This window comes from Ovis canadensis, chromosome 10 (assembly GCF_042477335.2).
Source record: "Ovis canadensis isolate MfBH-ARS-UI-01 breed Bighorn chromosome 10, ARS-UI_OviCan_v2, whole genome shotgun sequence".
NCBI lineage: Eukaryota > Metazoa > Chordata > Mammalia > Artiodactyla > Bovidae > Ovis > Ovis canadensis.
This window is the reverse complement of record NC_091254.1, coordinates 4,278,984-4,419,449: the sequence shown is the minus strand read 5'-3', so window position 1 is coordinate 4,419,449 and position 140,466 is coordinate 4,278,984.

The window sequence follows — 140,466 nt, the reverse complement described above, 5'->3', positions numbered from 1 at the left end:
GGGGCCTAAGACCTTGTGTGGAGTCGGGGCCGGAACCTGAGGATTCCTCTCCAGTGCTGACATGGATCTTGGGGTACTTCTGGAGTCTCCCCAGGGGAGTCAGTTCTCGTCTCGAATGCGGGCATGCACTTGCGCTTTCCTCCAGAGCGGTAGGAGCAGTGTAACGCAGTCCGCCGCGTGGATCAAAGGATCTATGGTTTTCCCTCGAGTCTTTCCCACGAGGCTTTCCCACGAGGCTTTCCCACAGGGCTGTCCCACGTGCACACGTGGTGGGACTCGATCCTCGGCTTGAACGTCAAGGCAGTGCAGGGAAAACAGGTTCCTCTGGAATGGACTGACACATCTGGGGGACTCTTGGAATGGTGGCACGACCCTTCAGTTCCTCTCGCCTTTCCTGTGGAGAGCGCCTCCTCTTGAGATGCGACGGGAACGCCGGGAATTCTTTCCCTACGAAACAGGGAAAGGATCCCTCATCTCGAGCTAGGAGGCGAAACGGGGCTCCCCTGGATGTTTGCGGGACACCACGTGCTTCCTCTCGAGTGGAGACGGGTATGTCGGGGAACTTCTTGAGTTGCAGCAAGGGTGTGAAGGACCCTTTGGAAGTTCCAGTGTTTAGACGTGATTAGCCTCGAAAACCTCTGCGGAAATGAGCCTCATCTCGCCTGGAGGGCAAAACATCCTGGATTTTCTCGAGTTGCGGCAGGTGATCTCGACTAACGACGGGGACCTCAGGGACCCGCTCTGGTGGCCTCAGGAAAAGCCAGTCCCCATGCGAGTTCCTCGGGGGCCTCTCGGGATCCCTCTCCCGTCGATGCCGGGGCCTAAGTCCTTGTGTGGAGTCGGGGCCGGAACCTGAGGATTCCTCTCCAGTGCTGACATGGATCTTGGGGTACTTCTGGAGTCTCCCCAGGGGAGTCAGTCCTCGTCTCGAATGCGGGCATGCACTTGCGCTTTCCTCCAGAGCGGTAGCAGCAGTGTCACGCAGTCCGCCGCGTGGATCAAAGGATCTATGGTTTTCCCTCGAGTCTTTCCCACGAGGCTTTCCCACGAGGCTTTCCCACAGGGCTGTCCCACGTGCACACGTGGTGGGAGTCGATCCTCGGCTTGAACGTCAAGGCAGTGCAGGGAAAACAGGTTCCTCTGGAATGGACTGACACATCTGGGGGTCTCTTGGAATGGTGGCACGACCCTGGAGTTCTTCTCTCCTTTCCTGTGGAGAGCGCCTCCTCTTGAGATGCGACGGGAACGCCGGGAATTCTTTCCCTACGAAACAGGGAAAGGATCCCTCATCTCGAGCTAGGAGGCGAAACGGGGCTCCCCTGGATGTTTGCGGGACCCCACGTGCTTCCTCTCGAGTGGAGACGGGTATGTCGGGGAACTTCTTGAGTTGCAGCAAGGGTGTGAAGGACCCTTTGGAAGTTCCAGTGGTTAGATGTGATTGGCCTCGAGAAGCCTCAGCGGAAATGGGCCTCATCTCGCCTGGAGGGCAAAACCTCCTGGATTTTCTCGAGTTGCGGCAGGTGCTCTCGACTTACGACGGGGACCTCAGGGACCCGCTCTGGTGGCCTCAGGAAAGGCCAGTCCCCATGCGAGTTCCTCGGGGGATTCCTCTCCCGTCGATGCCGTGGCCTAAGACCTTGTGTGGAGTCGTGGCCGGAACCCGAGGATTCCTCTCCAGTGCTGACATGGATCTTGGGGTACTTCTGGAGTCTCCCCAGGGGAGTCAGTCCTCGTCTCGAATGCGGGCATGCACTTGCGCTTTCCTCCAGAGCGGTAGCAGCAGTGTCACACAGTCCGCCGCGTGGATCAAAGGATCTATGGTTTTCCCTCGAGTCTTTCCCAGGAGGCTTTCCCACGAGGCTTTCCCACAGGGCTGTCCCACGTGCACACGTGGTGGGAGTCGATCCTCGGCTTGAACGTCAAGGCAGTGCAGGGAAAACAGGTTCCTCTGGAATGGACTGACACATCTGGGGGACTCTTGGAATGGTGGCACGACCCTTCAGTTCCTCTCGCCTTTCCTGTGGAGAGCGCCTCCTCTTGAGATGCGACGGGAACGCCGGGAATTCTTTCCCTACGAAACAGGGAAAGGATCCCTCATCTCGAGATAAGAGTCGGAAACGGAGCTCCCCTGGATGTGGGCGGGACACCACGTGCTTCCTCTCGAGTGGAGACAGGTATGTCGGGGAACTTCTTGAGTTGCAGCAAGGGTGTGAAGGACCCTTTGGAAGTTCCAGTGGTTAGACGTGATTAGCCTCGAGAAGCCTCAGCAGAAATGGGCCTCATCTCGCCTGGAGGGCAAAACCTCCTGGATTTTCTCGAGTTGCGGCAGGTGCTCTCGACTTACCACGGGGACCTCAGGGACCCGCTCTGGTGGCCTCAGGAAAGGCCAGTCCCCATGCGAGTTCCTCGTGGGCCACTCGGGATTCCTCTCCCATCGATGCCGGGGCCTAAGACCTTGTGTGGAGTCGGGGCCGGAACCTGAGGATTCCTCTCCAGTATTGACATGGATCTTGGGGTACTTCTGGAGTCTCCCCAGGGGAGTCAGTCCTCGTCTCGAATGAGGGCATGCACTTGCGCTTTCCTCCAGAGCGGTAGCAGCAGTGTCACGCAGTCCGCCGCGGGGATCAAAGGATCTATGGTTTTCCCTCGAGTCTTTCCCACGAGGCTTTCCCACGAGGCTTTCCCACAGGGCTGTCCCACGTGCACAGGTGGTGGGAGTCGATCCTCGGCTTGAACGTCAAGGCAGTGCAGGGAAAACAGGTTCCTCTGGAATGGACTGACACATCTGGGGGACTCTTGGAATGGTGGCACGACCCTGGAGTTCCTCTCGCCTTTCCTGTGGAGAGCGCCTCCTCTTGAGATGCGACGGGAACGCCGGGAATTCTTTCCCTACGAAACAGGGAAAGGATCCCTCATCTCGAGCTAGGAGGCGAAACGGGGCTCCCCTGGATGTTTGCGGGACACCACGTGCTTCCTCTCGAGTGGAGACGGGTATGTCGGGGAACTTCTTGAGTTGCAGCAAGGGTGTGAAGGACCCTTTGGAAGTTCCAGTGTTTAGACGTGATTAGCCTCAAAAACCTCTGCGGAAATGAGCCTCATCTCGCCTGGAGGGCAAAACATCCTGGATTTTCTCGAGTTGCGGCAGGTGATCTCGACTAACGACGGGGACCTCAGGGACCCGCTCTGGTGGCCTCAGGAAAAGCCAGTCCCCATGCGAGTTCCTCGGGGGCCTCTCGGGATCCCTCTCCCGTCGATGCCGGGGCCTAAGTCCTTGTGTGGAGTCGGGGCCGGAACCTGAGGATTCCTCTCCAGTGCTGACATGGATCTTGGGGTACTTCTGGAGTCTCCCCAGGGGAGTCAGTCCTCGTCTCGAATGCGGGCATGCACTTGCGCTTTCCTCCAGAGCGGTAGCAGCAGTGTCACGCAGTCCGCCGCGTGGATCAAAGGATCTATGGTTTTCCCTCGAGTCTTTCCCACGAGGCTTTCCCACGAGGCTTTCCCACAGGGCTGTCCCACGTGCACACGTGGTGGGAGTCGATCCTCGGCTTGAACGTCAAGGCAGTGCAGGGAAAACAGGTTCCTCTGGAATGGACTGACACATCTGGGGGACTCTTGGAATGGTGGCACGACCCTGGAGTTCCTCTCTCCTTTCCTGTGGAGAGCGCCTCCTCTTGAGATGCGACGGGAACGCCGGGAATTCTTTCCCTACGAAACAGGGAAAGGATCCCTCATCTCGAGCTAGGAGGCGAAACGGGGCTCCCCTGGATGTTTGCGGGACACCACGTGCTTCCTCTCGAGTGGAGACGGGTATGTCGGGGAACTTCTTGAGTTGCAGCAAGGGTGTGAAGGACCCTTTGGAAGTTCCAGTGGTTAGATGTGATTGGCCTCGAGAAGCCTCAGCGGAAATGGGCCTCATCTCGCCTGGAGGGCAAAACCTCCTGGATTTTCTCGAGTTGCGGCAGGTGCTCTCGACTTACGACGGGGACCTCAGGGACCCGCTCTGGTGGCCTCAGGAAAGGCCAGTCCCCATGCGAGTTCCTCGGGGGATTCCTCTCCCGTCGATGCCGTGGCCTAAGACCTTGTGTGGAGTCGTGGCCGGAACCCGAGGATTCCTCTCCAGTGCTGACATGGATCTTGGGGTACTTCTGGAGTCTCCCCAGGGGAGTCAGTCCTCGTCTCGAATGCGGGCATGCACTTGCGCTTTCCTCCAGAGCGGTAGCAGCAGTGTCACACAGTCCGCCGCGTGGATCAAAGGATCTATGGTTTTCCCTCGAGTCTTTCCCAGGAGGCTTTCCCACGAGGCTTTCCCACAGGGCTGTCCCACGTGCACACGTGGTGGGAGTCGATCCTCGGCTTGAACGTCAAGGCAGTGCAGGGAAAACAGGTTCCTCTGGAATGGACTGACACATCTGGGGGACTCTTGGAATGGTGGCACGACCCTTCAGTTCCTCTCGCCTTTCCTGTGGAGAGCGCCTCCTCTTGAGATGCGACGGGAACGCCGGGAATTCTTTCCCTACGAAACAGGGAAAGGATCCCTCATCTCGAGATAAGAGTCGGAAACGGAGCTCCCCTGGATGTGGGCGGGACACCACGTGCTTCCTCTCGAGTGGAGACAGGTATGTCGGGGAACTTCTTGAGTTGCAGCAAGGGTGTGAAGGACCCTTTGGAAGTTCCAGTGGTTAGACGTGATTAGCCTCGAGAAGCCTCAGCAGAAATGGGCCTCATCTCGCCTGGAGGGCAAAACCTCCTGGATTTTCTCGAGTTGCGGCAGGTGCTCTCGACTTACCACGGGGACCTCAGGGACCCGCTCTGGTGGCCTCAGGAAAGGCCAGTCCCCATGCGAGTTCCTCGTGGGCCACTCGGGATTCCTCTCCCATCGATGCCGGGGCCTAAGACCTTGTGTGGAGTCGGGGCCGGAACCTGAGGATTCCTCTCCAGTATTGACATGGATCTTGGGGTACTTCTGGAGTCTCCCCAGGGGAGTCAGTCCTCGTCTCGAATGCGGGCATGCACTTGCGCTTTCCTCCAGAGCGGTAGCAGCAGTGTCACGCAGTCCGCCGCGTGGATCAAAGGATCTATGGTTTTCCCTCGAGTCTTTCCCACGAGGCTTTCCCACGAGGCTTTCCCACAGGGCTGTCCCACGTGCACACGTGGTGGGAGTCGATCCTCGGCTTGAACGTCAAGGCAGTGCAGGGAAAACAGGTTCCTCTGGAATGGACTGACACATCTGGGGGACTCTTGGAATGGTGGCACGACCCTGGAGTTCCTCTCTCCTTTCCTGTGGAGAGCGCCTCCTCTTGAGATGCGACGGGAACGCCGGGAATTCTTTCCCTACGAAACAGGGAAAGGATCCCTCATCTCGAGCTAGGAGGCGAAACGGGGCTCCCCTGGATGTTTGCGGGACACCACGTGCTTCCTCTCGAGTGGAGACGGGTATGTCGGGGAACTTCTTGAGTTGCAGCAAGGGTGTGAAGGACCCTTTGGAAGTTCCAGTGGTTAGATGTGATTGGCCTCGAGAAGCCTCAGCGGAAATGGGCCTCATCTCGCCTGGAGGGCAAAACCTCCTGGATTTTCTCGAGTTGCGGCAGGTGCTCTCGACTTACGACGGGGACCTCAGGGACCCGCTCTGGTGGCCTCAGGAAAGGCCAGTCCCCATGCGAGTTCCTCGGGGGATTCCTCTCCCGTCGATGCCGTGGCCTAAGACCTTGTGTGGAGTCGTGGCCGGAACCCGAGGATTCCTCTCCAGTGCTGACATGGATCTTGGGGTACTTCTGGAGTCTCCCCAGGGGAGTCAGTCCTCGTCTCGAATGCGGGCATGCACTTGCGCTTTCCTCCAGAGCGGTAGCAGCAGTGTCACACAGTCCGCCGCGTGGATCAAAGGATCTATGGTTTTCCCTCGAGTCTTTCCCAGGAGGCTTTCCCACGAGGCTTTCCCACAGGGCTGTCCCACGTGCACACGTGGTGGGAGTCGATCCTCGGCTTGAACGTCAAGGCAGTGCAGGGAAAACAGGTTCCTCTGGAATGGACTGACACATCTGGGGGACTCTTGGAATGGTGGCACGACCCTTCAGTTCCTCTCGCCTTTCCTGTGGAGAGCGCCTCCTCTTGAGATGCGACGGGAACGCCGGGAATTCTTTCCCTACGAAACAGGGAAAGGATCCCTCATCTCGAGATAAGAGTCGGAAACGGAGCTCCCCTGGATGTGGGCGGGACACCACGTGCTTCCTCTCGAGTGGAGACAGGTATGTCGGGGAACTTCTTGAGTTGCAGCAAGGGTGTGAAGGACCCTTTGGAAGTTCCAGTGGTTAGACGTGATTAGCCTCGAGAAGCCTCAGCAGAAATGGGCCTCATCTCGCCTGGAGGGCAAAACCTCCTGGATTTTCTCGAGTTGCGGCAGGTGCTCTCGACTTACCACGGGGACCTCAGGGACCCGCTCTGGTGGCCTCAGGAAAGGCCAGTCCCCATGCGAGTTCCTCGTGGGCCACTCGGGATTCCTCTCCCATCGATGCCGGGGCCTAAGACCTTGTGTGGAGTCGGGGCCGGAACCTGAGGATTCCTCTCCAGTATTGACATGGATCTTGGGGTACTTCTGGAGTCTCCCCAGGGGAGTCAGTCCTCGTCTCGAATGAGGGCATGCACTTGCGCTTTCCTCCAGAGCGGTAGCAGCAGTGTCACGCAGTCCGCCGCGGGGATCAAAGGATCTATGGTTTTCCCTCGAGTCTTTCCCACGAGGCTTTCCCACGAGGCTTTCCCACAGGGCTGTCCCACGTGCACAGGTGGTGGGAGTCGATCCTCGGCTTGAACGTCAAGGCAGTGCAGGGAAAACAGGTTCCTCTGGAATGGACTGACACATCTGGGGGACTCTTGGAATGGTGGCACGACCCTGGAGTTCCTTTCGCCTTTCCTGTGGAGAGCGCCTCCTCTTGAGATGCGACGGGAACGCCGGGAATTCTTTCCCTACGAAACAGGGAAAGGATCCCTCATCTCGAGCTAGGAGGCGAAACGGGGCTCCCCTGGATGTTTGCGGGACACCACGTGCTTCCTCTCGAGTGGAGACGGGTATGTCGGGGAACTTCTTGAGTTGCAGCAAGGGTGTGAAGGACCCTTTGGAAGTTCCAGTGTTTAGACGTGATTAGCCTCAAAAACCTCTGCGGAAATGAGCCTCATCTCGCCTGGAGGGCAAAACATCCTGGATTTTCTCGAGTTGCGGCAGGTGATCTCGACTAACGACGGGGACCTCAGGGACCCGCTCTGGTGGCCTCAGGAAAAGCCAGTCCCCATGCGAGTTCCTCGGGGGCCTCTCGGGATCCCTCTCCCGTCGATGCCGGGGCCTAAGTCCTTGTGTGGAGTCGGGGCCGGAACCTGAGGATTCCTCTCCAGTGCTGACATGGATCTTGGGGTACTTCTGGAGTCTCCCCAGGGGAGTCAGTCCTCGTCTCGAATGCGGGCATGCACTTGCGCTTTCCTCCAGAGCGGTAGCAGCAGTGTCACGCAGTCCGCCGCGTGGATCAAAGGATCTATGGTTTTCCCTCGAGTCTTTCCCACGAGGCTTTCCCACGAGGCTTTCCCACAGGGCTGTCCCACGTGCACACGTGGTGGGAGTCGATCCTCGGCTTGAACGTCAAGGCAGTGCAGGGAAAACAGGTTCCTCTGGAATGGACTGACACATCTGGGGGACTCTTGGAATGGTGGCACGACCCTGGAGTTCCTCTCTCCTTTCCTGTGGAGAGCGCCTCCTCTTGAGATGCGACGGGAACGCCGGGAATTCTTTCCCTACGAAACAGGGAAAGGATCCCTCATCTCGAGCTAGGAGGCGAAACGGGGCTCCCCTGGATGTTTGCGGGACACCACGTGCTTCCTCTCGAGTGGAGACGGGTATGTCGGGGAACTTCTTGAGTTGCAGCAAGGGTGTGAAGGACCCTTTGGAAGTTCCAGTGGTTAGATGTGATTGGCCTCGAGAAGCCTCAGCGGAAATGGGCCTCATCTCGCCTGGAGGGCAAAACCTCCTGGATTTTCTCGAGTTGCGGCAGGTGCTCTCGACTTACGACGGGGACCTCAGGGACCCGCTCTGGTGGCCTCAGGAAAGGCCAGTCCCCATGCGAGTTCCTCGGGGGATTCCTCTCCCGTCGATGCCGTGGCCTAAGACCTTGTGTGGAGTCGGGGCCGGAACCTGAGGATTCCTCTCCAGTGCTGACATGGATCTTGGGGTACTTCTGGAGTCTCCCCAGGGGAGTCAGTCCTCGTCTCGAATGCGGGCATGCACTTGCGCTTTCCTCCAGAGCGGTAGCAGCAGTGTCACACAGTCCGCCGCGTGGATCAAAGGATCTATGGTTTTCCCTCGAGTCTTTCCCACGAGGCTTTCCCACGAGGCTTTCCCACAGGGCTGTCCCACGTGCACACGTGGTGGGACTCGATCCTCGGCTTGAACGTCAAGGCAGTGCAGGGAAAACAGGTTCCTCTGGAATGGACTGACACATCTGGGGGACTCTTGGAATGGTGGCACGACCCTTCAGTTCCTCTCGCCTTTCCTGTGGAGAGCGCCTCCTCTTGAGATGCGACGGGAACGCCGGGAATTCTTTCCCTACGAAACAGGGAAAGGATCCCTCATCTCGAGATAAGAGTCGGAAACGGAGCTCCCCTGGATGTGGGCGGGACACCACGTGCTTCCTCTCGAGTGGAGACAGGTATGTCGGGGAACTTCTTGAGTTGCAGCAAGGGTGTGAAGGACCCTTTGGAAGTTCCAGTGGTTAGACGTGATTAGCCTCGAGAAGCCTCAGCAGAAATGGGCCTCATCTCGCCTGGAGGGCAAAACCTCCTGGATTTTCTCGAGTTGCGGCAGGTGCTCTCGACTTACCACGGGGACCTCAGGGACCCGCTCTGGTGGCCTCAGGAAAGGCCAGTCCCCATGCGAGTTCCTCGTGGGCCTCTCGGGATTCCTCTCCCATCGATGCCGGGGCCTAAGACCTTGTGTGGAGTCGGGGCCGGAACCTGAGGATTCCTCTCCAGTATTGACATGGATCTTGGGGTACTTCTGGAGTCTCCCCAGGGGAGTCAGTCCTCGTCTCGAATGAGGGCATGCACTTTCGCTTTCCTCCAGAGCGGTAGCAGCAGTGTCACGCAGTCCGCCGCGGGGATCAAAGGATCTATGGTTTTCCCTCGAGTCTTTCCCACGAGGCTTTCCCACGAGTCTTTCCCACAGGGCTGTCCCACGTGCACAGGTGGTGGGAGTCGATCCTCGGCTTGAACGTCAAGGCAGTGCAGGGAAAACAGGTTCCTCTGGAATGGACTGACACATCTGGGGGACTCTTGGAATGGTGGCACGACCCTGGAGTTCCTTTCGCCTTTTCTGTGGAGAGCGCCTCCTCTTGAGATGCGACGGGAACGCCGGGAATTCTTTCCCTACGAAACAGGGAAGGATCCCTCATCTCGAGCTAGGAGGCGGAATCGGGTCTCCCCTGGATGTGTGCGGGACCCCACGTGCTTCCTCTCGAGTGGAGACGGGTATGTCGGGGAACTTCTTGAGTTGCAGCAAGGGTGTGAAGGACCCTTTGTAAGTTCCAGTGGTTAGATGTGATTGGCCTCTTGAAGACTCAGCGGAAATGGGCCTCATCTCGCCTGGAGGGCAAAACCTCCTGGATTTTCTCGAGTTGCGGCAGGTGCTCTCGACTTACGACGGGGACCTCAGGGACCCGCTCTGGTGGCTTCAGGAAAGGCCAGTCCCCATGCGAGTTCCTCGGGGGCCTCTGGGGATTCCTCTCCCGTCGATGCCGGGGCCTAAGACCTTGTGTGGAGTCGGGGCCGGAACCTGAGGATTCCTCTCCAGTGCTGACATGGATCTTGGGGTACTTCTGGAGTCTCCCCAGGGGAGTCAGTCCTCGTCTCGAATGCGGGCATGCACTTGCGCTTTCCTCCAAAGCGGTAGCAGCAGTGTCACGCAGTCCGCCGCGTGGATCAAAGGATCTATGGTTTTCCCTCGAGTCTTTCCCACGAGGCTTTCCCACGAGGCTTTCCCACAGGGCTGTCCCACGTGCACACGTGGTGGGAGTCGATCCTCGGCTTGAACGTCAACGCAGTGCAGGGAAAACAGGTTCCTCTGGAATGGACTGACACATCTGGGGGACTCTTGGAATGGTGGCATGACCCTGGAGTTCCTCTCGCCTTTCCTGTGGAGAGCGCCTCCTCTTGAGATGCGACGGGAACGCCGGGAATTCTTTCCCTACGAAACAGGGAAAGGATCCCTCATCTCGAGCTAGGAGGCGGAAACGGGGTTCCCCTGGATGTGTGCGGGACACCACGTGCTTCCTCTGGAGTGCAGACGGGTATGTCGGGGAACTTCTTGAGTTGCAGCAAGGGTGTGAAGGACCCTTTGGAAGTTCCAGTGGTTAGATGTAATTGGCCTCGAGAAGCCTCAGCGGAAATGGGCCTCATCTCGCCTGGAGTGCAAAACCTCCTGGATTTTCTAGAGTTGCGGCAGGTGCTCTCGACTTACGACGGGGACCTCAGGGACCCGCTCTGTTGGCCTCAGGAAAGGCCAGTCCCCATGCGAGTTCCACGGGGGACTCTCGGGTTCCTCTCCCGTCGATGCCGGGGCCTAAGACCTTGCGTGGAGTCGGGGCCGGAACCTGAGGATTCCTCTCCAGTGCTGACATGGATCTTGGGATACTTCTGGAGTTTCCCCAGGGGAGTCAGTCCTCGTCTCGAACGCGGGCATGCACTTGCGCTTTCCTCCAGAGCGGTAGCAGCAGTGTCACGCAGTCCGCCGCGTGGATCAAAGGATCTATGGTTTTCCCTCGAGTCTTTCCCACGAGGCTTTCCCACGAGGCTTTCCCACAGGGCTGTCCCACGTGCACACGTGGTGGGAGTCGATCCTCGGCTTGAACGTCAAGGCAGTGCAGGGAAAACAGGTTCCTCTGGAATGGACTGGCACATCTGGGGGACTCTTGGAATGGTGGCACGACCCTGGAGTTCCTCTCGCCTTTCCTGTGGAGAGCGCCTCCTCTTGAGATGCGACGGGAACGCCGGGAATTCTTTCCCTACGAAACAGGGAAAGGATCCCTCACCTCGAGCTAGGAGGCGGAAACGGGGCTCCCCTGGATGTGTGCGGGACCCACGTGCTTCCTCTCGAGTGGAGACGGGTATGTCGGGGAACTTCTTGAGTTGCAGCAAGGGTGTGAAGGACCCTTTGGAAGTTCCAGTGGTTAGACGTGATTGGACTCGAGAAGCCTCAGCGGAAATGGGCCTCATCTCGCCTGGAGGGCAAAACCTCCTGGATATTCTCGAGTTGCGGCAGGTGCTCTCGACTTACGACGGGGACCTCAGGGACCCGCTCTGGTGGCCTCAGGAAATGCCAGTCCCCATGCGAATTCCTCGGGGGCCTCTCGGGATTCCTCTCCCGTCGATGCCAGGGCCTAAGACCTTGTGTGTAGTCGGGGCCGGAATCTGAGGATTCCTCTCCAGTGCTGACATGGATCTTGGGGTACTTCTGGAGTCTCCCCAGGGGAGTCAGTCCTCGTCTCGAATGCGGGCATGCACTTGCGCTTTCCTCCAGAGCGGGAGCAGCAGTGTCACGCAGTCCGCCGCGTGGATCAAAGGATCGATGGTTTTCTCTCGAGTCTTTCCCACGAGGCTTTCCCACGAGGCTTTCCCACAGGGCTGTCCCACGTGCACACGTGGTGGGAGTCGATCCTCGGCTTGAACGTCAAGGCAGTGCAGGGAAAACAGGTTCCTCTGGAATGGACTGACTCATCTGGGGGACTCTTGGAATGGTGGCACGACCCTGGAGTTCCTCTCGCCTTTCCTGTGGAGAGCGCCTCCTCTTGAGATGCGACGGGAACGCCGGGAATTCTTTCCCTACGAAACAGGGAAAGGATCCCTCATCTCGAGCTAGGAGGCGGAAACGGGGCTCCCCTGGATGTGTGCGGGACCCCACGTGCTTCCTCTCGAGTGCAGACAGGTATGTCGGGGAACTTCTTGAGTTGCAGCAATGGTGTGAAGGACCCTTTGGAAGTTCCAGTGGTTAGATGTGATTGGCCTCGAGTAGCCTCAGCGGAAATGGGCCTCATCTGGCCTGGAGGTCAAAACCTCCTGGATTTTCTCGAGTTGCGGCAGGTGCTCCGACTTCCGACGGGGACCTCAGGGAACCGCTCTGGTGGCCTCAGGAAAGGCCAGTCCCCATGCGAGTTCCTCGGGGGCCTCTCGGGATTCCTCTCCCGTCGATGCCGGGGCCTAAGACCTTGTGTGGAGTCGGGGCCGGAACCTGAGGATTCCTCTCCAGTGCTGACATGGATCTTGGGGTACTTCTGGAGTCTCCCCATGGGAGTCAGTCCTCGTCTCGAATGCGGGCATGCACTTGCGCTTTCCTCCAGAGCGGTAGCAGCAGTGTCACGCAGTCCGCCGCGTGGATCAAAGGATCTATGGTTTTCCCTCGAGTCTTTCCCACGAGGCTTTCCCACGAGGCTTTCCCACAGGGCTGTCCCACGTGCACACGTGTTGGGAGTCGATCCTCGGCTTGAACGTCAACGCAGTGCAGGGAAAACAGGTTCCTCTGGAATGGACTGACACATCTGGGGGACTCTTGGAATGGTGGCATGACCCTGGAGTTCCTCTCGCCTTTCCTGTGGAGAGCGCCTCCTCTTGAGATGCGACGGGAACGCCGGGAATTCTTTCCCTACGAAACAGGGAAAGGATCCCTCATCTCGAGCTAGGAGGCGGAAACGGGGCTCCCCTGGATGTGTGCGGGACCCCACGTGCTTCCTCTCGAGTGCAGACGGGTATGTCGGGTAACTTCTTGAGTTGCAGCAAGGGTGTGAAGGACCCTTTGGAAGTTCCAGTGGTTAGATGTGATTGGCCTCGAGAAGCCTCAGCGGAAATGGGCCTCATCTCGCCTGGAGGGCAAAACATCCTGGATTTTCTCGAGTTGCGGCAGGTGCTCTCGACTTACGACGGGGACCTCAGGGACCCGCTCTGGTGGCCTCAGGAAAGGCCAGTCCCCATGCGAGTTCCTCGGGGGCCTCTCGGGATTCCTCTCCCGTCGATGCCGGGGCCTAAGACCTTGTGTGGAGTCGGGGCCGGAACCTGAGGATTCCTCTCCAGTGCTGACATGGATCTTGGGGTACTTCTGGAGTCTCCCCAGGGGAGTCAGTCCTCGTCTCGAACGCGGGCATGCACTTGCGCTTTCCTCCAGAGCGGTAGCAGCAGTGTCACGCAGTCCGCCGCGTGGATCAAAGGATCTATGGTTTTCCCTCGAGTCTTTCCCACGAGGCTTTCCCACGAGGCTTTCCCACAGGGCTGTCCCACGTGCACACGTGGTGGGAGTAGATCCTCGGCTTGAACGTCAAGGCAGTGCAGGGAAAACAGGTTCCTCTGGAATGGACTGACACATCTGGGGGACTCTTGGAATGGTGGCATGACCCTGGAGTTCCTCTCGCCTTTCCTGTGGAGAGCGCCTCCTCTTGAGATGCGACGGGAACGCCGGGAATTCTTTCCCTACGAAACAGGGAAAGGATCCCTCATCTCGAGCTAGGAGGTGGAAACGGGGCTCCCCTGGATGTGTGGGGGACCCTCGTGCTTCCCCTCGAGTGGAGACGGGTATGTCGGGGAACTTCTTGAGTTGCAGCAAGGGTGTGAAGGACCCTTTGGAAGTTCCAGTGGTTAGATGTGATTGGCCTCGAGAAGCCTCAGCGGAAATGGGCCTCATCTCGCCTGGAGGGCAAAACCTCCTGGATTTTCTCGAGTTGTGGCAGGTGCTCTCGACTTACGACGGGGACATCAGGGACCCGCTCTGGTGGCCTCAAGAAAGGCCAGTCCCCATGCGAGTTCCTCGGGGGCGTCTCGGGATTCCTCTCCCGTCGATGCCGGAGCCTAAGACCTTGTGTGGACTCGGGGCCGGAACCTGAGGATTCCTCTCCAGTGCTGACATGGATCTTGGGGTGCTTCTGGAGTCTCCCCAGGGGAGTCAGTCCTCGTCTCGAATGCGGGCATGCACTTGCGCTTTCCTCCAGAGCGGTAGCAGCAGTGTCACCCAGTCCGCCGCGTGGATCAAAGGATCTATGGTTTTCCCTCGAGTCTTTCCCACGAGGCTTTCCCACGAGGCTTTCCCACAGGGCTGTCCCACGTGCACACGTGGTGGGAGTCGATCCTCGGCTTGAACGTCAAGGCAGTGCAGGGAAAACAGTTTCCTCTGGAATGGACTGACACATCTGGGGGACTCTTGGAATGGTGGCATGACCCTGAAGTTCCTCTCGCCTTTCCTGTGGAGAGCGCCTCCTCTTGAGATGCGACGGGAACGCCGGGAATTCTTTCCCTACGAAACAGGGAAGGATCCCTCATCTCGAGCTAGGAGGCGGAAACGGGGCTCCCCTGGATGTGTGCGGGACCCCACGTGCTTCCTCTCGAGTGCAGACGGGTATGTCGGGGAACTTCTTGAGTTGCAGCAAGGGTGTGAAGGACCCTTTGGAAGTTCCAGTGGTTAGATGTGATTGGCCTCGAGAAGCCTCAGCGGAAATGGGCCTCATCTCGCCTGGAGGGCAAAACCTCCTGGATTTTCTCGAGTTGCGGCAGGTGCTCTCGACTTACGACGGGGACCTCAGGGACCCGCTCTTGTGGCCTCAGGAAAGGCCAGTCCCCATGCGAGTTCCTCGGGGGCCTCTCGGGATTCCTCTCCCGTCGATGCCGGGGCCTAAGACCTTGTGTGGAGTCGGGGCCGGAACCTGAGGATTCCTCTCCAGTGCTGACATGGATCTTGGGGTAATTCTGGAGTCTCCCCAGGGGAGTCAGTCCTCGTCTCAAATGCGGGCATGCACTTGCGCTTTCCTCCAGAGCGGTAGCAGCAGTGTCACGCAGTCCGCCGCGTGGATCAAAGGATCTATGGTTTTCCCTCGAGTCGTTCCCACGAGGCTTTCCCACGAGGCTTTCCCACAGGGCTGTCCCACGTGCACTGTGGTGGGAGTCGATCCTCGGCTTGAACGTCAAGGCAGTGCAGGGAAAACAGTTTCCTCTGGAATGGACTGGCACATCTGGGGGACTCTTGGAATGGTGGCACGACCCTGGAGTTCCTCTCGCCTTTCCTGTGGAGAGCGCCTCCTCTTGAGTTGCGACGGGAACGCCGGGAATTCTTTCCCTACGAAACAGGGAAAGGATCCATCATCTGGAGCTAGGAGGCGGAAACGGGGCTCCCCTGGATGTGTGCGGGACCCACGTGCTTCCTCTCGAGTGGAGACGGGTATGTCGGGGAACTTCTTGAGTTGCAGCAAGGGTGTGAAGGACCCTTTGGAAGTTCCAGTGGTTAGACGTGATTGGCCTCGAGAAGCCTCAGCGTAAATGGGCCTCATCTCGCCTGGAGGGCAAAACCTCCTGGATTTTCTCGAGTTGCGGCATGTGCTCTCGACTTACGATGGGGACCTCACGGACCCGCTCTGGTGGCCTCAGGAAAGGCCAGTCCCCATGCGAGTTCCTCGGGGGCCTCTCGGGATACCTCTCCCGTCGATGCCGGGGCCTAAGACCTTGTGTGGAGTCGGGGCCGGAACCTGAGGATTCCTCTCCAGTGCTGACATGGATCTTGGGGTACTTCTGGAGTCTCCCCTGGGGAGTCAGTCCTCGTCTAGAATGCGGGCATGCACTTGCGCTTTCCTCCAGAGCGGTAGCAGCAGTGTCACGCAGTCGCCGCGTGGATCAAAGGATCTATGGTTTTCCCTCGAGTCTTTCCCACGAGGCTTTCCCACGAGGCTTTCCCACAGGGCTCTCCCACGTGCACACGTGGTGGGAGTCGATCCTCGGCCTGAACGTCAAGGCAGTGCAGGGAAAACAGGTTCCTCTGGAATGGACTGACACATCTGGGGGACTCTTGGAATGGTGGCATGACCCTGGAGTTCCTCTCGCCCTTCCGGTGGAGAGCGCGTCTTCTTGAGGTGCGACGGGAACGCCGGGAATTCTTTCCCTACGAAACAGGGAAAGGATCCCTCATCTCGAGCTAGGAGGCGGAAACGGGGCTCCCCTGGATGTGTGCGGGACCCCACGTGCTTCCTCTCGAGTGGAGACGGGTATGTCGGGGAACTTCTTGAGTTGCAGCAAGTGTGTGAAGAACCCTTTGGAAGTTTCAGTAGTTAGACGTGATTGGCCTCGAGAAGCCTCAGCGGAAATGGGCCTCATCTCGCCTGGAGGGCAAAACCTCCTGGATTTTCTCGAGTTGCGGCAGGTGCTCTCGACATACGACGGGGACCTCAGGGACCCGCTCTGTTGGCCTCAGGAAAGGCCAGTCCCCATGCGAGTTCCTCGGGGGCCTCTCGGGATTCCTCTCCCGTCGATGCCGGGGCCTAAGACCTTGTGTGGAGTCGGGGCCGGAACCTGAGGATTCCTCTCCAGTGCTGACATGGATCTTGGGGTACTTCTGGAGTCTCCCCAGGGGAGTCAGTCCTCGTCTCGAATGCGGGCATGCACTTGCGCTTTCCTCCAGAGCGGTAGCAGCAGTGTCACGCAGTCCCCCGCGTGGATCAAAGGATCTATGGTTTTCCCTCGAGTCTTTCCCACGAGGCTTTCCCACGAGGCTTTCCCACAGGGCTGTCCCACGTGCACACGTGTTGGGAGTCGATCCTCGGCTTGAACGTCAAGGCAGTGCAGGGAAAACAGGTTCCTCTGGAATGGACTGACACATCTGGGGGACTCTTGGAATGGTGTCACGACCCTGGAGTTCCTCTCGCCTTTCCTGTGGAGAGCGCCTCCTCTTGAGATGCGACGGGAACGCCGGGAATTCTTTCCCTACGAAACAGGGAAAGGATCCCTCATCTCGAGCTAGGAGGCGGAAACGGGGCTCCCCTGGATGTGTGCGGGACCCCACGTGCTTCCTCTCGAGTGCAGACAGGTATGTCGGGGAACTTCTTGAGTTGAAGCAATGGTGTCAAAGACCCCTTGGAAGTTCCAGTGGTTAGATGTGATTGGCCTCGAGAAGCCTCAGCGGAAATGGGCCTCATCTGGCCTGGAGGGCAAAACCTCCTGGATTTTCTCGAGTTGCGGCAGGTGCTCTCGACTTACGACGGGGACCTCAGGGAAATGCTCTGGTGGCCTCAGGAAAGGCCAGTCCCCATGCGAGTTCCTCGGGGGCCTCTCGGGATTCCTCTCCCGTCGATGCCGGGGCCTAAGACCTTGTGTGGAGTCGGGGCCGGAACCTGAGGATTCCTCTCCAGTGCTGACATGGATCTTGGGGTACTTCTGGAGTCTCCCCAGGGGAGTCAGTCCTCGTCTCGAATGCGGGCATGCACTTGCGCTTTCCTCCAGAGCGGTAGCAGCAGTGTCACGCAGTCCCCCGCGTGGATCAAAGGATCTATGGTTTTCCCTCGAGTCTTTCCCACGAGGCTTTCCCACGAGGCTTTCCCACAGGGCTGTCCCACGTGCACACGTGTTGGGAGTCGATCCTCGGCTTGAACGTCAAGGCAGTGCAGGGAAAACAGGTTCCTCTGGAATGGACTGACACATCTGGGGGACTCTTGGAATGGTGTCACGACCCTGGAGTTCCTCTCGCCTTTCCTGTGGAGAGCGCCTCCTCTTGAGATGCGACGGGAACGCCGGGAATTCTTTCCCTACGAAACAGGGAAAGGATCCCTCATCTCGAGCTAGGAGGCGGAAACGGGGCTCCCCTGGATGTGTGCGGGACCCCACGTGCTTCCTCTCGAGTGCAGACAGGTATGTCGGGGAACTTCTTGAGTTGAAGCAATGGTGTCAAAGACCCCTTGGAAGTTCCAGTGGTTAGATGTGATTGGCCTCGAGAAGCCTCAGCGGAAATGGGCCTCATCTGGCCTGGAGGGCAAAACCTCCTGGATTTTCTCGAGTTGCGGCAGGTGCTCTCGACTTACGACAGGGACCTCAGGGAAATGCTCTGGTGGCCTCAGGAAAGGCCAGTCCCCATGCGAGTTCCTCGGGGGCCTCTCGGGATTCCTCTCCCTTTCGATGCCGGGGCCTAAGACCTTGTGTGGAGTCGGGGCCGGAACCTGAGGATTCCTCTCCAGTATTGACATGGATCTTGGGGTACTTCTGGATTCTCCCCAGGGGAGTCAGTCCTCGTCTCGAATGCGGGCATGCACTTGCGCTTCCCTCCAGAGGGGTAGCAGCAGTGTCACGCAGTCCGCCGCGTGGATCAAAGGATGTTTGGTTTTCCCTCGAGTCTTTCCCACGAGGCTTTCCCACGAGGCTTTCCCACAGGGCTGTCCCACGTGCACACGTGGTGGGAGTCGATCCTCGGCTTGAACGTCAAGGCAGTGCAGGGAAAACAGGTTCCTCTGGAATGGACTGACACATCTGGGGGACTCTTGGAATGGTGGCACGACCCTGGAGTTCCTCTCGCCTTTCCTGTGGAGAGCGCCTCCTCTTGAGATGCGACGGGAACGCCGGGAATTCTTTCCCTACGAAACAGGGAAAGGATCCCTCATCTCGAGCTAGGAGGCGGAAACGGGGCTCCCCTGGATGTGTGCGTGACCCACGTGCTTCCTCTCGAGTGGAGACGGGTATGTCGGGGAACTTCTTGAGTTGCAGCAATGTTGTGAAGGACCCTTTGGAAGTTACAGTGGTTAGACGTGATTAGCCTCGAGAAGCCTCAGCGGAAATGGGCCTCATCTCGCCTGGAGGGCAAAACCTCCTGGATTCTCTCGAGTTGCGGCAGGTGCTCTCGACTTACGACGGGGACCTCAGGGACCCGCTCTGGTGGCCTCAGGAAAGGCCAGTCCCCATGCGAGTTCCTCGGGGGCCTCTCGGGATTCCTCTCCCGTCGATGCCGGGGCCTAAGACCTTGTGTGGAGTCGGGGCCGGAACCTGAGGATTCCTCTCCAGTGCTGACATGGATCTTGGGGTACTTCTGGAGTCTCCCCAGGGGAGTCAGTCCTCGTCTCGAATGCGGGCATGCACTTGCGCTTTCCTCCAGAGTGGTAGCAGCAGTGTCACGCAGTCCGCCGCGTGGATCAAAGGATCTATGGTTTTCCCTCGAGTCTTTCCCACGAGGCTTTCCCACGAGGCTTTCCCACAGGGCTGTCCCACGTGCACACGTGGTGGGAGTCGATCCTCGGCTTGAACGTCAAGGCAGTGCAGGGAAAACAGGTTCCTCTGGAATGGACTGGCACATCTGGGGGACTCTTGGAATGGTGGCACGACCCTGGAGTTCCTCTCGCCTTTCCTGTGGAGAGCGCCTCCTCTTGAGATGCGACGGGAACGCCGGGAATTCTTTCCCTACGAAACAGGGAAAGGATCCCTCATCTCGAGCTAGGAGGCGGAAACGGGGCTCCCCTGGATGTGTGCAGGACCCACGTGCTTCCTCTCGAGTGGAGACGGGTATGTCGGGGAACTTCTTGAGTTGCAGCAATGGTGTGAAGGACCCTTGGGAAGTTCCAGTGGTTAGACGTGATTGGCCTCGAGAAGCCTCAGCGGAAATGGGCCTCATCTCGCCTGGAGGGAAAAACCTCCTGGATATTCTCGAGTTGCGGCAGGTGCTCTCGACTTACGACGGGGACCTCAGGGACCCGCTCTGGTGGCCTCAGGAAAGGCCAGTCCCCATGCGAATTCCTCGGGGGCCTCTCGGGATTCCTCTCCCGTCGATGCCGGGGCCTAAGACCTTGTGTGTAGTCGGGGCCGGAACCTGAGGATTCCTCTCCAGTGCTGACATGGATCCTGGGGTACTTGTGGAGTCTCCCCAGGGGAGTCAGTCCTCGTCTCGAATGCGGGCATTCACTTGCGCTTTCCTCCAGAGCGGTAGCAGCAGTGTCACGCAGTCCGCCGCGTGGATCAAAGGATCTATGGTTTTCCCTCGAGTCTTTCCCACGAGGCTTTCCCACGAGGCTTTCCCACAGGGCTGTCCCACGTGCACACGAGGTGGGAGTCGATCCTCGGCTTGAACTTCAACGCAGTGCAGGGAAAACAGGTTCCTCTGGAATGGACTGACACATCTGGGGGACTCTTGGAATGATGGAACGACCCTGGAGTTCCTCTCGCCTTTCCTGTGGAGAGCGCCTACTCTTGAGATGCGACGGGAACGCCGGGAATTCTTTCCCTACGAAACAGGGAAAGGATCCCTCATCTCGAGCTAGGAGGCGGAAACGGGGCTCCCCTGGATGTGTGCGGGACCCTCGTGCTTCCTCTCGAGTGGAGACGGGTATGTCGGGGAACTTCTTGAGTTGCAGCAAGCGTGTGAGGACCCTTTGGAAGTTCCAGTGGTTAGATGTGATTAGCCTCGAGAAGCCTCAGCGGAAATGGGCCTCATCTCGCCTGGAGGGCAAAACCTCCTGGATTTTCTCGAGTTGCGGCAGGTGCTCTCGACTTACGACGGGGACCTCAGGGACCCGCTCTGGTGGCCTCAGGAAAGGCCAGTCCCCATGCGAGTTCCTCGGGGGCCTCTGGGGATTCCTCTCCCGTCGATGCCGGGGCCTAAGACCTTGTGTGGAGTCGGGGCCGGAACCTGAGGATTCCTGTCCAGTGCTGACATGGATCTTGGGGTACTTCTGGAGTCTCCCCAGGGGAGTCAGTCCTCGTCTCGAATGCGGGCATGTACTTGCCTTTCCTCCAGAGCGGTAGCAGCAGTGTCACGCAGTCCGCCGAGTAGAGAATAGGATCTATGATTTTCCCTCGTGTCTTTCCCACGAGACTTTCCCACGAGGCTTTCCCACAGGGCTGTCCCACGTGCACACGTGGTGGGAGTCGATCCTCGGCTTGAACGTCAAGGCAGTGCAGGGAAAACAGGTTCCTCTGGAATGGACTGACACATCTGGGGGACTCTTGGAATGGTGGCACGACCCTGGAGTTCCTCTCGCCTTTCCTGTGGAGAGCGCCTCCTCTTGAGATGCGACGGGAACGCCGGGAATTCTTTCTCTACGAAACAGGGAAAGGATCCCTCATCTCGAGCTAGGAGGCGGAAACGGGGCTCCCCTGGATGTGTGCGGGACCCCACGTGCTTCCTTTCGAGTGGAGACGGGTATGTCGGGGAACTTCTTGAGTTGCAGCAAGGGTGTGAAGGACCCTTTGGAAGTTCCAGTGTTTAGACGTGATTAGCCTCGAAAACCTCTGCGGAAATGAGCCTCATCTCGCCTGGAGGGCAAAACATCCTGGATTTTCTCGAGTTGCGGCAGGTGATCTCGACTAACGACGGGGACCTCAGGGACCCGCTCTGGTGGCCTCAGGAAAGGCCAGTCCCCATGCGAGTTCCTCGGGGGCCTCTCAGGATCCCTCTCCCGTCGATGCCGGGGCCTAAGTCCTTGTGTGGAGTCGGGGCCGGAACCTGAGGATTCCTCTCCAGTGCTGACATGGATCTTGGGGTACTTCTGGAGTCTCCCCAGGGAGGTCAGTCCTCGTCTCGAATGCGGGCATGCACTTGCGCTTTCCTCCAGAGCGGTAGCAGCAGTGTCACGCAGTCCGCCGCGTGGATCAAAGGATGTATGGTTTTCCCTCGAGTCTTTCCCACGAGGCTTTCCCACGAGGCTTTCCCACAGGGCTGTCCCACGTGCACTGTGGTGGGAGTTGATCCTCGGCTTGAACGTCAAGGCAGTGCAGGGAAAACAGTTTCCTCTGGAATGGACTGGCACATCTGGGGGACTCTTGGAATGGTGGCACGACCCTGGAGTTCCTCTCGCCTTTCCTGTGGAGAGCGCCTCCTCTTGAGTTGCGACGGGAACGCCGGGAATTCTTTCCCTACGAAACAGGGAAAGGATCCCTCATCTCGAGCAAGGAGGCGGAAACGGGGCTCCCCTGGATGTGTGCGGGACCCACGTGCTTCCTCTCGAGTGGAGACGGGTATGTCGGGGAACTTCTTGAGTTGCAGCAAGGGTGTGAAGGACCCTTTGGAAGTTCCAGTGGTTAGACGTGATTGGCCTCGAGAAGCCTCAGCGTAAATGGGCCTCATCTCGCATGGAGGGCAAAACCTCCTGGATTTTCTCGAGTTGCGGCAGGTGCTCTCGACTTACGATGGGGACCTCACGGACCCGCTCTGGTGGCCTCAGGAAAGGCCAGTCCCCATGCGAGTTCCTCGGGGGCCTCTCGGGATTCCTCTCCCGTCGATGCCGGGGCCTAAGACCTTGTGTGGAGTCGGGGCCGGAACCTGAGGATTCCTCTCCAGTGCTGACATGGATCTTGGGGTACTTCTGGAGTCTCCCCTGGGGAGTCAGTCCTCGTCTAGAATGCGGGCATGCACTTGCGCTTTCCTCCAGAGCGGTAGCAGCAGTGTCACGCAGTCCGCCGCGTGGATCAAAGGATCTATGGTTTTCCCTCGAGTCTTTCCCACGAGGCTTTCCCACGAGGCTTTCCCACAGGGCTCTCCCACGTGCACACGTGGTGGGAGTCGATCCTCGGCTTGAACGTCAAGGCAGTGCAGGGAAAACAGGTTCCTCTGGAATGGACTGACACATCTGGGGGACTCTTGGAATGGTGGCATGACCCTGGAGTTCCTCTCGCCCTTCCGGTGGAGAGCGCGTCTTCTTGAGATGCGACGGGAACGCCGGGAATTCTTTCCCTACGAAACAGGGAAAGGATCCCTCATCTCGAGCTAGGAGGCGGAAACGGGGCTCCCCTGGATGTGTGCGGGACCCCACGTGCTTCCTCTCGAGTGCAGACAGGTATGTCGGGGAACTTCTTGAGTTGCAGCAATGGTGTGAAGGACCCTTTGGAAGTTCCAGTGGTTAGATATGATTGGCCTCGAGAAGCCTCAGTGGAAATGGGCCTCATCTGGCCTGGAGGGCAAAACCTCCTGGATTTTCTCGAGTTGCGGCAGGTGCTCTCGACTTACGACGGGGACCTCAGGGAAATGCTCTGGGGGCCGCAGGAAAGGCCAGTCCCCATGCGAGTTCCTCGGGGGCCTCTCGGGATTCCTCTCCCGTCGATGCCGGGGCCTAAGACCTTGTGTGGAGTCGGGGCCGGAACCTGAGGATTCCTCTCCAGTGATGACATGGATCTTGGGGTACTTCTGGATTCTCCCCAGGGGATTCAGTCCTCGTCTCGAATGCGGGCATGCACTTGCGCTTCCCTCCAGAGCGGTAGCAGCAGTGTCACGCAGTCCTCCGCGTGGATCAAAGGATGTTTGGTTTTCCCTCGAGTCTTTCCCACGAGGCTTTCCCACGAGGCTTTCCCACAGGGCTGTCCCACGTGCACACGTGGTGGGAGTCGATCCTCGGCTTGAACGTCAAGGCAGTGCAGGGAAAACAGGTTCCTCTGGAATGGACTGACACATCTGGGGGACTCTTGGAATGGTGGCACGACCCTGGAGTTCCTCTCGCCTTTCCTGTGGAGAGCGCCTCCTCTTGAGATGCGACGGGAACGCCGGGAATTCTTTCCCTACGAAACAGGGAAAGGATCCCTCATCTCGAGCTAGGAGGCGGAAACGGGGCTCCCCTGGATGAGTGCGGGACCCCACGTGCTTCCTCTCGAGTGGAGACGGGTATGTCGGGGAACTTCTTGAGTTGCAGCAAGGGTGTGAAGGACCCTTTGGAAGTTACAGTGGTTAGACGTGATTAGCCTCGAGAAGCCTCAGCGGAAATGGGCCTCATCTCGCCTGGAGGGCAAAACCTCCTGGATTCTCTCGAGTTGCGGCAGGTGCTCTCGACTTACGACGGGGACCTCAGGGACCCGCTCTGGTGGCCTCAGGAAAGGCCAGTCCCCATGCGAGTTCCTCGGGGGCCTCTCGGGATTCCTCTCCCGTCGATGCCGGGGCCTAAGACCTTGTGTGGAGTCGGGGCCGGAACCTGAGGATTCCTCTCCAGTGCTGACATGGATCTTGGGGTACTTCTGGAGTCTCCCCAGGGGAGTCAGTCCTCGTCTCGAATGCGGGCATGCACTTGCGCTTTCCTCCAGAGCGGTAGCAGCAGTGTCACGCAGTCCGCCACGTGGATCAAAGGATCTATGGTTTTCCCTCGAGTCTTTCCCACGAGGCTTTCCCACGAGGCTTTCCCACAGGGCTGTCCCACGTGCACACTGGTGGGAGTCGATCCTCGGCTTGAACGTCAAGGCAGTGCAGGGAAAACAGGTTCCTCTGGAATGGACTGACACATCTGGGGGACTCTTGGAATGGTGGCACGACCCTGGAGTTCGTCTCGCCTTTCCTGTGGAGAGCGCCTCCTCTTGAGATGCGACGGGAACGCCGGGAATTCTTTCCCTAAGAAACAGGGAAAGGATCCCTCATCTCGAGCTAGGAGGCGGAAACGGGGCTCCCCTGGATGTGTGCGGGACCCCACGTGCTTCCTCTCGAGTGGAGACGGGTATGTCGGGGAACTTCTTGAGTTGCAGCAAGGGTGTGAAGGACCCTTTGGAAGTTCCAGTGGTTAGACGTGATTGGCCTCGAGAACCCTCAGCGGAAATGGGCCTCATCTCGCCTGGAGGGCCAAACCTCCTGGATTTTCTCGAGTTGCGGCAGGTGCTCTCGACTTACGACGGGGTCCTCAGGGACCCGCTCTGGTGGCCTCAGGAAAGGCCAGTCCCCATGCGAGTTCCTCGGGGGCCTCTGGGGATTCCTCTCCCGTCGATGCCGGGGCCTAAGACCTTGTGTGGAGTCGGGGCCGGAACCTGAGGATTCCTGTCCAGTGCTGACATGGATCTTGGGGTACTTCTGGAGTCTCCCCAGGGGAGTCAGTCCTCGTCTCGAATGCGGGCATGCACTTGCGCTTTCCTCCAGAGCGGTAGCAGCAGGGTCACGCAGTCCGCCGAGTAGAGAAAAGGATCTATGATTTTCCCTCGTGTCTTTCCCACGAGGCTTTCCCACGAGGCTTTCCCACAGGGCTGTCCCACGTGCACACTGGTGGGAGTCGATCCTCGGCTTGAACGTCAAGGCAGTGCAGGGAAAACAGGTTCCTCTGGAATGGACTGACACATCTGGGGGACTCTTGGAATGGTGGCACGACCCTGGAGTTGCTCTCGCCTTTCCTGTGGAGGGCGCCTTCTCTTGAGATGCGACAGGAACGCCGGGAATTCTTTCCCTAGGAAACAGGGAAAGGATCCCTCATCTCTAGCTAGGAGGCGGAAACGGGTCTCCGCTGGATGTGTGCGTGACCCTCGTGCTTCCTCTCGAGTGGAGACGGCTGTATCGGGGAACTTCTTGTGTTGCAGCAAGGGTGTGAAGGACCCTTTGGAAGTTCCAGTGGTTAGATGTGATTAGCCTCTAGAAGACTCAGCGAAAATGGGCCTCATCTCGCCTGAATGGCAAAACCTCCTGGATTTTCTCGAGTTGCGGCAGGTGCTCTCGACGTACGACGGGGACCTCAGGGACCCGCTGTGGTGGTCTCAGGAAAGGCCAGTCCCCATGCGAGTTCCTCGGGTGCCTCTGGGGATTCCTCTCCCGTCGATGCCGGGGCCTAAGACCTTGTGTGGAGTCGGGGCCGGAACCTGAGGATTCCTCTCCAGTGCTGACATGGATCTTGGGGTACTTCTGGAGTCTCCCCAGGGAAGTCAGTCCTCGTCTCGAATGCGGGCATGCACTTGCGCTTTCCTCCAGAGCGGTAGCAGCAGTGTCACGCAGTCCGCCGCGTGGATCAAAGGATCTATGGTTTTCCCTCGAGTCTTTCCCACGAGGCTTTCCCACGTGGCTTTCCCACAGGGCTGTCCCACGTGCACACGTGATGGGAGTCGATCCTCGGCTTGAACGTCAAGGCAGTGCAGGGAAAACAGGTTCCTCTGGAATGGACTGACACATCTGGGGGACTCTTGGAATGGTGGCACGACCCTGGAGTTCCTCTCCCCTTTCCTGTGGAGAGCGCCTCCTCTTGAGATGCGACGGGAACGCCGGGAATTCTTTCCCTAAGAAACAGGGAAAGGATCCCTCATCTCGAGCTAGGAGGCGGAAACGGGGCTCCCCTGGATGTGTGCGGGACCCCACGTGCTTCCTCTCGAGTGGAGACGGGTATGTCGGGGAACTTCTTGAGTTGCAGCAAGCGTGTGAAGGACCCTTTGGAAGTTCCAGTGGTTAGACGTGATTGGCCTCGAGAAGCCTCAGCGGAAATGGGCCTCATCTCGCCTGGAGGGCAAAACCTCCTGGATTTTCTCGAGTTGCGGCAGGTGCTCTCGACTTACGACGGGGACCTCAGGGACCCGCTCTGGTGGCCTCAGGAAAGGCCAGTCCCCATGCGAGTTCCTCGGGGGCCTCTGGGGATTCCTCTCCCGTCGATGCCGGGGCCTAAGACCTTGTGTGGAGTCGGGGCCGGAACCTGAGGATTCCTGTCCAGTGCTGACATGGATCTTGGGGTACTTCTGGAGTCTCCCCAGGGGAGTCAGTCCTCGTCTCGAATGCGGGCATGCACTTGCGCTTTCCTCCAGAGCGGTAGCAGCAGTGTCTCGCTGTCCGCCGCTTGGATCAAAGGATCTATGGTTTTCCCTCGAGTCTTTCCCACGAGGCTTTCCCACGAGGCTTTCCCACAGGGCTGTCCCACGTGCACACGTGGTGGGAGTCGATCCTCGGCTTGAACGTCAAGGCAGTGCAGGGAAAACAGGTTCCTCTGGAATGGACTGACACATCTGGGGGACTCTTGGAATGGTGGCACGACCTGGAGTTCCTCTCGTCTTTCCTGTGGAGAACGCCTCCTCTTGAGATGCGACGGGAACGCCGGGAATTCTTTCCCTACGAAACAGGAAAAGATCCCTCATCTCGCGCTACGAGGCGGAAACGGGGCTCCCCTGGATGTGTGCGGGACCCCACATGCTTCCTCTCGAGCGGAGACGGCTGTATCGGGGAACTTCTTGTGTTGCAGCAAGGGTGTGAAGGACCCTTTGGAAGTTCCAGTGGTTAGATGTGATTAGCCTCTAGAAGCCTCAACGCAAATGGGCCTCATCTTGCCTGAAGGGCAAAACCTCCTGGATTTTCTCGAGTTGTGGCAGGTGCTCTCGACTTACGACGGGGACCTCAGGGACCCGCTCTGGTGGCCTCAGGAAAGGCCAGTCCCCATGCGAGTTCCTCGGGGCCCTCTCGGGATTCCTCTGCCGTCGTTGCCGGGGCCTAAGACCTTGTGTGGAGTCGGGGCCGGAACCTGAGGATTCCTCTCCAGTGCTGACATGGATCTTGGGGTACTTCTGGAGTCTCCCCAGGGGAGTCAGTCCTCGTCTCGAATGCGGGCATGCACTTGCGCTTTCCTCCAGAGCGGTAGCAGCAGTGTCACGCAGTCCGCCGCGTGGATCAAAGGATCTATGGTTTTCCCTCGAGTCTTTCCCACGAGGCTTTCCCACGAGGCTTTCCCACAGGGCTGTCCCAGGTGCACACGTGGTGGGAGTCGATCCTCGGCTTGAACGTCAAGGCAGTGCAGGGAAAACAGGTTCCTCTGGAATGGACTGGCACATCTGGGGGACTCTTGGAATGGTGGCACGACCCTGGAGTTCCTCTCGCCTTTCCTGTGGAGAGCGCCTCCTCTTGAGATGCGACGGGAACGCCGGGAATTCTTTCCCTACGAAACAGGGAAAGGATCCCTCATCTCGAGCTAGGAGGCGGAAACGGGGCTCCCCTGGATGTATGCGGGACCCACGTGCTTCCTCTCGAGTGGAGACGGGTATGTCGGGGAACTTCTTGAGTTGCAGCAATGGTGTGAAGGACCCTTTGGAAGTTCCAGTGGTTAGACGTGATTGGCCTCGAGAAGCCTCAGCGGAAATGGGCCTCATCTCGCCTGGAGGGCAAAACCTCCTGGATATAGTCGAGTTGCGGCAGGTGTCTCGACTTACGACGGGGACATCAGGGACCCGCTCTGGTGGCCTCAGGAAAGGCCAGTCCCCATGCGAATTCCTCGGGGGCCTCTCGGGATTCCTCTCCCGTCGATGCCGGGGCCTAAGACCTTGTGTGTAGTCGGGGCCGGAACCTGAGGATTCCTCTCCAGTGCTGACATGGATCCTGGGGTACTTGTGGAGTCTCACCAGGGGAGTCAGTCCTCGTCTCGAATGCGGGCATGCACTTGCGCTTTCCTCCAGAGCGGTAGCAGCAGTGTCACGCAGTCCGCCGCGTGGATCAAAGGATCTATGGTTTTCCCTCGAGTCTTTCCCACGAGGCTTTCCCACGAGGCTTTCCCACAGGGCTGTCCCACGTGCACACTGGTGGGAGTCGATCCTCGGCTTGAACGTCAAGGCAGTGCAGGGAAAACAGGTTCCTCTGGAATGGACTGACACATCTGGGGGACTCTTGGAATGGTGGCACGACCCTGGAGTTGCTCTCGCCTTTCCTGTGGAGAGCGCCTTCTCTTGAGATGCGACAGGAACGCCGGGAATTCTTTCCCTAGGAAACAGGGAAAGGATCCCTCATCTCTAGCTAGGAGGCGGAAACGGGTCTCCGCTGGATGTGTGCGTGACCCTCGTGCTTCCTCTCGAGTGGAGACGGCTGTATCGGGGAACTTCTTGTGTTGCAGCAAGGGTGTGAAGGACCCTTTGGAAGTTCCAGTGGTTAGATGTGATTAGCCTCTAGAAGACTCAGCGAAAATGGGCCTCATCTCGCCTGAATGGCAAAACCTCCTGGATTTTCTCGAGTTGCGGCAGGTGCTCTCGACGTACGACGGGGACCTCAGGGACCCGCTGTGGTGGTCTCAGGAAAGGCCAGTCCCCATGCGAGTTCCTCGGGTGCCTCTGGGGATTCCTCTCCCGTCGATGCCGGGGCCTAAGACCTTGTGTGGAGTCGGGGCCGGAACCTGAGGATTCCTCTCCAGTGCTGACATAGATCTTGGGGTACTTCTGGATTCTCCCCAGGGGAGTCAGTCCTCGTCTCGAATGCGGGCATGCACTTGCGCTTCCCTCCAGAGCGGTAGCAGCAGTGTCACGCAGTCCGCCGCGTGGATCAAAGGATGTTTGGTTTTCCCTCGAGTCTTTCCCACGAGGCTTTCCCACGAGGCTTTCCCACAGGGCTGTCCCACGTGCACACGTGGTGAGAGTCGATCCTCGGCTTGAACGTCAAGGCAGTGCAGGGAAAACAGTTTCCTCTGGAATGGACTGGCACATCTGGGGGACTCTTGGAATGGTGGCACGACCCTGGAGTTCCTCTCGCCTTTCCTGTGGAGAGCGCCTCCTCTTGAGTTGCGACGGGAACGCTGGGAATTCTTTCCCTACGAAACAGGGAAAGGATCCCTCATCTCGAGCTAGGAGGCGGAAACGGGGCTCCCCTGGATGTGTGCGGGACCCACGTGCTTCCTCTCGAGTGGAGACGGGTATGTCGGGGAACTTCTTGAGTTGCAGCAAGGGTGTGAAGGACCCTTTGGAAGTTCCAGTGGTTAGACGTGATTGGCCTCGAGAAGCCTCAGCGTAAATGGGCCTCATCTCGCCTGGAGGGCAAAACCTCCTGGATTTTCTCGAGTTGCGGCAGGTGCTCTCGACTTACGATGGGGACCTCACGGACCCGCTCTGGTGGCCTCAGGAAAGGCCAGTCCCCATGCGAGTTCCTCGGGGGCCTCTCGGGATTCCTCTCCCGTCGATGCCGGGGCCTAAGACCTTGTGTGGAGTCGGGGAAGGAACCTGAGGATTCCTCTCCAGTGCTGACATGGATCTTGGGGTACTTCTGGAGTCTCCCCTGGGGAGTCAGTCCTCGTCTAGAATGCGGGCATGCACTTGCGCTTTCCTCCAGAGCGGTAGCAGCAGTGTCACGCAGTCCGCCGCGTGGATCAAAGGATCTATGGTTTTCCCTCGAGTCTTTCCCACGAGGCTTTCCCACGAGGCTTTCCCACAGGGCTGTCCCACGTGCACACGTGGTGGGAGTCGATCCTCGGCTTGAACGTCAAGGCAGTGCAGGGAAAACAGGTTCCTCTGGAATGGACTGACACATCTGGGGGCCTCTTGGAATGGTGGCATGACCCTGGAGTTCCTCTCGCCCTTCCGGTGGAGAGCGCGTCTTCTTGAGATGCGACGGGAACGCCGGGAATTCTTTCCCTACGAAACAGGGAAAGGATCCCTCATCTCGAGCTAGGAGGCGGAAACGGGGCTCCCCTGGATGTGTGCGGGACCCCACGTGCTTCCTATCGAGTGCAGACAGGTATGTCGGGGAACTTCTTGAGTTGCAGCAAGGGTGTGAAGGACCCTTTGGAAGTTCCAGTGGTTAGATGTGATTGGCCTCGAGAAGCCTCAGTGGAAATGGGCCTCATCTGGCCTGGAGGGCAAAACCTCCTGGATTTTCTCGAGTTGCGGCAGGTGCTCTCGACTTACGACGGGGACCTCAGGGAAATGCTCTGGTGGCAGCAGGAAAGGCCAGTCCCCATGCGAGTTCCTCGGGGGCCTCTCGGGATTCCTCTCCCGTCGATGCCGGGGCCTAAGACCTTGTGTGGAGTCGGGGCCGGAACCTGAGGATTCCTCTCCAGTGCTGACATGGATCTTGGGGTACTTCTGGATTCTCCCCGGGGGAGTCAGTCCTCGTCTCGAATGCGGGCATGCATTTGCGCTTCCCTCCAGAGCGGTAGCAGCAGTGTCACGCAGTCCGCCGCGTGGATCAAAGGATGTTTGGTTTTCCCTCGAGTCTTTCCCACGAGGCTTTCCCACGAGGCTTTCCCACAGGGCTGTCCCACGTGCACACGTGGTGGGAGTCGATCCTCGGCTTGAACGTCAAGGCAGTGCAGGGAAAACAGGTTCCTCTGGAATGGACTGACACATCTGGGGGACTCTTGGAATGGTGGCACGACCCTGGATTTCCTCTCGCCTTTCCTGTGGAGAGCGCCTCCTCTTGAGATGCGACGGGAACCCCGGGAATTCTTTCCCTACGAAACAGGGAAAGGATCCCTCATCTCGAGCTAGGAGGCGGAAACGGGGCTCCCCTGGATGTGTGCGGGACCCACGTGCTTCCTCTCGAGTGGAGACGGGTATGTCGGGGAACTTCTTGAGTTGCAGCAAGGGTGTGAAGGACCCTTTGGAAGTTCCAGTGGTTAGACGTGATTAGCCTCGAGAAGCCTCAGCGGAAATGGGCCTCATCTCGCCTGGAGGGCAAAACCTCCTGGATTTTCTCGAGTTGCGGCAGGTGCTCTCGACGTACGACGGGGACCTCAGGGACCCGCTCTGGTGGCCTCAGGAAAGGCCAGTCCCCATGCGAGTTCCTCGGGGGCCTCTCGGGATTCCTCTCCCGTCGATGGCGGGGCCTAAGACCTTGTGTGGAGTCGGGGCCGGAACCTTAGGATTCCTCTCCAGTGCTGACATGGATCTTGGGGTACTTCTGGAGTTTCCCCAGGGGAGTCAGTCCTCGTCTCGAATGCGGGCATGCACTTGCGCTTTCCTCCAGAGCGGTAGCAGCAGTGTCAGGCAGTCCGCCGCGTGGATCAAAGGATCTATGGTTTTCCCTCGAGTCTTTCCCATGAGGCTTTGCCACGAGGCTTTCCCACTGGGCTGTCCCACGTGCACACGTGTTGGGAGTCGATCCTCGGCTTGAACGTCAACGCAGTGCAGGGAAAACAGGTTCCTCTGGAATGGACTGACACATCTGGGGGACTCTTGGAATGGTGGCACGACCCTGGAGTTCCTCTCGCCTTTCCTGTGGAGAGCGCCTCCTCTTGAGTTGCGAAGGGAACGCCGGGAATTCTTTCCCTACGAAACAGGGAAAGGATCCCTCATCTCGAGTTAGGAGGCGGAAACGGGGCTCCCCTGGATGTGTGCGGGACCCCACGTGCCTCCTCTCGAGTGGAGACGGGTATGTCGGGGAACTTCTTGAGTTGCAGCAAGGGTGTGAAGGACCCTTTGGAAGTTCCAGTGGTTAGACGTGATTGGCCTCGAGAAGCCTCAGCGGAAATGGGCCTCATCTCGCCTGGAGGGCAAAACCTCCTGGATTTTCTCGAGTTGTGGCAGGTGCTCTCGACTTACGACGGGGACCTCACGGACCCGCTCTGGTGGCCTCAGGAAAGGCCAGTCCCCATGCGAGTTCCTCGGGGGCCTCTCGGGATTCCTCTCCCGTCGATGCCGGGGCCTAAGACCTTGTGTGGAGTCGGGGCCGGAACCTGAGGATTCCTCTTCAGTGCTGACATGGATCTTGGGGTACTTCTGGAGTCTCCCCAGGGGAGTCAGTCCTCGTCTCGAATGCGGGCATGCACTTGCGCTTTCCTCCAGAGCGGTAGCAGCAGTGTCAGGCAGTCCGCCGCGTGGATCAAAGGATCTATGATTTTACCTCGAGTCTTTCCCACGAGGCTTTCCCACGAGGCTTTCCCACAGGGCTGTCCCACGTGCACACGTGGCGGGAGTCGATCCTCGGCTTGAACGTCAAGGCAGTGCAGGGAAAACAGGTTCCTCTGAAATGGACTGACACATCTGGGGGACTCTTGGAATGGTGTCTCGACCCTGGAGTTCCTATCGCCTTTCCTGTGGAGAGCGCCTCCTCTTGAGATGCGACGGGAACGCCGGGAATTCTTTCCCTACGAAACAGGGAAAGGATCCCTCATCTCGAGCTAGGAGGCGGAAACGGGGCTCCCCTGGATGTGTGTGGGACACCACGTGCTTCCTCTCGAGGGGAGACGGGTATGTCGGGGAACTTCTTGAGTTGCAGCAAGGGTGTGAAGGACCCTTTGGAAGTTCCAGTGGTTACATGTGATTGGCCTCGTGAAGCCTCAGCGGAAATGGGCCTCATCTCGCCTGGAGGGCAAAACCTCCTGGATTTTCTCGAGTTGCGGCAGGTGCTCTCGACTTACGACGGGGACCTCAGGGACCCGCTCTGGTGGCCTCAGGAAAGGCCAGTCCCCATGCGAGTTCCTCGGGGGCCTCTCGGGATTCCTCTCCCGTCGATGCCGGGGCCTAAGACCTTGTGTGGAGTCGGGGCCGGAACCTGAGGATTCCTCTCCAGTGCTGACATGGATCTTGGGGTACTTCTGGAGTCTCCCCAGGGGAGTCAGTCCTCGTCTCGAATGCGGGCATGCACTTGCGCTCTCCTCCAGAGTGGTAGCAGCAGTGTCACGCAGTCCGCCGCGTGGATCAAAGGATCTATGGTTTTCCCTCGAGTCTTTCCCACGAGGCTTTCCCACGAGGCTTTCCCACAGGGCTGTCCCAGGTGCACACGTGGTGGGAGTCGATCCTCGGCTTGAACGTCAAGGCAGTGCAGGGAAAACAGGTTCCTCTGGAATGGACTGGCACATCTGGGGGACTCTTGGAATGGTGGCACGACCCTGGAGTTCCTCTCGCCTTTCCTGTGGAGAGCGCCTCCTCTTGAGATGCGACGGGAACGCCGGGAATTCTTTCCCTACGAAACAGGGAAAGGATCCCTCATCTCGAGCTAGGAGGCGGAAACGGGGCTCCCCTGGATGTATGCGGGACCCACGTGCTTCCTCTCGAGTGGAGACGGGTATGTCGGGGAACTTCTTTAGTTGCAGCAATGGTGTGAAGGACCCTTTGGAAGTTCCAGTGGTTAGACGTGATTGGCCTCGAGAAGCCTCAGCGGAAATGGGCCTCATCTCGCCTGGAGGGCAAAACCTCCTGGATATTCTCGAGTTGCGGCAGGTGCTCTCGACTTACGACGGGGACCTCAGGGACCCGCTCTGGTGGCCTCAGGAAAGGCCAGTCCCCATGCGAATTCCTCGGCGGCCTCTCGGGATTCCACTCCCGTCGATGCCGGGGCCTAAGACCTTGTGTGTAGTCGGGGCCGGAACCTGGGGATTCCTCTCCAGTGCTGACATGGATCCTGGGGTACTTGTGGAGTCTCCCCAGGGGAGTCAGTCCTCGTCTCGAATGCGGGCATGCACTTGCGCTTTCCTCCAGAGCGGTAGCAGCAGTGTCACGCAGTCCGCCGCGTGGATCAAAGGATCTATGGTTTTCCCTCGAGTCTTTCCCATGAGGCTTTCCCACGAGGCTTTCCCACAGGGCTGTCCCACGTGCACACGTAGTGGGAGTCGATCCTCGGCTTGAACTTCAACGCAGTGCAGGGAAAACAGGTTCCTCTGGAATGGACTGACACATCTGGGGGACTCTTGAAATGGTGGAACGACCCTGGAGTTCCTCTCGCCTTTCCTGTGGAGAGCGCCTACTCTTGAGATACGACGGGAACGCTGGGAATTCTTTCCCTACGAAACAGGGAAAGGATCCCTCATCTCGAGCTAGGAGGCGGAAACGGGGCTCTCCTGGATGTGTGCGGGACCCTCGTGCTTCCTCTCGAGTGGAGACGGGTATGTCGGGGAACTTCTTGAGTTGCAGCAAGCGTGTGAAGGACCCTTTGGAAGTTCCAGTGGTTAGATGTGATTAGCCTCGAGAAGCCTCAGCGGAAATGGGCCTCATCTCGCCTGGAGGGCAAAACCTCCTGGATTTTCTCGAGTTGCGGCAGGTGCTCTCGACTTACGACGGGGACCTCAGGGACCCGCTCTGGTGGCCTCAGGAAAGGCCAGTCCCCATGCGAGTTCCTCGGGGGCCTCTCGGGATTCCTCTCCCGTCGATGCCGGGGCCTAAGACCTTGTGTGGAGTCGGGGCCGGAACCTGAGGATTCCTGTCCAGTGCTGACATGGATCTTGGGGTACTTCTGGAGTCTCCCCAGGGGAGTCAGTCCTCGTCTCGAATGCGGGCATGTACTTGCCTTTCCTCCAGAGCGGTAGCAGCAGTGTCACGCAGTCCGCCGAGTAGAGAAAAGGATCTATGATTTTCCCTCGTGTCTTTCCCACGAGACTTTCCCACGAGGCTTTCCCACAGGGCTGTCCCACGTGCACACTGGTGGGAGTCGATCCTCGGCTTGAACGTCAAGGCAGTGCAGGGAAAACAGGTTCCTCTGGAATGGACTGACACATCTGGGGGACTCTTGGAATGGTGGCACGACCCTGGAGTTCCTCTCGCCTTTCCTGTGGAGAGCGCCTCCTCTTGAGATGCGACGGGAACGCCGGGAATTCTCTCCCTAAGAAACAGGGAAAGGATCCCTCATCTCGAGCTAGGAGGCGGAAACGGGGCTCCCCTGGATGTGTGCGGGACCCCACGTGCTTCCTCTCGAGTGGAGACGGGTATGTCGGGGAACTTCTTGAGTTGCAACAAGGGTGTGAAGGACCCTTTGGAAGTTCCAGTGGTTAGACGTGATTGGCCTCGAGAAGCCTCAGCGGAAATGGGCCTCATCTCGCCTGGAGGGCAAAACCTCCTGGATTTTCTCGAGTTGCGGCAGGTGCTCTCGACTTACGACGGGGACCTCAGGGACCCGCTCTGGTGGCCTCAGGAAAGGCCAGTCCCCATGCGAGTTCCTCGGGGGCCTCTGGGGATTCCTCTCCCGTCGATGCCGGGGCATAAGACCTTGTGTGGAGTCGGGGCCGGAACCTGAGGATTCCTGTCCAGTGCTGACATGGATCTTGGGGTACTTCTGGAGTCTCCCCAGGGGAGTCAGTCCTCGTCTCGAATGTGGGCATGCACTTGCGCTTTCCTCCAGAGCGGTAGCAGCAGTGTCACGCAGTCCGCCGAGTAGAGAAAAGGATCTATGATTTTCCCTCGTGTCTTTCCCACGAGGCTTTCCCACGAGGCTTTCCCACAGGGCTGTCCCACGTGCACACTGGTGGGAGTCGATCCTCGGCTTGAACGTCAAGGCAGTGCAGGGAAAACAGGTTCCTCTGGAATGGACTGACACATCTGGGGGACTCTTGGAATGGTGGCACGACCCTGGAGTTGCTCTCGCCTTTCCTGTGGAGAGCGCCTTCTCTTGAGATGCGACAGGAACGCCGGGAATTCTTTCCCTAGGAAACAGGGAAAGGATCCCTCATCTCTAGCTAGGAGGCGGAAACGGGTCTCCGCTGGATGTGTGCGTGACCCTCGTGCTTCCTCTCGAGTGGAGACGGCTGTATCGGGGAACTTCTTGTGTTGCAGCAAGGGTGTGAAGGACCCTTTGGAAGTTCCAGTGGTTAGATGTGATTAGCCTCTAGAAGACTCAGCGAAAATGGGCCTCATCTCGCCTGAATGGCAAAACCTCCTGGATTTTCTCGAGTTGCGGCAGGTGCTCTCGACTTACGGCGGGGACCTCGGGGACCCGCTCTGGTGGCCTCAGGAAAGGCCAGTCCCCATGGGAGTTCCTCGCGGGCCTCTCGGGATTCCTCTCCCGTCGATGCCGGGGCCTAAGACCTTGTGTGGAGACTTGGCCGGAACCTGAGGATTCCTCTCCAGTGCTGACATGGATCTTGGGGTACTTCTGGAGTCTCCCCAGGGGAGTCAATCCTCGTCTCGAATGCGGGCATGCACTTGTGCTTTCCTCCAGAGCGGTAGCAGCAGTGTCACGCATTCCACCGCGTGGATCAAGGGATCTATGGTTTTCCCTCGAGTCTTTCCCACAAGGCTTTTCCACGAGGCTTTCCCACAGGGCTGTCCCACAGGGCTCTCCCACGTGAACACGTGGTGGGAGTCGATCCTAGGTTTGAACGTCAAGGCAGTGCAGGGAAAACAGGTTCCTCTGGAATGAACTGACACATCTGGTGGTCTCTTGGAATCGTGGCACGACCCTGGAGTTCCTCTCGCCTTTCCTGTGGAGAGCGCCTCCTCTTGAGATGCGACGGGAACGCCGGGAATTCTTTCCCTACGAAACAGGGAAAGGATCCCTCATCTCGAGCTAGGAGGCGGAAACGGGGCTCCCCTGGATGTGTGTGGGACCCTCGTGCTTCCTCTCGTGTGGAGACGGCTATGTCGGGGAACTTCTTGACTTGCAGTAAGGGTGTGAAGGACCCTTTGGAAGTTCCATTGGTTAGATGTGATTAGCCTAGATATGCCTCAGCGGAAATGGGCCTCATCTCGCCTGGAGGGCAAAACCTCCTGGATTTTCTCGAGTTGCGGCAGGTGCTCTCGACTTACCACGGGGACCTCAGGGATCCGCTCTGGTGGCCTCAGGAAAGGCCAGTCCCCATGCGAGTTCCTCGGGGGCCTCTCGGGATTCCTCTCCCGTCGATACCGGGGCCTAAGACCTTGTGTGGAGTCTGGGTCGGAACCTGAGGATTCCTCTCCAGTGCTGACATGGATCTTGGGGTACTTCTGGAGTCTCCCCAGGGGAGTCAGTCCTCGTCTCGAATGCGGGCATGCTCTTGCGCTTTCCTAAAAAGCGGTAGCAGCAATGTTATGGATTCCGCCGCGTGGATCAAAGGATCTATGTTTTTCCCTCGAGTCTTTCCCACAAGGCTTTCCCACGAGGCTTTCCCACAGGGCTGTCCCACGTGCACACGTGGTGGGAGTCGATCCTCGGCTTGAAGGTCAAGGCAGTGCAGGAAAAACTGATTCCTCTGGAATGGACTGACACATCTGGGGGACTCTTGGAATGGTGGCACGACCCTGGAGTTCCTCTCGCCTTTCCTGTGGAGAGCGCCTCCTCTTGAGATGCGACGCGAACGCCGGGAATTGTTTCCCTATGAAACAGGGAAAGGATCCCTCATCTCGAGCTAGGAGGCGGAAACGGGGCTCCCCTGGATGTGTGCGGGACCCTCGTGCTTCCTCCCGAGTGGAGACGGGTATGTCGGGGAACTTCTTGAGTTGCAGCAAGGGTGTGAATGACCCTTTGGAAGTTCCAGTGGTTAGATGTGATTAGCCTCGAGAAACCTCAGCGGAAATGGGCTTCATCTCGCCTGGAGGGCAAAACCTCCTGGATTTTCTCGAGTTGCGGCAGCTGCTCTCGACTTACGACGGGGACCTCAGGGACCCGCTCTGGTGGCCTCAGGAAAGGCCAGTCCCAATGCGAGTTCCTCGGGGGCCTCTCGGGAATCCTCTCCCGGCGATGCCGGGGCCTAAGACCTTGTGTGGAGTGGGGGCCGGAATCTGAGGATTCCTCTCCAGTGCTGACATGGATCTTGGGGTACGTCTGGAGTCTCCCCAGGGGAGTCAATCCTCGTCTCGAATGCGGGCATGCACTTGTGCTTTCCTCCAGAGCGGTAGCAGCAGTGTCACGCATTCCGCCGCGTGGATCAAGGGATCTATGATTTTCCCTCGAGTCTTTCCCACGAGGCTTTCCCACGAGGCTTTCCCACCGGGCTGTCCCACAGGGCTCTCCCACGTGCACACGTGGTGGGAGTCGATCCTAGGCTTGAACGTCAAGGCAGTGCAGGGAAAACAGGTTCCTCTGGAATGAACTGACACATCTGGGGGTCTCTTGGAATCGTGGCACGACCCTGGAGTTCCTCTCGCCTTTCCTGTGGAGAGCGCCTCCTCTTGAGATGCGACGGGAACGCCGGGAATTCTTTCCCTACGATACAGGGAAAGGATCCCTCATCTCGAGCTAGGAGGCGGAAACGGGGCTCCCCTGGATGTGTGTGGGACCCTCGTGCTTCCTCTCGAGTGGAGACGGCTATGTCGGGGAACTTCTTGACTTGCAGTAAGGGTGTGAAGGACCCTTTGGAAGTTCCATTGGTTAGATGTGATTAGCCTAGATATGCCTCAGCGGAAATGGGCCTCATCTCGCCTGGAGGGCAAAACCTCCTGGATTTTCTCGAGTTGCGGCAGGTGCTCTCGACTTACCACGGGGACTTCAGGGATCCGCTCTGGTGGCCTCAGGAAAGGCCAGTCCCCATGCGAGTTCCTCGGGGGCCTCTCGGGATTCCTCTCCCGGCGATGCCGGGGCCTAAGACCTTGTGTGGAGTCGGGGCCGGAACCTGAGGATTCCTCTCCAGTGCTGACATGGATCTTGGGGTATTTCTGGAGTCACCCCAGGGGAGGCAGTCCTCGTCTCGAATGCGGGCATGCTCTTGCGCTTTCCTAAAAAGCGGTAGCAGCAATGTTATGCATTCCACGGCGTGGATCAAAGCATCTATGTTTTTCCCTCGAGTCTTTCCCACAAGGATTTCCCACGAGGCTTTCCCACAGGGCTGTCCCACGTGTACACGTGGTGGGAGTCGATCCTCGGCTTGAACGTCAAGGCAGTGCAGGAAAAACAGGTTCCTCTGGAATGGACTGACACATCTGGGGGACTCTTGGAATGGTGGCACGACCCTGGAGTTCCTCTCGCCTTTCCTGTGGAGAGCGCCTCCTCTTGAGATGCGACGGGAACTCCGGGAATTCTTTCCCTATGAAACAGGGAAAGGATCACTCATCTCGAGCTAGGAGGCGGAAACGGGGCTCCCCTGGATGTGTGCGGGACCCTCGTGCTTCCTCCCGAGTGGAGACGGGTATGTCGGGGAACTTCTTGAGTTGCAGCAAGGGTGTGAATGACCCTTTGGTAATTCCAGTGGTTAGATGTGATTAGCCTCGACAAGCCTCATCGGAAATGGGCCTCATCTCGCCTGGAGGGCAAAACCTCCTGGATTTTCTCGAGTTGCGGCAGCTGCTCTCGACTTACGACGGGGACCTCAGGGACCCGCTCTGGTGGCCTCAGGAAAGGCCAGTCCCAATGCGAGTTCCTCGGGGGCCTTTCGGGAATCATCTCCCGGCGATGCCGGGGCCTAAGACCTTGTGTGGAGTGGGGGCCGGAATCTGAGGGTTCCTCTCCAGTGCTGACATGGATCTTGGGGTACTTCTGGAGTCTCCCCAGGGGAGTCAGTCCTCGTCTCTAATGCGGGCATGCACTTGCGCTTTCCTCCAGAGCGGTAGCAGCAGTGTCACGCAGTCCACCGCGTGGATCAACGGATCTATGGTTTTCCCTCGAGACTTTTCCACGAGGCTTTCCCACGAGGCTTTCCCACAGGGCTGTCCCACGTGCACACGTGGTGGGAGTCGATCCTCGGCTTGAACGTCAAGGCAGTGCAGGGAAAACAGGTTCCTCTGGAATGGACTGACACATCTGGGGGACTCTTGGAATGGTGGCACGACCCTGGAGTTCCTCTCGCCTTTCCTGTGGAGAGCGCCTCCTCTTGAGATGCGACGGGAACGCGGGGAATTCTTTCTCTACGAAACAGGGAAAGGATCCCTCATCTCGAGCTAGGAGGTGGAAACAGGTCTCCCCTGGATGTGTGCAGGACCCTCATGCTTCCTCTCGAGTGGAAACGGGTATGTCGGGGAACTTCTTGAGTTGCAGCAAGGGTGTGAAGGACCCTTTGGAAGTTCCAGTGGTTAGATGTGATTAGCCTCGAGAAGCCGCAGAGGAAATGGGCCTCATCTCTCCTGGAGGGCAAAACCTCCTGGATTTTCTCGAGTTGCGGCAGGTGCTCTCGACTTACGACTGGGACCTCGGGGACCCGCTCTGGTCGCCTCAGGAAAGGCCAGTCCCCATGCGAGTTCCTCGGGGGCCTGTCGGAATTCCTCTCCCGGCGATACCGGGGCCTAAGACCTTGTGTGGAGTCGGGGCCGGAACCTGAGGATTCCTCTCCAGTGCTGACATGGATCTTGGGGTACTTCTGGAGTCTCCCCAGGGGAGACAGTCCTCGTCTCGAATACGGGCATGCATTTGCGCTTTCCTCCAGAGCGGTAGCAGCAGTGTCACGCAGTCCGCCGCGTGGATCAAAGGATCTATGGTTTTCCCTCGAGTCTTTCCCACGGGGCTTTCCCACGAGGCTTTCCCACAGGGCTGTCCCACGTGCACACGTGGTGGGAGTCGATACTCGGCTTGAACATCAAGGTACTGCAGGGAAAACAGGTTCCTCTGGAAAGGACTGACACATCTGGGGGACTCTTGGAATGGTGGCACGACCCACGAGTTCCTCTCGCCTTTCCTGTGGAGAGCACCTCCTCTTGAGATGCGACGGGAACGCCGGGAGTTCTTTCCCTACGAAACAGGGAAAGGATCCCTCATCTAGAGGTAGGAGGAGGAAACGGGGCTCCCCTGGATGTGTGGGGGACCCTCCTGCTTCCTCTCGAGTGGAGACGGGTATGTCGGGGAACTTCTTGAGTTGCAGCAAGGGTGTGAAGGACCCTTTGGAATTTCCAGTGGTTAGATGTGATTAGCCCCGAGAAGCCTCAGCGGAAATGGGCCTCATCTCGCCTGGAGGGCAAAACCTCCTGGATTTTCTCGAGTTGCGGCAGGTGTTCTCGACTTACGACTGGGACCTCGGGGACCCGCTCTGGTGGCCTCAGGAAAGGCCAGTCCCCATGTGAGTTCCTCGGGGGCTTCTCGGGATTCCTCCCCCATCGATGCCGGGGCCTAAGACCTTGTGTGGAGTCGGGGCTGGAACCTGAGGATTCCTCTCCAGTGCTGACATGGATCTTGGGGTAGTTCTGGAGTCTCCACAGGGGAGTCCGTCCTCGTCTCGAATGCGGGCATGCACTTGCGCTTTCCTCCAGAGCGGTAGCAGCAGTGTCACGCAGTCCACCGCGTGGATCAACGGATCTATGGTTTTCCCTCGAGACTTTTCCACGAGGCTTTCCCACGAGGCTTTCCCACAGGGCTGTCCCACGTGCACACGTGGTTGGAGTCGATCCTCGGCTTGAACGTCAAGGCAGTGCAGGGAAAACAGGTTCCTCTGGAATGGACTGACACATCTGGGGGACTATTGGAATGGTGGCACGACCCTGGAGTTCCTCTCTCCTTTCCTGTGGAGAGCGCCTCCTCTAGAGATGCGACGGGAACGCCGGGAATTGTTTCCCTACGAAACAGGGAAAGGATCCCTCATCTCGCGCTAGGAGGCGGTAACGGGGCTCCCCTGGATGTGTGCGGGACCCTCGTGCATCCTCTCGAGTGGAGACGAGTATGTCGGGGAACTTCTTGAGTTGCAGCAAGCGTCTGAAGGACCCTTTGGAAGTTCCAGTGGTTAGATGTGATTAGCCTCGAGAAGCCTCAGCGGAAATGGGCCTCATCTCGCCTGGAGGGCAAAACCTCCTGGATTTTCTCGAGTTGCGGCAGGTGCTCTCGACTTACGACGGGGACCTCAGGGACCCGCTCTGGTGGCCTCAGGAAAGGCCAGTCCCCATGTGAGTTCCTCGGTGGCCTCTCGGGATTGCTCTCCCGTCGATGCCAGGGCCTAAGAACTTGTGTGGAGTCGGGGCCGGAACCTGAGGATTCCTCTCCAGTGCTGACATGGATCTTGGGGTACTTCTGGAGTCTCCCCAGGGGAGTCAGTCCTCGTCTCGAATGCGGGCATGCACTTGCGCTTTCCTCCAGAGCGGTAGCAGCAGTGTCACGCAGTCCTCCGAGTAGAGAAAAGGATCTATGATTTTCCCTCGTGTCTTTCCCACGAGTCTTTCCCACGAGGCTTTCCCACAGGGCTGTCCCCCGTGCACACTGGTGGGAGTCGATCCTCGGCTTGAACGTCAAGGCAGTGCAGGGAAAACAGGTTCCTCTGGAATGGACTGACATATCTGGGGGACTCTTGGAATGGTGGCACGACCCTGGAGTTGCTCTCGCCTTTCCTGTGGAGAGCGCCTTCTCTTGAGATGCGACAGGAACGCCGGGAATTCTTTCCCTATGAAACAGGGAAAGGATCCCTCATCTCTAGCTAGGAGGCGCAAACTGGTCTCCGCTGGATGTGTGCGTGACCCTCGTGCTTCCTCTCGAGTGGAGACGGCTGTATCGGGGAACTTCTTGTGTTGCAGCAAGGGTGTGAAGGACCCTTTGGAAGTTCCAGTGGTTAGATGTGATTAGCCTCTAGAAGGCTCAGCGAAAATGGCCCTCATCTCGCCTGGAGGGCAAAACCTCCTGGATTTTCTCGAGTTGCGGCAGGTGCTCTCGACTTACGCCGGGGACCTCAGGGACCCGCTCTGGTGGCCTCAGGAAAGGCCAGTCCCCATGCGAGTTCCTCGGGGGCCTCTGGGGATTCCTCTCCCGTCGATGCCGGGGCCTAAGACCTTGTGTGGAGTCGGGGCCGGAACCTGAGGATTCCTCTCCAGTGCTGACATGGATCTTGGGGTACTTCTGGAGTCTCCCCAGGGGAGTCAGTCCTCGTCTCGAATGCGGGCATGCACTTGCGCTTTCCTCCAGAGCGGTAGCATCAGTGTCACGCAGTCCGCCGCGTGGATCAAAGGATCTTTGGTTTTCCCTCAAGTCTTTCCCATGAAGCTTTCCCACGAGGCTTTCCCACAGGGCTGTCCCACGTGCACACGTGGTGGGAGTCGATCCTCGGCTTGAACGTCAAGGCAGTGCAGGGAAAACAGGTTCCTCTGGAATGGACTGACACATCTGGGGGACTCTTGGAATGGTGGCACGACCTGGAGTTCCTCTCGTCTTTCCTGTGGAGAGCGCCTCCTCTTGAGATGCGACGGGAACGCCGGGAATTCTTTCCCTACGAAACAGGAAAAGATCCCTCATCTCGCGCTACGAGGCGGAAACGGGGCTCCCCTGGATGTGTGCGGGACCCCACATGCTTCCTCTCGAGCGGAGACGGCTGTATCGGGGAACTTCTTGTGTTGCAGCAAGGGTGTGAAGGACCCTTTGGAAGTTCCAGTGGTTAGATGTGATTAGCCTCTAGAAGCCTCAACGCAAATGGGCCTCATCTTGCCTGAAGGGCAAAACCTCCTGGATTTTCTCGAGTTGTGGCAGGTGCTCTCGACTTACGACGGGGACCTCAGGGACCCGCTCTGGTGGCCTCAGGAAAGGCCAGTCCCCATGCGAGTTCCTCGGGGCACTCTCGGGATTCCTCTGCCGTCGTTGCCGGGGCCTATGACCTTGTGTGGAGTCGGGGCCGGAACCTGAGGATTCCTCTCCAGTGCTGACATGGATCTTGGGGTACTTCTGGAGTCTCCCCAGGGGAGTCAGTCCTCGTCTCGAATGCGGGCATGCACTTGCGCTTTCCTCCAGAGCGGTAGAAGCAGTGTCACGCAGTCCGCCGCGTAGAGCAAAGGATCTATGGTTTTCCCTCGAGTCTTTCCCACGAGGCTTTCCCACGTGGCTTTCCCACAGGGCTGTTCCACGTGCACAGGTGATGGGAGTCGATCCTCGGCTTGAACGTCAAGGCAGTGCAGGGAAAACAGGTTCCTCTGGAATGGACTGACACATCTGGGGGACTCTTGGAATGGTGGCACGACCCTGGAGTTCCTCTCTCCTTTCCTGTGGAGAGCGCCTCCTCTTGAGATGCGACGGGAACGCCGGGAATTCTTTCCCTTCGAAACAGGGAAAGGATCCCTCATCTCGCGCTAGGAGGCGGAAACGGGGCTCCCCTGGATGTGTGCGGGACCCTCGTGCTTCCTCTCGAGTGGAGACGGGTATGTCGGGGAACTTCTTGAGTTGCAGCAAGGGTGTGAAGGACCCTTTGGAATTTCCAGTGTTAGATGTGATTAGCCTCGAGAAGCCTCAGCGGAAATGGGCCTCATCTCGCCTGGAGGGCAAAACCTCCTGGATTTTCTCGAGTTGCGGCACGTGCTCTCGACTTACGACGGGGACCTCAGGGACCCGCTCTGGTGGCGTCAGGAAATGCCAGTCCCCATGCGAGTTCCTCGGGGGCCTCTCGGGATTCCTCTCCCGTCGATGCCGGGGCCTAAGACCTTGTGTGGAGACGGGGCCGGAACCTGAGGATTCCTCTCCAGTGCTGACATGGATCTTGGGGTACTTCTGGAGTCTCCCCAGGGGAGTCAGTCCTCGTCTCAAATGCGGGCATGCACTTGCGCTTTCCTCCAGAGCGGTAGCAGCAGTGTCACGCAGTCCGCCGCGTGGATCAAAGGATCTATGGTTTTCCCTCGAGTCTTTCCCACGAGGCTTTCCCACGGGGCTTTCCCACAGGGCTGTCCCACGTGCACACGTGGTGGGAGTCGATCCTCGTCTTGAACGTCAAGGCAGTGCAGGGAAAACAGGTTCCTCTGGAATGGACTGACACATCTGGGGGACTCTTGGAATGGTGGCACGACACTGGAGTTCCTCTCGCCTTTCCTGTGGAGAGCGCCTCCTCTTGAGATGCGACGGGAACGCCGGGAATTCTTTCCCTACGAAACAGGGAAAGGATCCCTCATCTCGAGCTAGGAGGCGGAAACGGGGCTCCCCTGGATGTGTGCGGGACCCCAAGTGCTTCCTCTCGAGTGGAGACGGGTATGTCGGGGAACTTCTTGAGTTGCAGCAAGGGTGTGAAGGACCCTTTGGAAGTTCCAGTGGTTAGATGTGATTGGCCTCGAGAAGCCTCAGCGGAAATGGGCCTCATCTCGCCTGGAGGGCAAAACCTCCTGGATTTTCTCGAGTTGCGGCAGGTGCTCTCGACTTACGACGGGGTCCTCAGGGACCCGCTCTGGTGGCCTCAGGAAAGGCCAGTCCCCATGCGAGTTCCTCGGGGTCCTCTCGGGATTCCTCTCCCGGCGATGCCGGGGCCTCAGACCTTGTGTGGAGTCGGGGCCGGAACCTGAGGTTTCCTCTCCAGTGCTGACATGGATCTTGGGGTACTTCTGGAGTCTCCCCAGGGGAGTCAGTCCTCGTCTCAAATGCGGGAATGCACTTGCGCTTTCCTCCAGAGCGGTAGCAGCAGTGTCACGCAGTCCGCCGCGTGGATCAAAGGATCTATGGTTTTCCCTCGAGTCTTTCCCACGAGGCTTTCCCACGAGGCTTTCCCACAGGGCTGTCCCACGTGCACACGTGGTGGGAGTCGATCCTCGGCTTGAACGTCAAGGCAGTGCAGGGAAAACAGGTTCCTTTGGAATGGACTGACACATCTGGGGGACTCTTGGAATGGTGGCACGACCCTGGAGTTCCTCTCTCCTTTCCTGTGGAGAGCGCCTCCTCTAGAGATGCGACGGGAACGCCGGGAATTCTTTCCCTACGAAACAGGGAAAGGATCCCTCATCTCGCGCTAGGAGGCGGAAACGGGGCTCCCCTGGATGTGTGCGGGACCCTCGTGCTTCCTCTCGAGTGGAGACGGGTATGTCGGGGAACTTCTTGAGTTGCAGCAAGCGTGTGAAGGACCCTTTGGAAGTTCCAGTGGTTAGATGTGATTAGCCTCGAGAAGCCTCAGCGGAAATGGGCCTCATCTCGCCTGGAGGGCAAAACCTCCTGGATTTTCTGGAGTTGCGGCAGGTGCTCTCGACTTACCACGGGGACCTCAGGGTCCGGCTCTGGTGGCCTCAGGAAAGGCCAGTACCCATGCGAGTTCCTCGGGGGCCTCTCGGGATTCCTCTCCCGTCGATGCCGGGGCCTCAGACCTTGTGTGGAGTCGGGGCCGGAACCTGAGGTTTCCTCTCCAGTGCTGACATGGATCTTGGGGTACTTCTGGAGTCTCCCCAGGGGAGTCAGTCCTCGTCTCAAATGCGGGCATGCACTTGCGCTTTCCTCCAGAGCGGTAGCAGCAGTGTCACGCAGTCCGCCCCGTGGATCAAAGGATCTATGGTTTTCCCTCGAGTCTTTCCCACGAGGCTTTCCCACGAGGCTTTCCCACAGGGCTGTCCCACGTGCACACGTGGTGGGAGTCGATCCTCGGCTTGAACGTCAAGGCAGTGCCGGGAAAACAGGTTCCTCTGGAATGGACTGACATATCTGGGGGACTCCTGGAATGGTGGCACGACCTGGAGTTCCTCTCGCCTTTCCTGTGGAGAGCGACTCCTCTTGAGATGCGAAGGGAACGCCGGGAAATCGTTCCCTACAAAACAGTGAAAGGATACCTCATCCTGAGCTGGGAGGCGGAAACGGGGCTCCCCTGGATGTGTGCGGGACCCCCGTGCTTCCTCTCGAGTGGAGACGGGTATGTCGCGGAAGTGCTTGAGTTGCAGCAAGGGTGTGAAGGACCCTTTGGAAGTTCCAGTGGTTAGATGTGATTAGCCTCGAGAAGCCTCAGCGGAAATGGGCCTCATCTCGCCTGGAGGGCAAAACATCCTGGATTTTCTCGAGTTGCGGCAGGTGCCCTCGACTTACGACGGGGACCTCAGGGACCCGCTCTGGTGGCCTCAGGAATGGCCAGTCCCCATGCGAGTTCCTCGGGGGCGTCTCGGGATTCCTCTCCCGTCGATGCCGGGGCCTAAGACCTTGTGTGGAGTCGGGGCCGGAACCTGAGGATTCCTCTCCAGTGCTGACATGGATCTTGGGGTACTTCTGGAGTCTCCCCAGGGGAGTCAGTGTTCGTCTCAAATGCAGGCATGTACTTGTGCTTTCCTCCAGAGCGGTAGCAGCAGTGTCACGCAGTCCGCCGCGTGGATCAAAGGATCTATGGTTTTCTCTTCAGTCTTTCCCACGAGGCTTTCCCACGAGGCTTTCCCACAGGGCTGTCCCAGGAGCACACGTGATGGGAGTCGATCCTCGGCTTGAACGTCAAGGCAGTGCAGGGAAAACAGGTTCCTCTGGAATGGACTGACACATCTGGGGTCTCTTAGAATGGTGGCACGACCCTGGAGTTCCTCTCGCCTTTCCTGTGGGAGCGCCTCCTCTTGAGATGCGACGGGAACGCCGGGAATTCTTTCCCTACGAAACAGGGAAAGGATCCCACATCTCGAGCTACGAGGCGGAAACGGGGCTCCCCTGGATGTGTGCGGGACCCCACGTGCTTCCTCTCGAGAGGAGACGGGAATGTCGCGGAACTGCTTGAGTTGCAGCAAGGGTGTGAAGGACCCTTTGCAGGTTCCAGTGGTTATATGTGATTAGCCTCGAGAAGCCTCAGCGGAAATGGGCCTCATCTCGCCTAGAGGGCAAAACCTCCTGGATTTTCTCGAGTTGCGGCAGGTGCTCTCCACTTACGACGGGGACCTCAGGGACGCGCTCTGGTGGCCTCAGAAAGGCCAGTCCCCATGCGACTTCCTCGGGGGCCTCTCGGGATTCCTCTCCCGTCGATGCCGGGGCCTCAGTCCTTGTGTGGAGTCGGGGCCGGAACCTGAGGATTCCTCTCCAGTGCTGACATGGATCTTGGGGTACTTCTGGAGTCTCCCCAGGGGAGTCAGTCCTCGTCTCGAATGCGGGCATGCACTTGCGCTATCCACCATAGCGGTAGCAGCAGTGTCACGCAGTCCGCCGCGTCGATCAAAGGATCTATGGTTTTCCCTCGAGTCTTTCCCATGAGGCTTTCGCACGAGGCTGTCCCACAGGGCTGTCATACGTGCACACGTGGTGGGAGTCGATCCTCGGCTTGAACGTCAAGGCAGTTCAGGGAAAACAGGTTCCTCTGGAATGGCCTGACATAACTGGGGGACTCCTGGAATGGTGGCACGACCTGAAGTTCCGCTCGCCTTTCCTGTGGAGAGCGCCTCCTCTTGGGATGCGAAGGGAATGCCGGGAAATCTTTCCCTACAAAACAGTGAAAGGATACATCATCTCGAGCTGCGAGGAGGAAACGGGGCTCCCCTGGATGTGTGCGGGACCCTCGTGCTTCCTCTCGAGTGGAGACGGGTATGTCGGGGAACTTCTTGAGTTGCAGCAAGGGTGTGAAGGACCCTTTGGAAGTTCCAGTGGTTAGATGTGATTAGCCTCGAGAAGCCTCAGCGGAAATGGGCCTCATCTCGCCTGGAAGGCAAAACCTCCTGTATTTTCTCGAGTTGCGGCAGGTGCTCTCGACTTACGACAGGGACCTCAGGGACCCGCTCTGATGGCCACCCGAAAGGCCCGTCCCCATGCGAGTTCCTCGGGGGCCTCTGGGGATTCCTCCCGTCGATGCCGGGGCCTAAGACCTTGTGTGGAGTCGGGGCCGGAACCTGAGGATTCCTCTCCAGTGCTGACATGGATCTTGGGGTACTTCTGGAGTCTCCCCAGGGGAGTGAGTCCTCGTCTCGAATGCGGGCATGCACTTGCGCTTTCCTCCAGAGCGGCAGCAGCAGTGTCACGCAGTCCGCCGCGTGGATCAAAGAATCTATGGTTTTCCCTCGAGTCTTTCCCACGAGGCTTTCCCACGAGGCTTTCCCTCAGGGCTGTCCCACGTAAACACGTGATGGGAGTCGATCCTCGGCTTGAACGTCAAGAGAGTGCAGGGAAAACAGGTTCCTCTGGAATGGACTGACACATCTGGGGGACTCTTGGAATGGTGGCACGAACCTGGAGTTCCTCTCGCCTTTCCTGTGGAGAGCGCCTCCTCTTGAGATGGGACGGGAACGCCGGGAATTCTTTCCCTACGAAACAGGGAAAGGATCCCTCATATCGAGCTAGGAGGCGGAAACGGGGCTCCCCTGGATATGTGCGGGACCCCACGTGCTTCCTCTCGAGTGGAGACGGGTATGTCGGGGAACTTCTTGAGTTGCAGCAAGGGTGTGAAGGACCCTTTGGAAGTTCCAGTGGTTAGATGTGATTAGCCTCGAGAAGCCTCCGCGGAAATGGGCCTCATCTCGCCTGGAGGGCAAAACCTCCTGGATTTTCTCGGGTTGCGGCCGGTGCTCTTGACTTACGATGGGGACCTCAGGGACCCGCTCTGGTGGCCTCAGGAAAGGCCAGTCCCCATGCGAGTTCCTCGGGGGCCTCTCGGGATTCCTCTCCCGTCGATGCCGGGGCCTAAGACCTTGTGTGGAGTCGGGGCCGGAACCTGAGGATTCCTCTCCAGTGCTGACATGGATCTTGGGGTACTTCTGGAGTCTCCCCAGGGGAGTCAGTCCTCGTCTCGAATGCGGGCATGCACTTGCGCTTTCCTCCAGAGCGGTAGCAGCAGTGTCACGCAGTCCGCCGCGTGGATCAAAGGATCTATGGTTTTCCCTCGAGTCTTTCCCACGAGGCTTTCCCACGAGGCTTTCCCACAGGGCTGTCCCACGTGCACACGTGGTGGGAGTCGATCCTCGGCTTGAACGTCAAGGCAGTGCAGGGAAAACAGGTTCCTCTGTAATGGACTGACACATCTGGGGGTCTCGTGGAATGGTGGCACGACCCTGGAGTTCCTCTCGCCTCTCCTGTGGAGAGTGTCTCCTCTTGAGATGCGACGGGAACGCCGGGAATTCTTTCCCTACGAAACAGGGAAAGGATCCCTCATCTCGAGCTAGGAGGCGGAAACGGGGCTCCCCTGGATGTGTGCGAGTCCCCACGTGCTTCCTCTCGAGTGGAGACTGGTATGTCGGGGAAGTTCTTGAGTTGCAGCAAGGGTGTGAAGGACCCTTTGGAAGTTCCAGTGGTTAGACGTGATTAGCCTCGAGAAGCCTCAGCGGAAATGGGCCTCATCTCGCCTGGAGGGCAAAACCTCCTGGATTTTCTCGAGTTGCGGCAGGTGCTCTCGACTTACGACGGGGACCTCAGGGACCCGCTCTGGTGGCCTCAGGAAAGGCCAGTCCCCATGCGAGATCCTCGGGGGCCTCTGGGGATTCCTCTCCCGTCGATGCCGGGGCCTAAGACCTTGTGTGGAGTCGGGGCCGGAACCTGAGGATTCCTCTCCAGTGCTGACATGGATCTTGGGGTACTTCTGGAGTCTCCCCAGGGGTGTCAGTCCTCGTCTCGAATGCGGGCATGCACTTGCGCTTTCCTCCAGAGCGGTAGGAGCAGTGTCACGCAGACCGCCGCGTGGATCAAAGGATCTATGGTTGTCCCTCGAGTCTTTCACACGAGGCTTTCCCACGAGGCTTTCCCACAGGGCTGTCCCACGTGCCACCGTGGTGGGAGTCGAACCTCGGCATGAACGTCGAGGCAGTGCAGGGAAAATACGTTCCTCTGGAATGGACTGACACATCTGGAGGACTCTTGGAATGGTGGCACGACCCTGGAGTTCCTCTCGCCTTTCCTGTGGAGAGCGCCTCCTCTTGAGATGCGACGGGAACGCCGGGAATTCTTTCCCTACGAAACAGGGAAAGGATCCCTCATCTCGAGCTAGGAGGTGGAAACGGGGCTCCCCTGGATCTGTGCGGGACCCTCGTGCTTTCTCTCGAGTGGAGACGGGTATGTCGGGGAACTTCTTGAGTTGCAGCAAAGGTGTGAAGGACCCTTTGGAAGTTCCAGTGGTTAGATGTGATTAGCCTCGAGAAGCCTCAGCGGAAATGGGCCTCATCTCGCCTGGAGGGCAAAACCTCCTGGATTTTCTCGAGTTGGGGCAGATGCTGTCGACTTAAGACGGGGACTTCAGTGACCCTCTCTGGTGGCCTCAGGAAAGGCCAGTCCCCATGCGAGATCCTCGGGGGCTTCTCTGGATTCCTCTCCCGTCGATGCCGGGGCCTAAGACATTGTGTGGAGTCGGGGCCGGAACCTGAGGATTCCTCTCCAGTGCTGACATGGATCTTGGGGTACTTCTGGAGTCTCCCCAGGGGAGTCAGTCCTCATCTCGAATGCGGGCATGCACTTGCGCTTTCCTCCTGAGCGGTAGCAGCAGTGTCACGCAGTCTGCCCCGTGGATCAAAGGATATATGGTTTTCCCTCGAGTCTTTCCCACGAGGCTTTCCCACGAGGCTTTCCCACAGGGCTGTCCCACGTGCGCACGTGGTGGGAGTCGATCCTCGGCTTGAACGTCAAGGCAGTGCAGGAAAAACAGGTTCCTCTGGAATGGACTGACACATCTGGCGTACTCTTGGAATGGTGGCACGACCCTGGAGTTCCTCTCGCCTTTCCTGTGGAGAGCGCCTCCCCTTGAGTTGCGACGGGAACGCCGGGAATTCTTTCCCTACGAAAAAGGGATAGGATCCCTCAACTCGGGCTCGGAGGCAGAAACGGGGCTCCCCTGGATGTGTGCGGGACCCCACGTGCTTCCTCTCGAGTGGAGACGGGTATGTCGGGGAACTTCTTGAGTTGCAGCAAGGGTGTGAAGGACCCTTTGGAACTTCCAGTGGTTAGATGTGATTGGCCTCGAGAAGCCTCAGCGGAAATGGGCCTCATCTCGCCTGGAGGGCAAAACCTCCTGGATTTTCTCGAGTTGCGGCAGGTGCTCTCTACTTACGACGGGGACCTCGGGGACCCGCTCTGGTGGCCTCAGGAAAGGCCAGTCCCCATGCGAGTTCCTCGCGGGCCTCTCGGGATTCCTCTCCCGTCGATGCCGGGGCCTAAGACCTTGTGCGGAGACGGGGCCGGAACCTGAGGATTCCTCTCCAGTGCTGACATGGATCTTGGGGTAGTTCTGGAGTCTCCCCAGGGGAGTCAGTCCTCGTCTCGAATGCGGGCATGCTCTTGCGCTTTCCTAAAAAGCGGTAGCAGCAATGTTATGGATTCCGCCGCGTGGATCAAAGGATCTATGTTTTTCCCTCGAGTCTTTCCCACAAGGCTTTCCCACGAGGCTTTCCCACAGGGCTGTCCCACGTGCACACGTGGTGGGAGTCGATCCTCGGCTTGAACGTCAAGGCAGTGCAGGAAAAACTGATTCCTCTGGAATGGACTGACACATCTGGGGGACTCTTGGAATGGTGGCACGACCCTGGAGTTCCTCTCGCCTTTCCTGTGGAGAGCGCCTCCTCTTGAGATGCGACGCGAACGCCGGGAATTGTTTCCCTATGAGACAGGGAAAGGATCCCTCATCTCGAGCTAGGAGGCGGAAACGGGGCTCCCCTGGATGTGTGCGGGACCCTCGTGCTTCCTCCCGAGTGGAGACGGGTATGTCGGGGAACTTCTTGAGTTGCAGCAAGGGTGTGAATGACCCTTTGGAAGTTCCAGTGGTTAGATGTGATTAGCCTCGAGAAACCTCAGCGGAAATGGGCTTCATCTCGCCTGGAGGGCAAAACCTCCTGGATTTTCTCGAGTTGCGGCAGCTGCTCTCGACTTACGACGGGGACCTCAGGGACCCGCTCTGGTGGCCTCAGGAAAGGCCAGTCCCAATGCGAGTTCCTCGGGGGCCTCTCGGGAATCCTCTCCCGGCGATGCCGGGGCCTAAGCCCTTGTGTGGAGTGGGGGCCGGAATCTGAGGATTCCTCTCCAGTGCTGACATGGATCTTGGGGTACGTCTGGAGTCTCCCCAGGGGAGTCAATCCTCGTCTCGAATGCGGGCATGCACTTGTGCTTTCCTCCAGAGCGGTAGCAGCAGTGTCACGCATTCCGCCGCGTGGATCAAGGGATCTATGGTTTTCCCTCGAGTCTTTCCCACGAGGCTTTCCCACGAGGCTTTCCCACCGGGCTGTCCCACAGGGCTCTCCCACGTGCACACGTGATGGGAGTCGATCCTAGGCTTGAACGTCAAGGCAGTGCAGGGAAAACAGGTTCCTCTGGAATGAACTGACACATCTGGGGGTCTCTTGGAATCGTGGCACGACCCTGGAGTTCCTCTCGCCTTTCCTGTGGAGAGCGCCTCCTCTTGAGATGCGACGGGAACGCCGGGAATTCTTTCCCTACGAAACAGGGAAAGGATCCCTCATCTCGAGCTTGGAGGCGGAAACGGGGCTCCCCTGGATGTGTGTGGGACCCTCGTGCTTCCTCTCGAGTGGAGGCGGCTATGTCGGGGAACTTCTTGACTTGCAGTAAGGGTGTGAAGGACCCTTTGGAAGTTCCATTGGTTAGATGTGATTAGCCTAGATATGCCTCAGCGGAAATGGGCCTCATCTCGCCTGGAGGGCAAAACCTCCTGGATTTTCTCGAGTTGCGGCAGGTGCTCTCGACTTACCACGGGGACCTCAGGGATCCGCTCTGGTGGCCTCAGGAAAGGCCAGTCCCCATGCGAGTTCCTCGGGGGCCTCTCGGGATTCCTCTCCCGTCGATACCGGGGCCTAAGACCTTGTGTGGAGTCTGGGTCGGAACCTGAGGATTCCTCTCCAGTGCTGATATGGATCTTGGGGTACTTCTGGAGTCTCCCCAGGGGATTCAGTCCTCGTCTCGAATGCGGGCATGCACTTGCGCTTTCCTCCAGAGTGGTAGCAGCAGTGTCACGCATTCCGCTGCGTGGATCAAGGGATCTATGGCTTTCCCTCGAGGCTTTCCCACGAGGCTTACCCACAGGGCTGCCCCAATTGCCACCGTGGTGGGAGTCGATCCTCGGCATGAATGTCGAGGCAGTGCAGGGAAAATACATTCCTCTGGAATGGACTGACACATCTGGGGGACTCTTGGAATGGTGGCACGACCCTGGAGTTCCTCTCGCCTTTCCTGTGGAGAGTGCCTCCTGTTGAGATGCGACGGGAACGCCGGGAATTCTTTCCCTACGAAAAAGGGATTGGATCCGTCAACTCGGGCTAGGAGGCGGAAACGGGGCTCCCCTGGATGTGTGCGGGACCCTCGTGCTTCCTCTCGAGTGGAGACGGCTATGTCGGGGAACTTCTTGAGTTGCAGCAAGGGTGTGAAGGACCCTTTGGAAGTTCCAGTGGTTAGATGTGATTAGCCTCGAGAAGCCTCAGCGGAAATGGGCCTCATCTCGCCTGGAGGGCAAAACCTCCTGGATTTTCTCGAGTTGCGGCAGCTGCTCTCGACTTACGACGGGGACCTCGGGGACCCGCTCTGGTGGCCTCAGGAAAGGCCAGTCCCAATTCGAGTTCCTAGGGGGCCTCTCGGGATTCCTCTCCCGGCGATGCCGGGGCCTAAGACCTTGTGTGGAGTCGGGGCCGGAACCTGAGGATTCCTCTCCAGTGCTGACATGGATCTTGGGGTATTTCTGGAGTCTCCCCAGGGGAGGCAGTCCTCGTCTCGAATGCGGGCATGCTCTTGCGCTTTCCTAAAAAGCGGTAGCAGCAATGTTATGCATTCCACCGCGTGGATCAAAGCATCTATGTTTTTCCCTCGAGTCTTTCCCACAAGGCTTTCCCACGAGGCTTTCCCACAGGGCTGTCCCACGTGCACACGTGGTGGGAGTCGATCCTCGGCTTGAACGTCAAGGCAGTGCAGGAAAAACAGGTTCCTCTGGAATGGACTGACACATCTGGGGGACTCTTGGAATGGTGGCACGACCCTGGAGTTCCTCTCGCCTTTCCTGTGGAGAGCGCCTCCTCTTGAGATGCGACGGGAACTCCGGGAATTCTTTCCCTATGAAACAGGGAAAGGATCCCTCATCTCGAGCTAGGAGGCGGAAACGGGTCTCCCCTGGATGTGTGCGGGACCCTCGTGATTCCTCCCGAGTGGAGACGGGTATGTCGGGGAACTTCTTGAGTTGCAGCAAGGGTGTGAAGGACCCTTTGGAAGTTCCAGTGGTTAGATGTGATTAGCCTCGAGAAGCCTCAGCGGAAATGGGCCTCATATCGCCTGGAGGGCAAAACCTCCTGGATTTTCTCGAGTTGCGGCAGGTGCCCTCGACTTACGACGGGGACCTCAGGGACCCGCTCTGGTGGCATACGGAAAGGCCAGTCCCCATGCGAGTTCTTCATGGGCCTCTCGGAATTTCTCTCCCATCGATGCCGGGGCCTAAGACCTTGTGTGGAGTCGGGGCCGGAACCTGAGGATTCCTCTCCAGTGCTGACATGGATCTTGGGGTACTTCTGGTGTCTCCCCAGGGGAGTCAGTCCTCGTCTCGAATGCGAGCATGCACTTGCGCTTTCCTCCAGAACGGTAGCAGCAGTGTCACGCAGTCCGCCGCGTGGATCAAAGGATCTATGGTTTTCCCTCGAGTCCTTCCCACGAGGCTTTCCCACGAGGCTTACCCACAGGGCTGTCCCACGTGCACACGTGGTGGGAGTCGATCCTCGGCTTGAACGTCAAGGCAGTGCAGGGAAAACAGGTTCCTCTGGAATGGACTGACACATCTGGGGGACTCTTGGAATGGTGGCACGACCCTGGAGTTCCTCTCGCCTTTCCTGTGGAGAGCGCCTCTTCTGGAGATGCGACGGGAACGCCGGGAATTCTTTCCCTACGAAACAGGGAAAGGATCCCTCATCTCGAGCTAGGAGGCGGAAACGGGGCTCCCCTGGATGTGTGCGGGATCCTCGTGTTTCCTGTCGAGTGGAGACGGGTATTTCGGGGAACTTCTTGAGTTGCAGCAAGGGTGTGAAGGACCCTTTGTAAGTTCCAGTGGTTAAATGTGATTAGCCTCGAGAAGCCTCAGCGGAAATGGGCCTCATCTCGCCTGGAGGGCAAAACCTCCTGGATTTTCTCGAGTTGCGGCAGGTGCTCTCGACTTACGACGGGGACCTCAGGGACCCGCTCTGGTGGCCTCAGGAAAGGCCAGTCCCATGCGAGTTCCTCAGGGGCCTCTCGGGATTTCTCTCCCGTCGATGCCGGGGCCTAAGACCTTGTGTGAAGTCAGGGCCGGAACCTGAGGATTCCTCTCCAGTGCTGACATGGATCTTGGGGTACTTCTGGAGTCTCCCCAGGGGAGTCAGTCCTTGTCTAGAATGCGGGCATGCACTTGCGCTTTCCTCCAGAGCGGTAGCAGCAGTGTCAAGGAGTCTGCCGCTTGGATCAAAGATCTATGGTTTTCCCTCGAGTCTTTCCCACTAGGCTCTCCCACGAGGCTTTCCCAGGAGGCTTTCCCACGAGGCTTTCCCACAGGGCTGTCCCACGTGCACACGTGGTGGGACTCGATCCTCGGCTTGAACGTCAAGGCAGTGCAGGGAAAAGAAGTTCCTCTGGAATGGACTGACACATCTGGGGGACTCTTGGAATGGTGGCGCGACCCTGGAGTTCCTCTCGAATTTACTGTGGAGAGCGCCTCGTCTTGAGATGCGACGGGAACGACGGGAATTCTTTCCCTACGAAACAGGGAAAGGATCCCTCATCTCGAGCTAGGAGGCGGAAACGGGGCTCCCCTGGATGTGTGCGGGACCCACGTGCTTCCTCTCGAGTGGAGACGGGTATGTCGGGGAACTTCTGGACTTGCAGCAAGGTTGTGAAGGACCCTTTGGAAGTTCCAGGGGTTAGATGTGATTAGCCTCGAGAAGCCTCAGCGGAAATGGTCCTCATCTCGCCTGGAGGGCAAAACCTCCTGGATTTTCTCGAGTTGCGGCAGGTGCTTTCGACTTACGACGGGGACCTCAGGGACCCGCTCTGGTGGCCTCAGGAAAGGCCAGTCCTCGTGCCAGTTCCTCGGGGGCTTCTTGGGATTCCTCTCCCGTTGTTGTCGGGGTCTAAGACCTTGTGTGGAGTCGGGGCCGGAACCTGAGGATTCCTCTCCAGTGCTGACATGGATCTTGGGGTACTTCTGGAGTCTCCCCAGGGGAGTCAGTCCTCGTCTCGAATGCGGGCATGCACTTGCGCTTACCTCCAGAGTGGAAGCAGCAGTGTCACGCAGTCCGCCGCGTGGATCAAAGGATCTATGGTTTTCCCTCGAGTCTTTCCCACGAGGCTTTCCCACGAGGCTTTCCCACAGGGCTGTCCCACGTACACACGTGGTGGGAGTCGATTCTCGGCTTGAACGTCAAGGCAGTGCAGGGAAAACAGGTTCCTCTGGAATGGACTGACACATCTGGGGGACTCTTGGAATGGTGGCACGACCCTGGAGTTCCTCTCGCCTTTCCTGTGGAGAGCGCATCCTCTTGAGATGCGACGGGAACGCCGGGAATTCTTTCCCTACGAAAAAGGGAAAGGATCCCTCATCTCGAGCTAGGAGGCGGAAACGGGGCTCCCCTGGATGTGTGCGGGACCCTCTTGCTCCCTCTCGAGTGGAGACGGGTATGTCCGGGAACTTCTTGAGTTGCAGCAAGTGTGTGAAGGACCCTTTGGAAATTCCAGTGGTTAGATGTGATTAGCCTCGAGAAGCCTCAGCGGAAATGGGCCTCATCTCGCCTGGAGGCCAAATCCTCCTGGATTTTCTCGAGTTGCGGCAGGTGCTCTCGACTTACGACGGGGACCTCGGGGCCCGCTCTGGTGGCGTAAGGAAAGGCCAGTCCCCATGCGAGTTCCTCGGGGGCCTCTCGGGATTCCTCTCCCGTCGATGCCGGGGCCTAAGTCCTTGTGTGGAGTCGGGGCCGGAACCTGAGGATTCCTCTCCAGTGCTGACATGGATCTTGGGGTACTTCTGGAGTCTCCCAGGGGAATCAGTCCTCGTCTCGAATGCGGGCATGCACTTGCGCTTTCCTCCAGAACGGCAGCAGCAGTGTCACGCAGTCCGCCGCGTGGATCAAAGGATCTATGGTTTTCCCTCAAGTCTTTCCCACGAGGCTTTCCCACGAGGCTTTCCCACAGCGCTGTCCCACTTGCACACGTGGTGGGAGTGGATCCTCGGCTTGAACTTCAAGGCAGGGCCTGGAAAACAGGTTCATCTGGAATGGACTGACATATCTGGGGGACTCTTGGAATGGTGGCACGACCCTGGAGTTCCTCTCGTCTTTCCTGTGGAGAGCGCCTCCTCTTGAGATGCGACGGGAAGGCCGGGAATTCTTTCCCTACGAAACAGGGAAAGGATCCCTCATCTCGAGCTAGGAGGCGGAAACGGGGCTCCCATGGATGTGTGCGGGACCCTCGTGCTTCCTCTCGAGTGGACACGGGTATTTCGGGGAACTTCTTGAGATGCAGCAAGGGTGTGAAGGACCCTTTGGAAGTTCCAGTGGTTAGATGTGATTAGCCTCTAGAAACCTCAGCGGAAATGGGCCTCATCACGCCTGGAGGGCAAAACCTCCTGGATTTTCTCGAGTTGCAGCAGGTGCTCTCGACTTACGACGGGGACCTCAGGGACCCGCTCTGGTGGCCTCAGGAAAGGCCAGTAACCATGCGAGTTCCTCGGGGGCCTCTCGGGATTCCTCTCCCGTCGATGCCGGGGCCTAAGACCTTGTGTGGAGTCGGGGCCGGAACCTGAGGATTCCTCTCCAGTGCTGACATGGATCTTGGGGTACTTCTGGAGTTTCCCCAGGGGAGTCAGTCCTCGTCTCGAATGCGGGCATGCACTTGCACTTTCCTCCAGAGCGGTAGCAGCAGTGTCACGCAGTCCGCCGCGTGGATCAAAGGATCTATGCTTTTCCTTCGAGTCTTTCCCACGAGGCTTTCCCACGTGGCTTTCCCACAGGGCTGTCCCACGTGCACACGTGGTGAGAGTCGATCCTCGGCTTGAACGTCAAGGCAGTGCAGGGAAAACAGGTTCCTCTGCAATGGACTGACACATCTGGGGGACTCTTGGAATGGAGGCACGACCCTGGAGTTCCTCTCGCCTTTCCTGTGGAGAGCACATCCTCTTGAGATGCGACGGGAACGCCGGGAATTCTTTCCCTACGAAACAGGGAAAGGATCCCTCATCTCGAGCTAGGAGGCGGAAACGGGGCTCCCCTGGATGTGTGCGGGACCCTCGTGCTTCCTCTCGAGTGGAGACGGGTGTGTCGGGGAACTTCTTGAGTTGCAGCAAGGGTGTGAAGGACCCTTTGGAAGTTCCAGTGGTTAGATGTGATTAGCCTCGAGAAGCCTCAGCGGAAATGGGCCTCATCTCGCCTGGAGGGGAAAACCTCCTTGATTTTCTCGAGTTGCGGCAGGTGCTCTCGACTTACGACGGGGACCTCAGGGACCCGCTCTGGTGGCCTCAGGAAAGGCCAGTACCCATGCGAGTTCCTCGGGGGCCTCTCGGGATTCCTCTCCCGTCGATGCCGGGGCCTAAGTCCTTGTGTGGAGTCGGGGCTGGAACCTGAGGATTCCTCTCCAGTGCTGCCATGGATCTTGGGGTACTTCTGGAGTCTCCCCAGGGGAGTCCGTCCTCGTCTCGAATGCGGGCATGCACTTGCGCTTTCCTCCAGAGCGGTATCAGCAGTGTCAAGCAGTGAGCAGCTTGGATAAAAGGATCTATGGTTTGCCCTCGAGTCTTTCTCACGAGGCTATCCCACGACGCTTTCCCAGGAGGCTTTCCCACAGGGCTGTCCAACATGCACACATTGAGGAAGTCGATCCTCGGCTTGAACGTGAAGGTAGTGCAGGGAAAACAGGTTCCTCTGGAATGGACTGACACGTCTGGGGGACTTTTGGAATGGTGGCACGTCCCTGGAGTTCCTCTCGCCTTTCCTGTGGAGAGCGCCTCCTCTTGAGATGCGACGGGAACGCCGGGAATTCTTTCCCTACGAAACAGGGAAAGGATCCCTCATCTCGAGCTAGGAGGCGGAAACGGGGCTCCCCTGGATGTGTGCGGGACCCTCGTGCTTCCTCTCGAGTGGAGACGGGTATGTCGGGGAACTTCTGGACTTGCAGCAAGGGTGTGAAGGACCCTTTGGAAGTTCCAGTGGTTAGATGTGATTAGCCTCGAGTAGCCTCAGCGGAAATGGGCCTCATATCGCCTGGAGGGCAAAACCTCCTGGATTTTCTCGAGTTGCGGCAGGTGCCCTCGACTTACGACGGGGACCTCAGGGACCCGCTCTGGTGGCATACGGAAAGGCCAGTCCCCATGCGAGTTCTTCATGGGCCTCTCGGAATTTCTCTCCCATCGATGCCGGGGCCTAAGACCTTGTGTGGAGTCGGGGCCGGAACCTGAGGATTCCTCTCCAGTGCTGACATGGATCTTGGGGTACTTCTGGTGTCTCCCCAGGGGAGTCAGTCCTCGTCTCGAATGCGAGCATGCACTTGCGCTTTCCTCCAGAACGGTAGCAGCAGTGTCACGCAGTCCGCCGCGTGGATCAAAGGATCTATGGTTTTCCCTCGAGTCCTTCCCACGAGGCTTTCCCACGAGGCTTACCCACAGGGCTGTCCCACGTGCACACGTGGTGGGAGTCGATCCTCGGCTTGAACGTCAAGGCAGTGCAGGGAAAACAGGTTCCTCTGGAATGGACTGACACATCTGGGGGACTCTTGGAATGGTGGCACGACCCTGGAGTTCCTCTCGCCTTTCCTGTGGAGAGCGCCTCTTCTGGAGATGCGACGGGAACGCCGGGAATTCTTTCCCTACGAAACAGGGAAAGGATCCCTCATCTCGAGCTAGGAGGCGGAAACGGGGCTCCCCTGGATGTGTGCGGGATCCTCGTGTTTCCTGTCGAGTGGAGACGGGTATTTCGGGGAACTTCTTGAGTTGCAGCAAGGGTGTGAAGGACCCTTTGTAAGTTCCAGTGGTTAAATGTGATTAGCCTCGAGAAGCCTCAGCGGAAATGGGCCTCATCTCGCCTGGAGGGCAAAACCTCCTGGATTTTCTCGAGTTGCGGCAGGTGCTCTCGACTTACGACGGGGACCTCAGGGACCCGCTCTGGTGGCCTCAGGAAAAGCCAGTCCCATGCGAGTTCCTCAGGGGCCTCTCGGGATTTCTCTCCCGTCGATGCCGGGGCCTAAGACCTTGTGTGAAGTCAGGGCCGGAACCTGAGGATTCCTCTCCAGTGCTGACATGGATCTTGGGGTACTTCTGGAGTCTCCCCAGGGGAGTCAGTCCTTGTCTAGAATGCGGGCATGCACTTGCGCTTTCCTCCAGAGCGGTAGCAGCAGTGTCAAGGAGTCTGCCGCTTGGATCAAAGATCTATGGTTTTCCCTCGAGTCTTTCCCACTAGGCTCTCCCACGAGGCTTTCCCAGGAGGCTTTCCCACGAGGCTTTCCCACAGGGCTGTCCCACGTGCACACGTGGTGGGACTCGATCCTCGGCTTGAACGTCAAGGCAGTGCAGGGAAAAGAAGTTCCTCTGGAATGGACTGACACATCTGGGGGACTCTTGGAATGGTGGCGCGACCCTGGAGTTCCTCTCGAATTTACTGTGGAGAGCGCCTCGTCTTGAGATGCGACGGGAACGACGGGAATTCTTTCCCTACGAAACAGGGAAAGGATCCCTCATCTCGAGCTAGGAGGCGGAAACGGGGCTCCCCTGGATGTGTGCGGGACCCACGTGCTTCCTCTCGAGTGGAGACGGGTATGTCGGGGAACTTCTGGACTTGCAGCAAGGTTGTGAAGGACCCTTTGGAAGTTCCAGGGGTTAGATGTGATTAGCCTCGAGAAGCCTCAGCGGAAATGGTCCTCATCTCGCCTGGAGGGCAAAACCTCCTGGATTTTCTCGAGTTGCGGCAGGTGCTTTCGACTTACGACCGGGACCTCAGGGACCCGCTCTGGTGGCCTCAGGAAAGGCCAGTCCTCGTGCCAGTTCCTCGGGGGCTTCTTGGGATTCCTCTCCCGTTGTTGTCGGGGCCTAAGACCTTGTGTGGAGTCGGGGCCGGAACCTGAGGATTCCTCTCCAGTGCTGACATGGATCTTGGGGTACTTCTGGAGTCTCCCCAGGGGAGTCAGTCCTCGTCTCGAATGCGGGCATGCACTTGCGCTTACCTCCAGAGTGGAAGCAGCAGTGTCACGCAGTCCGCCGCGTGGATCAAAGGATCTATGGTTTTCCCTCGAGTCTTTCCCACGAGGCTTTCCCACGAGGCTTTCCCACAGGGCTGTCCCACGTACACACGTGGTGGGAGTCGATTCTCGGCTTGAACGTCAAGGCAGTGCAGGGAAAACAGGTTCCTCTGGAATGGACTGACACATCTGGGGGACTCTTGGAATGGTGGCACGACCCTGGAGTTCCTCTCGCCTTTCCTGTGGAAAGCGCATCCTCTTGAGATGCGACGGGAACGCCGGGAATTCTTTCCCTACGAAAAAGGGAAAGGATCCCTCATCTCGAGCTAGGAGGCGGAAACGGGGCTCCCCTGGATGTGTGCGGGACCCTCTTGCTCCCTCTCGAGTGGAGACGGGTATGTCCGGGAACTTCTTGAGTTGCAGCAAGTGTGTGAAGGACCCTTTGGAAATTCCAGTGGTTAGATGTGATTAGCCTCGAGAAGCCTCAGCGGAAATGGGCCTCATCTCGCCTGGAGGCCAAATCCTCCTGGATTTTCTCGAGTTGCTGCAGGTGCTCTCGACTTACGACGGGGACCTCGGGGCCCGCTCTGGTGGCGTAAGGAAAGGCCAGTCCCCATGCGAGTTCCTCGGGGGCCTCTCGGGATTCCTCTCCCGTCGATGCCGGGGCCTAAGTCCTTGTGTGGAGTCGGGGCCGGAACCTGAGGATTCCTCTCCAGTGCTGACATGGATCTTGGGGTACTTCTGGAGTCTCCCAGGGGAATCAGTCCTCGTCTCGAATGCGGGCATGCACTTGCGCTTTCCTCCAGAACGGCAGCAGCAGTGTCACGCAGTCCGCCGCGTGGATCAAAGGATCTATGGTTTTCCCTCAAGTCTTTCCCACGAGGCTTTCCCACGAGGCTTTCCCACAGCGCTGTCCCACTTGCACACGTGGTGAGAGTGGATCCTCGGCTTGAACTTCAAGGCAGGGCCTGGAAAACAGGTTCATCTGGAATGGACTGACATATCTGGGGGACTCTTGGAATGGTGGCACGACCCTGGAGTTCCTCTCGTCTTTCCTGTGGAGAGCGCCTCCTCTTGAGATGCGACGGGAAGGCCGGGAATTCTTTCCCTACGAAACAGGGAAAGGATCCCTCATCTCGAGCTAGGAGGCGGAAACGGGGCTCCCATGGATGTGTGCGGGACCCTCGTGCTTCCTCTCGAGTGGACACGGGTATTTCGGGGAACTTCTTGAGATGCAGCAAGGGTGTGAAGGACCCTTTGGAAGTTCCAGTGGTTAGATGTGATTAGCCTCTAGAAACCTCAGCGGAAATGGGCCTCATCACGCCTGGAGGGCAAAACCTCCTGGATTTTCTCGAGTTGCAGCAGGTGCTCTCGACTTACGACGGGGACCTCAGGGACCCGCTCTGGTGGCCTCAGGAAAGGCCAGTAACCATGCGAGTTCCTCGGGGGCCTCTCGGGATTCCTCTCCCGTCGATGCCGGGGCCTAAGACCTTGTGTGGAGTCGGGGCCGGAACCTGAGGATTCCTCTCCAGTGCTGACATGGATCTTGGGGTACTTCTGGAGTTTCCCCAGGGGAGTCAGTCCTCGTCTCGAATGCGGGCATGCACTTGCACTTTCCTCCAGAGCGGTAGCAGCAGTGTCACGCAGTCCGCCGCGTGGATCAAAGGATCTATGCTTTTCCTTCGAGTCTTTCCCACGAGGCTTTCCCACGTGGCTTTCCCACAGGGCTGTCCCACGTGCACACGTGGTGAGAGTCGATCCTCGGCTTGAACGTCAAGGCAGTGCAGGGAAAACAGGTTCCTCTGCAATGGACTGACACATCTGGGGGACTCTTGGAATGGAGGCACGACCCTGGAGTTCCTCTCGCCTTTCCTGTGGAGAGCACATCCTCTTGAGATGCGACGGGAACGCCGGGAATTCTTTCCCTACGAAACAGGGAAAGGATCCCTCATCTCGAGCTAGGAGGCGGAAACGGGGCTCCCCTGGATGTGTGCGGGACCCTCGTGCTTCCTCTCGAGTGGAGACGGGTGTGTCGGGGAACTTCTTGAGTTGCAGCAAGGGTGTGAAGGACCCTTTGGAAGTTCCAGTGGTTAGATGTGATTAGCCTCGAGAAGCCTCAGCGGAAATGGGCCTCATCTCGCCTGGAGGGGAAAACCTCCTTGATTTTCTCGAGTTGCGGCAGGTGCTCTCGACTTACGACGGGGACCTCAGGGACCCGCTCTGGTGGCCTCAGGAAAGGCCAGTCCCCATGCGAGTTCCTCGGGGGCCTCTCGGGATTCCTCTCCCGTCGATGCCGGGGCCTAAGTCCTTGTGTGGAGTCGGGGCTGGAACCTGAGGATTCCTCTCCAGTGCTGCCATGGATCTTGGGGTACTTCTGGAGTCTCCCCAGGGGAGTCCGTCCTCGTCTCGAATGCGGGCATGCACTTGCGCTTTCCTCCAGAGCGGTATCAGCAGTGTCAAGCAGTGAGCAGCTTGGATAAAAGGATCTATGGTTTGCCCTCGAGTCTTTCTCACGAGGCTATCCCACGACGCTTTCCCAGGAGGCTTTCCCACAGGGCTGTCCAACATGCACACATTGAGGAAGTCGATCCTCGGCTTGAACGTGAAGGTAGTGCAGGGAAAACAGGTTCCTCTGGAATGGACTGACACATCTGGGGGACTTTTGGAATGGTGGCACGTCCCTGGAGTTCCTCTCGCCTTTCCTGTGGAGAGCGCCTCCTCTTGAGATGCGACGGGAACGCCGGGAATTCTTTCCCTACGAAACAGGGAAAGGATCCCTCATCTCGAGCTAGGAGGCGGAAACGGGGCTCCTCTGGATGTGTGCGGGACCCTCGTGCTTCCTCTCGAGTGGAGACGGGTATGTCGGGGAACTTCTGGACTTGCAGCAAGGGTGTGAAGGACCCTTTGGAAGTTCCAGGGGTTAGATGTGATTAGCCTCGAGAAGCCTCAGCGGAAATGGGCCTCATCTCGTCTGGAGGGCAAAACCTCCTGGATTTTCTCGAGTTGCGGCAGGTGCTCTCGACTTACGACGGGGACCTCAGGGACCCGCTCTGGTGGCATCCGGAAAGGCCAGTCCCCATGCGAGTACCTCAGGGGCCTCTCGGGATTTCTCTCCCGTCGATGCCGGGGCCTAAGACCTTGTGTGGAGTGGGGGCCGGAACCTGAGGATTCCTCTCCAGTGCTGACATTGATCTTGGGGTACTTCTGGAGTCTCCCCAGGGGAGTCAGTCCTCGCCTCTAATGCGGGCATGCACTTGCGCTTTCCTCCAGAGCGGTAGCAGCAGTGTCACGCAGTCCGCCGCGTGGATCAAAGGATCTATCGTTTTCCCTCGAGTCCTTCCCACGAGGCTTTCCCATGAGGCTTTCCCACAGGGCTGTTCCACGTGCACACGTGGTGGGAGTCGATCCTCGGCTTCAACGTCAAGGCAGTGCAGGGAAAACAGGTTCCTCTGGAATGGAATGACACATCTGGGCGACTCTTGGAATGGTGGCACGACCCTGAGTTCCTCTCTCCTTTCCTTGGATAGCGCCTCGTCTTGAGATGCGACGGGAACACCGGGAATTCTTTCCCTACGAAACAGGGAAAGGATCCCTCATCTCGAGCTAGGAGGCGGAAACGGGGCTCCCCTGGATGTGTGCGGGATCCTCGTGCTTCCTGTCGAGTGGAGACGGGTATGTCGGGGAACTTGTTGAGTTGCAGCAAGGGTGTGAAGGACCCTTTGGAATTTCCAGTGGTTAAATGTGATTAGCCTCGAGAAGCCTCAGCGGAAATGGGCCTCACCTCGCCTGGAGGGCAAAACCTCCTGGATTTTCTCGAGTTGCGGCAGGTGCTCTCGACTTACGACGGGGACCTCAGGGACCCGCTCTGGTGGCCTCAGGAAAGGCCAGTCCCCATGCGAGTTCCTCGGGGGCCTCTGGGGATTCCTCTCCCGTCGATGCCGGGGCCTAAGACCTTGTGTGGAGTCGGGGCCGGAACCTGAGGATTCCTCTCCAGTGCTGCCATGGATCTTGGGGTACTTCTCGAGTCTCCCCAGGGGAGTCAGTCCTCGCCTCTAATGCGGGCATGCACTTGCGCTTTCCTCCAGAGCGGTAGCAGCAGTGTCACGCAGTCCGCCGCGTGGATCAAAGGATCTATGGTTTTCCCTCGAGTCCTTCCCACGAGGCTTTCCCACGAGGCTTTCCCACAGGGCTGTCCCACGTGCACACGTGGTGGGAGTCGATCCTCGGCTTGCACGTCAAGGCAGTGCAGGGAAAAGAGGTTCCTCTGGAATGGACTGACACATCTGGGGGACTCTTGGAATGGTGGCGCGACCCTAGAGTTCCTCTCGAATTTACTGTGGAGAGCGCCTCGTCTTGAGATGCGACGGGAACGACGGGAATTCTTTCCCTACGAAACAGGGAAAGGATCCCTCATCTCGAGCTAGGAGGCGGAAACGGGGCTCCCCTGGATGTGTGCGGGACCCACGTGCTTCCTCTCGAGTGGAGACGGGTATGTCGGGGAACTTCTGGACTTGCAGCAAGGTTGTGATGGACCCTTTGGAAGTTCCAGGGGTTAGATGTGATTAGCCTCGAGAAGCCTCAGCGGAAATGGTCCTCATCTCGCCTGGAGGGCAAAACCTCCTGGATTTTCTCGAGTTGCGGCAGGTGCTTTCGACTTACGACGGTGACCTCAGGGACCCGCTCTGGTGGCCTCAGGAAAGGCCAGTCCTCGTGCCAGTTCCTCGGGGGCTTCTTGGGATTCCTCTCCCGTTGTTGTCGGGGCCTAAGACCTTGTGTGGAGTCGGGGCCGGAACCTGAGGATTCCTCTCCAGTGCTTACATGGATCTTGGGGTACTTCTGGAGTCTCCCCAGGGGAGTCAGTCGTCGTCTCGAATGCGGGCATTCACTTGCGCTTTCCTCCAGAGCGGTAACAGCAGAGTCACGCAGTCCGCCGCGTTGATCAAAGGATCTATGGTTTTCCCTCGAGTCTTTCCCACGAGGCTTTCCCACGAGGCTTTCCCACAGGGATGTCCACGTGCACACGTGGTGGTAGTCGATCCTCGGCTTGAACGTCAAGGCAGTGCAGGGAAAACAGGTTCCTCTGGAATGGACTGACACATCTGGGGGACTCTTGGAATGGTGGCACGACCCTGGAGTTCCTCTCTCCTTTCCTGTGGAGAGCGCCTCCTCTTGAGATGCGACGGGAACGCCGGGAATTCTTTCCCTACGAAAAAGGGAAAGGATCCCTCATCTCGAGCTAGGAGGCGGAAACGGGGCTCCCCTGGATGTGTGCGGGACCCTCGTGCTCCCTCTCGACTGGAGACGGGTATGTCCGGGAACTTCTTGAGTTGCAGCAAGTGTGTGAAGGACCCTTTGGAAATTCCAGTGGTCAGATGCGATTAGCCTCGGGAAACCTCAGCGGAAATGGGCCTCATCTCGCCTGCAGGGCAAAACCTCCTGGATTTTCTCGAGTTGCGGCAGGTGCTCTCGACTTACGACGGGGACCTCGGGGCCCGCTCTGGTGGCTTAAGGAAAGGCCAGTCCGCATGCGAGTTCCTCGGGGGCCTCTCGGGATTCCTCTCCCGTCGATGCCGGGGCCTAAGTCCTTGTATGGAGTCGGGGCCGGAACCTGAGGATTCCTCTCCAGTGCTGACATGGATCTTGGGGTACTTCTGGAGTCTCCCAGGGGAGTCAGTCCTCGTCTCGAATGGGGGCATGCACTTGCGCTTTCCTCCAGAGCGGTAGCAGCAGTGTCACGCAGTCCGCCGCGTGGATCAAAGGATCTATGGTTTTCCCTCAAGTCTTTCCCACGAGGCTTTCCCACGAGGCTTTCCCACAGCGCTGTCCCACTTGCACACGTGGTGGGAGTGGATCCTCGGCTTGAACTTCAAGGCAGGGCATGGAAAACAGGTTCATCTGGAATGGACTGACATATCTGGGGGACTCTTGGAATGGTGGCACGACCCTGGAGTTCCTCTCGTCTTTCCTGTGGAGAGCGCCTCCTCTTGAGATGCGACGGGAAGGCCGGGAATTCTTTCCCTACGAAACAGGGAAAGGATCCCTCATCTCGAGCTAGGAGGCGGAAACGGGGCTCCCATGGATGTGTGCGGGACCCTCGTGCTTCCTCCCGAGTGGACACGGGTATGTCGGGGAAGTTCTTGAGATGCAGCAAGGATGTGAAGGACCCTTTGGAAGTTCCAGTGGTTAGATGTGATTAGCCTCTAGAAACCTCAGCGGAAATGGGCCTCATCACGCCTGGAGGGCAAAACCACCTGGGTTTCTCGAGTTGCAGCAGGTGCTCTCGACTTACGACGGGGACCTCAGGGACCCGCTCTGGTGGCCTCAGGAAAGGCCAGTAACCATGCGAGTTCCTCGGGGGCCTCTCGGGATTCCTCTCCCGTCGATGCCAGGGCCTAAAACCTTGTGTGGAGTCGGGGCCGGAACCTGAGGATTCCTCTCCAGTGCTGACATGGATCTTGGGGTACTTCTGGAGTCTCCCCAGGGGAGTCAGTCCTCGTCTCGAATGCGGGCATGCACTTGCGCTTTCCTCCAGAGCGGTAACAGCAGAGTCACGCAGTCCGCTGCGTTGATCAAAGGATCTATGGTTTTCCCTCGAGTCTTTCCCACGAGGCTTTCCCACGCGGCTTTCCCACAGGGTTGTCCCATGTGCACACGTGGTGGTAGTCGATCCTCGGCTTGAACGTCAAGGCAGTGCAGGGAAAACATCTTCCTCTGGAATGGACTGACACATCTGGGGGACTCTTGGAATGGTGGCACGACCCTGGAGTTCCTCTCGCCTTTCCTGTGGAGAGCGCCTCGTCTTGAGATGCGACGGGAATGCCGGGAATTCTTTCCCTACGAAACAGGGAAAGGATCCCTCATCTCGAGCTAGGAGGCGGAAACGGGGCTCCCCTGGATGTGTGCGGCACCCTCTTGCTCCCTCTCGAGTGGAAACGGGTATGTCGGGGAACTTCTTGATTTGCAGCAAGGGTGTGAAGGACCCTTTGGAAATTCCAGTGGTTAGATGTGATTAGCCTCGAGAAGCCTCAGCGGAAATGGGCCTCATCTCGCCTGGAGGGCAAAACCTCTTGGATTTTCTCGAGTTGCGGCAGGTGCTCTCGACTTACGACGGGGACCTCAGGGACCCGCTCTGGTGGCCTCAGGAAAGGCCAGTCCCCATGCGAGTTCCTCGGGGTCCTCTCGGGATTCCTCTCCCTTCGATGCCGGGGCCTAAGACCTTGTGTGGAGTCGGGGCCGGAAACTGAGGATTCCTCTCCAGTGCTGACATGGTTCTTGGGGTACTTCTGGAGTTTCCCCAGGGGAGTCAGTCCTCGTCTCGAATGCGGGCATGCACTTGCGCTTTCCTCCAGAGCGGTAGCAGCAGTGTCACGCAGTCCGCCGCGTGGATCAAAGGATCTATGCTTTTCCTTCGAGTCTTTCCCACGAGGCTTTCCCACGTGGCTTTCCCACAGGGCTGTCCCACGTGCACACGTGGTGAGAGTCGATCCTCGGCTTGAACGTCAAGGCAGTGCAGGGAAAACAGGTTCCTCTGCAATGGAATGACACATCTGGGCGACTCTTGGAATGGTGGCACGACCCTGAGTTCCTCTCTCCTTTCCTGTGGATAGCGCCTCGTCTTGAGATGCGACGGGAACGCCGGGAATTCTTTCCCTACGAAACAGGGAAAGGATCCCTCATCTCGAGCTAGGAGGCGGAAACGGGGCTCCCCTGGATGTGTGCGGGATCCTCGTGCTTCCTGTCGAGTGGAGACGGGTATGTCGGGGAACTTGTTGAGTTGCAGCAAGGGTGTGAAGGACCCTTTGGAATTTCCAGTGGTTAAATGTGATTAGCCTCGAGAAGCCTCAGAGGAAATGGGCCTCATCTCGCCTGGAGGGCAAAACCTCCTGGATTTTCTTGAGTTGCGACAGGTGCTCTCGACTTACGACGGGGACCTCAGGGACCCGCTCTGGTGGCCTCAGGAAAGGCCAGTCCCCATGCGAGTTCCACGGGGGCCTCTCGGGATTCCTCTCCCGTCGATGCTGGGGCCTAAGACCTTGTGTGGAGTCGGGGCCGGAACCTGAGGATTCCTCTGCAGTGCTGACATGGATCTTGGTGTACTTCTGGAGTCTCCCCAGGGCAGTCAGTCCTCGTCTCGAATGCGGGCATGCACTTGCGCTTTCCTCCAGAGCGGTAGCAGCAGTGTCACGCAGTCCGCCGCATAGATCAAAGGATCTATGGTTTTCCCTCGAGTCTTTCCCATGAGGCTTTCCCACGAGGCTTTCCCACAGGGCTGTCCCACGTGCACACGTGGTGGGAGTCGATCCTCGGCTTGAACGTCATGGCAGTGCAGGGAAAACAGGTTCCTCTGGAATGGACGTACACATCTGGGGGACTCTTGGAATGGAGGCACGACCCTGGAGTTCCTCTCGCCTTTCCTGTGGAGAGCGCCTCCTCTTGAGATGCGACGGGAACGCCGGGAATTCTTTCCCTACGAAACAGGGAAAGGATCCCTCATCTCGAGCTAGGAGGCGGAAACGGGGCTCCCCTGGATGTGTGCGGGACCCTCGTGCTTCCTCTCCAGTGGAGACGGGTATGTCGGGGAACTTCTGGACTTGCAGCAAGGGTGTGAAGGACCCTTTGGAAGTTCCAGGGGTTAGATGTGATTAGCCTCGAGAAGCCTCAGCGGAAATGGGCCTCATCTCGCCTGGAGGGCAAAACCTCCTGGATTTTCTCGAGTTGCGGCAGGTGCTCTCGACTTACGACGGGGACCTCAGGGACCCGCTCTGGTGGCCTCAGGAAAGGCCAGTCCCCATGCGAGTTCCTCGGGGTCCTCTCGGGATTCCTCTCCCGTCGATGCCGGGGCCTAAGACCTTGGGTGGAGTCGGGGCCGGAACCTGAGGATTCCTCTCCAGTGCTGCCATGGATCTTGGGGTACTTCTGGAGTCTCCCCAGGGGAGTCAGTCCTCGTCTCGAATGCGGGCATGCACTTGCGCTTTCCTCCAGAGCGGTAGCAGCAGTGTCACTCAGTCCGCCGCGTGGATCAAAGGATCTATGGTTTTCCCTCGAGTCTTTCCCACGAGGCTTTCCCGCGAGGCTTTCCCACAGGGCTGTCCCACGTGCACACGTGGTGGGAGTCGATCCTCGGCTTGAACGTCAAGGCAGTGCAGGGAAAACAGGTTCCTCTGGAATGGACTGACACATCTGGGGGCTCTTGGAATGGTGGCACGACCCTGGAGTTCCTCTCGCCTTTCCTGTGGAGAGCGCCTCGTCTTGAGATGCGACGGGAACGCGGGGAATTCTTTCACTACGAAACAGGGAAAGGATCCCTCATCTCGAGCTAGGAGGTGGAAACGGGGCTCCCCTGGATGTGTGCGGGACCCTCGTGCTTCCTCTCGAGTGGAGACGTGTATGTCGGGGAACTTCTTGAGTTGCAGCAAGGGTGTGAAGGACCCTTTGGAAGTTCCAGTGGTTAGATGTGATTAGCCTCGAGAAGCCTCAGCGGAAATGGGCCTCATCTCGCCTGGAGGGCAAAACCTCCTGGATTTTCTCGAGTTGCGGCAGGTGCTCTCGACTTACGACGGGGACCTCAGGGACCCGCTCTGGTGGCCTCAGGAAAGGCCAGTCCCCATGCGAGTTCCTCGGGGGCCTCTCGGGATTCCTCTCCCGTCGATGCCGGGGCCTAAGACCTTGTGTGGAATCGGGGCCGGAACCTGAGGATTCCTCTCCAGTGCTGACATTGATCTTGGGGTATTTCTGGAGTCTCCCCAGGGGAGTCAGTCCTCGTCTCGAATGTGGGCATGCACTTGCGCTTTCCTGCAGAGCGGTAGCAGCAGTGTCACGCAGTCCGCCGCATGGATCAAAGGATCTATGGTTTTCCCTCGAGTCTTTCCCACGAGGCTTTCCCACGAGGCTTTCCCACAGGGCTGTCCCACAGGGCTGTCCCACGTGCCAGCGTGGTGGGAGTCGATCCTCGGCGTGGGAGTCGATCCTCGGCGTGAAAGCCGAAGTAGTGCAGGGCAAACAGGTTCCTCTGAATGGACTGAGACATCTGGGGGACTCTTGGAATGGTGGCACGATGCTGGAGTTCCTCTCGCCTTTCCTGTGGAGAGCGCCTCCTCTTGAGTTGAGAGGGAAACGTCGGGATTTCTTTCCGGACAAAGCAGCGAAATGTCCCTCATCTCGAGCTACGAGGCGGAAACGGGGCTCCTCTGGATGTGGATGGGATCCTCGTGCTTCTTCTAGAGTGGAGACGGGTATGTCAGGCAACTTCTTGAGTTGCAGCAAGGGTGTGAAGGACCTTTTGGAAGTTCCAGAGGCTAGACGTGATTAGCCTGGAGAAGCCTCAGCGGAAATGGGCCTCATCTCGCCTGGAGGGAAAAACCTCCTGGATTTTCTCGAGTTGCGGCAGGTGCTCTCGACTTACGACGGTGACCTAAGGGACGCGCTCTGGTGGCCTCAGGACTGGCCAGTCCCCATTCCAATGGCTCGGGAGCCTCTCGGGATTCCGCTCCCTTCGATGCCAGAGCCTAAGACCTTGTGTGGAGTCGTGTCTGGAACATGAGGTTTCCTCTCCAGTGCTGACATGGATCGTGGAGTACTTCTGGTGTTTCCCCAGGGGAGTAAGTCCCCGTCTCGAATGGGGGCATGCACGTGCGCTTTCCTCCAGAGCTGTAACAACACTGTCATGCCTCCCGGCGCGCCGATCATGGGATCTGTGGCTTTCCCACGAGGCTTTCCCACGAGGCTTTCCCACGAGGCTTTCCCACAGGACTGTCCCACGTGTCACCGTGGTGTGAGTCGATGCTCGGCGTGAAACTCGAGGCAGTGCAGGGATAACAGGTTCCTCTGGAATGGACTGAGATATCTGGGGGACTCTGGGAACGGTGGCACGACCCTGGAGTTCCTCTCGCCTTTCCTGTGAGGAGCGCCTCCACTTGAGATGCAACGGGAACTCCCAGAATTATTTCCCGAAAAAGCTGTGAAAGGATCCCTCATCTTGAGCTACGAGGCGAACACGGGGCTCCCCTGGATGTGGGCGGGACCCTCGTGCTTCCACTCGAGTGGAGACGGGTATGTTAGGGAACTTCTTGAGTTGCAGCAAGGGTGTGAAGGACCTTTTAGAAGTTCCAGAGGTTAGGTGTGATTAGCTTCCAGAAGCCTCAGCGGAAATGGGCCTCACTCAGCTGGAGTGCAAAACCTCCTTGATTTTCTCGAGTTGCGGCAGGTGCTCTTGACTTACGACGGGGACTTTAGGGACCCGCTCTGGTGGCCTCAATACTGGCCCGTCCCCATTCGAATTGCTCGGGGTCCTCTCGGGATTCATCTTCCGTCGATGCCGGGGCCTAAGTCCTTGTGTGGAATCGGGGCCGGAACCTGAGGATTCCTCTCCAGTACTGACATGGATCTTGGAGTACTTTTGGAGTCTCCCCAGGGGAGTCAGTCTTCGTCTCGAATGGGGGCATGCACGTGCGCTTTCCTCCGAGCTGTAGCACCAGCGTCACGATTCCTGTCGCGTGGATCAAGGGATCTGTGGCTTTCCCTCGAGGCTTTCCCACGAGGCTTTCCCACAGGGCTGTCCCACGTGAGACCGTGGTGGGAGTCGATCCTCCTCGTTAAAGTCAAGGCAGTGCAGGGAAAACAGTATCCTCAGGAATGGACTGAGACATCTGGGGGACTCTTGGAATGGTGGCACGACGCTGGAGTTGCTCTCACCTTTCCTGTGGAGAGCCCCTACACTTGAGATGCGATGGGAACGCCAAGGAATCTCTCCTGAACAAGCAGCGAACGGATCCCTCATCTCGACCTACGAGGCGGAAACGGAGCTCTTCTGGATGTGGGTGGGACATGCGTGCTTCCTCTCGAGTGGAGAGGGGTATATAGGGGAACTTCTTGAGTTGCAGCAAGGGTGTCAAGGACCCTTTGGAAGTTCCAGAGCTTAGGTGTGATTAGCCTTGAGAAGCCTCAGCGGAAATGGGCCTCATCTCGCCTGGAGGGCAAAACCTCCTGGATTTTCTCTAGTTGCGGCAGGTGCTCTCGACTTACGACGGGGACCTCAGGGACCCGCTCTGGTGGCCTCAGGAAAGGCCAGTCCCCATGCGAGTTCCTCGGGGGCCTCTCGGGATTCCTCTCCCCTCGATGCCGGGGCCTAAGACCTTGTGTGGAGTCGGGGCCGGAACCTGGGGATTCCTCTCCAGTGCTGACATGGATCTTGGGGTACTTCTGGAGTCATCCCAGGGGAGTCATTCCTCGTCTCGAATGCTGGCATGCACTTGCTCTTTCCTCCAGAGCCGTAGCAGCAGTGTCACGCAGTCCGCCGCGTGGATCAAAGGATCTATGGTTTTCCCTCGAGTCTTTCCCACGAGGCTTTCCCACAGGTCTGTCCCACGTGCACACGTGGTGGGAGTCGATCCTCGGCTTGAACGTCAAGGCAGTGCAGGGAAAACAGGTTCCTCTGGAATGGACTGACACATCTGGGGGACTCTTGGAATGGTGGCACGACCCTGGAGTTCCTCTCGCCTTTCCTGTGGAGAGCGCCTCCTCTTGAGATGCGACGGGAACGCCGCGAATTCTTTCCCTACGAAACAGGGAAAGGATCCCTCATCTCGAGCTAGGAGGCGGAAACGGGGTCCCCTGGATGTGTGCGGGACCCTCGTGCTTCCTCTCGAGTGGAGACGGGTATGTGGGGGAACTTCTTGAGTTGCAGCAAGGGTGTGAAGGACCCTTTGGAAGTTCCAGTGGTTAGATGTGATTAGCCTCGAGAAGCCTCAGCGGAAATGGGCCTCATCTCGCCTGGAGTGCAAAACCTCCTGGATTTTCTCGAGTTGCGGCAGGTGCTCTCGACTTACGACGGGGACCTCAGGGACCCGCTCTGGTGGCCTCAGGAAAGGCCAGTCCCCATGCGAGTTCCTCGGGGTCCTCTCGGGATTCCTCCCCCGTCCATGCCGGGGCCTAAGACGTTGTGTGGAGTCGGGAACGGAACCTGAGGATTCCTCTCCAGTGCTGATATGGATCTTGGGGTACTTCTGGAGTCTCCCCAGGGGAGTCAGTCGTCGTCTCGAATGCGGGCATGCACTTGCGCTTTCCTCCAGAGCGGTAGCAGCAGTGTCACGCTGTCCGCCGCGTGGATCAAAGGATCTATGGTTTTCCCTCGAGTCTATCCCATGAGGCTTTCCCACGAGGCTTTCCCACAGGGCTGTCCCACAGGGCTGTCCCACGTGCCAGCGTGGTGGGAGTCGATCCTCGGCGTGGGAGTCGATCCTCGGCGTGAAAGCCGAGGTAGTGCAGGGCAAACAGGTTCCTCTGAATGGACTGAGACATCTGGGGGACTCTTGGAATGGTGGCACGATGCTGGAGTTCCTCTCGCCTTTCCTGTGGAGAGCGCCTCCTCTTGAGGTGAGAGGGAAACGTCGGGATTTCTTTCCGGACAAAGCAGCGAAATGTCCCTCATCTCGAGCTACGAGGCGGAAACGGGGCTCCTCTGGATGTGGATGGGATCCTCGTGCTTCTTCTAGAGTGGAGACGGGTATGTCAGGCAACTTCTTGAGTTGCAGCAAGGGTGTGAAGGACCTTTTGGAAGTTCCAGAGGCTAGACGTGATTAGCCTGGAGAAGCCTCAGCGGAAATGGGCCTCATCTCGCCTGGAGGGAAAAACCTCCTGGATTTTCTCGAGTTGCGGCAGGTGCTCTCGACTTACGACGGTGACCTAAGGGACGCGCTCTGGTGGCCTCAGGACTGGCCAGTCCCCATTCCAGTGGCTCGGGAGCCTCTCGGGATTCTGCTCCCTTCGATGCCAGAGCCTAAGACCTTGTGTGGAGTCGTGTCTGGAACATGAGGTTTCCTCTCCAGTGCTGACATGGATCGTGGAGTACTTCTGGTGTTTCCCCAGGGGAGTAAGTCCCCGTCTCGAATGGGGGCATGCACGTGCGCTTTCCTCCAGAGCTGTAACAACACTGTCATGCCTCCCGGCGCGCCGATTATGGGATCTGTGGCTTTCCCACGAGGCTTTCCCACGAGGCTTTCCCACAGGACTGTCCCACGTGTCACCGTGGTGTGAGTCGATGCTCGGCGTGAAACTCGAGGCAGTGCAGGGATAACAGGTTCCTCTGGAATGGACTGAGATATCTGGGGGACTCTGGGAACGGTGGCATGACCCTGGAGTTCCTCTCGCCTTTCCTGTGAGGAGCGCCTCCACTTGAGATGCAACGGGAACTCCCAGAATTATTTCCCGAAAAAGCTGTGAAAGGATCCCTCATCTTGAGCTACGAGGCGAACACGGGGCTCCCCTGGATGTGGGCGGGACCCTCGTGCTTCCTCTCGAGTGGAGACGGGTATGTTAGGGAACTTCTTGAGTTGCAGCAAGGGTGTGAAGGACCTTTTAGAAGTTCCAGAGGTTAGGTGTGATTAGCTTCCAGAAGCCTCAGCGGAAATGGGCCTCACTCAGCTGGAGTGCAAAACCTCCTTGATTTTCTCGAGTTGCGGCAGGTGCTCTTGACTTACGACGGGGACTTTAGGGACCCGCTCTGGTGGCCTCAATACTGGCCCGTCCCCATTCGAATTGCTCGGGGTCCTCTCGGGATTCATCTTCCGTCGATGCCGGGGCCTAAGTCCTTGTGTGGAGTCGGGGCCGGAACCTGAGGATTCCTCTCCAGTACTGACATGGATCTTGGAGTACTTTTGGAGTCTCCCCAGGGGAGTCAGTCTTCGTCTCGAATGGGGGCATGCACGTGCGCTTTCCTCCGAGCTGTAGCACCAGCGTCACGATTCCTGTCGCGTGGATCAAGGGATCTGTGGCTTTCCCTCGAGGCTTTCCCACGAGGCTTTCCCACAGGGCTGTCCCACGTGAGACCGTGGTGGGAGTCGATCCTCCTCGTTAAAGTCAAGGCAGTGCAGGGAAAACAGTATCCTCAGGAATGGACTGAGACATCTGGGGGACTCTTGGAATGGTGGCACGACGCTGGAGTTGCTCTCACCTTTCCTGTGGAGAGCCCCTACACTTGAGATGCGATGGGAACGCCAAGGAATCTCTCCTGAACAAGCAGCGAACGGATCCCTCATCTCGACCTACGAGGCGGAAACGGAGCTCTTCTGGATGTGGGTGGGACATGCGTGCTTCCTCTCGAGTGGAGAGGGGTATATAGGGGAACTTCTTGAGTTGCAGCAAGGGTGTCAAGGACCCTTTGGAAGTTCCAGAGCTTAGGTGTGATTAGCCTTGAGAAGCCTCAGCGGAAATGGGCCTCATCTCGCCTGCAGGGCAAAACCTCCTGGATTTTCTCTAGTTGCGGCAGGTGCTCTCGACTTACGACGGGGACCTCAGGGACCCGCTCTGGTGGCCTCAGGAAAGGCCAGTCCCCATGCGAGTTCCTCGGGGGCCTCTCGGGATTCCTCTCCCCTCGATGCCGGGGCCTAAGACCTTGTGTGGAGTCGGGGCCGGAACCTGGGGATTCCTCTCCAGTGCTGACATGGATCTTGGGGTACTTCTGGAGTCATCCCAGGGGAGTCATTCCTCGTCTCGAATGCTGGCATGCACTTGCTCTTTCCTCCAGAGCCGTAGCAGCAGTGTCACGCAGTCCGCCGCGTAGATCAAAGGATCTATGGTTTTCCCTCGAGTCTTTCCCACGAGGCTTTCCCACAGGTCTGTCCCACGTGCACACGTGGTGGGAGTCGATCCTCGGCTTGAACGTCAAGGCAGTGCAGGGAAAACAGGTTCCTCTGGAATGGACTGACACATCTGGGGGACTCTTGGAATGGTGGCACGACCCTGGAGTTCCTCTCGCCTTTCCTGTGGAGAGCGCCTGCTCTTGAGATGCGACGGGAACGCCGCGAATTCTTTCCCTACGAAACAGGGAAAGGATCCCTCATCTCGAGCTAGGAGGCGGAAACGGGGTCCCCTGGATGTGTGCTGGACCCTCGTGCTTCCTCTCGAGTGGAGACGGGTATGTGGGGGAACTTCTTGAGTTGCAGCAAGGGTGTGAAGGACCCTTTGGAAGTTCCAGTGGTTAGATGTGATTAGCCTCGAGAAGCCTCAGCAGAAATGGGCCTCATCTCGCCTGGAGTGCAAAACCTCCTGGATTTTCTCGAGTTGCGGCAGGTGCTCTCGACTTACGACGGGGACCTCAGGGACCCGCTCTGGTGGCCTCAGGAAAGGCCAGTCCCCATGCGAGTTCCTCGGGGTCCTCTCGGGATTCCTCTCCCGTCCATGCCGGGGCCTAAGACGTTGTGTGGAGTCGGGAACGGAACCTGAGGATTCCTCTCCAGTGCTGATATGGATCTTGGGGTACTTCTGGAGTCTCCCCAGGGGAGTAAGTCCTCGTCTCGAATGCGGGCATGCACTTGCGCTTTCCTCCAGAGCGGTAGCAGCAGTGTCACGCTGTCCGCCGCGTGGATCAAAGGATCTATGGTTTTCCCTCGAGTCTATCCCATGAGGCTTTCCCACGAGGCTTTCCCACAGGGCTGTCCCACAGGGCTGTCCCACGTGCCAGCGTGGTGGGAGTCGATCCTCGGCGTGGGAGTCGATCCTCGGCGTGAAAGCCGAGGTAGTGCAGGGCAAACAGGTTCCTCTGAATGGACTGAGACATCTGGGGGACTCTTGGAATGGTGGCACGATGCTGGAGTTCCTCTCGCCTTTCCTGTGGAGAGCGCCTCCTCTTGAGGTGAGAGGGAAACGTCGGGATTTCTTTCCGGACAAAGCAGCGAAATGTCCCTCATCTCGAGCTACGAGGCGGAAACGGGGCTCCTCTGGATGTGGATGGGATCCTCGTGCTTCTTCTAGAGTGGAGACGGGTATGTCAGGCAACTTCTTGAGTTGCAGCAAGGGTGTGAAGGACCTTTTGGAAGTTCCAGAGGCTAGACGTGATTAGCCTGGAGAAGCCTCAGCGGAAATGGGCCTCATCTCGCCTGGAGGGAAAAACCTCCTGGATTTTCTCGAGTTGCGGCAGGTGCTCTCGACTTACGACGGTGACCTAAGGGACGCGCTCTGGTGGCCTCAGGACTGGCCAGTCCCCATTCCAGTGGCTCGGGAGCCTCTCGGGATTCCGCTCCCTTCGATGCCAGAGCCTAAGACCTTGTGTGGAGTCGTGTCTGGAACATGAGGTTTCCTCTCCAGTGCAAACATGGATCGTGCAGAACTTCTGGTGTTTCCCCAGGGGAGTAAGTCCCCGTCTCGAATGGGGGCATGCACGTGCGCTTTCCTCCAGAGCTGTAACAACACTGTCATGCCTCCCGGCGCGCCGATCATGGGATCTGTGGCTTTCCCACGAGGCTTTCCCACAAGGCTTTCCCACAGGACTGTCCCACGTGTCACCGTGGTGTGAGTCGATGCTCGGCGTGAAACTCGAGGCAGTGCAGGGATAACAGGTTCCTCTGGAATGGACTGACACATCTGGGGGACTCTTGGAATGGTGGCACGACCCTGGAGTTCCTCTCGCCTTTCCTGTGGAGAGCGCCTCCTCTTGAGATGCGATGGGAACGCCGGGAATTCTATCCCTACGAAACAGGGAAAGGATCCCTCATCTCGAGCTAGGAGGCGGAAACGGGGCTCCCCTGGATGTGTGCGGGACCCTCGTGCTTCCTCTCGAGTGGAGACGGGTATGTCTGGGAACTTCTTGAGTTGCAGCAAGGGTGTGAAGGACCCTTTGGAAGTTCCAGTGGTTAGATGTGATTAGCCTCGAGAAGCCTCAGCGGAAATGGGCCTCATCTCGCCTGGAGGGCAAAACCTCCTGGATTTTCTGGAGTTGCAGCAGGTACTCTCGACGTACGACGGGGACCTCAGGGACCCGCTCTGGTGGCCTCAGGAAAGGACAGTCCCCAAGCGAGTTCCTCGGGGCCTCTCGGAATTCCTCTCCCGTCGATGCCGGGGCCTAAGACCTTGTGTGGATTCGGTGCCGGAACCTGAGGATTCCTCTCCAGTGCTGACATATAACTTTGCATACTTCTGGAGTCTCCTCAGGGGAGTCAGTCCTCGTCTTCAGAGCGGACATGCAAATGGGCTTTCCTCCCGCTCTGGAGCAGCTATGTCACGCCTCCCGTCGGGTCGATCATGGGATGTGTGGGTTTCCCTCGAGCCTTTCCCCCGAGGCTTTCCCGCGAGGATTTCCAACAGGGCTGTCCCACGTGCCACCGTGGTGGGAGTCCATCCTCGGCGTGAAAGTCGAGGCAGCGGAGCAAAACAGGTTCCTCTGGAATGGTCTGAGACATCTGCGGGACTCTTGGAATGGGGACACGACCCTGGAGTTACTCTCACCGTTCCTGTGGAGAGCACCTCCACTTCAGATGCGACGGGAACGCCAGGAATGCTTTCCCGACCAAGCAGGGAAAGGATCCCTCATCTCGAGCTACGAGGCAGAAACGGGGCTCCTCTGGATGTGGGCGGGACCCTCGTGCTTCCTCTAGAGTGGAGACAGGGATGTCGGGGAACTTCTTGAGTTCCAGCAAGGGTGTGAAGGACCTTTTGGAATTTCCAGGGTTTAGATGTGATTAGCCTTCAGAAGCCTCAGCGGAAATGGGCCTCATCTCGCCTGGAGGGCAAAACCTTTTGGATTTTCTCGAGTTGCGGCAGGTGCTCTCGACTTACGGCGGGAACCTCAGGGACCCGCTCTCGTGGCCTCAGGAAAGGCCAGTCCCCATGCGAGTTGCTCGCGGGCCTCTGGGGATTCCTCTCCCTTCGATGCCAGGGCCTAAGACCTTGTGAGGAAGCGGGGCCGGAACCTGAGGATTCCTCTCCTGTGTTGACATGGATCTTGGGGTACTTCTGGAATCTCCCCAGGGGAGTAAGTCCACATCTCCAATGGGGACATGCACCTGCGCTTTCCCCCAGAGCCCTAGCAGCAGTGTCACGCTTTCCATCGCCTGGATCAAGGGATCTGTGGCTTTCACTCCAGGCTTTCCCGTGAGGCTTTTCCACGAGGGTTCCCCACAGGGGTCCCACGTGCCACCTTGGTTTGAGTCGATCCTTGGCGTGAAAGTCGAGACAGTGCAGGGAAAACAGGTTCCTCTGAAATGGACTGAGATATTTGGGGGACTCGGAATGGCGGCACAATGCTGGAGTTCCTCTCCCCTTTGCTGTGGAGAGCACCTCCTCTTGAAATGCGACAGGAATGCCTAGAATTCTTTCCCGACCAAGCAGGGAAATTATCCCTCATCTTGAGCACTGAGGAAGAAACGGTGCTCCTCTGGATGTGGGCGGGACCCTCGTGCTTCCTCTAGAGTGGAGACGGGGAAGTCGGGGAACGTCTTGAGTTGCAGCAAGGGTGTGAAGGACCTTTTGGAAGTTCCAGGGCTTAGATGTGATTAGCCTTGAGTAGCCTCAGCGAAAATGGGCCTCATCTCGCCTGGAGGGCAAAACCTCCTGGATTTTCTCGAGTTGTGGCAGGTGCTCTCGACTTATGACAGGGACCTCAGGGACCCGCTCTTGTGTCCTCAGGAAAGGCCATTCCCAATGCGAGTTGCTCGGGGGCCTCTCGGGATTCCTCTCCCGTCGATGCCGGGGCCTAAGACCTTCAGTGGAGGCGGGGCTGGAACCTGAGGATTCCTCTCCAGTGCTGACATGGATCTTGGGGTGCTTCTGGAGACTCCCCAGGGGAGTAAGTCCTCGTCTCGAATGGGGGCATGCACGTGCGCTTTCCTCCAGAGCGGTAGCAGCAGTGTCATGCTTCCCATCGCCTCGATCAAGGGATCTGTGGCTTTCCCTAGAGGCTTTCCCACGAGGCTTTTCCACGAGGCTTTCCCACAGGGCTGTCACACGTGCCACCGTGGTGGGAGTCGATCCTCGGCGTGAAAGTCGAGGCAGTGCAGGGAAAACAGGTTCCTCTAGAATGGAATGAAACATCTGGGGGTTTCTGGGAATGGTGGCACGACGCTGGAGTTCCAGCCTTTCCTGTGGAGAGCGCCTCCTAATTGAGATGCGACAGGAATGCACAGAATTCTTTCCCGAACACGCAGCGAAAGGATCCCTCATCTCGAGCTACGTAGTGGAAACGGGGCTCCTCTGGATGTGGCCGGGACCCTCGTGTTTCCTCTAGATGGGAGACGGGTATGTCAGGCAACTTCTTGAGTTGCAGCAAGGGTGTGAAGGACCTTTTGGAAATTCCAGAGGTTAGGTGTGATTAGCTTCGGAAAGCCTCAGTGGAAATGGGCCTCATCTCTCCTGGAGGGCAAAATCTCCTGGATTGTGTCGAGTTGCGGCAGGTGCTCTCAACTTTCGACGGGGACCTCATGGACCCGCTTTGGTTGCCTCAGGAAAGGCCAGTCCCTATGCGAGTTGAACGGGGGCCTCTCAGGATTCCTTTCCCTTCGAAGCCGGGGCCTAAGACCTTGTGTGGAGTCGGGGCCGGAACCTTAGGATTCCTCTCCAGTGCTGACATGAATCTTGGGGTACTTCTGGGGTTTCCCCAGGGGAGTAAGTCCTCGTCTCGAATGGGGGCATGCACGTGAGCTTTTCTCCAGAGCGGTAGCAGCCGTGTCACGCTTCCCATCGCCTGGATCAAGGGATCTGTGGCTTCCCCTCGAGGCTTTCCCACCAGGCTTTCCCACAGGGCTGTCCCACGTGCCAGCGTGGTGGGAGTCGATCCTCGGCGTGGGAGTCGATCCTCGGCGTGAAAGCCGAGGTAGTGCAGGGCAAACAGGTTCCTCTGAATGGACTGAGACATCTGGGGGACTCTTGGAATGGTGGCACGATGCTGGAGTTCCTCTCGCCTTTCCTGTGGAGAGCGCCTCCTCTTGAGGTGAGAGGGAAACGTCGGGATTTCTTTCCGGACAAAGCAGCGAAATGTCCCTCATCTCGAGCTACGAGGCGGAAACGGGGCTCCTCTGGATGTGGATGGGATCCTCGTGCTTCTTCTAGAGTGGAGACGGGTATGTCAGGCAACTTCTTGAGTTGCAGCAAGGGTGTGAAGGACCTTTTGGAAGTTCCAGAGGCTAGACGTGATTAGCCTGGAGAAGCCTCAGCGGAAATGGGCCTCATCTCGCCTGGAGGGAAAAACCTCCTGGATTTTCTCGAGTTGCGGCAGGTGCTCTCGACTTACGACGGTGACCTAAGGGACGCGCTCTGGTGGCCTCAGGACTGGCCAGTCCCCATTCCAGTGGCTCGGGAGCCTCTCGGGATTCCGCTCCCTTCGATGCCAGAGCCTAAGACCTTGTGTGGAGTCGTGTCTGGAACATGAGGTTTCCTCTCCAGTGCTGACATGGATCGTGGAGTACTTCTGGTGTTTCCCCAGGGGAGTAAGTCCCCGTCTCAAATGGGGGCATGCACGTGCGCTTTCCTCCAGAGCTGTAACAACACTGTCATGCCTCCCGGCGCGCCGATCATGGGATCTGTTTCTTTCCCACGAGGCTTTCCCACGAGGCTTTCCCACAGGACTGTCCCACGTGTCACCGTGGTGTGAGTCGATGCTCGGCGTGAAACTCGAGGCAGTGCAGGGAAAACAGGTTCCTCTGGAATGGACTGAGATATCTGGGGGACTCTGGGAATGGTGGCACGACCCTGGAGTTCCTCTCGCCTTTCCTGTGAGGAGCGCCTCCACTTGAGATGCAACGGGAACTCCCAGAATTATTTCCCGAAAAAGCTGTGAAAGGATCCCTCATCTTGAGCTACGAGGCGGACACGGGGCTCCCCTGGATGTGGGCGGGACCCTCGTGCTTCCTCTCGAGTGGAGACGGGTATGTTAGGGAACTTCTTGAATTGCAGCAAGGGTGTGAAGGACCTTTTAGAAGTTCCAGAGGTTAGGTGTGATTAGCTTCCAGAAGCCTCAGCGGAAATGGGCCTCACTCAGCTGGAGTGCAAAACCTCCTTGATTTTCTCGAGTTGCGGCAGGTGCTCTTGACTTACGACGGGGACTTTAGGGACCCGCTCTGGTGGCCTCAATACTGGCCCGTCCCCATTCGAATTGCTCGGGGTCCTCTCGGGATTCATCTTCCGTCGATGCCGGGGCCTAAGTCCTTGTGTGGAGTCGGGGCCGGAACCTGAGGATTCCTCTCCAGTACTGACATGGATCTTGGAGTACTTTTGGAGTCTCCCCAGGGGAGTCAGTCTTCGTCTCGAATGGGGGCATGCACGTGCGCTTTCCTCCGAGCTGTAGCACCAGCGTCACGATTCCTGTCGCGTGGATCAAGGGATCTGTGGCTTTCCCTCGAGGCTTTCCCACGAGGCTTTCCCACAGGGCTGTCCCACGTGAGACCGTGGTGGGAGTCGATCCTCCTCGTTAAAGTCAAGGCAGTGCAGGGAAAACAGTTTCCTCAGGAATGGACTGAGACATCTGGGGGACTCTTGGAATGGTGGCACGACGCTGGAGTTGCTCTCACCTTTCCTGTGGAGAGCCCCTACTCTTGAGATGCGATGGGAACGCCAAGGAATCTCTCCTGAACAAGCAGCGAACGGATCCCTCATCTCGACCTACGAGGCGGAAACGGAGCTCTTCTGGATGTGGGTGGGACATGCGTGCTTCCTCTCGAGTGGAGAGGGGTATATAGGGGAACTTCTTGAGTTGCAGCAAGGGTGTCAAGGACCCTTTGGAAGTTCCAGAGCTTAGGTGTGATTAGCCTTGAGAAGCCTCAGCGGAAATGGTCCTCATCTCGCCTGGAGGGCAAATCCTAATGGATTTTCTCGAGTTGCGGCAGGTGCTCTCGACATACGACGGGGACCTCTGGGACCCGCTCTGGTTGCCTCAGGAAAGGCCAGTCCACATGCGAATTGCTCGAGGGCCTCTCTGGATTCCTCTCCCTTCAATGCCGGGGCCAAAGACCTTGTGTGGATGCGGGACCGGAACCTGAGGATTCCTCTCCAGTGCTGACATGGTTCTTGGGCTACTTCTGGAGTCTCCCCAGCGGAGTAAGTCCTCCTCTCGAAGGGGGCATGCACGTGCACTTTCCTCCAGAGGGGTAGCAGCAGTGTCATGCTTCCAGTCGCGTGGATCAAGGGATCTGTGGATTTCCCTCGATGCTTTCCCACGAGGATTTCCCACAGGGCTGTCGAACATGACACCATGGTTGGAGGCGATCCTCCGCGTGAAAGTCGAGGCAGTGCAGGGAAAACAGGTTCCTCTGGAATGGACTGAGACTTCTGGGGGACTCTTGGAATGGTGGCACGATGCTGGAGTTTCTCTCGCCTTTCCTGTGGAGAGCTCCTCCCCTTGAGATGGGACGGGAATGCCCAGAATTCTTTCCCGACAAAGCAGCGAATGTGCCTCATATCGAGCAACGAGTCGGAAACAGGGCTCCTCTGGATGTGGCAGGGACCCTCGTACTTCCTCTAGAACGGAGTCGGGTATGTCAGGAACCTGCTTGAATTGCAGCAAGGGTGTGAAGGACCTTTTGGAAGTTCCAGAGGTTAGGTGTGATTAGCTTCGAGAAGCCTCAGCGGAAATGGGCCTCATCTCGCCTGGAGGGCAAAACCTCCTGGATTTTCTCGAGTTGCGGCACGTGCTCTTGACTTATGACGGGGACCTCAGGGACCCGCTCTGGTGGCCTCAGGAAAGGCCAGTCCGCATGCGAGTTGCTCGGGGTCCTCTCGGGATTCCTCTCTCTTCGATGCCCGGCCTAAGACCTTGTGTGGAGTCGGGCCCAGAACCTGAGGATTCCTCTGCAGTGCTGACATGGACCTTGGGGTACGTCTGGAGTCTCCCCAGGGGTTAAGTCCTCGTGTCGAATGGGGGCATGCACGTGCACTTTCCTCAGGAGCTTTAGCAGCAGTGTCAGGCTTCCCATCGCCTGGATCAAGGGATCTGTGGCTTATCCTCGAGGCTTCCCTCGAGGCTTTCCCACAGGGCTGTCCCACGTGCCACCATGGTGTGAGTTGATCCTCGACGTGAAAGTCGAGGCAGTGCAGGGAAAACAGTTTCCTCTGGAAAGGACTGAAACATCTGGGGGACTCCTGGAATGGTGGTACGACGCTGGAGTTCCTCTCGCCTTTCCTGTGGAGAGCGCCTCCTCTTGAAATGAGATGGGAACGCGGGAAATTCTTTCCCGACCAAGCAGGGAAAGGATCCCTCATCACGAGCTACGAGTTGGAAACGGGGCTCCTCTCGATTTTGGCGGGACCCTCGTGTTTCCTCTAGAGTGGAGACGGGGATGTTGGGGTACTTCTTCAGTTGCAGCAAGGGTGTGAAGGACCTTTTGGAAATTCCAGAGGTTAGGTGTGAATAGTCTCGAGACGCCTCAGTGGAAATGGGCCTGATCTCGCCTGGAGGGCAAAATCTCCTGGATTTTCTCGAGTTGCAGCAGGTGCTCTCAACTTACGACGGGGACCGCAGGGACCCGCTCTGGTGGCCTCAGGAAAAGACAGTCCACATGCGAATTACTCGCGGGCCTCTCTGGATTCCTCTCCCTTCAATGCCAGGACCAAAGACCTTGTGTGGATGCGGCACTGGAACCTGAGGATTCCTCTCCAGTGCTGACATGGATCTTGGGCTAATTCTGGAGTCTCCCCAGGGGAGTAAGTCCTCCTCTCGAAGGGGGCATGCACGTGCGCTTTCCTCCATAGCGGTAGCAGCAGTGTCACGCTTCCCGATGCGTGGATCAAGGGATCTGTGGCTTTCCCTCGAGGCTTTACCACTGGGCTTTCCCACGTGCCACCGTTGTGGGAGTCGATCCTCGGGTGAAAGTCGAGGCAGTGCAGAGAAAACATGTTCCTCTGGAATGGACTAAGGCATCTGGGGGACTCTTGGAATGGTGGCACGACGCTGGAGTTCCACTCGCCTTTCCTGTGGAGAGCGGCTCCTCTTGAGATGCGACGGGAATGCCCAGAACTCTTTCCCGACCAAGCAGCGAAAGGATCCCTTATCTCGAGTTACAAGGCGGAAACGGGGCTCCCATGGATGTGTGCGGGACCCTCGTGCTTCCTCTAGAGTGGAGACGGGTATGTGAGGGAACTTCTTGAGTTGCAGCAAGGGTGTGAAGAACCTTTTGGAAATTCCAGAGGTTAGGTGTGATTAGCCTCGAGAAGCCTCAGTGGAAATGGGCCTGATCTCGCCTGGAGAGTAAAACCTCCTGGATTTTCTCGAGTTGCGGCAGGTGCACTCGACTTCCGACGGGGACCGCAGGGACCCACTCTGGTGGCCTCAGGAAAGGACAGTCCGCATGCGAGTTGCTCGGGGGCCTCTCGGGATTCCTTTCCCGTCGATACCGGGGCCTAAGACCTTGTGTGGAGTCGGGCCCGGAACCTGAGGATTCCTCTCCAGTACTGCCATGGATCTTGGGGTACTTCTTGAGTCTCCCCAGGGGAGTAAGTCCTCGTCTGGAATGGGCGCATGCACGTGATCTTTCCTCAAGACTGTAGCAGCAGTGTCACGTTTCCCATCGCCTGGATCAAGGGATCTGTAGCTTTCCCTCGAGACTTTCCCACGAGGCTTTCCCACAGGGCTTTCCCACAGGGCTGTCCCACGTGCCACCTTGGTGTGAGTCGATCCTCTGCATGAAAGTCGAGGCAGTGCAGGGAAAACAGGTTCCGTTGGAACGAACTGAGACATCTAGGGGACTCTGGGAATGTTGGCACGACCCTGGAGTTCCTCTCCCATTTCCTGTGGAGAGCACCTCCACTTGAGATGCGACGGGAACGCCGGGAAATCTTTCCCGACCACGCAGGGAAAGGTCCCTCATCTCGAGCTGCGAGGCGGCAACGGGGCTCCTCTGGATGTTTGCGGGACCATCGTGCTTCCTCTCGAATGGAGACTGTATGTCGGGGAACTCTTGAGTGGCAGCAAGGGTGTGAAGGACTTTTTGGAGATTCCAGAGGTTAGGTGTGATTAGACTCGAGAAGCCTCAGCGGAAATGGGCCTCATCTGGCCTGGAGGGCAAATCCTCCGGAATTTCTCGTGTTGTGGTAGGTGCTCTAGACTTTGGTCGGGGACTTCAGGGACCCGCTCTGGTGGCCTCAGGAAAGGCCAGTCCCATTGCGAGTTGTTCGCGGGCCTCTCGGGATTCCTCTCCCTTCAATCCAGAGCCTAAGACTTTGTGTGGAGTCGGGGCCCGAACCTGAGGATTCCTCTCCAGTGCTCTCATGGAACTTGCGGTACTTCGGGAGTCTCCCCAGGAGAGTAAGTTCTCGTTTCGAGAGGGTGCATGCACGTGTGCTTTCCTCCCGAGCTGTAGCACCAGTATCATGCTTTCCGTCGCGTCAGTCATGGGATCTGTGTCTTTTCCTCAAGGATTTTCCACGAAGCTTTCCCACGAGGCTTTCCCACAGGGCTGTCCCACGTGCCACTGTGGTGTGAGTCGATCCTCGGCGTGAAAGTAAAGGCAGTGCAGGGAAAACAGGTTCCTCTGGAATGGACTGAGACATCTGGGGGACTCTGGGAATGGTGGCACGACCTTGGAGTTCCTGTCGCCTTTCCTGTGGAGAGTGCCTCCTCTTGAGATACGCCGGGAAACCCAGGAATTATTTCCCGACCAAGCAGGGAAAGGATCCCCCATGTCCAGTTACAAGGCGGAAACTGGGCTCCTCTGGATGTGGGCGGGACCCTCTTGCTTCCTCTCGAGTGGAGACGGGTATGTCGGGGAACTTCTTAAGTTGCAGCAAGGGTGTGAAGGGCCTTTTGGAAGATCCAGAGGTTAGATGTGATTAGCATCGAGAAGCCTCAGCGGAAATGGGACTCATCTCGCCTGCAGGGCAAAACCTCGTGGATTTTCTCGAGTTTTGGCAGGTGCTCTCGACTTACGACGGGGACCTCAGGGACCTGCTCTGGTGGCCTCACGAAATGCCAGTCCCCATGCAAGTGGCTCGCGGGCCTCTCGGGATTCCTCTCCCTTCGATGCCCGGGCCTAAGACCTTGTGTTGAGTCGGGGCCGGTACCTGAGGATTCCTCTCCAGTGCTGACATGGAACTTGGTGTACTTCTGGAGTCTCCCCTGGGGAGTAAGTCCTCGTCTCGAATAGGGGCATGCACGTGCGCTTTCCTCCAGAGTGGTAGCAGCAGTGTCACGCTTCCCATCACCTGGATTAAGGGATCTCTGGCTTTCCTTCGAGGCTTTCCCTCGAGGCTTTCCCACGAGGCTTTCTGACGAGGCTTTCACACAGGGATGTCCCACGTGCCACCGTGGTGGGAGTCGATCCTCGGCATGAAATTCGAGGCAGTGCAGGGAAAACAGGTTCCTCTGGAATGGACTGAGACATCCGGGGGACTCTTGGAATGGTGGCAGGACGCTGGAGTTCCTCTCGCCTTCCCTGTGGAGAACGCCTTCTCTTGAGAAGCGACGGGAACGCCGGGAATTCTTTCGCGACCAAGAAGGGAAAGTATCCCGCATCTCGAGCTACGAGGTGGATACGGGGCTCCTCTGGATGTGAGTGGGACCCTCATGCTTCCACTAGAGTGGAGACCGGGATGTCCGGGAACTTCTTGAGTTGCAGCTAGGGTGTGAAGGACCTTTTGGAAGTTCCAGAGATTAGATGTGATTAGCCTTGAGAAGCCTCAGTGGAAATGGGCCTCATCTGACCTGGAGGGCAAAACCTCCTGGATTTTCTCGAGTTGCGGCAGGTGCTCTCGACTCACGACGGGGACCTCAGGGACCCGCTCTGGTGGCCTCAGGAAAGGCCAGTCCCCATGCGAGTTGCTCGGGGGCCTCTCGGGGTTCCTCTACCTTCGATGCCAGGGCCTAAGTCCTTGTGTGGAGACAGGTCCGGGACCTGAGGGTTCCTCTCCAGTGCTCACATTGATCTTGGGGTACTTCTGGAGTCTCCCCAGGGGAGTAAGTCCTCGTTTCGAATGGGGGCATGCACGTGTGCTTTCCTCCAGATCGGCAGCAGCAGTGTCATGCTTCCCTTCGCCTTGATCAAGGGATCTGTGGCTTTCCCTCGAGACTTTCCCACGAGGCTTACCCACAGGGCTGTCCCACGTGCCACCATGGTGGGAGTCGATCCTCACTGTGAAAGTCGAGGCAGTGCAGGGAAAACAGGTTCCTCTGCAATGGACTGAGACTTCTGGGGGACTCTTGGAATGGTGGCACGACCCTGGAGTTCCTCTTGCCTTTCCTGTGGAGAGCGCCTCCTCTTGAGATGCGAGGGGAATGCCCAGAATTCTTTCCCGACCAAGCAGGGAAAGAATCCCTCATCTCAAGCTACGAGGCGGAAACGGGGCTCCTCTCGATGTGGGCGGGACCCTCGTGCTTCCTCTATAGTGGAGACGGGTATGTCAGGGAACTTCTTGATTTGCAGCAAGGGTGTGATGGACCTTTTGGAATTCCAGAGCTTAGATGTGATTAGCATTGTGAAGCCTCTGCGAAAATGGGCCTCATCTCGCCTGGAGGGCAAAACCTCCTGGATCTTCTCGAGTTTTGGAAGGTGCTCTCGACTTACGACGGGGAACTCAGGGACACGCTCTGGTGGCCACAGGCAAGGCCAGTTCCCATGTGAGTTCCTCCGGGCCTCTCGGGATTCCTCTTCCTTCGATGCCGGCGCCAAAGAACTTGAGTGGAGGCGGCGCCGGAAACTGAGGATTCCTCTCCAGTGCTCACATGGATCTTGGGGTACTTCTGGAGTCTCCCCAGGGGAGTAAGTCCTCGTCTCGAATGGGGGCATGCACGTGCACTTTCCTCCCGATCTGTAGCAGCAGTGTCACACTTCCTGTCGCGAGGATCAAGGGATCTGTGGCTTTCCCTCGCTGCTTTCCCACGCGGCTTTCCCACAGGGCTGTCCCACGTGCCACCTTGATGGGAGTGGATCCTCGGCGCGAAAGTCGAGACAGTGCAGGGAAAACAGGTTCTTTTGGAATAGAGTGAGATATCTGGGGGACTCTTGGCATGGTGGCATGACGCCTGAGTTCCTCTCGACTTTCCTGTCGAGAGCGGCTTCTCTTGAGATGGGACGGGAATGCCCAGAATTCTTTCCCGACAAAGCAGCGAAAGGAATCCTCATCTTGAGCTACGAGGCGGAAACGGCGCTACTTTGGATGTGGGCGGGACCCTCGTGCTTCCTCTAAAGCGGAGACAGGGATGTCGGGGAACTTCTTGAGTTGCAGCAAGGGTGTGAAGGACCTTTTGGAAGTTCCAGATGTTAGGTGTGATTAGCCTCGAGAAGCCTCAGCGGAAATGGGCCTCATCCCGCCTGGAGGGCAAAACCTCGTGGATTATCTCGAGTTGTGGCAGGTGCTCTCGACTTATGACGGGGACCTCAGAGACCCGCTCTGGTGGTCTCAGGAAAGGCCAGTCCCCAGGCGAGTTGCTCGGGGGCCTCTTGGGATTCTTCTCCCTTTGATGCCGGGGCCTAAGACCTTGTGTGCAGTCGGGACTGGAACCTGAGGATTCCTCTCCAGTGCTGACATGGACCTTGGGGATACTTCTGGAGTCTCCCCAGGGGAGTAAGTCCTCATCTCGAATGGGGGCATGCACGTGCGCTTTCCTCCAGAGTGGCAGCAGCAATGTCACGCTTCCCGTCACGTGGATCAAGGGATCTGTGGCTTTGCCTCGAGGCTTTCCCACAAGGCTTTCCCACAGGTCTGTCCCACGTGCCACCGTGGTGGGAGTCGATCCTCGGCGTGAAAGTCGAGGCAGTGCAGGGAAAACAGGTTCCGCTGGAATGGACTGAGACATCTGGGGGACTCCGGAATGGCGCAACGACCCTGGAGTTCCTCTCACCTTTCCTGTGGAGAGCGCCTCCTCTTGAGATGCGCCAGGAACGCCCAGAAATCTTTCCCGGGCAAGCAGCGAAAGGATCCCTCATCTCGAGCTAGGAGGCGGAAACGGGGCTCCTCTGGATGTGTGCAGGACCCGCGTGCTTCCTCTCGAGTGGAGACGTGTATGTCGGGGAGCTTCTTGAGTTGCAGCAAGGGTGTGAAGGACCCTTTGGAAGTTCCAGTGGTTAGATGTGATTGGCCTCGAGAAGCCTCAGCGGAAATGGGCCTCATCTCGCCTGGAGGGCAAAACCTCCTGGATTTTCTCGAGTTGTGGCAGGTGCTCTGTACTTATGATAGGGACCTCAGGGACCCGCTCTGGTGGCCTCAGGAAAGGCCAGTCCCCATGTGAGTTGGTCGCAGGCCTCTCGGGATTCCTCTCCCTTGGATGCTGGAGACTAAGACCTTGTGTGGAGTCGGGCCCGGAACCTGAGGATTCCTCTCCAGTGCTGACATGGATCTTGGGGTACTTCTGGAGTCTGCCCAGGAGAGTCAGTCCTCGTCTCGAGAGGGGGCATGCACGTGCGCTTTCCTCCCGAGCTGTAGTAGCAGTGTCACGCTTCCCGTCGTGTCGATCATGGGATCTGTGGCTTTCCCTCGAGGCTTTCCCACGAGGCTTTCCCACGAGGCTTTCCCACAGGGCTGTCTCACGTGCCACCCTGGTGTGAGTCGATCCTCGGCGTGAAAGTCGAGGCAGTGCAGGGAAAGGAGGTTCCTCTGGAATGGACTGGGACATCTGGGGGACTCTGGGAATGGTGGCACGACCCTGGAGTTCCTCTCGCCTTTCCTTTGGAGAGCGCCTGCTCTTGAGATGCGACGGGAACGCCGGGAATTCTTTCCCGACCAAGCAGGGAAAGGATCCCTCATCTCGAGCTACGAGGTGGAAACGGGGCTCCTCTGGATGTGGGCCGAACCCCGTGCTTTCTTTCGACTGGGAGACGGGTATGTCGGGGAACTTCTTGAGTTGCAGTAAGGGTGTCAAGGACCCTTTGGAAGTTCCAGAGGTTAGATATGATTAGCCTCGAGACGCCTCAGCCAAAATGGGCCACATCTCGCCTGGAGGGGGGAACCTCCTGGTTTTCTCGAGTTGCGGCTTGTGCTCTCGACTTACGATGGGGACCTCATGGACCCGCTCTGTTGGCCTCAGGAAAGGTCATTCCCCATGCGAGTTGCTCGGTGGCCTCTCAGGATTCCTCGCCCGTCGATGCCGGCACCTAAGACCTTGTGTGGAGTCGGACCAGAACCTGAGGATTCCTCTCCCGTGCTCACATGGATCTTGGCGTACTTCTGGAGTCTCCCAAGGGGCGTCAGTCCTCGTCTCGAGTGGGGTCATGCAGGTGTGCTTTCCTCCTGAGCAGTAGCAGCAGTGTCTCGCTTCCGGTCTTGTGGATCAAGGGATCTGTGTCTTTCCCTCGAGGCTTTTCCATGGGCTTTCCCACAGGGCTATTCCACGTGCCACCATGCAGTGCTGGGAAAACAGGAACCTCCTTCCCCACATAGGGGGTACACTGTCCCCTTGGGCGTGTATCTCCGGGGCATTCGCGCTTGGGGGTTGCCACGGATGTTGGCCTCAGGCTCCACATGAGAAAAGCCCCTAATGGCATTAGCTGCCGGTCCAGACGCTGGCCCCTCAGGTCTCTGGCCGGAGCCTTGGGCTCCAGGCAACTCAAAGCCCTCGGGGCTGGTGCTCTGGGACTGCTGTAGGGAAAGGACGCCAGGAGCCCACGGAGGAGTTGGGGAGGCGCAGGTGGCATATGGAGGCGAGGACAGCGTGGGATCTAGGTGGAGGCGCTGGAGAGAGTGTCCGTTGTCCCGGAATGCCTCAGAGGAGCCAGCGGGGGACAGTCCAGGCCCAGGGACCTGTGGTATGTGAAAAGGTGGGAAACCCCAGAACAAGGCAGGCTGGGAAAGGGGGCGTGGGCGGCCAATTCAAAGGGACCTAGGGGGCGTTTCCTGGGCGGTGAGCTCCCTTGGCACTGCTGAGGGCCCCTGATTGATCCACCCGGGGTTGATCCCACCATCCGCTGCGAGGGAGGGCCACAAACCAAAGCCCCCGAACTGCCCACCCACCCCAACGGGGATCTTGGCGGTCCGGGGCACAGCTGTGCCCGGGAAAAGCCCACTCCCTCCACGGGACTCCGTCCAGGGTCTCTGCTTGGAAAGAGGCCAGGGGCGGCCCCCTCCATCTACGCACCCAAACCCTATTGACGTCAATGGGGGCGGAGACGCCTCCCGCTCTCCAGAGTCCTGGGCTGCTGGGTCCCCGCCCACTCGGCCAGCAGTCTGCAGCGCTCCTGTGTGCCTCTCCCACCATGGCTTCGTCCAGCTCCTCCAGCACCTCAAGCGGTACGTTTGCCCTCGGTCCCTGGGGTCGGATCACGTCTCAGGGGATTTGCGGGTGGCCCGGGCAAGGGCTCTCGGCCCACGTGTCGACCCCCGCTCCCGCCCGAGAACGGCGGGGACCCATCGCCCGGGCCTGGGGTTCCCAGGCGTCAGGTGTGCCCAAAGTTGGAGGGCGTTGCATCGTTCGTTCATCTTGCTCCTTTGGCACACACATGGCTTCTCCGTTCTCTTTTCTGGGAAGACAGTGTTGTTTTAGGGGGCGTGCTGCGGGAGTCAGGGGCCGGTGGGAGCGGGTGATGTGCTGGGATGAGGCCCTTTATCCTCACATCTTCCTGTGGGAATGGGAGTCGGGGAGCTCTGTGGCCTTGCCGCCTTCAGTGGCTTCCTCTGCACACGGGCTTAGTGCCTTCTGCCTTCTGTCAGTCGTTACGGGGTTTGGGCTTCGCTTTGGCGGCCTTGGCCTTGGCCCTGGCCTGGGCCTTGGCCTTACCCTTGGCGTTGCCCTTGCCCTTGCCCTTGGCCTTCGGCTTGGCCTTCCCTAGGCCTTGTCCTTGGCCTTACCTTGTCCTTGCCCTTACCTTTTCCTTGCCCTTAAACTTAAACTTGACCTTGATTTGACCTTGAACTTGACCTTGACTTTGACCTTGAACTTGAACTTGACCTTGAACTTGAACTTGACTTTGACCTTGAACTTGAACTTGAACTTGAACTTGACCTTGACTTTGATCTTGAACTTGAACTTGACCTTGACCTTGACCTTGAACTTGACTTTGACCTTGAACTTGAACTTGACCTTCACGTTGACCTTGAACTTGAACTTGAACTTGACCTTGATCTTGAACTTGAACTTGACCTTGACCTTGAACTTGAACTTGACCAACAACGGGAGACCAGATTTGCTCAGAGCACCGGAGGTCCAGAGGCAGGGCCGTGTATCTCCCCTTCCCTTTGTGATCATTGCAAAGACATTCCTAGCTGATAGCGGGAGTGCCCATGAAGAAGCAAGCAGTGGGAGTGTGTTTGACACGACTGTGTGCCTCAACTCCACAAGGGGCCTTTCCTCTCGAAGTAGGCCCCATGTCCCCTTGGGGAGGGTGTCATGCCTCTTTTCTCCACACTGCCAAAGGGTGGAGCAAAGCTCGCTCTGTCAGAGGTACAAAAACAGCAATTGAATGGATTTTCAAGCTCTTGCTAGGCTGCACCCTTTCAGGGCCCACTTTACTGAAACAGGTGCTCTGTGGCCCCCGGTTGGGTATGCAGGTTCACAAACAGGGTGAGATCCTGTCCAAGCCAACAATTTTCCTGAAAGACCTAGGCTCACTAAAGCTCTCCTCCAGAGCAAAGGGGATAGAGGAGATGTATGGAGGAGTCTTTGCCTTTCCCTGTGAGTGTGGGGCTACTCCCTACGGCCCCAAGCTCAGGGATAACTGCCTCTAAGAAAGGAATGGCAAGAAGCGCTAATCTTGGAGGTTGGGACAGGGAGTTCGCAGCATGTGGGGAAAGAAAGACTTCTTCGGGGAAGAAGAGGCAACCACCGGGGGTGTGTTCGCAAGCCTCTATTTGGAAGGAACACGTTTGCTTATACAACTCAAGACCTCCAGATCTGCTCAGAGGACTGAAGTTCCAGAGACAGGGCCATGTATCTCCCCTTCCCTTTGAGATCCTTGCCAAGACATTCCTAGCAGATTGTCGGAGTGCCCATGAAGAAGCAAGCAGCGGGAGTGTGCTTGACATCACTGGCTGCCTACCTGGGCTCAGCTCCTCAAGGGGCCTTTCTCTCCTGGTAGGCCCTATGTCCCCTTTGGGAGAGGGTTGTGCCCTCTTCCCTCCACACTGCCAAAGGGTGGAGGTGGAGCAAACTCGTTCTCTCCGAGGTAAAAGAAAGACAAATTGGATGGATCTTTAAGCTCTTGCTATGCTGCACCCCTCCAGGACCCACTCGAGCAAAACAGGTGCCCTGTGGCCCCTAGGTCGGGTATGCAGGTTCACACACCGGGTGTGATCCCGTCAAAGCCAAGAATTTTCCTGACAGACCTAGGCTCACTAGAGCTCTCCTCCAGAGGAAAGGGGACAGAAAAGATGTGTGTGTGGAGGTGGCTCTGCCTTTCCAGGTCCCAATCTCAGGGATAACTGCCCCTAAGAAAGGAACTGCTGCTGCTGCTGCTGCTGCTGCTGCTAAGTTGGTTCAGTCGTGTTCGACTCTGTGCGACGCCATAGACGGTAGCCCACTAGGCTCCCCCGTCCCTGGGATTCTCCAGGCAAGAACAGTAAGTGGGTTGCCATTGCCTTCTCCAATGCATGAAAGTGAAAATGAAAGTGCAGTCGCTCAGTCGTGTCCGACCCTCAGCGACCCCATGGACTGCAGCCTACCAGGCTTCTCTGTCCATAGGATTTTCTGAAAGGAACTGCAAGAAGCACTTTTCCAGGAGGCTGGGAAAGGGAGTTTGCAGGATGTGGGGAAAGAGAGCCTCCTTCGGGGAAGAATAGGCGGCCACTTGTTTTGTGTTGCAAACCTCTATTTGGAAGGAACAGGTTAGCTTATACAAAGGGAGACCTCCAGATCTGCTCAGAGGACCGAAGTTGCAGAGGCAGGTCGGTGTATCTTCCCTTCACTTTGCGATCCTTGCAAAGACATTCCTTGCTGCTAGATGACTCAGCAAGGGCCTTTGAGACTGTTGTTTTCTTTCCTAGGTTCAAAGATTCCTTCAGTTCCTAATATAGATATCCTAGAAATGATATGACATCCGTGAAAATCTGATATGTCCTGGTCAAATGCTGTCAGTTATCATTCTAGTTATCATATTAAAGCATTTCAAGTCGCAGCAGTGACCAGATGACATTGTCAATTTCTATTTCATCAGGTTTTAACCATGTCCTCTGTGGTTTCACACTGATGCCTTTGCAGAAATACTGCTACTTCAAGATATATGGAAAATACTTTTTTTAAGCTTACTGATAATTTGTTTGTTTGTTTGCTTGTCTTCTGGTAAGCTGCTACCAGATGGAATTTAGTCTCCTCTCTAGGTTAAGAGAACTAAGTTTTCTTAGAATGCAATTTTTGATCACAGACTATGAGTTTCTCTACCTTTCATTGATTTATAATTGTTTTCATCATCTGTTTTTTTACTTCGGTAAAGTAAATAAGCCTTATTTAAGATTTTGGTACATGTAGGATGGACTAAGCTTTCCCCACTCTTGCAAGTTCCCTTAACCCTTCAGATTCTTCTCGTGGGACCAAGATCTCACTTTCCTCCAGAGGGACAATCCAAGCTTTTTATCAGTTGATCTGCCCCTGACATCAGAGTCAAGTTGAGCACGAGTCGGCCTATAATTTAGGCATGAAACTATGACTACATAAAGGAAAGGTGACTTTATGATTCAGGGATGGCCATGATATGCCTTGCACTTCAGAGAAAATGGGTTAAAATGATTTTTTTTTCCTTCAAAACTGCACACCCAGTTCTTTCAGCATATGCAATTGAAAACATCTAGTCATTAGGTCAGTTTTCATTCCAATCCCAAAGAAAGGCAATGACAAAGACTATTCAAGCTGCTGCACAATTGCACTCATCTCACACACTAGTAAAGTAATGCTCAAAATTCTCCAAGTTCACATGAACTGTGAACTTCCAGATGTTCAAGAGGGATTTAAAAAATGCAGAGAAACCAGAGATCAAATTGCCAACATCCACTGGATCATTGAAAAAGCAAGAGAGTTCCGGAAAAAAAAAAAAAAAACATCTATTTCTGCTTTATTGACAATGCCAAAGCCTTTGACTGTGTGGATCACAAGAAACTGGGAAAAATTCTGAAAGAGATGGGAATACCAGACCACCTGACCTGTCTCTTGAGAAACCTGTATGCAGGTCAGGAAGAAACAGTTCGAACTGGACATGGAACAACAGACTGGTTCTACATAGGAAAAGGAACATGTCAAGGCTGTATATTGTCACCCTGCTTATTTAACTTATATGCAGAGTACAGCATGAGAAACACTGGGCTGGAGGAAGCACACGCTGGAATCAAGGTTGCTGGGAGAAATATCAATAATCTCAGATATTCAGATGACACCACCCTTATGGCAGAAAGTGAAGAAGAGCTAAAGAGTCTCCTGATGAAAGTGAAAGAGGAGAGTGAAAAAGTTAGCTTAAAGCTCAGCATTCAGAAAACTACAATCATTGCATCCAGTCTCATCACTTCATGGCAAATAGATGGGAAAACATTGGAAACAGCAGCAGACTATTTTGGGGGGCTTGGGAATCACTGCAGGTGATGGCTGCCTCCATGAACTTAAAACATATTTATGACTTGGAAGAAAAGTGATGACCAAACTAGACAGCATATTAAAAAGCCGAGACGTTGCTTTGCCAACAAAGATCCATCCGGTCAAGGCTATGGTTTTTCCATATGTCATGGATGGATATGAAAGATGTACTATAAAGAAAGTGACAGCTGAAAATTTGATGCTTTTGAACAGTGGTGTTGGAGAAGATGCTTGTAGGTCGCTTAGACTACAAGGAGACGCAACCACTCCATCCTAAAGGAAATCAGGTCTGAATATCCATTGGAAGGACTAATACTGAACCTGAAACTCCAATACTTTGGCCACTTGATGTGAAGAGCTGACTCACTTGGAAGTTGCTTTGATTTGCCTATGAGTGTGGGAGCCCTCCCTGGGCAAAGGGCCTCAGGGGTCATTGCCACTGAATCATGACATCCAAGCAAGCGCATTCCAGCTGTGTGACATGCAGGAAGCAGGAGACTGGGAAAACTGTCTTCCTTAGAGGAAGGAAAGTCATCCACAGAGAGTGTGTTTTCAGGCCTCTCTTTGCAGCAAGTGTTTTGCTTCTCAGACATCAGAGCTGCAGGCTTGCTCTGAGGGCCTCAATTCCAGAGTCAGGGCTGTGTGTCTCACTGCACTTTCCAAGCATTGCAGACACATTCCTAGGTTGGAGCAGTGCTTCCCATGAGAAAGAAGCCTCGGGAGTGTGTCTGAGCGGGCTGAGTGCCATGCTAGGGTCACCTAGTCGAGGGCACCTTGCACATCCAATGGGCCCCAGGCGAGTAGCTATGGACCGGCCCCTCGGTTGAGATATCCCAAAGCAGGGAACAAAGCTAGCTCTGTCTGTCAGAAGGAGGAAAACAGCAATGGGATGGATTTTCAAGCAGTTGCTCAGTCACACCACGTGAGGGCTCCGCGGGAAAGAAATGCGAATTTTGGCCTCTAGGCCCAGTATCCAGATGTGTGCACAGGATATTTTCCCCACAGGATCCAAGAATGTTCCAGACAGACCTAAGCTCACTAGCTCTCTCCTGCAGAGGAAATGAAATATTGTTGCTGAACCACGAAAAGATGCTGGGATTCTTGGCTTATGGAGGAGAAGAATTCAATCCAGGGCCCAAGACGAGGCTTGATTGCTCAGAGCTTTTGTGCAATCGAGTCTTATTCAAGTAGAAAGGAGATAGAGAAAGCTTCTGACAGAGACATCACAAGGGGCAGAAAGTGTACCCCCTTGCTAGTGTTAGTAATGGAGTTATATACTCTCCAATAAGTTATTACAACGAACAAAAGAATGTCTGGAGGTTGTAAAGACTCACTAGACCTACTCCCATCATTTACATTTTAAGATAACAGGATTAGCCAGAAGGTTTTTCCAGAGACCGTCCTCAAGAAGGATGCATGATTGTTATGTAATCCGAAGGAATGTAGAGGGGAAAAAGTGTGCCCTTTCTTCCTCCTTGAGAATTCTAGACCCCTCTCTCCTTGGGGACCCTCGAACTTCTTATAAACCTGCCTTGGCAATGACTCTCTCCGAAACATGGTTGAACAGCCGTTTGGAGCTTCCTTTGACTTTCCCTGGGAGGGAGGGAGCCCTCCCTGAGCACAGGGCCTCAGGGGCCATGGCCAATGAAAACTAATCTCCCAGTAAGTGCTTTTCAGCCCTGTGTGACTCTCAGCCCACAGGAGGCTGAGAAAACTCTTTTCCTTGGAGGAAGGAAAGGCAGCCCAAGAGTGTGTTTTCAGGCCTGTATCTTGCAGCAAGTGTTTGGCTTGTTAGACATAAGACCTGCAGGCCTGCTCCAACAGACTCCATTCCAGAATCAGGGCCTTGTGTCTCCCTGCAGTTTCCTGGCCTCGCAAACACATTCCTAGGGGAGAGCAGTCCTGCCCATGGGGAAGCAGGCTGCGGGAGTGTGTCTGAGGGGGCCAGGTGCCATGCTGGGGTCACCTGGTCGAGGGCACCTTGCACCTCCAATGGACCCCAGGCAAGGAGTTGCAGGCCACCACCTTGCTTCTGAAATCCCAAAGTGGGGAGCAAAGCTCGCTCTGTCAGAGGGAAGAAAACAGCAACAGGATGGATTTTCAAGCAGTTGCTAGGCTGTACTGCGTTAGGGCTCCAAGGAAGAAAAATGCAGATGTTAGCCCCTACGACTGGTATCCAGGTGGGCTCCCAGGATGATTTCCCCGCAGGATCCAAGAACGTTCCAGACAGACCTGGGCTCACTAGCTCCCTCCTGCAGAGGAAACATGATAGAACAGCTGTTTGGAGGTTGCTTTGACTTCCCCTGGGAGGGTAGGATCCCTCCCTGGGTGCAGGGCCTCAGGGGCCATTGCCGCTGAGAAATGCCCTCTAAGCCAGACCTTTCCAGCCTTGTATGACTCAGCACGGAGGAGACTGGAAAAGCTATCTTCCTTGGAGGAAGGAAAGGCAGCCCCAGAGAGTGTGTTTTCACACCTGTATCTCGCAGCAAGCGTTTGCCGTCTCAGACGTCAGACCTCCAGGCCTGCTCCAACGGCCTCAGTTCCAGAGTCAGGGCCGTGTGTCTCCCTGCATTTTCTGAGCCTTGGGAACACATTCCTAGGTCAGAACAGTCCTGCCCATGGGGAAGGAGGCTGCGGGAGTGTGTCTGAGGGGGTCGGGTGCCATGCTGGGGTCCAGTAGACCTGGTACCTCCAATAGACCCCAGGACAACAGCGGTGGGGCTCCCCCTGGCTTCCGAAATGCCAAAGCGAGAAGCAAAGCTAGCTCTATCAGAAGGAAGAAAAGAGCAATTAGATGGATGTTCAGGCTGTTGCTGGGCCGCACCACTTCAGGTTACCCCCCGAGAGGAGCAGGCGCCCTGTGGCCCCTCGGTCCCATATGCAGGTTAACACACAGGATGTGTCCCCATAGGAGCCAAGAATTTTCCTGACAGACCTAGGCTCACTAGAGCTCTCCTACAGGGCAAAAGGGATAGAACAGACTGTGGATGTGACTCTGCCTTTCCCAGCGAGCATGGGGCCCTCCCTACGGCCCCGGGCTCCAGGGAAAATTGTCCCTGAAAAATGACCTCCAAGAAGCGCTTTTCCAGCAGGCTGGGATGCAGAGTTCACAGGATGTGGGGAAAGTGATCGTCCTTCAGGGAAGAAGAGGCAGCCACCCAGTGTGTGTTTGCAAGCCTGTATTTGGAAGAAACTGGTTTGCTTCTTCAAGGGGAGACCTCCAGGTCTGCTCAGAGGACCGAAATTCCAGAGGCAGCACCATGCATCTCCCCTGTCCTTTCTGAGCCTTGGAAAGACATTCCTAGCTTATAGCGGTATTGCTCATGAAGAAGCAGGATGCAGGAATGTGTCAGACATGACTGGGTGCCTTCCTGGGTTCAGCTCCGTGAGGGGCCTTTCCACTCAAAGTAGGTCCCATGCCTCCTTGGGGAGGAAGTGGGGCCCGCTTGCCTCCAAATTGCCAAAGGCTGGAACAAAGCTAGTTCTATCAGAGGTAAGAAAAGAGCAATTGGATGGATGTGGAAGCTGTTGCTGGGCCGCACTGCTTCAGGCCCCCCACCCCTCCGGCCCCGAGAGAAACAGGCGCCCTGTGGCCCCTCGGTCCTGTATGCAGTTTCACACATAGAATGTGTCCCCATAGGAGCCAAGAATTTTCCTGACAGACCTAGGCTCACTAGAGCTCTCCTACAGAGCAAAGGGGATGGGACAGATGTGTGGCTGTGGCTCTGCCTTTCCCTGGGAGTGTGGAGCCGCTCCCTATGGCCCCGGGCTCCAGGGGAAATTGCCCCTGAATAATGACCTCCAAGAAGCGCTTTTCCAACTGGCTGAGACGTGGAGTTCTCAGGATGCAGGGAAAGCGAGTGTCCCTTCGGGGAAGCAAAGGCAGTCACCTGTTATCATTACTTACTAGAATAGTAGGTACCTTCTCTGGTTGGGCAGAGGCCTTCCCTACCTGATCTGAAAAAGAAAATGAAGTAGCTCGCTGATTTGAGAAATAATTCCCAGACTTGGGTTTCCAACCAGTATAGAATCCGACAATGGCCCTGTCTTTGTAGCCGCGTTAATTAACAGGTATGTGAAGCTCTAAATATCAGTGGAAATTACATACAGCATATAGGCCCCAGTGTTCTGGAATGGTGGAAAGAAACAACCAAACTCTTGAAGAGACTCTTTCAAAATGGATCGTAGAGACTGACTGTACATGGATGGGCTTACTTCTGGCAGACTTACTCATATTACGGGTAACTGCACGTTCCCATTGTTGTTGTCCTTATGAAATTTTCTATGGGAGAACCCCCCACCCCAAATGAGGCAGGTGTTAGCAGATTTGCCACAAGTAAGGAGGTGGGATTTCACAGCAGCTGGAACAATTAGGTAAGGTAATAAATCAGGTAACTAAGTTTGTGTAAAAAAAAATATCATTCCCCCTTGAGGAACAGATTCATGAATTTGTGCTCAGTGATCAGGTGTGGCTCAATGACTGGAAACACAATTCCTTGGCCTGACATCGGAAAGGTCCTTATACTGTTGTTTTAGCCACAATTCTGAAAGAGAAGGGAATACTAGACCACCTAACCTGCCTCTTGAGAAATCTGTATGACGGTCAGGAAGCAACAGTTAGAGCAGGACATGGAACAACATACTGGTTCCAAAAAGGAAAAGGAGTATGTCAAGGCTGTATATTGTCACCCTGTTTATTTAGCTTATATGCAGACTACATCATCAAAAATGCTGGGATGGAAGATACCTGAGCTGGAATCAAGATTGCCGGAAGAAATAGCAATAAACTTAGATATGCAGATGTCACCACCATTATGGCAGAATGGGAAGAGGAACGCGTATGTCGGGGAACTTCTTGAGTTGCAGCAAAGGTGTGAAGGACCCTTTCGAAGTTCCAGAGGTTAGGTGTGGTTAGTCTCGAGATGCCTCAGCAGAAATGGGCCTCATGGCGCCTGGAATGGAGAGGCTTCTAGATATTCCCCAGTTTCAGCAGGTGCTCTCAAGTTACCACGGGGACTTCAGGGACCCGCTCTGGCGGCCTCAGGAAAGGCCAGTCATCATGCGTGTTGCTAGGGGGCCTCTCGTGATTCCTCTCCCATCGGTGCCGGGGCCTAAGACGTTGTGTGGAGTCGGGGCCGGAACCTGAGGATTCCTCACCAATGCCGACATGGATCTTGGGGTAATTATGGAGTCTCCCCAGGGGAGTCAGTCCTCGTCTCGAGAGGGGGCATGCAGGTTCGCTTTCCTCCTGATCTGTAGCAGCAGTGTCACACTTCCCATCTCGTGAGTCATGGGATCTGTGGCTTTCCCTCCAGGATTTTCCACGAGGCTTTCCCACGAGGCTTTCCCACAGGGCTGTCCCACGAGGCTTTCGCACAGGGCTGTCTCACGTGCCACCTTGGTGGCAGTCGATCCTAGGCGTGAAAGTCGAGGCAGTGCAGGGAAAACAGGTTCCTCTGGAATGGACTGAGACATCTGGGGGACTCTTGGAATGGTGGAACGACGCTGGCGTACCTCTCGCCTTTCCTGTGGAGAGCGCCTCCTCTTGAGATGCGACGGGAACGCCCAGAATTCTTTCCCGGCCACCAGCGAAAGGATCCCTCATCACGAGCTACGAGCGGAAATGGGGCTCTTCTGGATGTGGGCCGGACCCTCGTGCTTCCTCTCGAGTGGAGACGGGTATGTCAGGCAACTTCTTGAGTTGCAGCAAGGGTGTGAAGGGCCTTTTGGAAGTTACAGACTGTAGGTTTGATTAGCTTCGAGAAGCCTCAACGGAAATGGGCCTCATCTCGCCTGGAGGGCAAAACCTCCTGGATTTTCTCGAGTTGCGGCAGGTGCTCTCGACTTACGACGGGGACCTCAGGGACCCTCTCTGGTGGCCTCAGGAAAGGCCAATCCCCATGCGAGTTGCTCGGGGGCCTCTCGGCATTCCTCTCCTTTCGATGCCGGGGCCTAAGACCTTGTGTTTAGTCGGGGCCAGAACCTGAGGATTCCTCTCCAGGGCTGACATGGATCTTGCGGTACTTCTGGAGTCTCCCCAGGGGAGTAAGTCCTCGTCTCGAATGGGGGCATGCACGTGCGCTTTCCTCCAGAGCAGTAGCAGCAGTGTCACCCTTCCTGTCGCGTGGATCAAGGAATCTGTGGCTTTTCCACGAGGCTTTCCCACAGGGCTGTCCCACGTGCCACCGTGGTGGGAGTCGATCCTCGGCGTGAAACTCGAGGCAGTGCAGGGAAAACAGGTTCCGCTGGAATGGACTGAGACATCTGGGGGACTCTGGGAATGGCGCAAAGACCCTGGAGTTCCTCTCGCCTTTCCTGTGGAGAGCGCCTCCTCTTGAGATGCGCCAGGAACGCCCAGAAATCTTTCCCGGGCAAGCAGCGAAAGGATCCCTCATCTCGAGCTACGAGGCGGAAACGGGACTCCTCTGGATGTGTGCAGGACCCGCGTGCTTCCTCTCGAGTGGAGACGGGTATGTCGGGGAGCTCCTTGAGTTGCAGCAAGGGTGTGAAGGACCTTTTGGAAGTTCCAGAGGTTAGGTGTGACTAGCCTTCCAAAGGAACAGCGGAAATGGGCCTCATCTTGCCTGGAGGGCAAAACCTCCTGGATTTTCTCGAGTTGCGGCAGGTGCTCTCTACTTATGACAGGGACCTCAGGGACCCGCTCTGGTGGCCTCAGGAAAGGCCTGTCCCCATGTGAGTTGGTCGCCGGCCTCTCGGGATTCCTCTCCCTTGGATGCTGGAGCCTAAGACCTTGTGTGGAGTCGGGCCCGGAACCTGAGGATTCCTCTCCAGTGCTGACATGGATCTTGGGGTACTTCTGGAGTCTCCCCAGGGAAGTAAGTCCTCGTTTCGAATGGGGGCATGCACGTGCCCTTTCCTCCAGAGCTGTAGCAGCAGTGTCACGCTTCCTATCAACTGCATCATGGTATCTGTGGCTTTCCCTCGAGGTTTTCCCACAAGGCTTTCCCATGAGGCTTTCCCACAGGGCTGTCCCATGTGCCACCGTGGTTTAAGTCGATCTGCGGCATGAAAGTCGAGGCAGTGGAGGGAAAACACCTTCCTCTGGAATGGACTGGGACATCTGGGGGACTCTGAGAATGGTGGCACGACCCTGGAGTTCCTCTCACCTTTCCTGTGGAGAGCGCCTCCTCTTGAGATGCGACTGGAACGCCCAGAATTCTTTCCCGACCAAGCAGGGAAAGGATCCCTCATCTGGAACTACAATGCGGAAACGGGGCTCCTCTTGATGTGGGCGGGACCATTGTGCTTCCTCTAGAGTGGACAGGGGTAGTCGGGGAATTTCTTGAGTTGCAGCAAGGGTGTGAAGGACCTTTTGGAAGTTCCAGAGGTTAGTTGTGATTAGTGTCGAGAAGCATCGGCGGAAATGGGCCTCATTTCGCCTGGAGGGGAGTACCTCCTGGATTTTCTCGAGTTGCGGCAGGTGCTCTCGTCTTACGACGGTGACTTAAGGCACCCGCTCTGGTGGCCTCAGAACTGGCCAGTCCCCATTCGAGTTGCTCGGGGGCCGCTCGGGATTCCTCTCCCTTCGATGCCGGGGCCAAAGACCTTGTGTGGAGTCGGAGGCGGAACCTGAGGATTCCTCTCCAGTGCTGACATGGATCTTGCGGTACTTCTGGAGTCTGCCCAGGAGAGTCAGTCCTCGTCTCGAGAGGGGGCATGCACGTGCGCTTTCCTCCCGAGCTGTAGTAGCAGTGTCACGCTTCCCGTCGTGTCGATCATGGGATCTGTGGCTTTCCCTCGAGGCTTTCCCATGAGGCTTTCCCACGAGGCTTTCCCACAGGGCTGTCTCACGTGCCACCCTGGTGTGAGTCGATCCTTGGCGTGAAAGTCGAGGCAGTGCAGGGAAAAGAGGTTCCTCTGGAATGGACTGGGACATCTGGGGGACTCTGGGAATGGTGGCACGACCCTGGAGTTCCTCTCGCCTTTCCTTTGGAGAGCGCCTGCTCTTGAGATGCGACGGGAACGCCGGGAATTCTTTCCCGACCAAGCAGGGAAAGGATCCCTCATCTCGAGCTACGAGGTGGAAACGGGGCTCCTCTGGATGTGGGCCGAACGCCGTGCTTTCTTTCGACTGGAGACGGGTATGTCGGGGAACTTCTTGAGTTGCAGTAAGGGTGTCAAGGACCCTTTGGAAGTTCCAGAGGTTAGATGTGATTAGCCTCGAGACGCCTCAGCCAAAATGGGCCACATCTCGCCCGGAGGGGGGAACCTCCTGGTTTTCTCGAGTTGCGGCTTGTGCTCTCGACTTACGACGGGGACCTCATGGACCCGCTCTGTTGGCCTCAGGAAAGGTCATTCCCCATGCGAGTTGCTCGGTGGCCTCTCAGGATTCCTCGCCCGTCGATGCCGGCGCCTAAGACCTTGTGTGGAGTCGGACCAGAACCTGAGGATTCCTCTCCCGTGCTCACATGGATCTTGGCGTACTTCTGGAGTCTCCCAAGGGGCGTCAGTCCTCGTCTCGAGTGGGGTCATGCAGGTGTGCTTTCCTCCTGAGCAGTAGCAGCAGTGTCTCGCTTCCCGTCTTGTGGATCAAGGGATCTGTGTCTTTCCCTCGAGGCTTTTCCATGGGCTTTCCCACAGGGCTATTCCACGTGCCACCATGCAGTGCTGGGAAAACAGGAACCTCCTTCCCCACATAGGGGGTACACTGTCCCCTTGGGCGTGTATCTCCGGGGCATTCGCGCTTGGGGGTTGCCACGGATGTTGGCCTCAGGCTCCACATGAGAAAAGCCCCTAATGGCATTAGCTGCCGGTCCAGACGCTGGCCCCTCAGGTCTCTGGCCGGAGCCTTGGGCTCCAGGCAACTCAAAGCCCTCGGGGCTGGTGCTCTGGGACTGCTGTAGGGAAAGGACGCCAGGAGCCCACGGAGGAGTTGGGGAGGCGCAGGTGGCATATGGAGGCGAGGACAGCGTGGGATCTAGGTGGAGGCGCTGGAGAGAGCGTCCGTTGTCCCGGAATGCCTCGGAGGAGCCAGCGGGGGACAGTCCAGGCCCAGGGACCTGTGGTATGTGAAAAGGTGGGAAACCCCAGAACAAGGCAGGCTGGGAAAGGGGGCATGGGCGGCCAATTCAAAGGGACCTAGGGGGCATTTCCTGGGCGGTGAGCTCCCTTGGCACTGCTGAGGGCCCCTGATTGATCCACCCGGGGTTGATCCCACCATCCGCTGCGAGGGAGGGCCACAAACCAAAGCCCCCGAACTGCCCACCCACCCCAACGGGGATCTTGGCGGTCCGGGGCACAGCTGTGCCCGGGAAAAGCCCACTCACTCCACGGGACTCCGTCCAGGGTCTCTGCTTGGAAAGAGGCCAGGGGTGGCCCCCTCCATCTACGCACCCAAACCCTATTGACGTCAATGGGGGTGGAGACGCCTCCCGCTCTCCAGAGTCCTGGGCTGCTGGGTCCCCGCCCACTCGGCCAGCAGTCTGCAGCGCTCCTGTGTGCCTCTCCCACCATGGCTTCGTCCAGCTCCTCCAGCACCTCAAGCGGTACGTTTGCCCTCGGTCCCTGGGGTCGGATCACGTCTCAGGGGATTTGCGGGTGGCCCGGGCAAGGGCTCTCGGCCCACGTGTCGACCCCCGCTCCCGCCCGAGAACGGCGGGGACCCATCGGCCGGGCCCGGGGTTCCCAGGCGTCAGGTGTGCCCAAAGTTGGAGGGCGTTGCATCGTTCGTTCATCTTGCTCCTTTGGCACACACATGGCTTCTCCGTTCTCTTTTCTGGGAAGACAGTGTTGTTTTAGGGGGCGTGCTGCGGGAGTCAGGGGCCGGTGGGAGCGGGTGCTGTGCTGGGATGAGGCCCTTTATCCTCACATCTTCCTGTGGGAACGGGAGTCGGGGAGCTCTGTGGCCTTGCCGCCTTCAGTGGCTTCCTCTGCACACGGGCTTAGTGCCTTCTGCCTTCTGTCAGTCGTTACGGGGTTTGGGCTTCGCTTTGGCGGCCTTGGCCTTGGCCCTGGCCTGGGCCTTGGCCTTACCCTTGGCGTTGCCCTTGCCCTTGCCCTTGGCCTTCGGCTTGGCCTTCCCTAGGCCTTGTCCTTGGCCTTACCTTGTCCTTGCCCTTACCTTTTCCTTGCCCTTAAACTTAAACTTGACCTTGAACTTGAACTTGAACTTGACCTTGACTTTGACCTTGAACTTGAACTTGACCTTGAACTTGAACTTGAACTTGACCTTGACTTTGACCTTGAACTTGAACTTGACTTTGACCTTGAACTTGAACTTGACCTTGACCTTGACCTTGAACTTGAACTTGACCTTGACCTTGACCTTGAACTTGACCTTGAACTTGACCTTGACCTTGAACTTGACCTTGACCTTGAACTTGAACTTGAACTTGAACTTGAACTTGACTTTGACCTTGAACTTGAACTTGACCTTCACTTTGACCTTGAACTTGAACTTGAACTTGACCTTGAACTTGAACTTGAACTTGACCTTGAACTTGAACTTGAACTTGACCAACAACGGGAGACCAGATTTGCTCAGAGCACCGGAGGTCCAGAGGTAGGGCCGTGTATCTCCCCTTCCCTTTGTGATCATTGCAAAGACATTCCTAGCTGATAGCGGGAGTGCCCATGAAGAAGCAAGCAGTGGGAGTGTGTTTGACACGACTGTGTGCCTCAACTCCACAAGGGGCCTTTCCTCTCGAAGTAGGCCCCATGTCCCCTTGGGGAGGGTGTCATGCCTCTTTTCTCCACACTGCCAAAGGGTGGAGCAAAGCTCGCTCTGTCAGAGGTACAAAAACAGCAATTGAATGGATTTTCAAGCTCTTGCTAGGCTGCACCCTTTCAGGGCCCACTTTACTGAAACAGGTGCTCTGTGGCCCCCGGTTGGGTATGCAGGTTCACAAACAGGGTGAGATCCTGTCCAAGCCAACAATTTTCCTGAAAGACCTAGGCTCACTAAAGCTCTCCTCCAGAGCAAAGGGGATAGAGGAGATGTATGGAGGAGTCTTTGCCTTTCCCTGTGAGTGTGGGGCTACTCCCTACGGCCCCAAGCTCAGGGATAACTGCCTCTAAGAAAGGAATGGCAAGAAGCGCTAATCTTGGAGGTTGGGACAGGGAGTTCGCAGCATGTGGGGAAAGAAAGACTTCTTCGGGGAAGAAGAGGCAACCACCGGGGGTGTGTTCGCAAGCCTCTATTTGGAAGGAACACGTTTGCTTATACAACTCAAGACCTCCAGATCTGCTCAGAGGACTGAAGTTCCAGAGACAGGGCCATGTATCTCCCCTTCCCTTTGAGATCCTTGCCAAGACATTCCTAGCAGATTGTCGGAGTGCCCATGAAGAAGCAAGCAGCGGGAGTGTGCTTGACATCACTGGCTGCCTACCTGGGCTCAGCTCCTCAAGGGGCCTTTCTCTCCTGGTAGGCCCTATGTCCCCTTTGGGAGAGGGTTGTGCCCTCTTCCCTCCACACTGCCAAAGGGTGGAGGTGGAGCAAACTCGTTCTCTCCGAGGTAAAAGAAAGACAAATTGGATGGATCTTTAAGCTCTTGCTATGCTGCACCCCTCCAGGACCCACTCGAGCAAAACAGGTGCCCTGTGGCCCCTAGGTCGGATATGCAGGTTCACACACCGGGTGTGATCCCGTCAAAGCCAAGAATTTTCCTGACAGACCTAGGCTCACTAGAGCTCTCCTCCAGAGGAAAGGGGACAGAAAAGATGTGTGTGTGGAGGTGGCTCTGCCTTTCCAGGTCCCAATCTCAGGGATAACTGCCCCTAAGAAAGGAACTGCTGCTGCTGCTGCTGCTGCTGCTGCTGCTGCTGCTGCTGCTGCTGCTGCTGCTAAGTTGGTTCAGTCGTGTTCGACTCTGTGCGACGCCATAGACGGTAGCCCACTAGGCTCCCCCGTCCCTGGGATTCTCCAGGCAAGAACAGTAAGTGGGTTGCCATTGCCTTCTCCAATGCATGAAAGTGAAAATGAAAGTGCAGTCGCTCAGTCGTGTCCGACCCTCAGTGACCCCATGGACTGCAGCCTACCAGGCTTCTCTGTCCATAGGATTTTCTGAAAGGAACTGCAAGAAGCACTTTTCCAGGAGGCTGGGAAAGGGAGTTTGCAGGATGTGGGGAAAGAGAGCCTCCTTCGGGGAAGAATAGGCGGCCACTTGTTTTGTGTTGCAAACCTCTATTTGGAAGGAACAGGTTAGCTTATACAAAGGGAGACCTCCAGATCTGCTCAGAGGACCGAAGTTGCAGAGGCAGGTCGGTGTATCTTCCCTTCACTTTGCGATCCTTGCAAAGACATTCCTTGCTGCTAGATGACTCAGCAAGGGCCTTTGAGACTGTTGTTTTCTTTCCTAGGTTCAAAGATTCCTTCAGTTCCTAATATAGATATCCTAGAAATGATATGACATCCGTGAAAATCTGATATGTCCTGGTCAAATGCTGTCAGTTATCATTCTAGTTATCATATTAAAGCATTTCAAGTCGCAGCAGTGACCAGATGACATTGTCAATTTCTATTTCATCAGGTTTTAACCATGTCCTCTGTGGTTTCACACTGATGCCTTTGCAGAAATACTGCTACTTCAAGATATATGGAAAATACTTTTTTTAAGCTTACTGATAATTTGTTTGTTTGTTTGCTTGTCTTCTGGTAAGCTGCTACCAGATGGAATTTAGTCTCCTCTCTAGGTTAAGAGAACTAAGTTTTCTTAGAATGCAATTTTTGATCACAGACTATGAGTTTCTCTACCTTTCATTGATTTATAATTGTTTTCATCATCTGTTTTTTTACTTCGGTAAAGTAAATAAGCCTTATTTAAGATTTTGGTACATGTAGGATGGACTAAGCTTTCCCCACTCTTGCAAGTTCCCTTAACCCTTCAGATTCTTCTCGTGGGACCAAGATCTCACTTTCCTCCAGAGGGACAATCCAAGCTTTTTATCAGTTGATCTGCCCCTGACATCAGAGTCAAGTTGAGCACGAGTCGGCCTATAATTTAGGCATGAAACTATGACTACATAAAGGAAAGGTGACTTTATGATTCAGGGATGGCCATGATATGCCTTGCACTTCAGAGAAAATGGGTTAAAATGATTTTTTTTTCCTTCAAAACTGCACACCCAGTTCTTTCAGCATATGCAATTGAAAACATCTAGTCATTAGGTCAGTTTTCATTCCAATCCCAAAGAAAGGCAATGACAAAGACTATTCAAGCTGCTGCACAATTGCACTCATCTCACACACTAGTAAAGTAATGCTCAAAATTCTCCAAGTTCACATGAACTGTGAACTTCCAGATGTTCAAGAGGGATTTAAAAAATGCAGAGAAACCAGAGATCAAATTGCCAACATCCACTGGATCATTGAAAAAGCAAGAGAGTTCCGGAAAAAAAAAAAAAAAAACATCTATTTCTGCTTTATTGACAATGCCAAAGCCTTTGACTGTGTGGATCACAAGAAACTGGGAAAAATTCTGAAAGAGATGGGAATACCAGACCACCTGACCTGTCTCTTGAGAAACCTGTATGCAGGTCAGGAAGAAACAGTTCGAACTGGACATGGAACAACAGACTGGTTCTACATAGGAAAAGGAACATGTCAAGGCTGTATATTGTCACCCTGCTTATTTAACTTATATGCAGAGTACAGCATGAGAAACACTGGGCTGGAGGAAGCACACGCTGGAATCAAGGTTGCTGGGAGAAATATCAATAATCTCAGATATTCAGATGACACCACCCTTATGGCAGAAAGTGAAGAAGAGCTAAAGAGTCTCCTGATGAAAGTGAAAGAGGAGAGTGAAAAAGTTAGCTTAAAGCTCAGCATTCAGAAAACTACAATCATTGCATCCAGTCTCATCACTTCATGGCAAATAGATGGGAAAACATTGGAAACAGCAGCAGACTATTTTGGGGGGCTTGGGAATCACTGCAGGTGATGGCTGCCTCCATGAACTTAAAACATATTTATGACTTGGAAGAAAAGTGATGACCAAACTAGACAGCATATTAAAAAGCCGAGACGTTGCTTTGCCAACAAAGATCCATCCGGTCAAGGCTATGGTTTTTCCATATGTCATGGATGGATATGAAAGATGTACTATAAAGAAAGTGACAGCTGAAAATTTGATGCTTTTGAACAGTGGTGTTGGAGAAGATGCTTGTAGGTCGCTTAGACTACAAGGAGACGCAACCACTCCATCCTAAAGGAAATCAGGTCTGAATATCCATTGGAAGGACTAATACTGAACCTGAAACTCCAATACTTTGGCCACTTGATGTGAAGAGCTGACTCACTTGGAAGTTGCTTTGATTTGCCTATGAGTGTGGGAGCCCTCCCTGGGCAAAGGGCCTCAGGGGTCATTGCCACTGAATCATGACATCCAAGCAAGCGCATTCCAGCTGTGTGACATGCAGGAAGCAGGAGACTGGGAAAACTGTCTTCCTTAGAGGAAGGAAAGTCATCCACAGAGAGTGTGTTTTCAGGCCTCTCTTTGCAGCAAGTGTTTTGCTTCTCAGACATCAGAGCTGCAGGCTTGCTCTGAGGGCCTCAATTCCAGAGTCAGGGCTGTGTGTCTCACTGCACTTTCCAAGCATTGCAGACACATTCCTAGGTTGGAGCAGTGCTTCCCATGAGAAAGAAGCCTCGGGAGTGTGTCTGAGCGGGCTGAGTGCCATGCTAGGGTCACCTAGTCGAGGGCACCTTGCACATCCAATGGGCCCCAGGCGAGTAGCTATGGACCGGCCCCTCGGTTGAGATATCCCAAAGCAGGGAACAAAGCTAGCTCTGTCTGTCAGAAGGAGGAAAACAGCAATGGGATGGATTTTCAAGCAGTTGCTCAGTCACACCACGTGAGGGCTCCGCGGGAAAGAAATGCGAATTTTGGCCTCTAGGCCCAGTATCCAGATGTGTGCACAGGATATTTTCCCCACAGGATCCAAGAATGTTCCAGACAGACCTAAGCTCACTAGCTCTCTCCTGCAGAGGAAATGAAATATTGTTGCTGAACCACGAAAAGATGCTGGGATTCTTGGCTTATGGAGGAGAAGAATTCAATCCAGGGCCCAAGACGAGGCTTGATTGCTCAGAGCTTTTGTGCAATCGAGTCTTATTCAAGTAGAAAGGAGATAGAGAAAGCTTCTGACAGAGACATCACAAGGGGCAGAAAGTGTACCCCCTTGCTAGTGTTAGTAATGGAGTTATATACTCTCCAATAAGTTATTACAACGAACAAAAGAATGTCTGGAGGTTGTAAAGACTCACTAGACCTACTCCCATCATTTACATTTTAAGATAACAGGATTAGCCAGAAGGTTTTTCCAGAGACCGTCCTCAAGAAGGATGCATGATTGTTATGTAATCCGAAGGAATGTAGAGGGGAAAAAGTGTGCCCTTTCTTCCTCCTTGAGAATTCTAGACCCCTCTCTCCTTGGGGACCCTCGAACTTCTTATAAACCTGCCTTGGCAATGACTCTCTCCGAAACATGGTTGAACAGCCGTTTGGAGCTTCCTTTGACTTTCCCTGGGAGGGAGGGAGCCCTCCCTGAGCACAGGGCCTCAGGGGCCATGGCCAATGAAAACTAATCTCCCAGTAAGTGCTTTTCAGCCCTGTGTGACTCTCAGCCCACAGGAGGCTGAGAAAACTCTCTTCCTTGGAGGAAGGAAAGGCAGCCCAAGAGTGTGTTTTCAGGCCTGTATCTTGCAGCAAGTGTTTGGCTTGTTAGACATAAGACCTGCAGGCCTGCTCCAACAGACTCCATTCCAGAATCAGGGCCTTGTGTCTCCCTGCAGTTTCCTGGCCTCGCAAACACATTCCTAGGGGAGAGCAGTCCTGCCCATGGGGAAGCAGGCTGCGGGAGTGTGTCTGAGGGGGCCAGGTGCCATGCTGGGGTCACCTGGTCGAGGGCACCTTGCACCTCCAATGGACCCCAGGCAAGGAGTTGCAGGCCACCACCTTGCTTCTGAAATCCCAAAGTGGGGAGCAAAGCTCGCTCTGTCAGAGGGAAGAAAACAGCAACAGGATGGATTTTCAAGCAGTTGCTAGGCTGTACTGCGTTAGGGCTCCAAGGAAGAAAAATGCAGATGTTAGCCCCTACGACTGGTATCCAGGTGGGCTCCCAGGATGATTTCCCCGCAGGATCCAAGAACGTTCCAGACAGACCTGGGCTCACTAGCTCCCTCCTGCAGAGGAAACATGATAGAACAGCTGTTTGGAGGTTGCTTTGACTTCCCCTGGGAGGGTAGGATCCCTCCCTGGGTGCAGGGCCTCAGGGGCCATTGCCGCTGAGAAATGCCCTCTAAGCCAGACCTTTCCAGCCTTGTATGACTCAGCACGGAGGAGACTGGAAAAGCTATCTTCCTTGGAGGAAGGAAAGGCAGCCCCAGAGAGTGTGTTTTCACACCTGTATCTCGCAGCAAGCGTTTGCCGTCTCAGACGTCAGACCTCCAGGCCTGCTCCAACGGCCTCAGTTCCAGAGTCAGGGCCGTGTGTCTCCCTGCATTTTCTGAGCCTTGGGAACACATTCCTAGGTCAGAACAGTCCTGCCCATGGGGAAGGAGGCTGCGGGAGTGTGTCTGAGGGGGTCGGGTGCCATGCTGGGGTCCAGTAGACCTGGTACCTCCAATAGACCCCAGGACAACAGCGGTGGGGCTCCCCCTGGCTTCCGAAATGCCAAAGCGAGAAGCAAAGCTAGCTCTATCAGAAGGAAGAAAAGAGCAATTAGATGGATGTTCAGGCTGTTGCTGGGCCGCACCACTTCAGGTTACCCCCCGAGAGGAGCAGGCGCCCTGTGGCCCCTCGGTCCCATATGCAGGTTAACACACAGGATGTGTCCCCATAGGAGCCAAGAATTTTCCTGACAGACCTAGGCTCACTAGAGCTCTCCTACAGGGCAAAAGGGATAGAACAGACTGTGGATGTGACTCTGCCTTTCCCAGCGAGCATGGGGCCCTCCCTACGGCCCCGGGCTCCAGGGAAAATTGTCCCTGAAAAATGACCTCCAAGAAGCGCTTTTCCAGCAGGCTGGGATGCAGAGTTCACAGGATGTGGGGAAAGTGATCGTCCTTCAGGGAAGAAGAGGCAGCCACCCAGTGTGTGTTTGCAAGCCTGTATTTGGAAGAAACTGGTTTGCTTCTTCAAGGGGAGACCTCCAGGTCTGCTCAGAGGACCGAAATTCCAGAGGCAGCACCATGCATCTCCCCTGTCCTTTCTGAGCCTTGGAAAGACATTCCTAGCTTATAGCGGTATTGCTCATGAAGAAGCAGGATGCAGGAATGTGTCAGACATGACTGGGTGCCTTCCTGGGTTCAGCTCCGTGAGGGGCCTTTCCACTCAAAGTAGGTCCCATGCCTCCTTGGGGAGGAAGTGGGGCCCGCTTGCCTCCAAATTGCCAAAGGCTGGAACAAAGCTAGTTCTATCAGAGGTAAGAAAAGAGCAATTGGATGGATGTGGAAGCTGTTGCTGGGCCGCACTGCTTCAGGCCCCCCACCCCTCCGGCCCCAAGAGAAACAGGCGCCCTGTGGCCCCTCGGTCCTGTATGCAGTTTCACACATAGAATGTGTCCCCATAGGAGCCAAGAATTTTCCTGACAGACCTAGGCTCACTAGAGCTCTCCTACAGAGCAAAGGGGATGGGACAGATGTGTGGCTGTGGCTCTGCCTTTCCCTGGGAGTGTGGAGCCACTCCCTATGGCCCCGGGCTCCAGGGGAAATTGCCCCTGAATAATGACCTCCAAGAAGCGCTTTTCCAACTGGCTGAGACGTGGAGTTCTCAGGATGCAGGGAAAGCGAGTGTCCCTTCGGGGAAGCAAAGGCAGTCACCTGTTATCATTACTTACTAGAATAGTAGGTACCTTCTCTGGTTGGGCAGAGGCCTTCCCTACCTGATCTGAAAAAGAAAATGAAGTAGCTCGCTGATTTGAGAAATAATTCCCAGACTTGGGTTTCCAACCAGTATAGAATCCGACAATGGCCCTGTCTTTGTAGCCGCGTTAATTAACAGGTATGTGAAGCTCTAAATATCAGTGGAAATTACATACAGCATATAGGCCCCAGTGTTCTGGAATGGTGGAAAGAAACAACCAAACTCTTGAAGAGACTCTTTCAAAATGGATCATAGAGACTGACTGTACATGGATGGGCTTACTTCTGGCAGACTTACTCATATTACGGGTAACTGCACGTTCCCATTGTTGTTGTCCTTATGAAATTTTCTATGGGAGAACCCCCCACCCCAAATGAGGCAGGTGTTAGCAGATTTGCCACAAGTAAGGAGGTGGGATTTCACAGCAGCTGGAACAATTAGGTAAGGTAATAAATCAGGTAACTAAGTTTGTGTAAAAAAAAATATCATTCCCCCTTGAGGAACAGATTCATGAATTTGTGCTCAGTGATCAGGTGTGGCTCAATGACTGGAAACACAATTCCTTGGCCTGACATCGGAAAGGTCCTTATACTGTTGTTTTAGCCACAATTCTGAAAGAGAAGGGAATACTAGACCACCTAACCTGCCTCTTGAGAAATCTGTATGACGGTCAGGAAGCAACAGTTAGAGCAGGACATGGAACAACATACTGGTTCCAAAAAGGAAAAGGAGTATGTCAAGGCTGTATATTGTCACCCTGTTTATTTAGCTTATATGCAGACTACATCATCAAAAATGCTGGGATGGAAGATACCTGAGCTGGAATCAAGATTGCCGGAAGAAATAGCAATAAACTTAGATATGCAGATGTCACCACCATTATGGCAGAATGGGAAGAGGAACGCGTATGTCGGGGAACTTCTTGAGTTGCAGCAAAGGTGTGAAGGACCCTTTCGAAGTTCCAGAGGTTAGGTGTGGTTAGTCTCGAGATGCCTCAGCAGAAATGGGCCTCATGGCGCCTGGAATGGAGAGGCTTCTAGATATTCCCCAGTTTCAGCAGGTGCTCTCAAGTTACCACGGGGACTTCAGGGACCCGCTCTGGCGGCCTCAGGAAAGGCCAGTCATCATGCGTGTTGCTAGGGGGCCTCTCGTGATTCCTCTCCCATCGGTGCCGGGGCCTAAGACGTTGTGTGGAGTCGGGGCCGGAACCTGAGGATTCCTCACCAATGCCGACATGGATCTTGGGGTAATTATGGAGTCTCCCCAGGGGAGTCAGTCCTCGTCTCGAGAGGGGGCATGCAGGTGCGCTTTCCTCCTGATCTGTAGCAGCAGTGTCACACTTCCCATCTCGTGAGTCATGGGATCTGTGGCTTTCCCTCCAGGATTTTCCACGAGTCTTTCCCACGAGGCTTTCCCACAGGGATGTCCCACGAGGCTTTCGCACAGGGCTGTCTCACGTGCCACCTTGGTGGCAGTCGATCCTCGGCGTGAAAGTCGAGGCAGTGCAGGGAAAACAGGTTCCTCTGGAATGGACTGAGACATCTGGGGGACTCTTGGAATGGTGGAACGACGCTGGCGTACCTCTCGCCTTTCCTGTGGAGAGCGCCTCCTCTTGAGATGCGACGGGAACGCCCAGAATTCTTTCCCGGCCATCAGCAAAAGGATCCCTCATCACGAGCTACGAGCGGAAATGGGGCTCTTCTGGATGTGGGCCGGACCCTCGTGCTTCCTCTCGAGTGGAGACGGGTATGTCAGGCAACTTCTTGAGTTGCAGCAAGGGTGTGAAGGGCCTTTTGGAAGTTACAGACTGTAGGTTTGATTAGCTTCGAGAAGCCTCAACGGAAATGGGCCTCATCTCGCCTGGAGGGCAAAACCTCCTGGATTTTCTCGAGTTGCGGCAGGTGCTCTCAACTTACGACGGGGACCTCAGGGACCCTCTCTGGTGGCCTCAGGAAAGGCCAATCCCCATGCGAGTTGCTCGGGGGCCTCTCGGCATTCCTCTCCTTTCGATGCCGGGGCCTAAGACCTTGTGTTTAGTCGGGGCCAGAACCTGAGGATTCCTCTCCCGGGCTGACATGGATCTTGCGGTACTTCTGGAGTCTCCCCAGGGGAGTAAGTCCTCGTCTCGAATGGGGGCATGCACGTGCGCTTTCCTCCAGAGCAGTAGCAGCAGTGTCACCCTTCCTGTCGCGTGGATCAAGGAATCTGTGGCTTTTCCACGAGGCTTTCCCACAGGGCTGTCCCACGTGCCACCGTGGTGGGAGTCGATCCTCGGCGTGAAACTCGAGGCAGTGCAGGGAAAACAGGTTCCGCTGGAATGGACTGAGACATCTGGGGGACTCTGGGAATGGCGCAAAGACCCTGGAGTTCCTCTCGCCTTTCCTGTGGAGAGCGCCTCCTCTTGAGATGCGCCAGGAACGCCCAGAAATCTTTCCCGGGCAAGCAGCGAAAGGATCCCTCATCTCGAGCTACGAGGCGGAAACGGGACTCCTCTGGATGTGTGCAGGACCCGCGTGCTTCCTCTCGAGTGGAGACGGGTATGTCGGGGAGCTTCTTGAGTTGCAGCAAGGGTGTGAAGGACCTTTTGGGAGTTCCAGAGGTTAGGTGTGACTAGCCTTCCAAAGGAACAGCGGAAATGGGCCTCATCTTGCCTGGAGGGCAAAACCTCCTGGATTTTCTCGAGTTGCGGCAGGTGCTCTCTACTTATGACAGGGACCTCAGGGACCCGCTCTGGTGGCCTCAGGAAAGGCCTGTCCCCATGTGAGTTGGTCGCGGGCCTCTCGGGATTCCTCTCCCTTGGATGCTGGAGCCTAAGACCTTGTGTGGAGTCGGGCCCGGAACCTGAGGATTCCTCTCCAGTGCTGACATGGATCTTGGGGTACTTCTGGAGTCTCCCCAGGGAAGTAAGTCCTCGTTTCGAATGGGGGCATGCACGTGCCCTTTCCTCCAGAGCTGTAGCAGCAGTGTCACGCTTCCTATCAACTGCATCATGGTATCTGTGGCTTTCCCTCGAGGTTTTCCCACAAGGCTTTCCCATGAGGCTTTCCCACAGGGCTGTCCCATGTGCCACCGTGGTGTAAGTCGATCCCTGCTTCTGGAGTCTCCCCAGGGGAGTCAGTCCTCGTCTCGAATGCGGGCATGCACTTGCGCTTTCCTCCAGAGCGGTAGCAGCAGTGTCACGCAGTCCGCCGCGTGGATCAAAGGATCTATGGTTTTCCCTCGAGTCTTTCCCACGAGGCTTTCCCACGAGGCTTTCCCACAGGGCTGTCCCACGTGCACACGTGGTGGGAGTCGATCCTCGGCTTGAACGTCAAGGCAGTGCAGGGAAAACAGGTTCCTCTGGAATGGACTGACATATCTGGGGGTCTCTTGGAATGGTGCCACGATCCTGGAGTTCCTCTCGCCTTTCCTGTGGAGAGCGCCTCCTCGTGAGATGCGACGGGAACGCCGGGAATTCTTTCCCTACGAAACAGGGAAAGGATCCCTCATCTCGAGCTAGGAGGCGGAAACGGGGCTCCCCTGGATGTGTGCGGGACCCCACGTGCTTCCTCTCGAGTGGAGACGGGTATGTCGCGGAACTGCTTGAGTTGCAGCAAGGGTGTGAAGGACCCTTTGGAAGTTCCAGTGGTTAGATATGATTAGCATCGAGAAGCCTCAGCGGAAATGGGCCTCATCTCACCTGGAGGGCAAAATCTCCTGGATTTTCTCGAGTTGCGGCAGGTGCTCTCGACTTACGACGGGGACCTCAGGGCCCCGCTCTGGAGGCCTCAGGAAAGGCTAGTCCCCATGCGAGTTCCGCGGGGGCCTCTCGGGATTCCTCTCCCGTCGATGCCGGGGCCTAAGACCTTGTGTGGAGTCGGGGCCGGAACCTGAGGATTCCTCTCCAGTGCTGACATGGATCTTGGGGTACTTCTGGAGTCTCCCCAGGGGAGTCAGTCCTCGTCTCGAATGCGGGCATGCACTTGCGCTTTCCTGCAGAGCGGTAGCAGCAGTGTCACGCAGTCCGCCGCGTGGATCAATGGATCTATGGTTTTCCCTCGAGTCTTTCCCACGAGGCTTTCCCACGAGGCTTTCCCACAGGGCTGTCCCACGTGCACACGTGGTGGGAGTCGATCCTCGGCTTGAACGTCAAGGCAGTGCAGGGAAAACAGGTTCCTCTGGAATGGACTGACCCATCTCGGGGACTCTTGGAATGGTGGCACGACCCTGGAGTTCCTCTCGCCTTTCCTGTGGAGAGCGCCTCCTCTTGAGTTGCGACGGGAACGCCGGGAATTCTTTCCCTACGAAACATGGAAAGGATCCCTCTTCTCGAGCTAGGAGGCGTAAACGGGGCTCCCCTGGATATGTGCTGGACCCCACGTGCTTCCTCTCGAGTGGAGACGGGTATGTCGGGGAACTTCTTGAGTTGCAGCAAGGGTGTGAAGGACCCTGTGGAAGTTCCAGTGGTTAGATGTGATTAGCCTCGAGAAGCCTCAGCGGAAATGGGCCTCATCTCGCCTGGAGGGCAAAACCTCCTGGATTTTCTCGAGTTGCGGCAGGTGCTCTCGACTTATGACGGGGACCTCAGGGACCCGCTCTGGTGGCCTCAGGAAAGGCCAGTCCCCATGCGAGTTCCTCGGGGGCCTCTCGGGATTCCTCTCCCGTCGATGCCGGGGCCTAAGACCTTGTGTGGAGTCGGGGCCGGAACCTGAGGATTCCTCTCCAGTGCTGACATGGATCTTGGGGTAATTCTGGAGTCTCCCCAGGGGAGTCAGTCCTCGTCTCGAATGCGGGCATGCACTTGCGCTTTCCTCCAGAGCGGTAGCAGCAGTGTCACGCAGTCCGCCGCGTGGATCAAAGGATCTATGGTTTTCCCTCGAGTCTTTCCCACGAGGCTTTCCCACGAGGCTTTCCCACAGGGCTGTCCCACGTGCACACGTGGTGGGAGTCGATCCTCGGCTTGAACGTCAAGGCAGTGCAGGGAAAACAGGTTCCTCTGGAATGGACTGACACATCTGGGGAACTCTTGGAATGGTGGCACGACCCTGGAGTTCCTCTCGCCTTTCCTGTGGAGAGCGCCTCGTCTTGAGATGCGACGGGAATGCCGGGAATTCTTTCCCTACGAAACAGGGAAAGGATCGCTCATCTCGAGCTAGGAGGCGGAAACGGGGCTCCCCTGGATGTGTGCGAGACCCCACGTGCTTCCTCTCGAGTGGAGATGGGTATGTCGGGGAACTTCTTGAGTTGCAGTAAGGGTGTGAAGGACACTTTGTAAGTTCCAGTGGTTAGACGTGATTAGCCTCGAGAAGCCTCAGCGGAAATGGGCCTCATCTCGCCTGGAGGGCAAAACCTCCTGGATTTTCTCGAGTTGCGGCAGGTGCTCTCGACTTACGACGGGGACCTCAGGGACCCGCTCTGGTGGCCTCAGGAAAGGCCAGTCCCCATGCGAGTTCCTCGGGGGCCTCTCGGGATTCCTCTCCCGTCGATGCCGGGGCCTAAGACCTTGTGTGGAGTCGGGGCCGGAACCTGAGGATTCCTCTCCAGTGCTGACATGGATCTTGTGGTACTTCTGGAGTCTCCCCAGGGAGTCAGTCCTCGTTTCGAATGCGGGCATGCACTTGCGCTTTCCTCCAGAGCGGTAGCAGCAGTGTCACGCAGTCCGCCGCGTGGATCAAAGGATCTATGTTTTTCCCTCGAGTCTTTCCCACGAGGCTGTCCCACGAGGCTTTCCCACAGGGCTGTCCCACGTGCACACGTGGTGGGAGTCGATACTCGGCTTGAACTTCAAGGCAGTTCAGGGACAACAGGTTCCTCTGGAATGGACTGACACATCTGGGGGACTCTTGTAATGGTGGCACGACTCTGGAGTTGCTCTCGCCTTTCCTGTGGAGAGCGCCTCCTCTTGAGATGCGAAGGGAACGCCGGGAATTCTTTCCCTACGAAACAGGGATAGGATCCCTCATCTCGAACAAGGAGGCGGAAACGGGGCTCCCCTGGATGTGTGCGGCACTCCACGTGCTTCCTCTCGAGTGGAGACGGGTATGTCTCGGAACTGCTTGAGTTGCAGCAAGGGTGTGAAGGACCCTTTGGAAGTTCCAGTGGTTAGATGTGATTAGCCTCGAGAAGCCTCAGCGGAAATGGGCCTCATCTCGCCTGGAGGGCAAAACCTCCTGGAATTTCTCGAGTTGCGGCAGGTGCTCTCGACTTACGAAGGGGACCTCAGGGACCCGCTCTGGTGGCCTCAGGAAGGCCAGTCCCCATGCGAGTTCCTCGGGGGCCTCTCGGGATTCCTCTCCCGTCGATGCCGGCGCCAAAGACCTTGTGTGGTGTCGAGGCCGGAACCTGAGGTTTCCTCTCCAGTGCTGACATGGATCTTGGGGTACTTTTGGAGTCTCCCCAGGGGAGTCAGTCCTCGTCTCGAATGCGGGCATGCACTTGCGCTTTCCTCCAGAGCGGTGGCAGCAGTGTCACGCAGTCCACCGCGTGGATCAAAGGATCTATGGTTTTCCCTCGAGTCTTTCCCACGAGGCTTTCCCACGAGGCTTTCCCACAGGGCTGTCCCACGTGCACACGTGGTGGGAGTCGATCCTCGGCTTGAACGTCAAGGCAGTGCAGGGAAAACAGGTTCCTCTGCAATGGACTGACCCATCTGGGGGACTATTGGAATGGTGGCACGACCCTGGAGTTCCTCTCGCCTTTCCTGTGGAGAGCGCCTCCTCTTGAGATGCGACGGGAATGCCGGAAATTCTTTCCCTACGAAAGAGGGAAAGGATCCCTCATCTCGAGCTAGGAGGCGGAAACGGGGCTCCTCTGGATGTGTGCGGGACCCCACGTGCTTCCTCTCGAGTGGAGACGGGTATGTCGCGGAACTGCTTGAGTTGCAGCAAGGGTGTGAAGGACCCTTTGGAAGTAACAGTTGTTAGATGTGATTAGCCTCGAGAAGCCTCAGCGGAAATGGGCCTCATCTCGCCTGGAGGGCAACACCTCGTGGATTTTCTCGAGTTGCGGCAGGTGCTCTCGACTTACGACGGGGACCTCAGGGACCCGCTCTGGTGGCCTCAGGAAAGGCCAGTCCCCATGCGAGTTCCTCGGGGGCCTCTCGGGATTCCTCTCCCGTCGATGCCGGGGACTAAGACCTTGTGTGGATTCGGGGCCGGAAGCTGAGGATTCCTCTCCAGTGCTGACATGGATCTTCGGGTACTTCTGGAGTCTCCCCCGGGGAGTCAGTCCTCGTCTCGAATGCGGGCATGCACTTGCGCTTTCCTCCAGAGCGGTAGCAGCAGTATCACGCAGTCCGCCGCGTGAATCAAATGATCTATGGTTTTCCCTCGAGTCTTTCCCACGAGGCTTTCCCACGAGGCTTTCCCACAGGGCTGTCCCACGTGCACACGTGGTGGGAGTCGATCCTCGGCTTGAACGTCAAGGCAGTGCAGGGAAAACAGGTTCCTCTGTAATGGACTGACACATCTGGGGGTCTCTTGGAATGCTGGCAAGACCCTGGAGTTCCTCTCCCCTTTCCTGTGGAGAGCGCCTCCTCTTGAGATGCGACGGGAACGCCGGGAATTCTTTCCCTAGGAAACAGGGAAAGAATCCCTCATCTCGAGCTAGGAGGCTGAAACGGGGCTACCCTGGATGTGTGCGGGACCCTCGTGCTTCCTCTCGAGTGGAGACGGGTATGTCGGGGAACTTCTTTAGTTGCAGCAAGGGTGAGAAGGACCCTTTGGATGTTCCAGTGGTTAGATGTGATTAGCCTCCAGAAGCCTCAGCGGAAATGGGCCTCATCTCGCCTGGAGGGCAAAACCTCCTGGATTTTCTCGAGTTGCGGCAGGTGCTCTCGACTTACGACGGGGACCTCAGGGACCCGCTCTGGTGGCCTCAGGAAAGGCCAGTCCCCATGCGAGTTCCTCGGGGGCCTCTCGGGATTCCTCTCCCGTCGATGCCGGGGCCTAAGACCTTGTGTGGAGTCGGGGCCGGAACCTGAGGATTCCTCTCCAGTGCTGACATGGATCTTGGGGTACTTCTGGAGTCTTCCCAGGGGAGTCAGTCCTCGTCTCGAATGCGGGCATGCACTTGCGCTTTCCTCCAGAGCGGTAGCAGCAGTGTCACGCAGTCCGCCGCGTGGATCAAAGGATCTATGGTTTTCCCTCGAGTCTTTCCGACGAGGCTTTCTCACGAGGCTTTCCCCAGGGCTGTCCCACGTGCACACGTGGTGGGAGTCGATCCTCGGCTTGAACGTCAAGGCAGTGCAGGGAAAACAGGTTCCTCTGGAATGGACTGACACATCTGGGGGACTCTGGGAATGGTGGCACGTCCCTGGAGTTCCTCTCGCCTTTCCTGTGGAGAGCGCCTCCTCTTGAGATGCGACGGGAACGCCGGGAATTCTTTCCCTACGAAACAGGGAAAGGATCCCTCATCTCGAGCTAGGAGGCGGAAACGGGGCTCCCCTGGTTGTGTGGGGGACCCTCGTTCTTCTTCTCGAGTGGAGACGGGTATGTCGGGGAACTTCTTGAGTTGCAGCAAGGGTGAAAAGGACCCTTTGGAAGTTCCAGTTGTTAGATGTGATTAGCCTCGAGAAGCCTCAGCGGATATGGGCCTCATCTCGCCTGGAGGGCAAAACCTCCTGGATTTTCTCGAGTTGCGGCAGGTGCTCTCGACTTACGACGGGGACCTCGGGGACCCGCTCTGGTGGCCTCAGGAAAGGCCAGTCCCCATGCGAGTTCCTCGGGGGCCTCTCGGGATTCCTCTCCCGTCGATGTCGGGGCCTAAGACCTTGTGTTGGGTCGCGGCCGGAACCTGAGGATTCCTCTCCAGTGCTGACATGGATCTTGGGGTACTTCTGGAGTCTCCCCAGGGGAGTCAGTCCTCGTCTCGAATGCGGGCATGCACTTGCGCTTTCCTCCAGAGCGGTAGCAGCAGTGTCACGCAGTCCGCCGCGTGGATCAAAGGATCTATGGTTTTCCCTCGAGTCTTTCCCACGAGGCTTTCCCACGAGGCTTTCCCACAGGGCTTTCCCACGTGCACACGTGGTGGGAGTCGATCCTCGTCTTGAACGTCAAGGCAGTGCAGGGAAAACAGCTTCCTCTGCAATGGACTGACACATCTGGGGGTCTCTTGGAATGGTGGCACGACCCTGGAGTTCCTCTCGCCTTTCCTGTGGAGAGCGGCTCCTCTTGAGATGCGACGGGAACGCCGGGAATTCTTTCCCTACAAAACAGGGAAAGGATCCGTCATCTCGGGCTAGGAGGCGGAAATGGGACTCCCCTGGATGTGTGAGGAACACCACGTGCTTCCTCTCGAGTGCAGACGGGTATGTCGGGGAACTTCTTGAGTTGCAGCAAGGGTGTGAAGGACCCTTTGGAAGTTCCAGTGGTTAGATGTGATTAGCCTCGAGAAGCCTCAGCAGAAATGGGCCTCATCTCGCCTGGAGGGCAAAACCTCCTGGATTTTCTCGAGTTGCGGCAGGTGCTCTCGACTTACGACGGGGACCTCAGGGACCCGCTCTGGTGGCCTCAGGAAAGGCCAGTCCCCATGCGAGTTCCTCGGGGGCCTCTCGGGATTCCTCTCCCGTCGATGCCGGGGCCTAAGACCTTGTGTCGAGTCGGGGCCGGAACCTGAGGATTCCTCTCCAGTGCTGACATGGATCTTGGGGTACTTCTGGAGTCTCCCCAGGGGAGTCAGTCCTCGTCTCGAATGCGGGCATGCACTTGCGCTTTCCTCCAGAGCAGTAGCAGCAGTGTCACGCAGTCCGCCGCGTGGATCAAAGGATCTATGGTTTTCCCTCGAGTCTTTCCCACGAGGCTTTCCCACGAGGCTTTCCCACAGGGCTGTCCCACGTTCAAACGTTTTGGGAGTCGATCCTCGGCTTGAACGTCAAGGCAGTGCAGGGAAAACAGGTTCCTCTGGAATGGACTGACACATCTGGGGGACTCTTGGAATGGTGGCACGACCCTGGAGTTCCTCTCGCCTTTCCTGTGGAGAGCGCCTCCTCTTGAGATGCGACGGGAACGCCGGGAATTCTTTCCTTACGAAACAGGGAAAGGATCCCTCATCTCGAGCTAGGAGGCGGAAACGGGGCTCCCCTGGATGTGGGCGGGACCCTCGGGCTTCCTCTCCAGTGGAGACGGGTATGTCGGGTAACTTCTTGAGTTGCAGCAAGGGTGTGAAGGACCCTTGGGAAGTTCCAGTGGTTAGATGTGATTAGCCTCGAGAAGCCTCAGCGGAAATGGGCCTCATCTCGCCTGGAGGGCAAAACCTTCTGGATTTTCTCGAGTTGCGGCAGGTGCTCTCGACTTACGACGGGGACCTCAGGGACCCGCTTTTGTGGCCTCAGGAAAGGCCAGTCCCCATGCGAGTTCCTCGGGGGCCTCTCGGGATTCCTCTCCCGTCGATGCCGGGGCCTAAGACCTTGTGTGGAGTCGGGGCCGGAACCTGAGGATTCCTCTCCAGTGCTGACATGGATCTTGGGGTACTTCTGGAGTCTCCCCAGGGGAGTCAGTCCTCGTCTCGAATGCGGGCATGCACTTGCGCTTTCCTCCAGAGCGGTAGCAGCAGTGTCACGCAGTCCGCCGCGTGGATCAAAGGATCTATGGTTTTCCCTCGAGTCTTTCCCACGATGCTTTCCCACGAGGCTATCCCACAGGGCTGTCCCACGTGCACACGTGGTGGGACTCGATCTTCGGCTTGATCGTCAAGGCAGTGCAGGGAAAACAGGTTCCTATGGAATGGACTGACACATCTGGGGGACTCTTGGAATGGTGGCACGACCCTGGAGTTCCTCTCGCCTTTCTTGTGGAGAGCGCCTCCTCTTGAGATGCGACTGGAACGCCGGGAATTCTTTCCCTACGAAACAGGGAAAGAATCCCTCATCTCAAGCTTGGAGGCGGAAACGGGGCTCCCCTCGATGTGTGCCGGACCCCACGAGCTTCCACTCGAGTGGAGACGGATATGTCGGGGAACTTCTTGAGTTGCAGCAAGGGTGTGAAGGACCCTTAGGAAGTTCCAGTGGTTAGACGTGATTAGCCTCGAGAAGCCTCAGCGGAAATGGGCCTCATCTCGCCTGGAGGGCAAAACCTCCTGGATTTTCTCGAGTTGGGGCAGGTGCTCTCGACTTACGACGGGGACCTCAGGGACTCGCTCTGGTGGCCTCAGGAAAGGCCAGTCCCCATGCGAGTTCCTCGGGGGCCTCTCGGGATTCCTCTCCCTTCAATGCCGGGGACTAAGACATTGTGTGGAGTCGGGCCCGGCACCTGAGGATTCCTCTCCAGTGTTGACATGGATCTTGGGGTACTTCTGGAGTCTCCCCAGGGAAGTCAGTCCTCGTCTCGAATGCGGGCATGCACTTGCGCTTTCCTCCAGAGCGGTAGCAGCAGTGTCACGCAGTCCGCCGCGTGGATCAAAGGATCTATGGTTTTCCCTCGAGTCTTTCCCACGAGGCTTTCCCACGAGGCTTTCCCACAGGGCTGTCCCACGTGCACACGTGGTGGGAGTCGATCCTCGGCTTGAACGTCAAGGCAGTGCAGGGAAAATAGCTTCCTCTGTAATGGACTGACACATCTGGGGGATTCGTGGAATGGTGGCACGACCCTGGAGTTCCTCTCGCCTTTCCTGTGGAGAGCGCCTCCTCTTGAGATGCGACGGGAACGCCGGGAATTCTTTCCCTACAAAACAGGGAAAGGATCCCTTATCTCGAGATAGGAGGCGGAAACGGGGCTCCCCTGGATGTGTGCGGGACCCTCGTGCTTCCTCTCGAGTGGAGACGGGTATGTCGGGGAACATCTTGAGTTGCAGCAAGGATGTGAAGGACCCTTTGAAAGTTCCAGTGGTTAGATGTGATTAGCCTCGAGAAGCCTCAGCAGAAATGGGCCTCATCTCGCCTGGAGTGCAAAATCTCCTGGATTTTCTCGAGTTGCGGCGGGTGCTCTCGACTTACAACGGGGACGTCAGCGACCCGCACTGCTGTCCTCAGGAAAGGCCAGTCCCCATGCGAGTTCCTCGGGGCCTCTCGGGATTCCTCTCCCGTCGATGCCGGGGCCTAAGACCTTGTGTGGAGTCGGGGCCGGAACCTGAGGATTCCTCTCCAGTGCTGACATGGATCTTGGGGTACTTCTGGAGTCTCCCCAGGGGAGTCAGTCCTCGTCTCGAATGCGGGCATGCACTTGCGCTTTCCTCCAGAGCGGTAGCAGCAGTGTCACGCAGTCCGCCGCGTGGATCAAAGGATCTATGGTTTTCCCTCGAGTCTTTTCCACGAGGCTTTCCCACGAGGCTTTCCCAAAGGGCTGTCCCACGTGCAAACGTGGTGGGAGTCGATCCTCGGCTTGAACGTCAAGGCAGTGCAGGGAAAACAGGTTCCTCTGGAATGGACTGACACATCTGGGGGTCTCTTGGAATGGTGCCACGACCCTGGAGTTCCTCTCGCCTTTCCTGTGGAGAGCGCCTCCTCTTGAGATGCGACGGGAACGCTGGGAATTCTTTCCCTACGAAACAGGGCAAGGATCCCTTATCTCGAGCTAGGAGGCGGAAACGGGGCTCCCATGGATGTGTGCGGGACCCTCGTGTTTCCTCTCGAGTGGAGACGGGTATGTCGGGGAACTTCTTGAGTTGCAGCAAGGGGGAGAAGGACCCTTTGGAAGTTCCAGTGGATAGATGTGATTAGCCTCGAGAAGCCTCAGCGGAAATGGGCCTCATCTCGCCTGGATGGCAAAACCTCCTGGATTTTCTCGAGTTGCGGCAGGTGCTCTCGACTTACGACGGGGACCTCAGGGACCCGCTCTGGTGGCCTCAGGAAAGGCCAGTCCCCATGCGAGTTCCTCGGGGCCCTCTCGGGATTCCTCTCCCGTCGATGCCGGGGCCTAAGACCTTGTGTGGAGTCGGGGCCGGAACCTGAGGATTCCTCTCCAGTGCTGACATGGATCTTGGGGTACTTCTGGAGTCTCCCCAGGGGAGTCAGTCCTCGTCTCGAATGCGGGCATGCACTTGCGCTTTCCTCCAGAGTGGTAGCAGCAGTGTCACGCAGTCCGCCGCGTGGATCAAAGGATCTATGGTTTTCCCTCGAGTCTTTCCCACGAGGCTTTCCCACGAGGCTTTCCCACAGGGCTGTCCCACGTGCACACGTGGTGGGAGTCGATCCTCGGCTTGAACGTCAAGGCAGTGCAGGGAAAACAGGTTCCTCTGGAATGGACTGACACATCTGGGGGACCCTTGGAATGGTGGCACGACCCTGGAGTTCCTCTCGCCTTTCCTGTGGAGATCGCCTCCTCTTGAGATAAGACGGGAACGCCGGGAATTCTTTCCCTACGAAACAGGGAAAGGATCCCTCATCTCGAGCTAGGAGGCGGAAACGGGGCTCCCCTGGATGTGTGCTTGACCCTCGTGCTTCCTCTCGAGTGGAGACGGGTATGTCGGGGAACTTCTTGAGTTGCAGCAAGGGTGAGAAGGACCCTTTGTAAGTTCCAGTGGTTAGACGTGATTAGCCTCGAGAAGCCTCAGCGGAAATGGGCCTCATCTCGCCTGGAGGGCAAAACCTCCTGGATTTTCTCGAGTTGCGGCAGGTGCTCTCGACTTACGACGGGGACCTCAGGGACCCGCTCTGGTGGCCTCAGGAAAGGCCAGTCCCCATGCGAGTTCCTCGGGGGCCTCTCGGGATTCCTCTCCCGTCGATGCCGGGGCCTAAGACCTTGTGTGGAGTCGGGGCCGGAACCTGAGGATTCCTCTCCAGTGCTGACATGGATCTTGGGGTACTTCTGGAGTCTCCCCAGGGAGTCAGTCCTCGTTTCGAATGCGGGCATGCACTTGCGCTTTCCTCCAGAGCGGTAGCAGCAGTGTCACGCAGTCCGTCGCGTGGATCAAAGGATCTATGGTTTTCCCTCGAGTCTTTCCCACGAGGCTTTCCCACGAGGCTTTCCCACAGGGCTGTCCCACGTGCACACGTGGTGGGAGTCGATCCTCTTTTTGAACGTCAAGGCAGTGCAGGGAAAACAGGTTCCTCTGGAATGGACTGACACATCTGCGGGTCTCTTGGAATGGTGCCACGACCCTGGAGTTCCTCTCCTCTTTCCTGTGGAGAGCGCCTCCTCTTGAGATGCGACGGGAACGCCGGGAATTCTTTCCCTACGAAACAGGGAAAGGATCCCTCATCTCGAGCTAGGAGGCGGATACGGGGCTCCCCTGGATGTGTGCGGGACTCCACGTGCTTCCTCTCGAGTGGAGACGGGTATGTCGGGGAACTTCTTGAGTTGCAGCAAGGGTGTGAAGGACCCTTAGGAATTTCCAGTGGTTAGAACTGATTAGCCTCGAGAAGCCTCAGCGGAAATGGGCCTCATCTCGCCTGGAGGGCAAAACCTCCTGGATTTTCTCGAGTTGCGACAGGTGCTCTCGACTTACGACGGGGACCTCAGGGACCCGCTCTGGTGGCCTCAGGAAAGGCCAGTCCCCATGCGACTTCCTCGGGGGCCTCTCGGGATTCCTCTCCCGTCGATGCCGGGGCCTAAGACCTTGTGTGGAGTCGGGGCCGGAACCTGAGGATTCCTCTCCAGTGCTGACATGGATCTTGGGGTACTTCTGGAGTCTCCCCAGGGGAGTCAGTCCTCGTCTCGAATGCGGGCATGCACTTGCGCTTTCCTCCAGAGCGGTAGCAGCAGTGTCACGCAATCCGTCGCGTGGATCAAAGGATCTATGGTTTTCCCTCGAGTATTTCCCACAAGGCTTTCCCACGAGGCTTTCCCACAGGGCTGTCCCACGTGCACACGTGGTGGGATTCGATCCTCAGCTTGAACGTCAAGGCAGTGCAGGGAAAACAGGTTCCTCTGGAATGGACTGACACATCTGGGGGACTCTTGGAATGGTGGCACGACCCTGGAGTTCCTCTCGCCTTTCCTGTGGAGAGCGCCTCCTCTTGAGATGTGACGGGAACGCCGGGAATTCTTTCCCTACGAAACAGGGAAAGGATCCCTCATCTCGAGCTAGGAGGCGGAAACGGGGCTCCCCTGGATGTGTGCGGGACCCTCGTGCTTCCTCTCGAGTGGAGACGGGTATGTCGGGAACTTCTTGAGTTGCAGCAAGGGTGTGAAGGACCCTTTGGAAGTTCCAGTGGTTAGATGTGATTAGCCTCGAGAAGCCTCAGGGGAAATGGGCCTCATCTCGCCTGGAGGCCAAAACCTCCTGGATTTTCTCGAGTTGCGGCAGGTGCTCTCGACTTACGACGGGGACCTCAGGGACCCGCTCTGGTGGCCTCAGGAAAGGCCAGTCCCCATGCGAGTTCCTCGGGGGCCTCTCGGGATTCCTCTCCTGTCGATGCCGGGGCCTAAGACCTTGTGTGGAGTCGGGGCCGGAACCTGAGGATTCCTCTCCAGTGCTGACATGGATCTTGGGGTTCTTCTGGAGTCTCCCCAGGGGAGTCAGTCCTCGTCTCGAATGCGGGCATGCACTTGCGCTTTCCTCCAGAGCGGTAGCAGCAGCGTGACGCAGTCCGCCGCGTGGATCAAAGGATCTATGGTTTTCCCTCGAGTCTTTCCCACGAGGCTTTCCCACGAGGCTTTCCCACAGGGCTGTCCCACGTGCACACGTGGTGGGAGTCGATCCTCGGCTTGAACGTCAAGGCAGTGCAGGGAAAACAGGTTCCTCTGGAATGGACTGACACATCTGGGGGACTCTTGGAATGGTGGCTCGACCCTGGAGTTCCTCTCGCCTTTCCTGTGGAGAGCGCCTCCTCTTGAGATGCGACGGGAACGCCGGGAATTCTTTCCCTACGAAACAGGGAAAGGATCCCTCATCTCGAGCTAGGAGGCGGAAACGGGGCTCCCCTGTATGTGTGCGGGACCCCACGTGCTTCCTCTCTAGTGGAGACGGGTATGTCGCGGAACAGCTTGAGTTGCAGTAAGGGTGTGAAGGACCCTTTGGAAGTTCCAGTGGTTAGATATGATTAGCATCGAGCAGCCTCAGCGGAAATGGGCCTCATCTCGCCTGGAGGGCAAAAACTTCTGGATTTTCTCGAGTTGCGGCAGGTGCTCTCGACTTACGACGGGGACCTCAGGGCCCCGCTCTGGAGGCCTCAGGAAAGGCTAGTCCCCATGCGAGTTCCTCGGGGGCCTCTCGGGATTCCTCTCCCGTCGATGCCGGGGCCTAAGACCTTGTGTGGAGTCGGGGCCGGAACCTGAGGATTCCTCTCCAGTGCTGACATGGATCTTGGGGTACTTCTGGAGTCTCCCCAGGAGAGTCAGTCCTCGTCTCGAATGCGGGCATGCACTTGCGCTTTCCTCCAGAGCGGTAGCAGCAGTGTCACGCAGTCCGCCGCGTGGATCAATGGATCTATGGTTTTCCCTCGAGTCTTTCCCACGAGGCTTTCCCACGAGGCTTTCCCACAGGGCTGTCCCACGTGCACACGTGGTGGGAGTCGATCCTCGGCTTGAACGTCAAGGCAGTGCAGGGAAAACAGGTTCCTCTGGAATGGACTGACCCATCTCGGGGACTCTTGGAATGGTGGCACGACCCTGGAGTTCCTCTCGCCTTTCCTGTGGAGAGCGCCTCCTCTTGAGATGCGACGGGAACGCCGGGAATTCTTTCCTACGAAACATGGAAAGGATCCCTCTTCTCGAGCTAGGAGGCGGAAACGGGGCTCCCCTGGATGTGTGCGGGACCCCACGTGCTTCCTCTCGAGTGGAGACCGGTATGTCGGGGAACTTCTTGAGTTGCAGCAAGGGTGTGAAGGACCCTTTGGAAGTTCCAGTGGTTAGATGTGATTAGCCTCGAGAAGCCTCAGCGGAAATGGGCCTCATCTCGGCTGGAAGGCAAAACCTCCTGGATTTTCTCGAGTTGCGGCAGGTGCTCTCGACTTACGACGGGGACCTCAGGGACCCGCTCTGGTGGCCTCAGGAAAGGCCAGTCCCCATGCGAGTTCCTCGGGGGCCTCTCGGGATTCCTCTCCCGTCGATGCCGGGGCCTAAGACCTTGTGTGGAGTCGGGGCCGGAACCTGAGGATTCCTCTCCAGTGCTGACATGGATCTTGGGGTACTTCTGGAGTCTCCCCAGGGGAGTCCGTCCTCCTCTCGAATGCGGGCATGCACTTGCGCTTTCCTCCAGAGCGGTAGCAGCAGTGTCACGCAGTCCGCCGCGTGGATCAAAGGACCTATGGTTTTCCCTCGAGTCTTTCCCACGAGGCTTTCCCACGAGGCTTTCCCACAGGGCTGTACCACGTGCACACGTGGTTGGAGTCGATCCTCGGCTTGAACGTAAAGGCAGTGCAGGGAAAACAGGTGCCTCTGGAATGGACTGACACATCTGGGTGTCTCTTGGAATGGTGGCACGACCCTGGAGTTCCTCTCGCCTTTCCTGTGGAGAGTGCCTCCTTTTGAGATGCGAAGGGAACGCCGGGAAATCTTTCCCTACGAAACAGGGAAAGGATCCCTCATCTCGAGGTAGCAGGCGGAAACGGGGCTCCCCTGGATGTGTGCGGGACCCCATGTACTTCCTCTCAAGTGGAGACGGGTATGTCGGGGAACTTCTTGAGTTGCAGCAAGGGTGTGAAGGACCCTTTGGAAGTTCCAGTGGTTAGATGTGATTAGCCTCGAGAAGCCTCAGCGGAAATGGGCCTCATCTCGCCTGGAGGGCAAAACCTCCTGGATTTTCTCGAGTTGCGGCAGGTGCTCTCGACTTACTACGGGGAGCTCAGGGACCCGCTCTGGTGGCTTCAGGAAAGGCCAGTCCCCATGCGAGTTCCTCGGGGGCCTCTCGGGATTCCTCTCCCGTCGATGCCGGGGCCTGAGACCTTGTGTGGAGTCGGGGCCTGAACCTGAGGATTCCTCTCCAGTGCTGACATGGATCTTGGGGTACTTCTGGAATCTCCCCAGGGGAGTCAGTCCTCGTCTCGAATGCGGGCATGCACTTGCGCTTTCCTCCAGAGCGGTAGCAGCAGTGTCACGCAGTCCGCCGCGTGGATCAAAGGATCTATGGTTTTCCCTCGAGTCTTTCCCACGAGGCTTTCCCACGAGGCTTTCCCACAGGGCTGTCCCACGTGCACACGTGGTGGGAGTCAATCCTCGGCTTGAACGTCAAGTCAGTGCAGGGAAAACAGGTTCCTCTGGAATGGACTGACACATCTGGGGGTCTCTTGGAACGGTGGCACGACCCTGGAGTTCCTCTCGCCTTTCCTGTGGAGAGTGCCTCCTTTTGAGTTGCGACGGGAACGCCGGGAAATCTTTCCCTACGAAACAGGGAAAGGATCCCTCATCTCGAGCTAGGAGGCGGAAACGGGGCTCCCCTGGATGTGTGCGGGACCCCATGTGCTTCCTCTCAAATGGAGACGGGTATGTCGGGGAACTTCTTGAGTTGCAGCAAGGGTGTGAAGGATCCTTTGGAAGTTCCAGTGGTTAGATGTGATTAGCCTCGAGAAGCCTCAGCGGAAATGGGCCTCATCTCGCCTGGAGGGCAAAACCTCCTGGATTTTCTCGAGTTGCGGCAGGTGCTCTCGACTTACGACGGGGACCTCAGGGACCCGCTCTGGTGGCCTCAGGAAAGGCCAGGCCCCATGCGAGTTCCTCGAGGGCCTCTTGGGATTCCTCTCCTGTCGATGCCGGGGCCTAAGACCTTGTGTGGAGTCGGGGCCGGAACCTGAGGATTCCTCTCCAGTGCTGACATGGATCTTGGGGTACTTCTGGAGTCTCCCCAGGGGAGTCAGTCCTTGTCTCGAATGCGGGCATGCACTTGCGCTTTCCTCCAGAGCGGTAGCAGCAGTGTCACACAATTCGCCGCGTGGATCAAAGGATCTATGTTTTTCCCTCGAGTCTTTCCCACGAGGCTGTCCCACGAGGCTTTCCCACAGGGCTGTCCCACGTGCACACGTGGTGGGAGTCGATACTCGGCTTGAACTTCAAGGCAGTTCAGGGACAACAGGTTCCTCTGGAATGGACTGACACATCTGGGGGACTCTTGTAATGGTGGCACGACTCTGGAGTTGCTCTCGCCTTTCCTGTGGAGAGCGCCTCCTCTTGAGATGCGAAGGGAACGCCGGGAATTCTTTCCCTACGAAACAGGGATAGGATCCCTCATCTCGAACAAGGAGGCGGAAACGGGGCTCCCCTGGATGTGTGCGGCACTCCACGTGCTTCCTCTCGAGTGGAGACGGGTATGTCTCGGAACTGCTTGAGTTGCAGCAAGGGTGTGAAGGACCCTTTGGAAGTTCCAGTGGTTAGATGTGATTAGCCTCGAGAAGCCTCAGCGGAAATGGGCCTCATCTCGCCTGGAGGGCAAAACCTCCTGGAATTTCTCGAGTTGCGGCAGGTGCTCTCGACTTACGAAGGGGACCTCAGGGACCCGCTCTGGTGGCCTCAGGAAGGCCAGTCCCCATGCGAGTTCCTCGGGGGCCTCTCGGGATTCCTCTCCCGTCGATGCTGGCGCCAAAGACCTTGTGTGGTGTCGAGGCCGGAACCTGAGGTTTCCTCTCCAGTGCTGACATGGATCTTGGGGTACTTTTGGAGTCTCCCCAGGGGAGTCAGTCCTCGTCTCGAATGCGGGCATGCACTTGCGCTTTCCTCCAGAGCGGTGGCAGCAGTGTCACGCAGTCCACCGCGTGGATCAAAGGATCTATGGTTTTCCCTCGAGTCTTTCCCACGAGGCTTTCCCACGAGGCTTTCCCACAGGGCTGTCCCACGTGCACACGTGGTGGGAGTCGATCCTCGGCTTGAACGTCAAGGCAGTGCAGGGAAAACAGGTTCCTCTGCAATGGACTGACCCATCTGGGGGACTCTTGGAATGGTGGCACGACCCTGGAGTTCCTCTCGCCTTTCCTGTGGAGAGCGCCTCCTCTTGAGATGCGACGGGAATGCCGGAAATTCTTTCCCTACGAAAGAGGGAAAGGATCCCTCATCTCGAGCTAGGAGGCGGAAACGGGGCTCCTCTGGATGTGTGCGGGACCCCACGTGCTTCCTCTCGAGTGGAGACGGGTATGTCGCGGAACTGCTTGAGTTGCAGCAAGGGTGTGAAGGACCCTTTGGAAGTAACAGTTGTTAGATGTGATTAGCCTCGAGAAGCCTCAGCGGAAATGGGCCTCATCTCGCCTGGATGGCAACACCTCGTGGATTTTCTCGAGTTGCGGCAGGTGCTCTCGACTTACGACGGGGACCTCAGGGACCCGCTCTGGTGGCCTCAGGAAAGGCCAGTCCCCATGCGAGTTCCTCGGGGGCCTCTCGGGATTCCTCTCCCGTCGATGCCGGGGACTAAGACCTTGTGTGGATTCGGGGCCGGAAGCTGAGGATTCCTCTCCAGTGCTGACATGGATCTTCGGGTACTTCTGGAGTCTCCCCCGGGGAGTCAGTCCTCGTCTCGAATGCGGGCATGCACTTGCGCTTTCATCCAGAGCGGTAGCAGCAGTATCACGCAGTCCGCCGCGTGAATCAAATGATCTATGGTTTTCCCTCGAGTCTTTCCCACGAGGCTTTCCCACGAGGCTTTCCCACAGGGCTGTCCCACGTGCACACGTGGTGGGAGTCGATCCTCGGCTTGAACGTCAAGGCAGTGCAGGGAAAACAGGTTCCTCTGTAATGGACTGACACATCTGGGGGTCTCTTGCAATGCTGGCAAGACCCTGGAGTTCCTCTCCCCTTTCCTGTGGAGAGCGCCTCCTCTTGAGATGCGACGGGAACGCCGGGAATTCTTTCCCTAGGAAACAGGGAAAGGATCCCTCATCTCGAGCTAGGAGGCTGAAACGGGGCTTCCCTGGATGTGTGCGGGACCCTCGTGCTTCCTCTCGAGTGGAGACGGGTATGTCGGGGAACTTCTTTAGTTGCAGCAAGGGTGAGAAGGACCCTTTGGATGTTCCAGTGGTTAGATGTGATTAGCCTCCAGAAGCCTCAGCGGAAATGGGCCTCATCTCGCCTGGAGGGCAAAACCTCCTGGATTTTCTCGAGTTTCGGTAGGTGCTCTCGACTTACGACGGGGACCTCAGGGACCCGCTCTGGTGGCCTCAGGAAAGGCCAGTCCCCATGCGAGTTCCTCGGGGGCCTCTCGGGATTCCTCTCCCGTCGATGCCGGGGCCTAAGACCTTGTGTGGAGTCGGGGCCGGAACCTGAGGATTCCTCTCCAGTGCTGACATGGACCTTGGGGTACTTCTGGAGTCTCCCCAGGGGAGTCAGTCCTCGTCTCGAATGGGGGCATGCACTTGCGCTTTCCTCCAGGGCGGTAGCAGCAGTGTCACGCAGTCCGCCGCGTGGATCAAAGGATCTATGGTTTTCCCTCGAGTCTTTCCCACGAGGCTTTCCCACGAGGCTTTCCCACAGGGCTGTCCCACGTGCACACGTGGTGGGAGTCGATCCTCGGCTTGAACTTCAAGGCAGTGCAGGGAAAACAGGTTCCTCTGGAATGGACTGACACATCTGGGGGACTCTTGGAATGGTGGCACGACCATGGAGTTCCTCTCGCCTTTCCTGTGGAGAGCGCCTCCTCTTGAGATGCGAAGGGAACGCCGGGAATTCTTTCCCTACAAAATAGGGAAAGGATCCCTCATCTCGAGCTAGGAGGCGGAAACGGGGCTCCCCTGGATGTGTGCGGGACCCCACGTGCTTCCTCTCGAGTGGAGACGGGTATGTCGGGGAACTTCTTGAGTTGCAGCAAGGGTGTGAAGGACCCTTTGGAAGTTCCAGTGGTTAGACGTGATTAGCCTCGAGAAGCCTCAGCGGAAATGTGCCTCATCTCGCCTGGAGGGCAAAACCTCCTGGATTTTCTCGAGTTGCGGCAGGTGCTCTCGACTTACGACGGGGACCTCAGGGACCCGCTCTGGTGGCCTCAGGAAAGGCCAGTCCCCATGCGAGTTCCTCGGGGGCCTCTCGGGATTCCTCTCCCGTCGATGCCGGGGCCTAAGACCTTGTGTGGAGTCGGGGCCGGAACCTGAGGATTCCTCTCCAGTGCTGACATGGATCTTGGGGTACTTCTGGAGTCTTCCCAGGGGAGTCAGTCCTCGTCTCGAATGCGGGCATGCACTTGCGCTTTCCTCCAGAGCGGTAGCAGCAGTGTCAGGCAGTCCGCCGCGTGGATCAAAGGATCTATGGTTTTCCCTCGAGTCTTTCCGACGAGGCTTTCTCACGAGGCTTTCCCCAGGGCTGTCCCACGTGCACACGTGGTGGGAGTCGATCCTCGGCTTGAACGTCAAGGCAGTGCAGGGAAAACAGGTTCCTCTGGAATGGACTGACACATCTGGGGGACTCTTGGAATGGTGGCACGTCCCTGGAGTTCCTCTCGCCTTTCCTGTGGAGAGCGCCTCCTCTTGAGATGCGACGGGAACGCCGGGAATTCTTTCCCTACGAAACAGGGAAAGGATCCCTCATCTCGAGCTAGGAGGCGGAAACGGGGCTCCCCTGGTTGTGTGCGGGACCCTCGTTCTTCTTCTCGAGTGGAGACGGGTATGTCGGGGAACTTCTTGAGTTGCAGCAAGGGTGAAAAGGACCCTTTGGAAGTTCCAGTTGTTAGATGTGATTAGCCTCGAGAAGCCTCAGCGGATATGGGCCTCATCTCGCCTGGAGGGCAAAACCTCCTGGATTTTCTCGAGTTGCGGCAGGTGCTCTCGACTTACGACGGGGACCTCGGGGACCCGCTCTGGTGGCCTCAGGAAAGGCCCGTCCCCATGCGAGTTCCTCGGGGGCCTCTCGGGATTCCTCTCCCGTCGATGCCGGGGCCTAAGACCTTGTGTTGGGTCGCGGCCGGAACCTGAGGATTCCTCTCCAGTGCTGACATGGATCTTGGGGTACTTCTGGAGTCTCCCCAGGGGAGTCAGTCCTCGTCTCGAATGCGGGCATGCACTTGCGCTTTCCTCCAGAGCGGTAGCAGCAGTGTCACGCAGTCCGCCGCGTGAATCAAAGGATCTATGGTTTTCCCTCGAGTCTTTCCCACGAGGCTTTCCCACGAGGCTTTCCCACAGGGCTTTCCCACGTGCACACGTGGTGGGAGTCGATCCTCGTCTTGAACGTCAAGGCAGTGCAGGGAAAACAGCTTCCTCTGCAATGGACTGACACATCTGGGGGTCTCTTGGAATGGTGGCACGACCCTGGAGTTCCTCTCGCCTTTCCTGTGGAGAGCGGCTCCTCTTGAGATGCGACGGGAACGCCGGGAATTCTTTCCCTACAAAACAGGGAAAGGATCCGTCATCTCGGGCTAGGAGGCGGAAATGGGGCTCCCCTGGATGTGTGAGGAACACCACGTGCTTCCTCTCGAGTGCAGACGGGTATGTCGGGGAACTTCTTGAGTTGCAGCAAGGGTGTGAAGGACCCTTTGGAAGTTCCAGTGGTTAGATGTGATTAGCCTCGAGAAGCCTCAGCAGAAATGGGCCTCATCTCGCCTGGAGGGCAAAACCTCCTGGATTTTCTCGAGTTGCGGCAGGTGCTCTCGACTTACGACGGGGACCTCAGGGACCCGCTCTGGTGGCCTCAGGAAAGGCCAGTCCCCATGCGAGTTCCTCGGGGGCCTCTCGGGATTCCTCTCCCGTCGATGCCGGGGCCTAAGACCTTGTGTCGAGTCGGGGCCGGAACCTGAGGATTCCTCTCCAGTGCTGACATGGATCTTGGGGTACTTCTGGAGTCTCCCCAGGGGAGTCAGTCCTCGTCTCGAATGCGGGCATGCACTTGCGCTTTCCTCCAGAGCAGTAGCAGCAGTGTCACGCAGTCCGCCGCGTGGATCAAAGGATCTATGGTTTTCCCTCGAGTCTTTCCCACGAGGCTTTCCCACGAGGCTTTCCCACAGGGCTGTCCCACGTTCACACGTTTTGGGAGTCGATCCTCGGCTTGAACGTCAAGGCAGTGCAGGGAAAACAGGTTCCTCTGGAATGGACTGACACATCTGGGGGACTCTTGGAATGGTGGCACGACCCTGGAGTTCCTCTCGCCTTTCCTGTGGAGAGCGCCTCCTCTTGAGATGCGACGGGAACGCCGGGAATTCTTTCCTTACGAAACAGGGAAAGGATCCCTCATCTCGAGCTAGGAGGCGGAAACGGGGCTCCCCTGGATGTGGGCGGGACCCTCGGGCTTCCTCTCCAGTGGAGACGGGTATGTCGGGTAACTTCTTGAGTTGCAGCAAGGGTGTGAAGGACCCTTGGGAAGTTCCAGTGGTTAGATGTGATTAGCCTCGAGAAGCCTCAGCGGAAATGGGCCTCATCTCGCCTGGAGGGCAAAACCTCCTGGATTTTCCGAGTTGCGGCAGGTGCTCTCGACTTACGACGGGGACCTCAGGGACCCGCTTTTGTGGCCTCAGGAAAGGCCAGTCCCCATGCGAGTTCCTCGGGGGCCTCTCGGGATTCCTCTCCCGTCGATGCCGGGGCCTAAGACCTTGTGTGGAGTCGGGGCCGGAACCTGAGGATTCCTCTCCAGTGCTGACATGGATCTTGGGGTACTTCTGGAGTCTCCCCAGGGGAGTCAGTCCTCGTCTCGAATGCGGGCATGCACTTGCGCTTTCCTGCAGAGCGGTAGCAGCAGTGTCACGCAGTCCGCCGCGTGGATCAGAGGATCTATGGTTTTCCCTCGAGTCTTTCCCACGATGCTTTCCCACGAGGCTATCCCACAGGGCTGTCCCACGTGCACACGTGGTGGGATTCGATCTTCGGCTTGATCGTCAAGGCAGTGCAGGGAAAACAGGTTCCTATGGAATGGACTGACACATCTGGGGGACTCTTGGAATGGTGGCACGACCCTGGAGTTCCTCTCGCCTTTCCTGTGGAGAGCGCCTCCTCTTGAGATGCGACGGGAACGCCGGGAATTCTTTCCCTACGAAACAGGGAAAGAATCCCTCATCTCAAGCTTGGAGGCGGAAACGGGGCTCCCCTCGATGTGTGCCGGACCCCACGAGCTTCCACTCGAGTGGAGACGGATATGTCGGGGAACTTCTTGAGTTGCAGCAAGGGTGTGAAGGACCCTGTGGAAGTTCCAGTGGTTAGAAGTGATTAGCCTCGAGAAGCCTCAGCGGAAATGGGCCTCATCTCGCCTGGAGGGCAAAACCTCCTGGATTTTCTCGAGTTGGGGCAGGTGCTCTCGACTTACGACGGGGACCTC